Genomic DNA, 144,179 nt, shown 5'->3' with positions numbered 1-144,179 from the left:
TAATCGGGTTATAATGGATCTGAGACATGCATTACAGTTGGGACACACAGCGCACACCCACGCATACAATTGTCATCTTAATAATGCAGAGTCAAGCAAACAGATCAGTGGTTGCTGTGATGATGCTGTCAAACTGCACTAAGTGACAGGAAGCTTTCAGAGCTTGCTATCAAAGGGAAGTCATCTCCCGGGGATTATACAGTCTTGTAGCTGTGTTGAGACATCAAATATATCACCTCTGTTATGCAGCTGTGCCAATAATGATACAGAAATACATTCTGTAATACTACATGCACATAACACACTGTCTGCTCCTCTGGAGAAATTGCCGAAATACAAATTGTTAGACTAATATTTGTGTAAAATTCTATTAGGAACGCTTGGGCTTTAGGAACCCAGAGTGCCAAGTTTGCCCCCTTGTCAATTCAGATATAAAGAAATGACAGTCTACTAATAATCTTGGTAGACTCACATACCCTAAACTCCGGTAGAGTACATTTCTCCCGTCTCCTATTTACAACTGCACATTTTCTCTGTCAGTTATTCTTTGATGGCTTTGAACCTGACATTTTAGCGTTTGAGTGTGCACTCCTTCCACTCACAACAAGCTTTATGAATTCAGCTGATGCGACCTGAAGTATTACAGGTCAGAGGACGTGCAAGCAGTGGACTGTTATGTCATGGCAATGGCACTTGTCATGAGATGCACTATATTAGGCAGTGAGTGAACACTCAGGTTTTCATGCTGATGTATTTGAAGCAGGAAAAGGGCCAAATTGTGATAGATATGCACATGAGGAGTGGAGGTTAGCCCGTCTGATCCCAAAAAAGAGTCACTGTAGCACAAGTGTTTAAAAATGTAAAGCTGTCAATGACCATAAAATGTCAGAAATGTACTGGGCTGCATAGCTGCAGACTGGTCAGGGTGTTCATGCTGACCTCTGACCACAGCTAAACGCACCTACAAAGGGCCTGTAAGGGACAGAACAGGTCCACGGAGCATTGGAAGAAGGTGACCTGGCCAGAAGCGTTTAGGGCTCTTAGTGCACGTCGAGTGGACAAGCACTTGTGTATGAGCTGCTTACCTGGGAAGAGATGGCACCAAGGATGAACAATGGGAAGAACGACTGAAAGGACTTCAAAGTGGGGGACCTATGAAATAATTAGGCAGATGGTTTTAATGCCAGGCAGTGTATAACAACCTTGAAGCAATGAGAGAAATATGCGCACTGGCCTTTCAAATATCAATATATGAATCAAAGGTAATTAGCATATTATTTTAATGGCTTAAAGCTGTCAGAGCAAACATTATACTACACAAATACATTTCTACAAATTCGCACGACTGGTTGTTTGTAAATGCTTCTTTACGTGCAGCTGTTTCCAACCTTTTAATATCCTTCACTCCAGTAATTTCTCGTCTGTTTCAATTATGGAAATTAATGTATGCATATCTTTTATACAGTCCCCAGTTGTCCATGAGATAGTGATTCTAAAAACCATGGTTTCGTGTAGGCTAAATTGTGAGTTGTTCATCGTTTATTAGAGAAGTAACCGCTGATCCCCATCATGCCACAATTAAAACTGAATAATAACTGCAATTAGGAGCTGGTTGACACTTCTGAAGTCCTGGAGCTTCACGTCAGCCTGTCCTGAGTCATTGCTCCAAACCATAATCTTCCACAACACTTCATGGCTTGCCTTCCTTTGTCATGACAATGAGTAAGGGCTTAGTCACAGTCAGACCAGAGATAAATAATGAGTTCTGTGTTGGCATTATTTAGAAGGCTAAGTGGAAAATGATTGGAGCCCATTATATTTTTGGACACCAGTGATCCTTTCCCCTTTGGGAAATGAAGTGTAATCTCCCATTAAAGCAAATAGATCTTCCTTCTTTGCTGATACATGTAGGATTGTATTACTATTATTATTTGTTTTACTTAGTTTGGGAAGATACAGTATAGCACTGCCACCAACATGTGTAGAAACTGTCTTTGTGTTCTTAGCTCCATTTTTCTCTTGCTTACACTTCCCTTGTAAAGTGACAGCCTTATTAAGAATAAGTTTCTCCCACACCTCCCAATAAGCCATTTGTAAGGCTTGAGGTGGAGTTTATCAAGGGGCTGTAATAAGAGGCACGTAGCCTAGGTCCACTGTGGTTTTGTCTTCATTTACCTGCCTGTACATGTGTTGTATTCAGGATTAATTTGCTGCTTTGATGTATTAAAAAGAGCCAGAGGATTTCCAGTGGCATGCTCCCCAAGGTGGACACTTTTAAAAGGAGCTTTTTCTTCATTCCAGCACTTAGGTTTATTACAGATCCCCAGTCTGTCCAATTTTCAAGAAGCATCCAAAATAGCAGGATAATTGTTTTAACTTTTTTCCAGGCCATCCCTGCAGGGGAAAGTCCAACATGGCGAGCGAGCTAGATTTTATGAAACCTGAGCGCTGGCAAAGCAAGATGGGTAGTGGATAGAATTCTTTTAGTAGACAAATGAGGACTCATTTTAGAAAGGATTATAACCCCTGCGTGTAGCATAACTCACTGAGCTGTCTCATCTCACCTGCAGTACTCGCATCACATGTTGCCATCTCAAGTAGTGCTGTCTGCGTAGCTGCATCAGGAAAATTGTATTTTCAATTATTGCCTGTCATTATAACTACAATAACAGATGCAAGGATGACTAAACAAGCAGCAATCCAAACACTCGCTTATCTGTGTACATCTCTCGCAAAAAGGTTTACACAATTTCAAAACAAAAACAAGGGCAGAAACATCTATAAACCAAATGTGATGACACATCAAACCCTTCACCAAACAGAGCTGTTCTGTCATACACTTCCTGTTGTTTTATTTGTTCGGTTCTGTGTTTATAAGAAACAGACACAAAGTCGAAGGGGTTCGTAGCACTCCAGACAATATGTGAACGACCCTGCATTGAAAAGGACGAAGTGAATTGTTCGTCTGTTTCTCACAGCATTTGTTCCCCTTCCAGTAATATAAACTATTAAAGTAGCACATCTACACACGGTGACATCATTAAGTAGAAGTAAAATTTAAAAATTTCTACTTGCCAACGTGTGCAAACCGATTTTGGGTCTTCAGTGTCCTCTTTTACTGCGTCCTGTCATCAGTCTGTCATCTCCAGGCCCAGGGTTACATATCAGTGTATCACAATTTACTTTGATGACCCCAATTTTCCTCACCCTGCTGCGTTACCATGTTGCGTTCAGCTGTGGGATTCATGCGTGGGTAAAGGCAGCAATAATGATGATGATAGTGGAGCAACAGTTTTTCCTGTCAACAACCAAGTCCTGCCACTCGTACAGAACATACAGTACCACATCTGGCTGCACGGCATTCTGGTCTACTGAGGCTATTATGTCAGAAGGAACCTGTACAGTACAGTACAGGTTTCTGTCTGTATAGCTGTTCTGTAGAAGAAGAAGTACTTGATTTTTTTTTTTTTTAAACACTGATGGGTAAGTGTGGATGTTGTGGTTAAGTAGTTACATCTTTTTCAAGCTACTTGCACACAGATCAGAAGAAAGTGGGTGTTCAGGGTTGAGCCAAGGAAATTAGTAATTTTATTTAACTCCCTTGTGGTTTGCAAGTGATGTTTTCTACAAGTGACTGTCATTGTTTTAAACTCTGAATCCGAAAGCTGATCATTGACATCGATTTTAGATTACTGTGGTGACTCAGAAATGCGCAAGGGGCCCTTTGGAATGCATCAGCATGTGATGCACAGGGTTTAGTCTTCTCTGACTGGTTAGAAGCACGAGCCTCACTAAAAACGACATTTAACCTTAAATATTTCCATATTGCTGCTTGTGCTTTTCTGTGTGTCTGTGGCAGGGGGAGGCTTTGACAGCACCCTTCCACATTAAGATATCTCTAACAAAACAAGGGCACAAACTCTTGCCCTAATAGGAGCAAACAATTGCTTTGCCATACTTTTACCTGTCAACTCACAGGTGAAACTGTGCACACAAGCATGCGGGTCATCAGAAAACACATCTGCATTTAGGCACCATTAGTTCATTTTTGTCAATACCCCTGGCACACGCTCAGCTAACAGATGTTGTGTGTTGTCCTGTGTGCCCATGTGCTTTGCTTTATGCTTTATGCACTAGTGGACACAGATGCACGTCGCTATGGTAACTTAATTCATCTGCAAATCTCACCGGAAATGTATCAAAACCCCGCTTCCACCACCACCACCCCCTCCACCATCCCAATCAAACCTAATTATACCATATTGCTTTTCTTGTTCAACAATAAATAAGGTTGCTGGGGGTGGATGAGAGGGAGAGATTTAATGTAATTATTGAGACACTTCTTTCTCTGCTCGGCGTAGCAAGAGTGAGATGCGCGGTGATGGACACTGCTTGTCAAAATGCCTATTGATGAAGCGCAAAAACCCAATTTGCAGTCATAAGGCAACTACCTTCCAATTATGTTAGTGCCAGAGCATTCCTCAAGCCCAGCAACTCCAATCCTTCTCTCTTTTCTGAGTGGCTAGACCATTGCCCTTGGCAGACAGGTACCAAATGGGCTGCTCTCTGCATGCTGCCTTTAATGTTTTATTGATTCGCTTAGCATAAGGCCCGATTCAACTCACACACTCCAACACTATTGCCCTTTGTGCTCACAGTCTGACCTGCCCCACATGAAAATTACGTTATTGAAATATGTTAAATGTGTCAGCCCCCTCACCCCCAGTCTCTGTGAGAAACTACTGTATCTCACCTATTGATGGATCTTTCAGGGACTAGCAGATTGGTAATATTAGAGCCCCACCGTCTTAATGACTTCTATTACTACGATTCCATCACCCCCTCAAACGATCAATCATATGAACTAGGTAACATATCAAAGCCACGAATCAAAAGGGGATTAGAAGATATATTTTCCAATTTTCATTTGAGATACAATAAGAAGAATAAAAAGTAGGTGAGATGGAGCACTCCCGAGTAAGTCTGCTTGCCATGGACAAACATCTGGAACAGAGAGTTGTGAAATGGATAAGCAAAGAAATTGTCACCCGCACAACAAAGAACATGTAACCACATTGAGTCTTCAATTTTCTCATCTCACTTAATAAGAGAGCTCACAATCATCATTCAACTGACTACAGGGGATCCAATTACCTCGATCTAGATGGTATCTGTGAGCAACAGACCCACACAAATATTTCTTTCCAAATCTCATTATATGTAAGAAGAATGATTAAAACTAACTTTTCTGTTGACCCGTGAGGCCACAGATACACAAAGAAGGCAATGCTTTGCAAACATTACGCAGAGGATGCTTGCATGCATGGGAAATTCCATGTGTATGCATGTTGTGTGTGTGTGTGTGTGTGTGTGTGTGTGTGTGTGTGTGTGAGACTGTGTGCATCCAAGCTCACATGTTAATAATGAATATGTGTCTGCCATAGTCCTCAGACTCCCCGAGCAGAGGAAAGGACCCTTAGACAGAATACACAACAGGGACAGACACAGCTTATTCCCAGACAATGTCAATAGCTCAAGGGTAAAATCATTTGTCACTGCAGCGAAATCCCTCTAAATGTATACATTTATTATTGTCGCACTTTAATTGATCGCAGGGCGCCAAGAGAAATACCAAGGGTCTGTAATACTCGCCTATCTCATTTACAAATCACACTTTGCAAAGCTTCAAGGACACGTGGAGCTCCTCTAAGAGAAAAGGAGAAGAAATATGTGTTTCCCTCTCAATAAAGTGAAGTTACACATTAATCTGGGTGTCTTGTGTTAAGCAGAATGATGCAATGCAAAGGCACATGGACAGCAGATGAATAAGTTATTATGTAATATCTGCAATTTTACATTTGTGTTTCATTTACATATTATAATAAATAACATGGCAGATGACAGTTTGATGAACATGTGGCATTTGAGACGATGTTAGCTTATTGCATGATTATATTAAATATGCTTACTGTGCTTATGGAGTAATTGAATTTGAATAAACAGAGACCTCTTCTCATCTAATTTCCCATACACAGATGTTTAATTAAATACATATTATATTAACTCGTATTTTTGTCCGGGTGTTTATAAGGCTTCCTTTTTGTGCAGTTTTGTGAAGGCAACTTATCAAGTGTGTCACTTCTGAGGTGTCGTGTAAAACAGGGTTAAACCAAACATAATCCAGTATTTCTGCAGTAGGTATCAAAGTGGCTATCAAAAGGATGCTGAAGTTTGTTTCCATTCGCCGGTTTTGTGCATATTTGCAGTTTGAGCTTGAGGAAAGTGTGTATGTGGAAAAAGTGGTACCTGTTTTGCCACATGCTCCTGATTTTCTCCCTACATCAGAAATTTTACAAATACTTTGCTTAGAAGCTATGCAACAGGTAGTTGGAAACTGTTGTAAATCTTGTAGACAGCACAAAAAGTACACGATGAAGGGTAATGTAAATAATATAAAAATAACATTGTATCATTAATGTATCATTATCGTTATTTAACATTTTAAGTGCGATATGTTTAGATCAACGAAACAATATAAATGCAAGATGCTAAGAGGGAATTAAGACACGACACCAACAAGTTTTTACTTGATGCATTGGTACCTTTCATCACTGAATCTCACCATCATCAGCATAACTTCCTGCCCGGGATAAAGGCCCCATTGTCAGGCCATCATTAATCCACCCAGTGCTGCAGGGGTTAACTGCTCTAATTTTATATTAGCTGACAACTGCACCATTTTTACTGTTACTATATCTGTCCACATAGGAAGCTATCAATTGTAAAAGTCCGACACTAACCACAAGCCCTACGCTCACCAGTACACACACACATCGTGCAATTCTTTCGACCACCCAGGTACAAGAAGTAATTACTTCAACAACTATGGGTTACATCAACACTCTCAACCCCCAGCCATACATCATCTCCATAGCTTAGCTTATTAAAGCCTGAGCTTTATATGGTAACCCCCAGCAAATTATTTTTCACCCACTTCTCTTTAAGTCGTGATTCCTTATTGAGAACTGTGTATTGCACCAGCAGTGCCACACAGCCAACCTGTCCCTGTATTTGGAGATGTTTCAATTAGCTTTTTTGTCCTGTCTTGCATTCCAAGAAATTATTGTCATATCTAAACACTGGTGTAATTATCTCTCCCATTTGGCTGCGCTGGTAATGTCTATATAAAACAATAATGTGTCTGACAAGCAGCGTGTATGCCAACATCTGTTCACAAGCCATGCAGCGCCCCTTCTGATATTGTGATCATTTTCAATTGATTCTTTATGAGTCATTTCAAAGCTAATGGCCTGTGAGCAGCGCGGTGAAGAGAGGACCTTTGGGAGAAGATACCCAGACTGACAGAGACATCATAGATGAGTCGTATGCACAGAGAGACCAAAGGGGCGAAGGCAGAACGGCGTGATCAACAATCTGCTGAAATGTGTGTATAAAAGACCACAATCACACCGCTCTTAACCATGATTATATTCTAAAGTGCCAATTATGTCGTGTCAGAAAACTACAGCGAGAGGTTGACACTCTACAATAAAGCAAATAATTTCCAGTTGGAGGAACAGAAAAAACGTTAATATGAGGGGTGGAAGATGGGGTGCAGAGGATCTCAGTTAAAGGAAGTAGCTAATAAGGTTTAATGGTGCGTGTCAGGAAGCCACAGTATGCAGGGGAAACACAGCTGGCTTCATTTTGTAAACTATTTGATATACACATCTATCCAGTTCACAATTATCAGCTGCTCTCAGGCCACTGGGGACAGTTTAGGAACTCCAATCAGGGACATTTTCTACCCACTCTTCAATTGTCATGGAAAAGACATTAATACCAGTGAATTGGATGAGTTGTGCTCACTGTGGAAGTATTTTACGCACGTAATGTCCCAAGACTTCGTCGTGTCGTCAGCATGGGTTAACCTAACTGAACCTAACCCTGACCATTAAAAGATACCATCAGAGTTTTATCAATACTTAGTAGTTCATGCCCCCTTTTTTACAAAAGCCAATCTAAGCCGATTGTAAGCCCAGTCTCCTGGTTCAGCTGTGGAAAAGAGCCACAGCACCAAAAAATAAAATAGAAAAATTAAATATCAAGTTCTTCTCCGGTGTTTCCCAAACTGCTTCGCTTTTGAAAAAGAAAAACTCTAATTATCCCTCCTTTCTATAAAGGCACTAGAGATATATATTACAGTAGAATTTAATTTGACTTAATACTTTATAAATGCAAGGTTGATATTATCCTGCAAGTGAAGTTAGTGCTCTGTAAAACTCACAACAACATGATCATAGCTTACAACTACATGACAAAGCAAAAAGGTGACACATCAATGTTTAAACAAAAAGAACATTTGAAAATCATCTTCCAATATAGTCAGAGACATGTATATATTTTGCTCGAAAGTAGAGACCTAACACATGAAACTACTTTCCTTATTTCTTTCACCAAATTTCAAAATAACAATGTTCTGTTAAGTCTAACTTATAATTGAAGTCCCCGTTTAAAAAACCGAAAACACAAAATGCTTGAAAACACACTGAATCTTTTTTAAGACTTAGAGGAGGTCTGGACATGTATTAAAAACTTAAAACATAATCGCTTTGTTTCCGAACTCTTCAACCTTTATGTTTTTAGTGGTTGAGTGTTCGACTTCCTCACAAGGGTCAAATAATTGTCAGTGTCACCGTCAGATTTAGAGACTGACGCACCGGAGGATAAACCACTGGAGGGGACAAAGCTATATTCTCTGGCTGGTAGGATTTACAGTGTACTGCAGTGGGGATAAGCCCATCATTAAATCATTATGATTGCAACCCTTGACTCTTTAGGTTCTTTCTTTTTTTACCCACCGCAGCGTGTGAAGAGAGTATCCTGAACTTCAAAAAAATTGCATGTTATCTAACAAACCACTTGCATTTGATGGGTCTAATTTAAACTATTATGTTCTTGTGGTTTCCTGGTGCTATTATAAATATTTGAAGGGAAGTATTTATCACTGAGATACTGTATATCAGCACAGATGGATTTCCTGTGCATGCAAAGGTCAGTGATTTAGATGCATAAACATGCTAGTGGGAAACCCTCTGTGCCTTCATGGCAGTAATGATAAACAGGATTTGGATGGGAATGAGTCTAGATATGATTGGTATGGATCAAACACAGGTAAAGTCCTTTCACCTGGTGTTGTTGGAGATTTGTGGGAAGTCATATCCCACTGCAATTAAGCTCTTGTGTCCTGCCTTGATATGTTCCCTCCTCTATGTTTCCTGCCAGCTTTCTCCCACCAACTCCGAGGCAGCCGAAAAGTGTTGCAGTGGTGCTGGCCACTGCTAATTTCCAGTGTAAAGAGCGACGCAAATGTGCAGGTGACAGTAATTATCAGCAGGTGATGGTGGCAGTCCCCATTGTGGAGCAGATGGCAGTACAAGAGTCCTGCATTTACAGCTGTGGTGAGGGACAGAAGCAGGGAGTAAGCTAGAAACGACCAAGACTAAGGTGGAATAAGGAAAAAGTAAAGACACATAAGTGGACAAACCGTACTCCCTATGTTGTTGGAACATCATTTTGAAACTGTGACAAATCAAAAAAAGGAAAAACTACAGGTGATGTTTGTGAAGCACATCCCACTCGTAAAAGTGTCTGCTTCCTGTGCTTCTTTGCACACCCTGTACAGGACGTGTGCCCTCCCTGCCACATTCGCTCTCAAAGGCTGCCTACACCATGTGTAAAATCGATTCCGCAGATAAATGCTTGCATGTACAATCACGTATGAAAATCACTGCAGCAACAGATGACAGGATGTGGGTTAAATTTTCTTTCGCTGTGTTTGTATGTTTTCTCTTAAGTCCCCAGAGCTTCCTCTACTCCAAATTTCCATAAATATGAAGCTAAGTGTTTGGTCTATGCTTGCTGGTCCCGTGTCAGTCTCACTGAGTATCTACCTAAAACATGATGAGATAAGTTCAAAACATCCTGACAACCTTTAGGTAGGAGGAATTAGGAATGAGGAATTGGAAGATACTTTGGAAAACAGTCAAGCTTTGGTCTTACAGTGGCACTATGTTCAGAATGAGATACTAACAAAAAGCATTATGCTCTTAATATACTTACTTGCAATATTCTCCTCCACTAGAGCCTAGATTTACAGCAAATAATTTTGCAGTGGCTGAGCCCACAAAAACCACTTGCAGCCAACAGGTTTTACCAACCAAACCACTGCTTGCAAATGAACTGTGTGCCAGACAGTAAAACCAGTCAGTCCTCAAAGCAGGAGGCACTAATGACCAACATATACCGAAAGTTACTGAGCGGGCACAAAGTGTGAAACTGCAACTTTCTATTTTGTAAATTAAACACAGTAAAGGTAAATAAAGTTACGGTGTTAAAAAAAAATTACCATGTACCTGTGGCTGTAAATGTCTCACACAGAAACTGTATGTCTGCAATCATTGTGCATGGAACTGAACACCAAATAAAAAATGTGATACTGTGACTGTTCTTTCCATGGGATTAGGTGTCTCATTAAATGCCACTCGAAAACCCCCATTAGTTCATTTCCCTCTTGGTTAATTAACATCTGCTCCTGACCTTTTATAGTGGATAGGTGCAACTTTATCTTCAAAGTCAACGTTACGAAACTATGTATCAAAGCAGATTGATTACTGATCACTGTGCTGAAGGAGAGAGGCTTTGCTAACTGCTCTGACTCCAGTGACCCAGGGACGAGGGTCAGGGGAATATGAAAAAATTAACAAATAAAACGACCACATTCATTGATAATGTTAACGAGAAAAAAAAGATTTTAAAATGTTCAGAACATTTTTGGGTCCATATACAGTATATCACTGAGATGATAAATACTCACAATATTGTTGTAAGTAGTGGCTCCTAACATAATTACAAACACACAGTAATTCCACATTTAAATCCATTTGCAGTGGAGGCCACTACTGTAATAAGGGCATCATCTGGGCAAATGGGAACATCATGACGGAACACTGGTTGCACCCCAGGGTGCTCTTGGTCCCGTGGAATGGACTTGTACTCCTCTGCCATTATACTGCCATTATGATGCACAAGAGCACTCATTAGACCTAATGAACACCAGTAGATCATTAGATTACATATCCACTTCCATACTGAACAGTCAGAGATGGGAAACGTAAGTTGAGAACTTTTAGGGATTTGCTGTTTTTGTGAGCACTACAGTAAAAATCTTTCTGCCTCCTTTGTATCTCCGTTGAGGCCTTTTTAAAAAAAAAAAGTTTTCTGTGTTTGCATGTCTGCTGGGACCTACATGAACTAAATTTCATAATCTGCCCAAGTCTGCAGGAAGCAGCTGGTGTAGGACTTGGTTTAGCATTTTGTTATCCAGGGTCCACTTCTCCTTAACATGGTCAAATGGATGTGTCGCATGCATTATAGATATTTTCTTATTATTCCAAAGGTGTATTTTTTTTTTTTTCTCAAATTGATAAAGACACAACCAACATGGACTGAATGCACTGATTACTTCAGCGTACAGGCAACAGATGTCATGGGGGCTTACAGTTATAGCCAGAAACTTGTCTTTATGGTTTCATTTGTTTACACGTGTTGTTTTTAACTCTTTGTGTTCCACAACTTAAGATTTTGCAAATTGCAGAATACTTTGTAAATTTCTCAGTTTCAGAAATATCTGATTCCACAATGTTCAAAGGAACAAAAACTAAGAAATAAAAAACAAAAAGAGTTTTGTGCAGAATGCCTAGATTGGCTTTCACTACTTAGCTATGACAATAGTTTAAAAAGCTCACAGGACAAAACACTATTTTCTAATATTTTCTACCACTTAACCTTATTGTTTTCCCAGTAAACAGAAAATACTCTGCTATTTCATGTTCACTTTTCACTAACGTAAACACTAAAAGGCTAAATAAACTGCATCTCTCTCACACCATCTCCACATGGCTAATTACCGTACCAAGAACATGGCTAATTTGCATTCAGAGCACTTAACTCCCAACACTTTCAATAAATTCAATGCACATAACATTAGTAATTATACAAAACCAAAAGCACAGACTCACTAAAATAATTATTAAGCAGTTAAACATTTCCGCTAACATACCTGTAGCATCCCAGAGAACAGCTACCTAGATTCAGCCAGTCCCCTTGGTGGTGTGTTATTCCCATCACTGTTCTCCATTTATTTCCCAGACATTAAACAAGGGTTTTCTAAACTTCCCACCATTTTTATTTATTTATTTGTTTTACCACAAGCAGTACATACTGTCAGCCTTACACAGCAACCCTGACATAATTTAAAAAAAAAAAACTTTTTTAAATTTCTTTATATTTAACTGTTTTTTTTCCATTTCTGTTATTGTAAATTATATATTTTTTTATTTCGCAAACAGTGTAATCAGTTCACTTGAACTGTGGCTACAAGTGACACAAGAGCAGCTACTGGGTTTGTCTGAGATCAAGTGAGGATAGCAGATGAGAGCAGGCAGCGTTAGTAGGGGGTGGTGACAGAATGCTACAGTCAAGATGGACAATTTCCAATCTTTGGAAGAGCAGTGAAGCTATCATCTCTGCAGGAAGCCACAAATACTGGCATTCTCTGAGTTCCAATATGTATTAGATAAAATGTTGTAATGTTGTAGTCAATCTTCAAAAAACAATTGTTTGTTGCTCTGACAGAGACATCGTTAAAATTATACACATGTGATGTTTATCGTTTAACTTTTCTACGATTCAAAATATTTTACATCAAATGGGTTAAAGTCTCAAGCAATGTAGTCATCATAGTTTGTTAATGAATATAGATAATAATCAGGGCTTGAATTTAGCACCCGCCAAATATGGGTGGATTACTGCAGTGGTGAGTAACACAGTCATTCCCAATAGCCACTTAAGCGGTAGAATATTATACATAGTTTTTCATCTGAAATGAATTAATGTGACACTATGACACAAACTGCACAAGGTTTTTGGTCATTGGTTCCTTTGGCTTTCAACATCTGCTGTAGAAACACAGCCTAGTGTCTGCAGGCGAGGTGCGTTGAGGGACACTACAAGTGGAGGTCATCTGTACCCTCCCCCCCCAAAAAAATATGGTACTGTTTGGTTCTCTACTGTGTTTGGATATCGACAAAAACGGACCTTAGGAAGCTGAAACAGTTGTTAGAGTGGCCGCCCACCGGCCATAGGGGCGTAGGTGCTCTCCAACCGCATGTCAAAGTGTCTCTGGGCAAGACACTGAATTCCCTTAACTGTCCATCCACATCTCCAGCTGTGCAGTGCCAAGTACTGGTCCCAAGCCCAGAAGAAATTGGAGAGGGTTGCATCAGGAAGGGCATCCAGCATAAAAATTTACCAAATCAACATGCAGACAAATGATCCGCTGTGGCGACCCTGAACTTACGAGATGAGCAGAAAGGAAAATAAAAAAATCCTAATAATCTCTATACAATTTCAATTCCAATTTTAAATGTGGCCAGGAAAAATGCTGAGCAGCTAATAAATTTGGAAAACCAAAACCGCCACAGTGGCTGTTAAGCATTAATCTCAATACATATCTTTTTATTATTGAAATATTGGCTTGAACCAGTCTCCAGTAGATCAGCGCTTGATTCATTAAAAACACATCATGTTTTATCATGTGCATGGCCTGTAGTTACTTGAGGGTGTACTCCACTCATTTTGCACATGAAAAAAGTTTGCTTGTTACATAATACATTAATGCCATATTGTCTGCTGTAGCTTTGTATTTGGCCTTTTATGGGTCAAAGTGGGATCACGATTTAAATATGTTTTGATGTGTTCTCATATGAAGATTTGTTCTTGACCAATCCAATTGTAATTTGACAAAAAACAATCCATTGAAAAAATATCTATTTATAATTAATTACATTTGATCATATTTGCTCTTTTATTATGTGATGATTCTATTATTTTGCACAGCCTATAGAGGTCAAATATTTCCTTATGAAACACCTCAGAACTTTACTTTGTGAACTTCAATAGCCCCCTTATCCCCCCATCCACTATACTACATGAGAATAAACAGTGATGTATGGAGCACGCCGTGTCTCCATCATCCATACAAGTCACTTTGAAAGCAGGACTCTGATCCCTATTCATTGCGTCAAAGTGTGGAAGAGACATCTCTATTACCACACCAGATGTCCAAATCAGCCGTGTTGTTTCAGCGCTTACTGTGCTCAGCCTCCCCGGTCCCATCGTTTATTTACGTAGGGGAGCTCTGGCGGCCAGGGGGGAGTCCTGGCTAATTGTGAGCAGCTGTAATATCACAAGGCCATCATTAAGAGGGCAACGGCTTTGCACACGCATTCATAATCCAGCCTGAAATGGAATAGCAGCAACGTCCGCCGACCGCTACTGAATTACCAGATTGTTAGTGTGGCCTAATTTTTACACTTTGTTTATGAAAGACTAAACCGCTCAACATGATTAGCACCCACAACCGTGTGATATTTCTCCAGAGAGTTTGTTGGAGAAGGAGGAGGGAGGGGGGGGAGTTTAAGTCCACACTCCACCACCAAAGTGATGCTCAAGTGTTAAGTGAAGTAGTAGTGGAGGCTTCAACAGGTGGTAAAAAACTGAACCTAATGATTTGAATACAGTTATGTTCAGTCTAAAAATACAAGTTGTTTTATCCATAAGTTAATGTCAGCAGTACTTTGAACTCAATTTTAAAATGATATTGAAGATATCCAAAGCTGGAAGTGCAGGAACATGAAACGAGCAGAATAACCTGGAAACCAGCACCTTGTTTCACTCCTGCTGTTTATAGAACAAACCTGAAAATAGAAGACGAAATAGCCATAGACAAATAATGTCACAATAACCTTCGATTCATTTACTAATGCTGTTTACACGAACATTGGCAGAGTGCTACGGGTGCCCTTTTTGTCATATCTTCTTGTTGATATTTGAATTTGTCAGTGTTTGTCAGGACTCCAAAATGTTTTCATAATCTGGTTTTATTATAAGCAACACTGGCCAGTGTTGAAAAATGAAGTTAAAAAAGACAACAACGCAGCCACTGCAGCCATCCGCTCATCAGGCCAGACCCAAGTGGACCACACACGGTGTTTCAGTAAAGTTCTGCATAAAGGAGATATTAGAACACAAGCAAACTGCAAACAACCCCCCTCAGCCACTCGGTGTGCTTTCTGTGCATGTTTTGATTTTTCTAAACAACGCTATCATTGCAATAGCATGACTGCAAAAGGCTTCTTTTGAATATGGGCTTTTGGTATTGCATGTAGACAAAAACAAACTTTGGCTTGCAGAACGTAAGGGGATTCACATCCTGTGTTTCACAGTGTGCTTTGCGAGTGCTCTGGGTGTTTGTGTGAGAGGAAAGGAGGGGAAGGAGACAGCGAGGCAAAGGCATAAAAAATTTCAATTTCATATAATAAATATTTACAGAGACTTATTTAGGAAAATATTATGTGACTGATAAACACTTTTCTTTCGTGATGATTTTTTAAATTTTTTTTTAATTCATGAGAATTTGAATTCCTTCTACATTGTTTCTTCTCCATATTTCCAGCACTGCCAAATAACCCCGGAGTCAGGTTCACATTTGAGGGATCACCTCACATTTCCAGTCACTCTTAAGATTTCTGCCTCTTGTCTGTTTATGCTGGAGGCTTATTCAGCCAGACATGCAGGGTTATTTCAAGAGGGCCATTCTCCATTTTCATGAGAGACCATATGCAGATTATCATCTCTATCTGTGTCCTGATCTCAAATCAGCCCTGCTCATTACTGGAGCTTAGCAGAGCATCAATATTAGATGACAATGATGGGAATACGTGGAGGGCCACTCACAAGCTTATAGGCCTCTTCCGTCCTCGTGGCACATTGTTCACAGGGGCCAAGAGATCCACCGAACACGAGAAGGCGTGAGTCATCGTCACACATGACCTGTACTTTCACAGCAATGATCCTAGTTTAATCGCAAACAGAACTTCATAACAATGAGACGTTCTGTTGATCTCGACAGCACGCGATGAAACATGTCAGCAAACACTATATCTGTGCTTGTAATTATTAACCAAATGTAAAACTGTTTCTACCTTATTGTTTTAGTGACCTGAAGGAAACAGCATCAAGTATCACAGGACTCTGGTTTCCAGGACAGTTTATTACAGTCAAAGGATGACACATTTTCTGTAATTAGGGGGGAAAATCCTGGCAACAATTAAGTTCCCTCCAAAACATGGGGAAGTATATCAAAACATCAGTAATAGAGTGTTGGTTTGGATGATGTTTTTTTGTTCTTAACAGTCAAATGAGTTTACTCTGTGTTATCAACTATAAGACTATTAAGTTTTAACACTCAAAATGTAAAAACAGAAACAGTGAGAGTACCGGTATCATCCAGCCATGTTAACATCCCTGTAATCGTGTGTTTTGTTTTGTTTCTATGGCTTTGAGCTAAATTAAGTGCTAAATGCTATTTTGTAAATAACATTCTTTTAAATATTCTTGTGCTGCAAATACAGTGTGACTGTTACTTACGTGAGGTTATATCCTCTTAAGACTGGAGGCTGTAGACCTACTGTAAATGCAAAGAATTCATTGATTATTATTATAATTTTTTTTTTCATATTTATCATTGGGTTACACTCTACATATACTGAACACTGTTCAGTGGGAGTGAATCTAGAATTGTTCTTTAGAGTGACTTTGGTCCTTTTTTCTACTTTCATAAGAATAGTTATGTGTCTGCCTTTGTGCTCAGAATGCAACTACAAAGTGCTCCTGCTGGGTTCTCCAGAGACAGATCAAGGTCAGGCCAGGAGTTGCAGGGGCAGTGGGACAGTTCTCTGTGTGTGTGTGTTTGTGTGTGTGGGTGTGTGTGTGTGTTTGTGTTGGGGCTGTGGGAGGTAGACGGTGAGAGGGACGTCTCAGGACCCTGATGGCTCCGGTTGCCTGTGCCATGACCGCCGGGGTGGAGGAGGCTAGCCGCAGATCGATCGTCACGGAGCTGGATCCCTGCAATAGGGGGGCGATTGGATGCAGCGCGCTGGGACTGAATGACATAAGCCCAGACGTCTAAGTGTCCCATTAGCAAGACAGCCGCCCATGTCCTGGTGCTCTCCTCTCCCCCCCTCACTGATGCTGGCATCATATGGAAAATGGCTCAGGTGTTCCCCTCAATTACTTGAGGACGACTGCAACACAAAGGGCAGCAGCCGACACTGGGACAGCTACAGTACAATGCTGCACGTGGCACTTCTAATCTTCCATATGTAACCAAAGCAATTATAACTTAATAAGCTTCATAAATCAGTGAAGGAAGCAGCAACCCAAAGTGCATGAGCGTATGTGTGTGTTTACACACGTGTATCTATGTATTTGTGTTTTTGCATATGTTTACAGTTTGAAGGAGCAAGGGGAACCCAGGCCACATGTATGCTTCCTCCAAATTCAGCACATAAGACGACACACTGCGGTCAGATTGTTGCAGACGATTCCTAAACACATAAGAAATGATGACAAAACAAGGAGGCCACACACAGAGACGCTGCTGTGACACACTGCCTGCTGGGCCCAAACACACAGGCAGAGCCAAGCTTAACTAGGCTCTGGTAAAGAAGGAGCCTGTATGTTTTATTACTCTTCCACCCTCTGCAAACGAGCATATTTTCATGTCCTCAAAATGAGCTTCAGGGCCGGGATATCCTGGCCACAGTGTCCATCAAACTCTCTGGCGTCCCCTGATTATAACATAGTCACCAATACTGCGTCAGGCAGAGGATTTGTAACTAGTAATAAACTCTGTCAAAAACATAAAAAAACAGATTTAAGGCTTCTAAGATACATAAAGGTGTTTTGATGTGTTTTGATGTCATTGGATGCACTATGTTAATTGTAGAAAGGTCAAGACAAGCCTTCAAGTGGTTACATTTCTTTTCACCGAAGACTTTTTGTTGCATTTGTTTTAAAATTAATAATGTTTTACATCTGTTCATCTGAAAAAGTCAGACAGCCTTCTCAGTACTAAACTGCTGGGGGCTCCGGTCTAAAATATGTTGATTTGCACTGTAAATAGTTGATTTCACATTCTACAGTTGTGAGTGGATGTGAACAGTTTCCCGCTTTATTTTTAATGCTATTAGAACTAAAAAAAAAAACCAACCAAAAAAATAATCTATTAGCCAGAATTTGAAAATATATGGAAATAAACAAGAATAAATGTTCTGTCTAAACATGTGTACGTTAAAGTCTTGATTGACCAGTGATTAAGCCAATTAAAAAAACTCCTCCCAATGATGACATCCAGAGTTTTCCAGCTAGAAATAAACATTTGGATACAGGGAAAGCAGAGGAAGTTTAAAAACCAATTATATCAACAAAGAAGGACCCTAGGACGCTGAAACGGGTGAAGTCAGCCTTTAAGCATTCACTATAGACCTCTTTCCATTTGTACGTTACCATACGGTGTACCTGGGTTCTCGGGTGCCTGGGCCTTTGCTGCTGATCAAGCATGTGCCGCAAGCTACTGGTGATTCATGGTGATCTTTGTAACCAGTGAGTTTAAAAAGAATACGATACACTAATCTTGTAACATGAGAATGTCAGTGAAAAATAATGCATGCATGCAGCCACAGACATATTTGATTCCTTTTGTTAACAGAGATGCGAGTTACACAAATGACGGAGCATGAATCAGTACAGGAAATGCTTTCTTGCTAATCCCTGCGTGTGGCCAAGAGAGACGGCCATAAACAAAGCTCCTCTTTGTGGCTCCTCTTCACTCATTCGCTCTCTCTCGCTCATCTAATACGCAACTGTTGGTCTGATTCTAACATGACATAGCATTAAAACTACTTTTCGTGTATTTCTTAAAGCTACTGGCATCAGACAGTCACACTAAGTTGGGACAATGCATGTCTGGACAGAAATGTTGGACATTTCAGGGAAGAAAAAATAAATACTGTCTGCATCTGAATTATGTAAATAATAAATAAGCCATGAAGCATGAACTCCAAAGCCCTGAGCAACTGCAAACACCAGAATAGTCTCAGAGATCTCTGATCTTGGGAGCAGATGTTCAGGAAGTTACTCTTTTAGTCTTTTGGAGGTCTACAGATGACTGTGATGATGAATGCTTTTTGAAAGGCTGCCATGCATACAGTAGGCCTGTGCTGACTGTATTAAAGGACATATCAATTCATTTTAAAGTAAAATGAGTTTGTGTGCGCCCTGCATCGGGAGACGTACTTGGCTGGTGTGCCAAAGTAAAAGCAGCAAAACCACAGTGTAAAAACATGCAGTTACAAATTAAAGTCCTGTATTTAAAGTTCAAAAAGGACTCATTTATCAATATATCAGAACCATTTTAAAATCACATATATGTGTAAGTATGACTTGAAGGTTGCAGATAGTAGATATCGGGTGCACTGTCTTGCTTGATAGCTTAAACTCTAATATTGACTTACAGTGTAGTGTTTTAGCTGAGTATGTTGACATGGCATGTAACCGGTAACTAAAGTCAGACAAATATCTCCAAAATGCAGTGCAGAGGGGAAAGTGAAAGTTTTTTAGTTATTTCAAATGTGCATCATGCAGACCATTTGTATTTCTATTTGAACATAAGGTAACGAATATACCAAAATATATATATTTAGCTAAATATAATATAAATATAATATATATATAAATATTTAGCTTTGTGAGAGAAATTTCCTACAAATGCAAAATGCCTCTTCATGGTGACCAAATGCATTCTTTGAACTTTGAACTGTCTTTATACCAGAGCTTCAACAGGAAGCTGTCCCAGCAGGGAACACGTAGGAGATGAGCTGTCTCAGAGACTTGCTAATTAGATTCCTGACCACTGTGTATTCACCTGTACGTATGTTCTGTCAGGTTGGTTTGCATTGAGTCATTCCTTTGTCTTTTTGTGTGAATTCAGCTGCTGAGCTGAGTGGTTAAAAGACACCCATAACCTGCAAACCTTGACATTGTGATTTGGCCCACTCAAGAGTGTAGTTCTGTTCTGCTGTGTGTATTTCTCCCTCTTGCTGATTAAACTCACGATAACCAAGACTGTGAGCTGCCTTTTGCCTCCTAATCTTGCCTTACAGTTTTTGCCCAGACAAGCCTCTGTTGAAGTGATGTCTTACTTAAAGTTATTTGTTTGTTCATATCAATAAAAAAAAAAAAGATTGTTTGTGTTTCTTAAATCAAAGGAGAAAGACCTCAATAGTCAACAGATAAAGAAATGATATTGCCTTGAACCTCTTCCCACAGTGCTGGTTTAATGCATTCCCCCTCTCACTCACTGTAATTGCAAGGCAATGATGTCAGCATGACAGGTGAGACTGAACGCGAGACAGCGTTGAATAAGCTGCCGCCACAGTATCAAGAACACAAAAACCTATCTGAGACACTCTATGGGGTGTCAATTTAATCATGCTTAAACCAGGTATCACCTTCCTGCATGATTCCACCATTGACAAAGAATCCTGCATACTGCGTTGCATTGAGCGGAGCAATGGCCTCCTGCTTGATAAGCTCTCTGTGACTGACATGCTCACGGACACGCACACTACACGCACCCAATTGACAGATGGTGATGTGAAGAATGTTGCCGAGCTCTGCGTCAGGCTGGCCTGCACGCGTAGACATGAAGACACAGAAACAACTCCTGGTATAACAAGTTATGAAGTGGCAGCAGAAACAGATTTAACAAAATTTGGTGATTACAAAGTCAAAGAAATAAATGATATGTATAAACTGACCAATATGAATCACAGAAGTAATCCTGGATGTAGATTACGCTCTATCTCCGCTATCTGTAAAGTCAAACACAGTCATAACATTTACACCCCCCGGCCACACACACACACAACTATAGCTCCCAGCCCCCATAGGCAGTCTGCAGGCAAACAAGAAATAATTCATATGGCTTCCCACACAGGAGTGGGTGTCCTGTATCAGCCTGTCCGCTCCACTGCCTGTCTGTTATCACCTGCAATTGAGGTAATCCACAGGACTATTATACTGCAGCTTATTGTACAGGAGAATATAGCTGCTGCACCACCAATACCACCTCCTCCTTCTCATCACAGTTGAATCATTCCTCTGGAAAGCTGACACCTACTACACTCAGCACACATTTAACACATGCTGTCAATACACGTGAATGCATAGTTAATTAAATGCAGGTAATAAATCTTTCTGAAATTTAGTGAATTAGTAGTATAGAGCAGCCTAAATGAAATCATAAAAGTTAGGAACTTAAAAATCACACCGTTTTTGGAGTTGAAGATGTCACATGATCATTCAGAAGCTGGTGATGGGAATGCACATTATGAACATACAGTGTGAGATGTGGAAGCCTTGTGCATGCACACTAAGGGTGGAAAAAGCAATAGCCACCTATTTTTTATATGCTGCAATTTGTATGACAACAATTATATTTTGCCTATATTTTTGTTCTTCCCACCCCACCAGTTGTGGCCGTGCTCAACCTCCAAGGGCCGTCTTGGTGCCAGTTCCGAGCCCGCATAAAAAATGGGAGGCTTGCGGCAGGAAGGGCATCTGGCATAAAAATGAATGCCAAATCAACGTGCCGCTGAGGCCAACCCTGAAGGGTCAAGCCGAAGGCTGCTGATCTGTTTATTCTATAGAAAAATGACTATACGATTCAATGAGAAAACGCAAATATATGAAGGACTATGTCCTCTGCCCAAACTGCAAGGAGGCACGTGTAAAGGAGTAAAGGAGAAGCATGTAAAGTCCTAAAAGCCTTAACAAAAGTGCATATGAAATGCAAATACATGAACTCAGATAAAGAACTGATTGTTGGTACTGAATTGTATTATACAGAGTCTGAAGAACGAAAAGAGTGAAAATGCCTAAATAACTATTGTCTGGACTGTAATCAGAAAAAAAATCTGAAAGATAAGTTATAGCTACAGTGGGTAGTAAAACTGTCAAAATAAGTAGTGTTAAGTATATGTGGAGTATTAATATAAAAATTCTAAATCTCAATACTGTGCTTAAGTTCAGTGCATGAGTTAGTGTAATCATACAGATTCAGCTAAATATATTATTCATATATTTCTAAAATGACTTACTGCATCAGTTTTTTATTATGCCTAACAGACAAAATGGTCACAGTGTCGCACTGGTAAACTCTGAATAAAATATACACTTACCATGTATCAATTTTTCTCCAGACAGGAATACAATAAACCATAGTAAAATTAAAAAAAAAAAAATTTCCTCCACGCCTGCAGAGAATAAAATATTTGACATGCTCTCACTGTGCAATAAAACAGCATTTGAGGGGTTTAATAATTCAACATACTAAGTTGCAAACTCACACAAATGTCTAAACACCCACAGCCTCTCATGTTGCCACTGTGCCAGAGAGTGCATTGTACAGGGAATTGTCAACATTCCCATGATGAGCCGGCATGCCCTGTGGTCCAGGGAGGTGTTGAGATGAGGTGGGGGCTAAAATTGATTGTAAATGCTGAATTATTCAGCCAAGCCCTCCGCCATTTGAGTGAGTTTCTTCGGTTACGTTCAGAAGAGCTTTCATAGCAAAACAGGAGAAGATTATCTTCCACAGGCCCCCATGGAGGCCCTGAACGCCTCTCATTAACGAGACAAACCTTCTACAGCCCTGACACACGCATACCGACACACACCGATACAAATTTACACACACACACATAGACACGAGACACACATGCTTAAATTGCTGCAGAGATAGATAGCTCATCTTTGGACACATTTGGCCTCTAAAGCATCCAAAACCCCTGCTCAGGATTATAAAAAGTAAAAAATGAAATAAATGAAACTGCTAAACGATCCCATTTTTTAATCCCTTGAAATACACAAAATAAGTATCAAAGTGTGACTACTTTGAATGCCCCATTTATTCAAGTGTAACTGTGAAGCCCTTCACTCACTTAAACAGGATATAAAATTTCAAAGTACAAAAAAAATAAAAGCGACACACCAGCTAATCCTTGACTGTGAAGTTGTTAAAATAGCCACATGAAATGCCCTGGTATTATCTATATTTACATATTTACAACATCAGAGCCTTCTCACAATCTCTAATAATACAATCATAATAATAAAAGGCAAAGTTATAAACTCAAACTGTCCATTAATTTGTCCCTCTTATTTAAATATTGTTACAATGTCCACTGAATCACAGCATTTGCTTCATTGCAAATAAAATAAGCAAGGGGGTCAATAAAAGTAATTAAATGTAAATGCTGCTGCTTTACAGTGTTGCAGACCTGTTAATACAATTCAGCTTGACTTCAATTACAGAAAATCCCAGTGACCTCATTGCCCATAATAAATCTATCTGATCACATTAAACAGGCAGAGGGAGCGGGTGCAGCATTCAGGAGGACTGTAATGTACTCAGCATGAAACAAAAAGAGAGGACGTGGGATGCCAGAGATATGACTACAGAACCGCAGGAAACTCTAGCTTGGCATTGCAGGTCCTTTGGCCCAGGCTATCATTAAATGACTCGCTGAAATTTTAATTCTCTGATCACATTAAGTGCTTTGGGAAGACAAAAAAGTCTGTGGCGCAGATCTGGGCGGTGTCATCTCTTTGTGAAGAGGGATATAAAGGTCCTTCGGGATAAGGATGCTAGTTCTTTTTTCAGGGCTGGCGTCTTATGAAGGGTTAAGTTACACCTTTGCACAGGATGATGGGTATGTGTGACAGCTAGTTTCACCACCCGGATATCCTCGCTGTGCGGCACATCTCTTCGGGAGAAAATCAAACAGGTGACAAGTGAATACACAAGGCAATCACCGTACCTCTGAGGTCATTTGTCTTTTAATCCCAAATCTGACCCACTCCCACTACTCCATACCTGTAACTTAACTTTTACCTGTGTAAAACTTGTTTTAGAGTTAAATCGTAATACATTTCATTAAGTTTAACCTGCAACATGGTAAGTGATTAAGGTTTGGAATTGGTGGTCTAGTTATTTGAGTAGGCCCGTCGGTTTTGGCACTTTTCAACCGATAGGGCTCATTGAGTTTCTAATATTCTCGCTTCCTTTTTTATGCACTTTAAAGCCGAGCCCATGCATAGATGCCAGACAAAAAGATTGATATTGATATGATCAATAGAAATACTTTCCAAATAACTATAATAAAAAAAGAAACTTTAAACAAATGCCACCAACATGTCATGATGAAGTCTGCCAGACTTTTTTTTTTAGTTGCTGTTGTTATTTTGGGTCTATTTATAGTAAATTTTGCATACGCTTGGAGGATTTGTGTCTGTTTTTGGTCACGTGGTATCTGTTCTGCTCACTTTGTGCCGGCTGTTCATCAGGTCGATTGGGTTATTTTGCATCTTTTTGTGGCTGTTGTGCATGTCTTCGTGGTCTTTTTGATGCTTTTTTTAACTGAGGTCTATAAAGCAAGAAATGCAAACAGTAACTTCCAAGGCTCCAGCCGATGGGTTCTCTGACCTCTTAAGCCCCTGGGTCTGTTGCTGAAAGGCCTGTTCAGTAATCCATCGCAGCAAAAAGGAGACCAAATATTGAATTTACAGTATATTTAACACATGTTCAGAATTTACTGTAACTATATCACACACACACAAAAGTTCCGGCTACTGATCTTAATGGCTGTAAATGAGGTTGTTCTTTAAGGTGACATGCACTAACCTCGAGCAAGTGACTGGCGGTAGGCTGCAGTGAGCTTGAAGCGCAGAGGGCATGATGAAGGTGACTTAAGGTACAGACTTTCTCTACTTTCTGGACTGTTTTGGTATCTTGCAGTTGTTTGTAAAAGTGCCTAAAGCCCAACTAACTAACATCCATTTGGCTCCAACATTAATGCTTTAAAATTAATACATTTCTGTTCTTAGTCACACTCTAATTTGAGTTTTCATCCAGGTCATGCATTGTGGAAGTTAGTTTTGCGTGTGTGTGTTTGACAGAGTCAATTTTCTGTAAATAGTTTTTTATCTTTAATCATCCAAGGTCTTGCTGTAGCTCTCTGAAGGCATGCCATGAAACGGAGCTGAACTCACTGCAGCTAGTTTAATAAAAAGGGAAGGTAAACTCTTCATTGTCCCTATATTCTGCTTACAACAAATGATGCTCCGCAATGGCTGCCAAATCAAACATAAACAAAAGAGAGACCTCTTTCCCCTCTGGCAACTCGATGAAAGTGAGGCTCACTGAGGAATGAAGTTTTGGATACTTCGTTTGTAGGAAGAGTTTTTTTTTTGTCTGCCTAATTGATACTCGTTTTATCCTGTGTCAACCCTCTGGGAAGCCAAAGGTGATGTTTTCATAAGAGGATCGTATAAATAAAGGATACACAAGAGGAGGACCCCGACCAGCAAAGCATCATGGGAAGGGCCTTCAGCCAGAGCCCACACAAGAGGCTGATCATGACATGAAAAAGGTTAAACATGGACATCATGCTTGTCCTAGACCCTCTTCTGACCCTCCTACTACAGTTTGATGTAAAAAGTAAGCTCTAAAAATGTAAACCACTGAAATAAAATGAGTAAAACAATAATGAAGTTGGGAACAGAAATTTAGTTGATTTTGTGTGTAAAGAACCTGGAGCAGAATAGGTTTTGTTAACCAAGAATGTAAGCATGTGAAGGATGTGTCTCAGTGTTCACTTCCCAAATACAACATGAGAAAATGAGATTAGTGGGCAAAACCCCACTAAGCCAACTAGTACAACAGCCTACTAAGCCTGGGCCCTAATAACCCACAGCTACAGCCTGATGACAAACAGGTAACAGCTACTGAACAGAGCGATAACACATGAAGCTGGTGTAGCACAACATTGTTGCAGTGTTGCAGGTTGGTGCTTTTATAAAAGTGCACAGAGTATAAAGTGTGAAAGTGCACACTTTGTTCAGTTTGTTGCAAGCTTTTGTTTTTGCAGTGTGTGTCACAGAAAGAATCTAATGTCACTATTAATCCTATGATAAATATACAAGAATTTAAAGCTTAACCCTCCTGTTATGTTCGTTTCTGAGGAACAGCATTGATGCATTGTCAATTTGACCCGGGAACATTAATAAGCCATTACATTAACAATTAATAACAAATAACATTAATAATATGTGTGTGTGTGTGTGTGTGTGTGTGTGTGTGTGTGTGTGTGTGTGTGTGTGTGTGTGTGTGTGTGTGTGTGTGTGTGCGTGTGTGAGTGAGTGTGAAACAGGGGTGTATTATGTCTCATGGTTGCAAAGAAACAAATAGTATTTGATCTTTCTGACTCTTTTTAGCTTTTAAGCTATTTTGTCTGCCGGGTCAAATTGACCCGAACAGTACCTTTGTGATATAAACATGTGGGAGGGGGGTTACAAATATGTGAACTGAGCCATTTTTATTTTATATGTTGATTACACTAAATAAGCCAATCAGGAGAAGTTTCAAAGTGAAAAAATACTTTAAAGTATTTATTTTAGATTGTTAAACTTTAAAACGGGTCAATTTGACCCTGAACATAACAGGAAGGTTAAGCTTAAGTGATACAAATACTTGGTTTAATGATTATGTCTATCTTTGAGACGTGGACACAGTGGTGCAGTTTTAACGTCAGCATGCTAACATACACACATTTACATGTTAAACCTTTTACCCTGACTCCTAAAAATGTCAAGTGAAACTGCTGTTTTGTAGGAAAAGTAACTGCAACCAAATTATGTCTTTAGTAACATGATGAGGATTGTTTTTAATTTATTTAAATGCCAAGTTGCAAAGTTGATACTATACTAGTTGAATACTAGAATGCTGCCAAAATATTTGATTTCGAAGTACAGCATCGAGTTTTTGCACTTATTTAAGATATTTAGGGTTATGTATAGGTACTCACATCCCTACGCTGGACACCAGAGAATAGTCTTTTAGAGATAGAGACATAATGCTGACTTCAGTGACAGCATTTTTATTTACTTTTATACAGAACCATGGTATTTCTCTAACCTTAAGTTGCCCGTGACTCTCGAGTTATAATTCCGCCATCCATCCCTGCAACATGGTGGCAAGATGGTACATCCTCTGGGTTTTATGGATCAAACATAACAGCAAACTGTAAGGACAGATCTTGGTGGTGCCAGGGCAAAATGAGGGGTTTAAAAGTGGCGTCATCCTCCAGAAATTATTGATAGAAAAAAATTTAAACCCCGGGTAAACAAAAGCATGTCAACACAGTGACCATTGTAATGCACAGAGTCATGCTGTTGTGGATCTGAGCAAAAAAAAATACATGTTCTAATATTTGGTTCCATAACAGACTGTGTAAATATCTAAAAGTGGAGTGGTTGACATGTACTTCACCAAAAAGTTTTTCAAAGATCACTTATTGGTATTGTACCTGCAGCAGGGTACAGATACTTTCTGAAATGGCTCTTTGGATGTTTTTGTAAAAGGTGACAGAAATCTGAAGCTTAAGCTTGCAGTGCTTTTGACCTCTCAGTGGTATTATCTGATTACACTGCTGGCAGTCAAACAATACTATACCACAGAGAAGTCAGGACAGGAGCTAGGAGATAGACTGTACACACATTCACTAAGATCAGCTGGTCAAAGTCTTTCATAGTGTTATGTCCTATTCCCCTCACTTGGTATTATCAACTCTTATCAGCTCTCTCACAGCTTCTGTAGCTTTTTGTGATATGTTCCTCCTTCAGGGTGCATTATTATCCATGTTTTGATTGTTTTTGTGTTTTATTGCCTTGTTTTTGTTAACTTTTTAATCCTCTGGAAGCACTTTAAATTGCATTAATGTTGCATTGCTGTGTATGAAAGGTGCTATATAAATAAAGTTTGATTGATTGATTTGATTGATTGACTTGCTCAGGAAATGCAGCATATGCAAGGCTGCAAATGAAAGAAAGTTGTTACAGAATTTAAAAAGTACTAAAAGTCTTAATGGGAGATATTGTTACATATTAATTAAATTTATACTTAATTAAGAAACGTTGCGCCAGAACTTTGGCCTTCATGTCTTCCATGACGTACTTTAGCTGTTGATACTGCTGATACTGTTGTTCAGTTCTGAAGAGGTCTTGTTAGGTAACTTGAACACACCCTATCGTTCATTCTTCAAGACATTTTAATTTCTTGAATTATTTCAACATCATATAGCCTTTTGTTCACCTTCATATATTTGTGTGGCTCTAAGTATTAGTAAATGTGATTTTGCCATTTAGTATCCATTATTTGATCAATGTGTCTGTGTGTGTGTGTGTGGGGGGGGGGGGGGGGGGGGGTCTCTCCAATGTTAAACAATGGTAAAATAATAGTTCTAATGTGCATGTTGGTTTTACCATTGTGAAAATTAGATCAAATATTAAGGTTTTAGTTTCTTCCATAGAGCTAAAGAAATGTAGGCCTCACTGACATGAGAATAATTACAGAAGTATAACTAAAACAACTGCACTAATAATTATGGAGCTAATTTAACTGAACGTTTGATCACATTGTAATTTTCTACCACAGCACTCGTCATAACTGTAGTAATAAGATGGTCATGCATCTTTGTAAAATACAAAAAAATGGTTTCCGCATTTAAAGAATGAATTAACTGTCACAAAGTTTTTAGCTGAATGAAGGCAATGAATTTAACTTGACCACAATGACATGTTTGATTGGACAGAAGTGGGTATGGAGAGTTTGGGGGGGTGGGGGGGCGGGGGGGGGGTCTCTCCTGTGGAGAACAAACATAAATCTTCTTCAACAATCTATTTTCCATCATACTTATTCACAGGGGACATCTCAAAGTGGTCTTTACCCTTTCTGTCAATGGCTGCCCTCATCCATCAATTTCATAGAGAATTATACCCCAGATCGATGTAGTTCACGACCACTGAGCATTTGTCGAGGGGTGGTGGAGGTGGTGGGGGTTAGGGTGGGGGAGGCTGCATGTGCTCCTGCTTGTTCTCAGAGGTCTGATAGCGACTTCTTGTTGGCCACCCGCTCATGCCAGGATAATACACACCATGCAGTGTAAACAAAACAGTGTTTTTCCTCACCATTAGGTTTTTTTTTTTTTTTTTTCCAGCAAGTGAGAATGAGAAACAATGCACAGAGATCAAGCAAACACAGAAAGACTCATTGAAATGACTGACTGAATGAATGGAGCCATTCTCACACAAATGTAATTTTGCTCTGATCCCATGTGTGCAGGAATTTATATTTAATTAGATTAAAAACACTTTGGTTGCCATTATTCCACAATGAGCAAATTAAAACACTATGCGAAATGGATGACTGACATTATGAAAACTCACCGCAGCCCATACACCAGCAGGCAGAGGCCACATCAAATAAGGCTTTTAGTTTGGAAAATAGCATATTTGTTCTTAACATGAAACAAAAGATCTGAAAAAGCATGTCTGTGAGCAAAGGATGGCTCCACACAGACTCTTAGAACCTCACTTGTGTTCTTGTTATCTGCTATTGTCAAAAGCCATCATTCAAAATAAGTTCAATTTGAGAATAAGGACACACTAATAATAGCTGTGACGGATAAAGCCTTGTCTGGCCATTATGGAATATTTAGCAATATCATTACACACCCAACTGACAAAGATGTTCAGGCTGGATAATGGAGCTATGAAGAGCTGCTGTACAATACATAATTGCTCCTTCTAAAACATTGATGAATTAAATGGGGAGGTGGTGGTGGTGGGGGGGATCAAATTCATAAATCAAATTACAGTACCTCTGCTTCTGCATGCTTAAACCGTCGAGGACTCTTCAGAAGTCTGTTTTAAGTTGCGGACAGGAAAGTGGGGGCTTAATGTAAATGAAGTCGGCATAATTATGTGTATCTTCTCACTCCGGCATTGTCTTCGATTAATTTTTTACAAAGGCAACCATTAGCTACAAAGTAATAGCAGTTAAGCCTGAGCAAAACTGAATTATTAAATCTGTCAGTCTGTCAGCCAATATCCTATTACAGTCTACTTATGAATAGTTGATTTTATTCTGTATAATTGACTAGGCTTATCGTACAATGAGGCCTTCCGTGGCAGCTTGGGTTTTGAGATGAGGTGATATGTACAGGCCTTCAGTTCAAAAGGTGGCTTGCATCAAGTTCATTTGACGTGGCTGGTGCATTTCCTTATAGATGGGCTCTAATGACTTGTCATAACTGCTTTAAGCAAAGACCTTATGTATAGAGTATCAGGCAGCATAAAGGTAAAGTGTTGTCAAACCCCTTGCTTATGTAACAGTTAAATGCATACGAGAGCGTTTTATCTTGGGCCAAAGACACTGCTTGTGTGAAGTTCACTCAGAAGAAAGAAGTCCAGTTGACAGAATTCCACGTTCAGATAACCAAACCTTGATGACCGAGAATCTTCACCTAAGTTCACTCTTGTATTGTAGAATCACAAAAGTAAATAAGTAAATACAGATGCGTATGCAGCCTTATTTTATATTTTGCCTTATGTCTCCCTCAAATCCCCCTTATATTAAAATCCCTCTGCTAAACACACACACACACACACACACACACACACACACACACACTCACCTACACAAACTTAAGACATTAAGTCCTCAACCTGGACCGGGGTTGTGAGGGATATTGGCATGTACACGAGATTGATGAAAATTACTTCCAGAGCATTTATTTCTTCTAATACCACTGAAAGAAGAGTGCACTCAGGAGATATTTGATCTGAATTAGGGAAACTGATGAAGCAATTGATTAATTGGAATTTAAGCCATCAGTCACCAGAGCCATCAGCAGCATCATTTACATTCCAAACAATCAGCTGATAGCCCAATAGGACACTGAGTATTAATAGGCAGGAGTCAATGTGATACTGCCATGTCGCCACTAGCCCTTATTGACGAGCACAATGACACTTTTAATTCCTGCTTGATCAAACTGCATATATTGTGGGATTTTTCAATAAATCGTATGAATTTTTAATCGGGTAGGAGGAGCTGGAGCCTTAAGCAAGAGAGATTAATCCTTTCTTTGCGGACAAACGCAATGAAGACGGGAATAAAGAGAGAAACAATTTCTACATTATAAACCATTTTTTGTGTTGCTGTTGTTGTTGTTTTTTCAGATATGCTCGTTTTTGTCCATATGTTCTATGTCAATCATTCCAAGCCACACTTTTTATTTTACAAGTTTGACTGACATGTACTAAAGTGGTACTAAAGGGTCACCACCCGCCATGTTGCAGCTATGTTCATTTTAAATGATTTCAGTCAGGATGCTATTTAACATTGCTATTTATATGCAGTAGCATTAATATTTTCACACACTTAAAGAAGCTCAGATCAGATTGAAGATCTACTTTGGCTTGCAACCTTGTGATCCCAGTTTTAAGTGTCAGCAGTAAAAGTCCTTTGATCAAAAGTCATTTGATCCTCTGGTAGTTGCATATGGGTGGTAGCTAACGGAAAAAATTAATAATGTTACCTACATAAACAGCTTGGGAAAATGATACCTCCCAGGTTGGGCCTGCTGCAAAATATCATATAATTGAACAATTACAAGTCATGTTTCGAAAAATCCTTTGCATATTAAGCCATATGAATGAAAAAAACTGAAAAACCAAAAATTGGAGCCACGATGGTGCAACTCAAAGAACATGCACAACCTTTAGCTTAGTTTCTACAGACTACAAATAGTTTTTGTTCTCATGCTTTGGCACAAATTCACAGACGCAAGCATGAATTACATGGCGGGCTATATGATTCACAGAAGGCACTGATTGTTCTTTCAAAGTGCCCATTACACAGGCCTATCATTGCAACATCAAGCCCTCCTTCCCATTGACAGTGCTGACGTTTTCCCACTTGGCCTGAGCCCCCTACTGACAGCAACACCAGTAATGCTCCCTCCTTCCCTCCCTCCCTCCCTCCCTCTTTCCCTCCCACCCCCACTCTCTCCCTGCTGCTGCCCTCACAATGTGGGATTTTGCTGAAGAAGTTAGTCATTAGTTGAAACAGCAGAGTGTTGTAATGAAATCTGCCGGCCACATCAATAGTGTTTACTGTTGCCAGTTTGCTTTGCTCCATGCTTTTGTAATTTATTTGTTTGGTGTACAGCAGTCCGGCATCACTCCTTGCTGACATGTGAGGATGAGCGACTCAACCCTATATAATATCTAACTTGCTTGTGGATCTCATATCTGTATAATAATAATAAGCCAATTGTCATGTTTGCCATATCAGCTCCTCATTAGACCCCTCTGATGGATTATTCTCTATAAAAGCATCTCCCTCTGGTTGGTTAGACACAGGCTGACTGACTGGGAGAAGTGCTCTTTTTTGACTTTCCCCCTAACTTAAAGCTCTAATTAAGTAGCCAGGGTGCTAAGTTACAGAGAAACAGCCAGCGGGAACCACAGAAGACACCCTGCACTGCTACAGCAGTGGCAGCGGCAGGCCCACTCACCGCGATCGTTTCCTCAGACGGGTGTCAAAACGCCCACGGTCTGCCTCCCATCAAGTCCTCTGCACAGAAATAGGAAGTGAGCCTCTGAAAGGAAAGATTAAAGTTTTCTGGAAGCACTGCTGGCAGCTGCATATGCCCTAAAGATAAACTTTACTCGGCCGCATTAGAAAAACTTTGCGGGAGCCATTTGTCATCTTCGAAAGTAATACATTTCCAAGTGGCTTGGATTTTAGACACTAACATGAGACTGGCCACCACAGTGTGGTCTTCTAGTGGTCCACTGTTTTAATGCTGAAGATGTTATCTAAATTATAACTTGCACAAGAATCTATTGATTTTACAAAAAGTTCTCGGCCACTTGCACTCTTGCGTGTGGGTCAAAAGGTCTGTGAGCCTCATGTAGGGACATTTTCATAGTCTTTTCCTAAACGTAGACTACGTCATATTCATCAAATTCCTAACCCGATGATCAGCACCTGTAAACAGACGAAAAATGGTGTTACTCTTTCACTTAAAAAAAAAAAAAGATGATACCAGCACTGTTCTCAGAAATAACCCAAAACTGATAAGAGTAATAAATAGAATAAATGCAGATTAGAATATTTTAAATAATACAGTAAATTAAAATAGATTTTACGGACTTGTTAGAAAAGAGAGAGATTTTTCAGAGTAATTGTTTCCTATAATTAGCATCATATGCCTTCAATGTTGTAACGATTCATTTAATCTATTTTAATTGGCCTTTGTTGTACAATATTTTGTTCAATCAGCTGACTATGCACACTTGACTCAGACAACAGGTTTTGGACCTTTTGTGAATTTTCCATGAGAGAGATCATAAATATGACAAATTAAGTTAACTCACATATGTGCCACTTAAGATTTTTGTGCAAGTCCTTCAGAGAAGCCCATCATCTCTGTATGTGTATTCCTCCAGTTGGATATACACATCCAAAAGAGCAGTCACAGTGATATGCACCAACACACACACACATACAAATATACATATACACACTCTGCCAACCCAAGCTCTTGTGCCAGCTTGCCATCTGGTCAGAACATGATCATCATATGCAATCTGCCCACCCAGGCTGGAACTGATTCACCAGACCAACACTCCAATTACCCCCATCATGCCAATACTACAACAAAAATCCAAACAGCGTGCACACACACACAATGGGATCCACCTGTGCAGGGGTGGAGTGGTTGCCAGATAGAGGTCAATGTGTCACAGAAATTAAAATACTCAGCTCTACAATTAGAAGCGTTTACAAACACCGTACGAGACTCGATTAGCCTTTATATTTCAAAGAAGAAAAGTACAATTGTATGTGTAAGGTTGGATTTATCTCACTCCGAATCATTGGTCTACATTATCACAATGGAATAGGGCTGTAAGGGCACGACCTTTGGACAATCAATAAGCAAAAATAGTCAATGGCCACCCAGGTTGCTAATTTTAGTATAAATGGAGAAAAGAATCCTGCATTTAAATGTATGTACTGTACATGAATGAATGTTTAAAAAAGGTTTCTCAAAAAGTTTGGTGTAAAATTAACAGCTAAAAGTTTGTAAATGTTGAAATTTTCCCTAACATTGAAACCTGACCACTATTTCTGTGGCCCCCATCAGCTGATAAGCCCACTGGCTCAACATTGATCCATCTCTCAGCCCATCTCCCTTTTCTTAATTTTAATTTTCCCATTCCTAACCCATGCTAATTCATTCCCTCTGCTGTATGATCCATGGACCAGAGGCCTCAGCAGTGCAGAGTGCCAGGAAGGGTCACTGTCAATTATATCCATTTAATACCCACTTATGTCTGCAACGACGTCTTCCTCCTGGGGTCACGCAGACTTTGCCCTGCACTTTATCCAATAATCTCACAGAATATAGGCTTGGATATTCCAAAAGATCAATGTCATTAACAAGAAGACACAGAACACATTTGATTATGGATGTAATTAGTACAGGCTTGAGGGGACTTGCTCCTATGCACAACGGGGCAAAATCCATTTAGTATCAAAATTACCTTAAGAATGGACATCACTTTGAGATCATTTTTGCAACTGATGACCACCATAATGTGATCAGTATCACTAATGATGGGGGATGAGGGCTCATATACATAATACTTAAGTCTAACTTTGACAGATAGAAAAGAGCATTAAGTACGGCTGAAAGCAAGTCTTGCAAGTTGCGGTGAGAAGGTTCAATGTACTGTCACCACTGACACTCTGTAACGTTGAATTGGGTGCTTTTCTATGCCAGTTTACCTGTGGAAAAAACAAAGGCAAATGTACTGGGCGAGAGTCTTTGTGGACCTGTGAAAGGTTAAACTGTGGATGCTGCTTTAAAAGGATGAGCTTTTAATAATTCTGTCACAAGCCTGAGGAATATCAGGCTGTGATCTCTTTACAGCCCAGCTGAACACAACATCTAGCAATTTCTAGAATGAGAAACCAGCCTCTTTAAAAATCTGTCCTCTGCCGACTTTATCTCTACATCATCAGATCACACTTCCCTCCATTTATTCTCATTTCCATTTTTTCCTCTTTTTTCTTTTACATTTCCAACACGTCAGCTTTTTTTACATCTTTGACATGCCATTGCTGTCCACTAGCACAGGCGTCAAACAGCTAGGCCAACAACAACACGGGTGCACGATGTCGTAATATACAATTTATAGAATTCCCATTTCAGTTCAAATTGCCCATCATGTAGAGGTGGGCCTTTAAAATACCTGCTTCAGACATCATGTTAAACATCGAAGTTAATTTCAGTCACAGTAGAGCAGCTACACATACCTCTTTACTGAGAACAACCTTGGCCTCCAGTGGAAACCTGTTGCGAGGGACGTGAAAGGGAACAGACAAAATGTGAGGACTGAGGAGACTTTCTGTGGCTTGTATTGGATTGCACTGCACTGAAACTCAAGCCTGTGTGGTAACAGGGTACAGCCACTTAAGATGGCAAGATAGCTGCAATGATGGACAGTTTAATTTTTTTATATAATATCATCAACGGGTCATATTTTGCAACAGGGACAAAGGGGGAGAGAATGTTAAAGTTTCCAAGTGCAAAACATTCCTTTGAATTATTTAATGAAAAATTGAGAAAAAAAAGCTCTTACTTTGATGTGTTTAGTCTTCCTAGTTTAATTCAACACCGGTGGCTAATGTAACTAATAATCTCTCACTAGCACACATGGTTCAAATGTCCGCTCTCCTAATGTGTAAATTTACAGGCACCGACGGCAGATAATCCAATGTCCTTTAGATGTTAACAAAACCTCCCGTAGTTCATCAAACATCTCACGATACTCAATTATAGATCTGTATATGTCTTGTAGATTAGAGGACCTGAGCAAATGGTGGGAAACAAAAAAGGAGGTGGGGGGTGGGGGGGGAAGTCTGCTGTGTAATGTCTAGCTGATTTTACTTTATGGTAGACTACTAAACCACCGTAAATGCACACATGCTAAAAACCTTCTCTGTTTTCCATCAAGCTGCTGTGTAGTGGCTATGTTAAATGTAGGTGGTAAGCTCATATATCTAATTATACAATAGCCAAACATTTTTTGTTAATGAAATGGAAGAAGTGTAATTGAAAACTTCAGCATAATTATTGCTTGGCAAGTGGCTGGCTTTGGAAAATTGCACATGAAGGAAGAGGTCTCAGCAGGGGTACCCATGACCTATGAATCAAGCCATTTCAAAAATCCTTACAGAGCGGCACATGTACTCCCGTATGCACATGCCCTCACACATTATTATCATTATTATCACTGAAAAAAAACGTGCAACCAAAAACAGCAACATTACTTAGAGCGTGAAAGGGCACTGGGATTATACAAAATACATGCTTTCCCTTTTGGATAAATTGTTAGTGTCACCTCACAAAAGGCAAAACACATTCTCAGTGATTGTGTTTAAAATCTTCTATAAAGTTAAACCCGAGTTTGGAATGAGCTGAAAACGAAGGTAAGGATATGGATAACTTAGGACATCACCTCATGGGTCTTTGCGCAGAGAAACCAGAGCAGCCAAGACACATAAAGCCAGGTCAGAATGGCTTGGCAGCAGCGCTAACAGTGTTTGTCACAACGGCCCTCTTTCCATCCTGAGCTCAAATGAGAGAAGTCAGAGAAATATGGGATTACCATGAGTTATTTATGACGCTGAAACCCAAGAGCCCTCTTTATGAAATCATCTCAGTTGATTGGGGTGTTCGTTTGTTGTGCGGCATCTGATATGATTTCAAATGGGTTAACATCAAAGTCACTTGTGTAAAGTATGAGTAGTTTTGCACACATTCAATCAAAATACAGATCTTTATCGGCATTATGCTGATTGACGCGAGCAGACTGTTGTGAAACAGATACTGCAGCTGTCGTAGTCATTATGGATTTTTCATTTTAAAGATACGGCTAAGGGAGCGCAAAAGCATGTGGCCTTTCTTCAGCCAGTGAACCTAAATTGACTCAGGAGGGGAAAAGAAGAGGACAGCCTTTTGAACTGTTACCTTTAATATATTTGCGAAAGTGCTAGTGATGAAGCCTGATTGTACGGAGGGGAGTTTATTTGCAGAATATCTTGCTCACATTTAGACCACGTGACAAGAGCACAACGTGTTAACGCACGTGGCAGCAACACACTGGCAGTCTTGTTGCATCACTTGTACATACTCAGTAGCCAAGGTCGAAAACCTACACCTAGCAGAGAAATACACAAGGATACAATCAATTGCAGTCCATAGTTAATGAACTTTCTGACCTTTAGGAAAATGTACACTGCTTAACTAGATTCTGTGTATTTAATAATTCAGTTAGGTTGTAAGAGAGCTGAATTGAGGAGCATCTCTCACCCAGTGTGGTCAGGAATATCATTTTGTCCAGAGAGACACAGCTGACATTTTATTGCTCTGGTCAACAGAAGAAACCCTCATTATGGAGGCGCCCATTTGTGTGGGTTTGAAAAATAAATAAATAAATAAATATAATGCAATGATTCTTAGGAGCTTTTACTAATGGAAAAATCTATGCAAAATTCTAAACTCCACAATAAGGGCCCTGGACATTTGCAGTGATTAGTGTGAGGACTGGTGAGGATCACTAATTTACATGTATGGACGGTGCTTCGAAGAAGCATTTGTGGAAGAAGACGAGGCAGACAGTGGAGAGGAGATACTACATTAGCTTGATCTGCCATTGAGATCTTCTGAATGGGAGATCATGGGTGCATTATTGATGAGTCTCAGTTAGAGTTTCAGCTCCAGAGGAAATGATAAGGTGTAATGCAATGGTCTACTGTGATCATGGACAGCTTTGTCCTACGTACATGTATCGCAGGCTGCTATGGTGGGAAACTCGCTGCTGCAACACGTCTCCTTTCATGTCCTTTTATTTAGGCCACTGTGAGAATACTCATCAGATGGTTAGTGCCTAACAGCCTCAATATGTCCTCAACCTGTTGCATGTGGGTCTTTCATAAGGATAAAATAGGAAAGAAGTTTCCCAAATGAGTGATTATTTTAGATTCTAGTGACTAAGTGTTGCACTACATAGGATTGCTGTTTTAGATATGTATTTTCTATTTATTTAGTCATCTGTGTATAAAATATTTGCTTGTTTGACAAAATCACTAATAGATTCTTAACACCACAAGTACAGCAAATTCAAAAATATTGACATCACAAGTATTCTAAATAATAATATTTCTATTATTTTCAATGTTTATGGAAATCTATGACCAAGACTATGATTGTGTACGATCTCTTTTCTCCTTTACATCACTAAGTTGTCTTTTAAGTGCTAGCACCATTAGTTTCTTTGTTGCCATCCACCAAGCTACAGTATGGAAGGTGTTCGCATGGACACAGATTTGCATAACTACAACCTCAGAAGCTTAGCGAAGCACCCAAGTGGACGTAATCATTTATGTCAAATACTTTCATTGCACAATGCATATGAAATGAGTATGGGCAATGCCAACGTGGAAAACAGAAAACAAATTCAACCTCCTTTACCAACCTGACTGTTATTGCACAGTGCTTACTGTGTTTTCTGGGCCTGCACATGTAATCAATACCCTCAGGCAATTTTAAGCGTGATCAGTTTGGATGGATTATTGCTTGGCAGGAAGGCTTTTACATTGATCCTCTCATCATGTCAATCACTGACAGTGACAACTCTGAACTCTTCAAATTCAATACATCAGCAAGTACAGTTTACAGTGTGGCTGCCTCAAAAACTGTATCTGCTGAGGCCGTGCTTTTTATATTAAATGTACTCAGTGCAGTCCACAAGATATGTCAAATTATACCAACAAAAAAAATGTAGGAAACTCAAAAGTAAACGTGTGATTGTTGGATCTCTAAAATGTGAAACTCCAGAATAGTAAATGGACTTAGATGAGTCCAGTAGGAACAGAACAAGAGCCCCCCGCCATTTTTTTCAAGTGCTACTACTGGTGTAGTTTTGCAGTCTTTGCCTTTATTCATTCCCACAGCTTCTGGTTGGGCTGAAATCTCACCTAATGAACAACAGAGACTAGTTCAAATCAGTGTAGGGAGACTGGGGCTGGCTGGTGAGAACACAGAGTGAGTTGTAATATCCTCAATTTCTCCCAGCTGGAGCAGGCTAGAAGCATGTAACCGATAGTGGCCGCATGCATATTTTACACTACAACCCAGGTGTAAAGTTGCAGCACTTGCAAGGAACTGAACAGATTTGGCAAAGACTGTAATGACTATAAAATAGTCTATAGCTTAAATAAGTAGGAAATGGCTACAGCCTGCAAAACACACTTATCATATTTACTAGTTGTTTTATTTGGAAACCAGTGGTGCTGTTCGTAGCCCAAAAAACACAAACACTTCCTGTTTTTGTCACCGTATTTTAAGTAGTTGATTGGACTAAGACATAACATGAGAAACAAACTTCTCTCAACTTTAAAACCTCTCTCTCTCTCTCTCTCTCTTTATTTTGTTTTATTTTTTTAAATCTCTTCACCAATAATATATTTATTTATGTATTGGCAATGACGTGTAGTTAGTCCCTACACACATGCAAACAAAGCTAAGCTTTCTACATGCTGATCCCTTCTATTTTTATATATTTTTATTTATATATTTCACAAATCAGACAGAATGGTTCTTCATAGAGAACCTTCTCTCAACAGAGGAGGAAGCTGTCTCCCATTTTTCATGCTGCCATTTCATCCATCCCCAGGAAGATTAAGGCCACTTCAGACATCCACCAAGAGGGCCAAACCTAATGACCCCCATCTTAGGGGTTTAGGGAGTTAGGTTCATAATTGTTACATTTTGATGACTCCACCCTGTTCCCACCTCCCACTTTAACTAGCCAATTCAGGCCAGGGTGGAACCAAGGCCTACTCTGGAGCATATAAGGGGCTTCCCCAGCCACTTTATTCAGACTGAAGAAGCTGCCGAGCAGCAACGTTTCGCTAAGTAGCGTTTCTAACCAAGAAGAAAGAAGTCCAGTTGACATGATTCGATCTTCGGCTAACCAAACCTGGATGACTGATAACCTTCACCGACAAATCAGTTAAAAACAGACAAAAATGTAAACATTTTTGTTTGATATGGTTTCGCAAACGATGGAGAGTTGAAAAAAGTCAGCAGCTCAAGATGCGCATAGCAACACTGCAATTACTGGCAACTCTATAGGCCCATACACCAATAACGCATTTAAACCAGGCGATTAAAGCTGAAATAAGTCAATATTTATCATTGCATAACTCAATTGCAAAACTCCATTTTCTCATAATGGGCTCTGATAATGAGGAAGCTCTCTATGGTCATGTGACTGAAGTGGAGTCTAATCATTGGACTGTTACAGTAAGTCATGACGATTTATTGGCATGGAATTCCATAATGGCGCAGATCAATAGGAACCCAGGAGACTTTCCTCTCAGCCGGATTTGACACATTTGAATAAGTGTCACTGAGGGGGAGCAGGCTTGTGTTCAGAGGGTTCAATCCCTCAGTGCCCAATGACATGTTAACCAGAGTGATATTCATCTGCAGAGGAATAATCCCAAGATGAAACAAACTTCAACAGCAGGTTAAAAAAAAAAAAAAAAACCAAAAACAATAAATACCCAGAGATGCTTCCTGCTTGAGGACAAGGCTGATCGTCAAAAGCCATGAAAACCGTTTGAACAAATAATGCCCATATGTTCTGAGAATAAAAGATACAATCAGGCTCATGCCCTTCTCACCCCTCCTCCTCCTCTGAGATCTCTGTGTTGGGAATAATATAAGGCTTGGGGGAGCAGGTTGTGAGATAAAAGGCCACATCACAATGATGATCTCTATCGATCGGCAACCTTGGGCACACAGAGGAGGTCCGGCATTTGTCACGTCGAAGCTGAACCCAGTAGCTGATCCACGCCGCACTCTGATGAATTGTCCCTGTTCACCAAGTTTGTTTAATTGATGACGTGTTCCCTTTCAGGTGGACCTCCACTTTGTTCCACGCATTCATTGATTTTCCAAATAACCCCCACCTTTCCCCTATGCTTCTTTCTTCCACGTTCTTTAAGCACCTAACTGCACAAGATAAACCCACCTCCACCTTGACTTCGACAACATGCTAAGAGGAGTGCACGTCAACTTGCTTCTTAGCAGCCAGTTAGACTCTCTGAGATGGATATACAGTGCCTCTTTGTTAGTACAGAGGCCTACTAGGTGTATCAACTTAAAAGTATTATGGGATGTGAGCAACAGTAGAGGGTTTTTTTCTTCGCTCACATTCCGGACAGAAGAGATAGAGCGGGGAGCCGAAAGTCTGACCGGCAGGTGCCTTAAAAAGTTTCATTTTTGAACATGGATCTCAGATGTTTCCTTTTGTAGTTAGACCATTTTATGTAATTGTGTGGTAACATCTCTAAAACCTGCTCATCCTCTTTGCAGTCATTGCTCAGTGTCATTAAATGCTGGCTTTGAGAGCAACTGGCTGCTGTTGAATGCACTCAATGACGTACATTAGGACAAGATTTTCATGTGAACTAGTAACCCCAGGCATCTCTGTTGTTGAGCACTGTTGTTGATCCCAAACTGTTAATGTTTCAAAATGCTCACCAGGCTAAAGTGCATCGCGCCTCAGCAGCTCTCAACAATCCATACAGGAAAGAATTTGAGTTTGTAAACCACACAATCCTATTCCAGGGGATCTGGAGTGCGTAACTTTGTCATCTTGAGAGCCTGCATGAAAACTAACACTTGCTGGAGCAGCCAAGCAACCAGTCAAGCGCTAGGTAGGTAGCTCTTTGCCACCAAAGGGGAAATTCCAGCCTAATGGGGATTCAGAGTTTCCAGCGTATCAATCCGCCTTTCATAGAGAACATGGATTACCTGAGGAGCGATAGCACACACACACTTTCTTATACTCTTTCAACGTTGGAGTTTGCACTTGAGGTGGATGCACTTGCTTTAGACAAGCAAAAGTAAGTGTGGGAGTTCATTTGACAGTGGAATGAGCATGAGGCTGAACTGGCAGCATCATTATAGGCCTCTGAATTTAAGCAAATATAAAGGATAGCTAGTGAAGCATCCGAGCGAGCTATGGATTGACTCCGAAGCTGAGACATGGCGATAAAAAGCAAGAGAAGCAGCAACAACAAAGGCAGAGAAATTGTGCAAAAAAAGCACACTTTTGGATTTAAAGCACCTATCTCAGATCCCAGAGCCCTGAGAATGGGATTGGATTACTGTCGGTTAGATTTACTCCTGTGGCTCTTCGCCACTACATCATCGTAGGGCCCCCTGCCTCTGGATCAATGGGGATATTTACTGCGCCTGTTTCAGGGAGACTTTCACAGTAGGCAGGGCATTAAACAAACAGCCGACAGCCCCGTCCCAATGATGGCCTGTCTGTTCACACTGTGCCATGCCCAAATGTCACACATATTCACTTCAAACAGGTAGCACACAAACACAAGCAAAGTGCAGATAAAAAGAAAAAGGCCCAGCAATTGGCTCTGTGGGCCAAACATGGGGAAAGCTGCCACATTTCAAGAAAAGAAAAACAATATCTATGCAAGAGAAATGGAAAGGCATGTTATGTTTACATAATTAGCCTCGCAGCCCACTCTAAAACTACACTTGTTAAAATCCTCTTAAATGGACACACCTTAAATAACTGCACTCCCCATGTTGCTCATAAATGCTCTGTTTATAAGAGTAAAATCGAATTGCACTTCACATGTTGGACATTCCATTCTATTGTATTGCTTACTGGAAAAAATAAGCCAAGACCAATCAACAAAATCTAGGTAAGATGCTAAAGTTTTGTTTTGGAAACTCTACAGTCTGATAGTTTATAACCTCATTTAACCTCACGTTGAGCTGGAACAGCATCATAATTCGAATCACTTGAGGTAAAACAACCCTTCTTCACAAAGTATTTCTATGAAGCTGCAACAGCCCCCTATTGAATTATATTATAAATTTGAGGAGAATCACCATTTAGAGTCTTAAACAACAGTCTTTACATGCACATATATTGGTTGTCTGCAAAATCATTTGCTAAATGCGAGCGCATGGCTGCAAGAATGCACGGAATGTATTTTGTTTCCACTCAAATATGAGCAAAGTAAGTGCCTTCATAGAGAAGAACTGTCAGTATGAAATTGATTCATTACTTGACAATTCCACTGACTAAGCCCGCGTGATCAGCTGACAGTGCAGCGTCAAACAATGGACTTACGAAAGGCAAGCACACACCACCGAATCAGCCCGAAGAGCTCCCGAGGGTGTACTTAACTCCCATTCATCAACATGAAAAGTAATATGTGTGTAAAAGTCAAGAGAAAAATAACACAAAAATAAACACTTATGGCTTGTTGGTGAAAGCTGATGTAAGCTGGGAGTTGACGGGCAAATCATCACTTCAGCTGCAGACGAATAATGTGCTGGTTGGCTTGAAGGCTCCTACCATGTGTTTTTGCTTTGCAAATGCATCTTTCTCTCATAATATATATTGTTATATCGAGTTGCTTTAAAATTTCCAGAGTGGCTCAAGTAATTAGTATGCCTAATCGCAAGAGCTTGTATCTGTCAATAGCTTGGAAACACCCTGGTAGAAAACCATGCATGCACTAATTTCACTTAATGGGGCTCGTGATAAAAATTTTAAATGAAATAATCAGGTTTTTTTTTTTAACTTTGAACAGCTTTACTTATTTTTGTTTTACAAAATTGAGTTTAAGATCAGGGAAATCTTTAACTATATACAGTAGGAAGATCAAGGTTGCAGTCACAGCTGCCAGTCCAGTTGCCACAGATAACCACTAGTAAAACTCTTTTGTTCTCTGTGATTAAAGCCAACAAGACCTTTCATCTTGCACCTGATCTATCTGCACAGTTCACGGCACGAGTTTTTTTTCCTCTATCTCTACAAAATTTTGGTGCTGTCTTTTTTATGTCGGAGAGGGTCTAAACATGGGTATTTTTATGCGAGTGTGTGCGTGTGTGTGTGTGTCTGCACACATGTGAACCATGTGTTAAGTGTACTGTAAAGAGGAGGCCACCAGTTCTTTACAGCTCACACATGCATATGAGGACTTGAGAAGTGAATCACACACAGCTTACGGCACAACCCAGCCACAGCACTTTCTCACACATCCATAGACTTTACACATTGCTCTACACATTAAAATATGATTTCTTGATCCACTGGTGCATTAACCAACACTCATGGCAGATTGAAGTTATTATGATTGTATCATGTTTCATCGTGGCTGTCACACGAGTTCAGTGAAAAGCTAATTCATGTACCACGTAATCAGTTTCCAAGATAATTGTTCACAGCATTTTGATATTGCAATCATGGGCAAAGATGCAAGTTAATTTTGGTTTTTGTGATTGGTTTAGATTTAGAACAAAAGAAAGAAACTCATCTGTGTAATTCAGAAATAAACTGCATAACAAACTTTTTACCTTTAGAATTGTTTTGTAGTACTTCTGTAGTACTGTGAGACTAAACTCAAGTCATTATCTGCAATTTTGTTTTCCAATTTCTACAGGAAAATTTAAATGTATATTTTACACAGACAAACACACACTCACACACACATACAAAGAGAAATAATGTGATGAATTATCTTTTTTGTGACACATTCAAAACATCTATGCAAACCAATAAAATAGAAAACAATTTTTTATATTTTGTGGGCAGGTGTTTCCCAGGGCCAGTACTGTTAACTTTGCTCCAAAACAATTGGACAATAATTTTGGAGAAGCAAATACATTTACTTTACTTTTCTCCTTTTTTACTGTAACTGCTTTGTTTTGGCTAATGAATAAGTTCTATTAGTGAAATTGTTTTAATATAATTTTAAAATAATTTAAAGTAAATAAAATACTATTTGTTTGTTTTTTCAAAATCAGTTACATATTTTTGTCTTCAATTAGGCCCCACAGCACAAAACTATTCTGCCTTCACGTTTTTGTGTTCGTGTTGAAGTTTAAAAAATTTAATTAATATTATTAGCCTTAATTTTATTATGTGAAAATATTTAGAAAAATGTAAATAATGTGAGTAATAAGAAAGATGCTTTGTCACTTATCTGGTCATGTATATGGTTTTTCAGTTGAATTTATGTAAATAAAATGGTGACAGATAAAGGAATGACATGATCCAAGAAGGAAAGCTTTTATACACACACACACACCTGTTCTCGTTTTTTTTTTTTATTTAAGAAGGTTTTGATTGAGTGATGAATTTGCACTCTGACGAGTAGCACAGATGCAATAACAGAGAACCGACTCTGCAAATTGTAGGAGTGGTACCCTGAAAACAATGAAAACAGCATGTGATAGATAGCTCAGTCAAAAGGTTAACGGTAACTCACAGACAAAACGTCTTGTTTTTAAAAAGTGCATTCACAAACATGACAAATACTCTCAACTCATGATGTCTATTTTTATGTGATACAAAATATGCATAACCTGTTTTAGATTTGTCTGTATTTGTATACATAGATATTTCTTCAAAAGGATCACTTCTTTTTTCTTTTTTACAAAGGTTAAAAGCAGGGTTGTGGTCATAGCAGCTTCCGATATCTCTAGCCTCTTCACCATATTACATGTAGTCTCAACACATATCCAAAAAAATCTACCATTTTTCTTTGTTGTTCAACTCAAATGACATATTGTCTTTATTGAAAGAGATATTCATCAATGAAGCCTGCGGTTTAGAAAAAAAAGTGGATCAATAAAATGTTTGGGCCATTAAATATATTTTTGTATACCCGCTTTTTTGTCAATTTCATAAATACTAAAGACACAGGACAATAGTATAAGACAATGCTGGGAGACTAAATGTAAAGGTTAAAATAGTTCAAACATTATTTTTTTTCAAGTTTTCTAGTTCATGAGAAAAAAAAAAAAAATCCGGCGAGCACAGAAACACTATACTTCAGTCTTTTCTTCAGTCTATCCGTGGCCCTTTTATACATAAAAGAGCAATCATAAACAAGGTTGCCAGAGAAAGGCAAGACTTTATACAAACTTCTGTTCTTTTTCTGTTTTAGTCCAGTCCAGATAAGATGCTTGCCCATCATAACTGAGGCAGGATCCTGGTTTTCAAAAGAATTCATAAAAGCAGTCAAACATACTGATAAAAACCAATAAGTACCATGCAAATCTTGCAAGACGACATATTCTCAATCAAGAGACAGTATTCTTCGTATAGGCGAAATATCAAGTGAGGAGGGAATGGGTGAAAGGCAAAGACCTCTAATCAATACTAAATACCATATTTCCAAAACCAAACAAAAAAATATTTAATCTGTACATAACGCATGAGTTCAGACTGGATCAGCAGTTTCTTTCCTTGTCGACAGACTCTTAGTCTTTGTCAAACGCCTACCTAACAGTCATTTTAATTGATCCCAATCTCTTTGTTCTCCTCCATAAATCTAGAGAAGGGGCGGCTGGCCCCGACCTCCAGACCTGTCTTCTCCATGCCTGTCATGGGAGGGCTACCACCGGTGTGAACACGGTCCATTGCTCCTGGCATTGCTCCCAACGAAGTGATCCCGGCGCCGCCAAGGCTGACCGGAAGTTGGGCGATGCCCCCGTTCTGTATAACAGAGATCTCATTATTCTTCATGGCCAGGCCATTGGTGATGGCGGCCGCATACTGGTTCCAGAAGCCCGGGTCGACGTTCATGGCCCGAGCCGCCAGGTCTTTCTGGAACATCTCGCTGAACTTCATGGCATCCCCACCCAGCAGGGCCATGGGATTCTCCACAGACAGCCGCCGACCCCTTCGGGCTGGAGCATTGTTCCACATGTGTGTTCCCATGTGAACCTAAAGTTAGCAAGAAAATGAAATTACAAATTAAAAACAAACTAGCATACATTTTTAGAAGGACTACATTAAAATGGATTACATGCTATACAGCACGCATCTACCACAATGACCTCAACCGTGGTGATACTCTCTTACCTTCAGATTGCCCTTTGTGGTGAAAGCCCTTCCACAAATAGAGCATGCGAAAGGTTTTTCTCCAGTGTGTGTGCGCTCATGGATTTGTAGAGCACTTGCTGAAGAAAAATTCTTCCCACATGAGTGGCAGTTGTGCTGCTTAGGAGTGCGTCGTGGAGGTGGGGGAGCCAACATGGGGTTTATGCTGGAGCTCATGGTGGTCTGGGGAACGGCAGCGGGAACCTGGATGCCCACAGGCAGGTGAGAGTTGTCACCCAGAGAGACTGACTTGCCATGTCCATTTATTTCCATTTTGATCATGTTTGATGCAGTGCTTGCCAGATTAGGAGTGACCAGCCCTGAAAAAGAAGAAGAGAGAAAAATTTTAGGATATAAAAAAAATGTAAACTGCATTATAAATCAAGGTTTTACTGAAAAAACATTTATCATTGCATTAGTTGTACTTGTAGTCTATTTGTATATTTACTTTCTATAATGCTTTGCTTGTGTTATTTGATTTTACACATACACACCTCGGTCTCTGTTTAGAAACAGCATGTTAAAATGGCTCTCCTCCTTGATAAAGTGCCTGCCAGGTTGAGTGGCAGTCAGATCGAGGGCCCCGGTGCCTTCCGTTACAGAAAGTGGAGACGGAGTCTCAGATTTTTCTGACTTCACCGTTGCCAAGCCAGCTGCATTGTTCTCCTGGCCCTCCTCTGCTGTCATGACACTGCTGTTGTTATTATTGTTGAGTGTAGCTGGGGACTTGGATTGCTGGCTCTCTGAATGACTGTGAGTTGGGGACAAATGCTGCATAGAGCCAGAGGACTCAGACAAAGCCGGGCTCCCCAAGCTTTGACCTTCAGCGTCCCCTGCTGCAGACAGTGAATCTGCAGTAAAGCAGTCGGCCTCTCCGCCAAAGCTACTGCCGTTTTGTGATGGCTTCTGACCAAACAAACGGGTCATGTTGACAGTGGAGTCGATCATCTTCATCTGGTTTTCCATTGCAGCAATGCTGGACATGATAGAAATCGGCGGGGAGCTCCCGGGTGAATAAGGTTTAGACGGGTCCATTTCTCCGTCTTTTACGTCAGCTTCATCCTCCATAGCCTGTTCCATTTCATCCAGAAGGTCATCATCATAATTGCTCATTGCATCTAAGCTCTTCTCATCAAAGGAGAGGTCATTGTCCATCTCTTGTAGGCTTTCAGGGACTGGGGTGTTGGGAATCTGCCCTCCCATGTGCATGCGGATGTGCTGCTGCAGCACAACAGCATTGGTAAACTTTTTCTGACATATCGGGCAGGAATGCTGGACACGAAGCGGGGGTTTGGATCTGTGGACACCAAAGTGTGTTTTCAGGTTTCCCTTTGTTGTGAATGCACGGCCACATATCTTACACTTAAATGGCCTCTCACCAGTGTGGATACGATAGTGCATCTTGAGAGCACTCTGGCAGCTCAGAACACGATGACAGATGACACACTGGTTTGGGTCAGTCATCTTCTTGTCAATATTCTCGACAAGCTGCTGCAATTTTGATGTCTCTGAGGTTTGCATAGAGTCCAGGAGGCCTCCAAAAGGAAATTTGGCCTTGAACTGGTCTGAGATCATGGGAAGAACAGGATGGGAGACAGGGTTGGAAACAGAGTTTGAGCTTGTGATGGGTTCAGTGATGTGGCTGCTGCTGGACGATGTGGTGGAGGTGATGGTAGTGGAAAGGACCATTTGAGTTACTGTAGTTGTGGTGGTGGTGTTCTCTCCTGGCCTGGTAGAGCAGTTTGGTGGCAGTAGGACACCTTCAGGTTTCAAGAGTGGGGGCGCGTCACTCCCTAAGATAGGTTTTGGGGAGGGGGAAGTAGTGGTCATGCCGGATTCAGTGACAATATTAGGGGACAAAGATGCACATTCACTTGAGGGTGGAGATGGTCTCTGAGGTGACCTGTTGAGTGGAGTGAGGCTTGGAGACTCACCAAAGCCTCCCATCATACTTGGCAGCGTGGGAGGCAGCTGGAGACCGACTGAGGTGGGAACAGTTGGGAGAACAGGTTTGCTGTCTAACCATGTGGTTACAGGTTTTTCTGGGGGCAAAGACATACCATATGGGATGCCTGAGCTTGTGGGCACATTGTCTAGGTACTCTGGAACAGGGTAAGGATTCATCTGAATATGTGGGTACTTCTCTTTGTGCCTCTGAAAGTGGACCTTTAGATTTCCCTTAGTGGAGAAACGGTTACCACATATGTTGCATTTGTAGGGCCTCTCACCAGTGTGGGAGCGCAGGTGGATCTGTAGGGCGCTGTCACTGCCAAACACCTTGGCGCAGAACCGACACTTATGCTTGAAGAAGGGGTCCTCAGAGCTGGGCTTAGTGTCAAACACAGACACATTTGGGGGCTTCCCCTTGCGGTGCTTCATCAGAGCAGAGAGGGGGTCGAGGGCATTGGCTGTCGCTGCTATGCTGGCCAGCGGGTTGGGGAAGATAACGCTGCTGGAGGAGCTGTGAGGTATTAGCGGTAGACTGGAGGCAGAGCTCAGGAGACTGCTGTGACTGAGTGAGGGAGGGGTAGTGGAGTTCCTGGGAAGAGCTGAGCTGCTGCTGATGCCGCCACCTCCTGTTACGCTGCTACTAGTGCTATTGTTGTTGCTTGTGACTGAGGATGAGCAGGAAGGAAGAAGAGAAGTCAATCCAGTACCACTGGGCGAGGGAAACACAGAATTACTTGAGGATGTGTTCGGAATTGAAGAGTTAGACTGCTGACTGCTACTTTGTGGCGTTTGAGGGAGGGGCCCTTCTATTGCTGAGGTCAGAGGTGAAGGGCCTTGACCACTAAGAGTGGCCGGCAACCTAACAGGCAGCTGATGGACAGGAGGAGTGATGAAGTTGTGTAGCTGAAGCGGATTTGCGACAGGGGGCATACAGGAGGATACAGGCCCCTGATTTCCAGCAGCATTGCTGTGATGGTGGTTGAGAGCAGGCTGAGAGGCAGACTGTCTGTTCATCAGCGCCACCTGACTGCGTATTTGTTCTATCAGCTGCAGCTGGTGTATCTGCTGCTGTTGCAGGGCCATCAGCTGGTCCAGGATCATGGGAATAGCCATGGTGGAAACCCCACCACCCGCTGCTGCTCTTACACTCTGTGAAAACTGGGCAACTGCAACCCTGGTGCCATGCAGGGTCTCCAAGGTAACATTGGTGCTTGGCATGGAGTAGCTTGTAACAGTGGAGGGGACGACATCATTGAGCTGAGGTAGGGAGCCGTCTGGCTCAGGGGATGTCGCATCTCTCTCTTCGGAATCCATAGTTTTTTCAGGAGAAAGTTCAATTTCCATCTGCTCGTCCTCTTTTTCTAGGACACTGACCCCATTTAAGGTTGCTGTCTCTGGTATGTCATCACCCTCCCCAGCAGGACTGTGGTTGCCCTCCCTGGGGTCCTCACTTTCAGCCTGCTCACTAGGACAGCTGGGTACAGGAGATGGCTCTGTTGGATATTCCTGGGAGGGGTTAGGTGTGTCCTCATTGTCATTCACTATGAGCACCAGGGGGTTCTTGGTGCAGCTCTTTAAGTGTTCACAGAAGTCTGACCACTTGAAGAATTCGGCGCAACACTTCTCACATACATGGGTCTCCTCACTGCCACTGCGGCTCTCGTTCCCGCTGTCGGCATCATCCAGCGCATCACCCCGTGCTAAAAGGAGGGGAGGGGTTCAGAGGGGTGGAGAGGAAAAGAGGGAGAGAAAGCAATAAAAGAGAAGAATTAATGAATAAATAATCAATAAAGAATCCACACATATTTTGCAGCGCACTGCTGCAAAGATTTAACCTTTGATTTTTTTTTTCTCTCTTTTAACATAACCAAAATCAATATTCTTTTTATTTTTTTACTCTGAACAAATTGCCCTAGTCCACCAATTCTCAAGACCCAGGTTTGCGCATTAGCACTCTCTCCATAGAACCAGCTAATAATTTTCTTTGTGCAATCCATCAAATTATGAGGGCCTATCAAATGTGGATACTGCCGCTTAATGAAATTCCATAGAACCTATTGATTTCCAATATTTCATACAATTCAAAGCTGCCTCATCTGTTGGGTACAAATCAGGTCTTTGATGGCCGCTTTAGGATTCCCCACTGCTATCAAGCACAGTCATTTCTACCTGAATTTCAAATGCCTGGGCCTTTTCATTTAGCATTGCAAAGTTAATACTTTATGTCTGAATAGAAGCATTGGAAAACTCGTTTGTTGAGAAAGTGTGTTTTCAAAAGTTACCGTGGACGTGTACGCATTTATACTGGCCTATCGCCGAAACGTCTATATTTATTTAATATTTACATTAATAAATTAAAATCTACTTAAAATGTTTTTTAAAAAAATCCATTCCAGTTCAGAAAGCCAGTGTGTTTCTTTCTCTCCCCCTTTCCCCCTCCCCAGTGCTCTCTGAAATAAGACTCAACAAATTACATGCTAGTGCCATGGCAGCAAAGTCTCTGATTAGTTACACATGTTTAATCACAGTTGTAGGAAGCCACTTCCTCTTCCACATGCAACCATCAAGAGTCAAACAAGCCAGCGCAAGCTCTAAACATGGACCTAATTCACACCTGATCAAAACCATGTAAAAAAAGGCCTCCCGTGTATGTTTATTCATTGTGTTGGAGTTATACGCTGTGTGTGTGTGTTAGTGTGCATGTGTGTTGTTAGTGGCTATATACATATGTCCCTTTCATTACTAGTAGGAAGTGTGCTCAATCACTGCCACAGCATCCTGCATGTAATTTATGCTGAACAGTCTCCTGCTCAATTTACACACAAAGACTCTGCATCTATCAAGTAACAACTTTCTATCCACAAAAGAAACACTCTACACTATAAAAATGTTTACAATAAATTTATGGGTATTTATTGTGAATAAAAGTGATTTATTTTACAAACATATTGTGTTTCTAAAAGCGCTGAGATAAAGCGGTGTTATGTTGGTAGGTCTAGGGTGAGTTTAAAATAATTTTAAAAAGGCGTGTGTGTAGAATTGTGTAACGGTATGTTCTGAATGTTAGAGATAGACCGATATTGAAAGCGACAAATTAACTTAAAACTGCTAGAAAACACTACATATCACACACTGCACTCAGCATTAAAGGTCTTACTATACTTTGTCAGTGAGCAATTATGAGATTCATACAGCTCCTACGCCCATTTCAAAGGTTAAAATGGATCGAGCCATGATGAAGCAGACGTAGCGTTCTGCCATCTACAGTGAGTCCTTAGTGAATAAATTCATCACTTCTTGTTAGTTTCAGAGAAAAAAAGCTGCATGAAAGATTGTAAGTTATTGTTAATAAAAAAATCCTCCTTACTGGGGGCAGGGCTCACAGACAGAACTATACTTTGACTTATTTATGTATGTTGCCTTGTTAGATAAAAGAGAAAGAAATGAAGCACAAAATAGATGGTAAATTGTACATATGTGTGCCTTTTACTATCAGGAGAATTATATTCACTTTGCTTTAACAATGTCACTCGCCCCCCCCCCCACCTTAATTTTTCAGCCATGACTCTGAAATTATACATTTTAACAATAAAGAAAAAAAAAATGAACAGATGGTCATTTTCAAAATTTGTTTCCTATGGTCACAAAAAAAATCTAAAATGGAAAACGCAAATCGAAGAGTTAAAGGGAATATGTGACTGGAATCGTCAGCGACATGTGACAGCAGGCTAAAAATCTCCTTAGCCCAGCAGCGGACAGCAGAACTCATTTCCATAATTGAGGGTTGAAAGGTCAACACAAATGAGTAGGCATTGTGTTGAGCTGATTAGTTATTAGAATGGTATTACTGTCAATCTCTTTTATTCATTCATACAATTACAAGTAGGGGCCTTTGTCTGCCTCTGACCTAACACACACACACACACACACACACCGACATATTTTCTTACACACTTTTTACAAAATTGTATTGCTACATATACACACATATAAATGTTGGAGGCCTATGAAAGTGTTTATTTAAGTGTGTTTGCACAGGCCTAAATTATTCAATTCACTCAGTGAAAAAAATAATCTAACTTAAAAGAAAAGAATTGGTTATTTTTACGAATTAAATTTTTTTTTTTACTATGTGACATTTAAAGTATTTTTGCAACAATCAATGAAAATACAATTGCGAGCACTTTTTCAAAATTCCCGTCCTCAATAATATTAAAAAATGCGCACTATTTTTTTAAAAAAAAGATGTTTTCCTTTTTTTCATTATTATGGTCAGTTTAAACATCCCTACAATTAATCTGTATTACAATACCAGGTACAATATTGCCTCACCTGATTAAATGTTTTTTGTAAAATATTAAAAGATTCTGTAAGCTCTATTTGCATTTGACAATCACCCTGAAACAGCACAGTTCCATCATGTTGTGAAGCTGTATGGAGGCGACATTTTGTGGTTGTTTTGTGTTTGCAAGACAGTGAAAAAGTGTGTGTGTGTACGTGTGTGTGAGAGCGAGAGAGGGGATATTGATTTTCCTGTACCATAAGAAAGGAAGGGGTGAAAAAAATCCAATCCGTTTTTCATTCCTTTAAGAGTCTTCATTTACTCAGATGCAAATATTAAGCTGAACGTGGTCAATAGGGGGATTGTGGACATTGAATCTGTATCTCCACTATCTTGTTCAGCAATCTTTGGCATGCTAACTGAAACCACTAATCTGACATATTATATCAGATGAGGTATTCATGTTTTCCACTGATTCTGTGAAAGCCACAGAGCTGGGCACTGAGTGAAACATTAGGCAATTACAAATTCTCCCATTCTTAACAATTTCCAGATTCACTTTGTGAATGCACACAGAGACAATGACAGTGGTAACATCTACTCTATTTTAAAGTCAGAGGTAAAGAGTAATTTAAAGTGTGTGTTATCCTACATTTAAAAGTCTTCATTAAACTGTGACATTTGGACTTTCACGTACATAAACCAAGGCAGTAAGAACAGTCCTCTCTGGACAGCACCTGCACTTACAGCTTTTTTCAGACCCCCCCCCCTCTTTCTGCCTCTTTAAAACACATTCCTCTCAAGCATCTGAGGATAGCTTAGGACCCTTAAAGAGAGATGCATCACTGTAGGTCTAGTCCAAGCTGGTAGGGCAAAAAATTCAAAGGCCTACTAGGTTCAACAATGTAGAAATTCTTGTGCCAATGACCTTTTCTCTAATCTCCAGAATGACATTAATTACTAAGGGATGGATTTTAGGTCAATTCCAAATTTTGATTTTTTTTTTTTAACTACAGTAGTATAGTATTGCTCTGCTCAGCATTTTAATTTATTTGATTTCATTTTTTAAATGTTTTTGTCTTCAGAGTAAATATACTGTATGTGGTCAAACCACCTTTTTAAGATAAATGAAAGAATATAATATAATCTATGACATTGTTGAAATACTGCATGCAGTCCACAAATTTACCTCTTCCCACACACTACATGTGAAGCCTTATAAACGCCTACATTTTTAAATGAACATATCTGCTATAGCACAGTCACTGGAAAGTAATGTCTCTGTGGTTTTAAGCGTATAACACATCTCCTCAAGTGATCCCATGAATTCTCAGACTTGCCTGCTTGAGCGTCTTCAGCGCAGCTCTGTATGTGTGTGTGTGTGTGTGTGTGTGTGTGTGTGTGTGTCATCAGCCTGGTCAGCTCACTGCAGAGTGGTACAGTCATATCTGCACTAACACTGAGGGCCTTTGTCATTGCCTGCAGATGTGCAGCAGCCAAAACATTAACGATTTGTTTGTGTAAGCATTTGCAGTACAGTATTCAATGACGGCACTCTGTCCAGATGACTGTGTTATCCGTCAAGATGGCTCGGTGTCTCTGGATTAACAAAAGAGCTCGAGATCAGGAGAAGGCTTTAAGATCTAATATGTGTTCATCCTCTGCAGGCCAAGGACACCTGAGATTTTTCTTTTGACAAATGCAAAGCATTGTTTTACTGCCATGTCTCGGCTGTCAAACTCTTCCTCTCGCTACAAGCCGAGGTTAAAATCTTTAAAACAAACACATGAAAGAAATTGCATAAAGAAAACCAAAGAATAGCAAAAATTCTTTAGCGGAAGTTGTGCAAGCCTCCTCTCAAATCCCCAAGACCTGCACTTTTAAAAAATATGAAATAGCCCTACTCTCTCCAGTCTAGTCCCTCCTCTCAATCAGGATTTTACTTGTTCGTGTGTGTTTTCAGTGCTGAGTAGTAATTAAGACACAGCCATATTTGAATGCCTTCTAAAAGATGTCTTTGGCACAACTATGTGGGTGGTCCACAGGCCTGCACCCAATGGTGAGAGGGAATTAAAACAAAAGCCAAACAAAGCCCCACTGCACGGGAAGTGGGCAACAACTGTGTTGTCACTGTCAGCTTGAAATTCTCTCTCTCTCTCTCTCTCTAAATATATATATATATATATATATATATATATATATATATATATATATATATATATATACACACATATATATATATATATATAATTTTTTTTAAACAATTAAAATTGTTTTACACGTCATATTCCTGCCTCAAAGATTATGTTGTCGATGCAGGAAAAGGTGGAATTGTGAATGTTTCGATGTGAATGAAATGAGTTCTATAGGGATTCTAACACTAAATGTATGTCTGTGAATAAAGCACTGAAAACACACTTGTAGTCATCCACCTGTTCAGGGGCCAACATGTTTTTTTCTGAACATTCTCCTGAACAGATAATGTAATTTTTGCAGTGTAGAAATATTTGAGAAATATGACTTTTAACGGCTAATAATGATCTCTGTGCATAGCTGGGGAACCATCACATTCCACATGCATCCCTTCAAAGTCAGTGGATGCAGAGGAAGCAGTGGTTAGATGAAAAGCTCGCCGCTGTTCCCACTTTCTAGGACACGAGTAAGCTGTGCTGCCAAGGTCAACGGCACGCATGTTCTAATTGTACAAGGAGCTTGACATCTAGCGGCAGGACATTTCTGGCTGGGGCTAGACAAAGGTTAAGTCAGCAAGCTTTATAAAAGCACTCCTAAGCAGAGCACCCCCCCTCCCCCTCCTTTCCCCATCATAACACACACATGCACATACCCCGTGCCCCCCAGGGGGCAAGTGTCTGGCCTAGAGGAGGAGATGATATGCCAGACAAGGGCTTGTTGGCACTTGATTTTTTTGTTTTTCATGTTTTCAGGGATGCAGCAAATTAAAGAGGTCCCCACTTGAGCTGCAGTGCAGAGCAGCAAAAAAAGTTACGTGTTATAAAAAGGCCCAATTAAAATTTTTAAGAAAAATGAACACATAAAGTATAATATCTAAGCTCCCCAACAATGTGGATATTTTCATGAGATGCACTACAGACACACAGAATGTGTGCCCTTGAGCACAATTTGAGCACTCGAACGCTTGACTTTCTACTTCCTACAAAAGCCCAACATATATGGATTTTCAGTCGAAATCAAGTGACTGATGACTGGAAGTTTTGAATTCCTTTGACAATATATACAATGATTTGTCAAGGCCAGAGATCAATAGTGTCGTCACAAGCTACACCACAGCTGTAAGGCAGCGGAGAATCTGATCATGCTGCTAGGATGCACTGTAAGGCTGACGTTTGTAACTCCTGTAAGGTGGCTTTGGATGAGACCAGATATCATTGGGTTTATTTAAATGTCTATGGGCTCACTGTCCACGGCCAAAGGCATGGGCTGGTTTCACTGCAATGCCTGTCCTGAAAATAAGCGAGCCACTATTAGTTGTCAAGCGAGGAGAGGAAAGAACATTCCACGGCCACTTCCAGTCTGAAGCACAATGCAGTGGAGAGTAATGGATGCCCATAACACAATCTGTGCGTTTATGTTGACTTTAAACCTGCACACGCACTTATATCCATATAGATGGGTGATAAAATGGAGGAAAGTATCCAGGGCAAGATGGATTGAGCGTCCCTCAAACAACGCTAATTTTCTCTCTTAGTGGCTCTGTCTTTTTGTTGCACTTTTTGTTGTCTAAATTGTTGGAAAGGTTTTTTAAAAGAAATCCTACTCCATCTAAACCATTCAAATGTAGGACTTCACTGCTGCAGGACAAAAAGAAAGTCCATTCATTCCATCATCCTACAGGAGAGAAACCTGATGGATGTTACGTATCACTGACCAAAATCATGGGAAAGGTTATCTCAACACTGAAGCTGTGACAATGTTTGTGTGAACTGCCAAGAAATCACACACAAAAAAAGTCCACACAGTAAATCGGACACAGGGACAAAAGAGCCAAGAGTCATTAGAGTCAACATTTCCCCATGCAAAGAGAGCTGCTCCCCAGAGATTACATCACATTTCTATTCTAAAGAAGTGTGTGTGCGTGTGTGTATGTGTGCATGTTGTGTGTATGTGTGAGTGTGAGAAAGAGAGAGTGAGAGAGAGCATGTGTGTGAGTGTGTGCCCGTGATGGCCAAAATGGGCCAAGATGGAAAGTTATAAATAATAGCAGTGATTTATTGAAAACACTGAGCTTTGAGAATACCCATAAGTTTAGCTTAGTGAAATTGAAAAGACAGCTCTTGTAATACTAAAATAAAATATGATTTTCAAAGTAAATCACAGTCTTATTGTTAGGGGAGGTAAAGATACACAAAATGAGTAACTTAATTAATCCAATTCCTTATGTATCTTTGTGATTTTCCCCACATTTATTATAATAAATAAAACAATTTCCAAATAAACATAGCAAATTAAGGAAAATAATATTGCCGTAGCTGTTTTTTTATCCCTGTAATTCCCTAATTCCGACTGCAGTTCATTTTGTTTAAAATCTGACTCTAATGATCGTTTTATTGCGCAAAAAGGCTGAGTACAGAATAAAAGATGAATGAGTTTTTTTTTTTTTTTTTGTCCACATGGTGAGGACTAGCTCTGTCAAAAAGGGAACAAATCAAGTGTGCTTAATTTATGTGTGTGTGTGCGTGTGTGTGTGTGTGTGTGTGTGTCGTGTTGGGGAGGGGGGTAAACAAAAAAACATTTCCATAACAAAACAAGGCTTCGACCTGCAACAGAGTCCGCATTTTGCTCCTCGGAGAATCAGACAGGCGCTGAGGGACAAAAGACACTAATGCAAAAATAAAAAATAGACTATTTTTGACCAGTTCTCATTTTTGACCTGATAATATTAATCATCAGCTGCGTGATTTACTTCTATATCAGTGAATTTCCGAATTTTACAGCTCTACTAGAGATTGTCAGATATTTTCCAACTTCTCACCTTGTGTGTGTCTGTGCATCTAGATTATTGTAGTGTGCGCATATGCACATTCAAAGTCGCCTATAAGATTTCAAAGACGTGTTTAATAACACAGCTCTGAGGTTTGCCTATGAGAAAACGCATTAAATCAATTCTATTTTGAAACAGGCCTTTCAAAAAGGCCTCCGGCTCATAATTTAAAGGCTGTAAATGCAAAACGTTGTGAATTATTATACGCATTGGTTACATTCACCTTAAAAGTCATCTATCACAGAACATAACGCGATGCAGCCTTGACCAGATGCATAGTTTTGGCAATAACATAAACACTTTTTAATCGTGCATTTTGCAGTTTTCAGTTGACAGAGAGGAGACTTGAAACAAAAAAGTTTATATATACATTTTTTTTTTTTTACAATTTGCAGCATCTATCGTGATTAAATTAAGCTTGATATTATCACCCAAATAAATCCAAGTGACTTTAAAGTAAGTTAAAACGCAGAAAAACAATAAAAACTCTAAGTGAAGTGGAGAGACGACGCCAGCTGTGAGGGGGAAGTTGAGTGTTTGAAAGAAGACCTCAGCTGATCAAAGCCCACTCACCGTGCTCGGAAATCACCCCGGTTAGTGCTGGATCCTCGTCCGACTTGAGGTGCTGCGGCTTGGCTTGCTTGCGTCGGGACATGCTGCTGGCGTCGGTGCTGGCGATGTTGCTGCTGCTGCTGCTGCTTTTGCGCTCCGAGATGTCTCTGCGCTTTGCAGATACATCAGCGAAGAGCGAATGAATCAACACACACAAAAAAAGTTGGCAAATAGTCTGATGGAGGAGAGAGGGGGGGAAAAACTGAAATTAGCCGGTGCTGCTGCCGTTGCTGTGCGTTGGATTGCGCATGTCGGTATAATAATTATGATAGTGAATAATGCCTCGCGATTAATGGCACCGTGTGAAGGTGGTGAGGATTGGCTGGAGTCCAGCGGACGCGCATTGGATATGGTAATGAGGGACGGGCTAAGCAATTAGCCGCTTCACTCTCAGACTTTATCCGTCTCTTTTCTCTTTACTATCCAGCCTCCCCCAACAACACAACACACCAAATCTCTTGTTTTGCCCAGCTCACGGGGGTGGGGGGGGATGGGGGGGGGGGGGGGGGTCTTCAACGGGGAACGTCAGAGTCCTTTCTCCCCTCCTTTGACGAAGTGCACTGACTCACAAGTGCTGAGGATTCACCGCCGCGTTTTCTTCATGAAGTATATCTCTCATCTTCCTCACTCTGACCTTTATGATCCAGTTTTTTTTTTTACATCAGAACTTCACAAAGCCTCTTATCATAAAGTCTGTGCCGAGATCTTGTCTCAGTTCTCGCACTTTCTCTCTCGGTAACTTTTTTTTTTTACCGAGCGTGAACACGCACCTCCTTCTGACTTGGACTCAAATGAAGCGATGTTTACAGTCTGTGAGACGCTTCGGGACTTTAAAGTTTTCTCTCGATGGACAGTTTTCCTGTAAAGTAGCGATTTGTCTGGACTTCGATAACCGGGAAGTGGACAAGAGGAGTGAAGTTTTTGATAAAAGCAATAAGATGTTATCAGGTTTCTTTATTGCATCGCACAGCTCTGCTCTCCAAAGTTTGGTGCGCGTCTTCCGAGAAAACGATGCCACGATTAATAGCAGTCCTCCTTTAGCAACAACACCACTGTCAATGTGATCAAAAACTCATTTGTCCCACAAAAGAGACGTGGCTTCAGTGTTGGTGTTCGCGACGAAGTTCCTCTCGTCCTCCTCCTACTGCCGTGGCTCCCGGTTGCGCTTTCGCCTCGGTGCGCTCTCCTAAAGTGGCTTTTATCCTGGATCTGGATATTTGGTGCCTAAACACACACACGCCGCGCTTGTTGTCCAAATTAAACCGTCAGTGGTCGTCTTCCTTTTGCTCGGCTCACGGGTTCAGATCGAAGCCAACTTTGAAGTTATCTTCTGGCAGCGCGCTAGAAGCGTCGGTCTCTCGGCGTTGGGCATGGCTCCGTGTGTGTGGGGACTGCGCTGTGTGTGAGAGTTAACCCCCAAGCAGAGGTTCAGCCCATTGCTTTCACCCACCACTAGGATGTACCACCACGTTACTGTTCAATGGATCGTCCCCAGACTCCAGTGTGAACACCCAGATTTGACCTCCCATCATATGATATCTCACAGCTCTTAACACACGCGCCTGTAAGGGACTGGCTGTCATATTAATCTCGCAGTTTTTTTTTATTTTTATGAGAGCTACATAACTTCACACCTTTCTTTTAACTTTAGTTATAGTTTATGAACATTTTACGCACGGTGGTTTAATAGTTTGTCCTGTTCTGAGAATAATCTCGCCTGGGATTTATTTTACAGCATATTGTAAGAGCACATATTATTTTACAACGTAACACACACATTATATAAAAGCATTTTGACAATTTCTAAGATAGAAAAAGGAAAGAGTAGAAGGAGAACGGATGTCGTTATACACTGATGCCATCTGCTCTGATGCCAAATAAAAACATTTACCTTTTACACTGCAAATTGCGATTTGCATTGGAAAGTCTGGTTGCATGAGGTCACAGCATGGTGAGAAAGTGGACTGCGCAGATTAAGACAAGCGAGGACATGTGGCACCTAAATAAAAGAGGAAACATGCATAACGCTTGCTGAATAAACATGATTTTAATAATTTTCGCTTGAACATACACGATCCTTGGTTCCAGTAGTAAAGGTTAAAAAAATGATGGGGGTGGGGGGTGGGGGGGTGCTCGTCTCCTGATTACCTACATTTGTGACCTTCAGTGCACATTTGCGGGTTCTTCAATGAACTAGAACTCATTTTACTGTAACTGAGGTTTTGTCCAGTTCAGGGGGGAGTGAGGCTATAGAGCTTCCACCTCCCTCCCCCTGTGCCTCTTGTCTGTTTGACTTGTCTATTCCCCTGTGTCCACCTCATATGAGAAACAAATCTGTTGACAACAAGGTCGTCCTGTGAGCAAACTTCCTTTTTTTTTTTTCTTCTTCTTCTTCTTACTCCCCTTCTTCTTCCATCATCCCCTTAGAAGTTATGTCCAAAAGGCTGTTATTATCTGGTATTAATAGATGCAGCCCCAGGAAGACAAAATCAGCTATTGATAATTGCAAGGAGTATACGGCAGCTACTGTATCGATCGGCGTGTCCTCCACTCCCCTGGTACTGAGAGATAAGGAGACACACTCTTTAGAGCAATATAATTTCTTTTGACCTATCTGCTTGCTACAGACTTATGATGAATAGCCAGAGTGGCTGAAGTCCTTTATCACCAAAGTTACCCCCTTGATATAATATTGATTCTTTATAACTAGCTCGCCACACAAAAATCAAACTGTCCACTTGGCCATCATCATCATCAATATCATCACAAAGGCGAAGGAATGAAGATCCCTGCGCTTGGAAAGGCGAGCCTTTACAATCTCCTCTGTAGGCCTAATCTTTATTTTGCTGATGATGAAAGGAGAGGGGAAACGAGGCAAAGTGCCAATTTAAGACGAGGTGCCATTTAATCCACACTGCACACACACACACACACACACACACGGGGAGGGAGGGTGGGAGAGAGGAAGATCCAGTGTGATCAAGATTGCCAAACGACTAGGATTCTGGGAAAGTAATTTATTTGGTGTGAAAGTTTTCACTGACAGACTTTAGGACGCGCATAACTGCAATTATGCCTTCATACAAATCCCATATTATTTTTTATAAGTGACAAATAAAGGAAGACCCTCCCACCACCCTTCCCTATTAAAACGATCCAAATTACTATGACATTTGAAAGGCCCAATGCCACATTACACCAATTTAACAGCAAATGATTTCACTGCAGTGGGGACGTGAAAAAATGCGCGTTTGTTTTATGATACAGCTGGTACCGGATGCTCCTCAGAGGTATCTTTTAACCTCAAAGGACGGGCTGTTTTGCTGCATTGCTGGAGCCCCAAGGAGGCGATTACAACGGGGCCACTCTCTATTCACCGAGAGAGGGGAGAGCACTGCTGGTGGAAGAGGCGGGGGAAGGGCGAGGGACGGAGGGACGGAGGGAGGAAGGAGGGAGTGTGGGAGAGGAGAAACGTGAAATCACCCAAACAACCATTTTCACCCATTTCACCCCCTCTGGATCTGTGTCGCAAGGTAAGAAAAGGGCTACTTGGCCCTCTCTGCTTCACAAAGTGCTGCGGCTTGACTTCTGTAAGAACTCCTCTCCTCCTCTCCCACACTCCGCAGTGTGCCATGAGGTTATCGCTCTTTCACTGCGGATACGGTGAAGTGAGGCCGGACTCTGAGGAAGACACCGAGAGGTAAATGACGCTCGCGGTATGAATTCATGTTAGTGTTAATGTCATCGTTAGAGAGGACGGCTGCGTCAGGCTCACACTTCTCTGTTACATATACCCTAAATTTGCTGTTAAGCCTGAAAGCCTGCGATTAGGGTGGCGCAGTCTGAAATATTGTGTCCCTTGCGTCAGCGTCCAATCAGACGTCTTTGCGCCGCCGCAACTGGTGCCAATGCGCGTTTATACACACCGCAGGCTACAGTAGCAGCCTATGGCTCACTGCTGAGGATTTGATCTGAACCAATCAGCGGGCAAGACGCAACATTTTGGTATTGGAAAATTGTACAAGTGAAGCTAAGGCACACTATTCCTAAAATACTACTATAAAGACACAAAGTAAGATTCCACTCGCTACTATTGGACTCATGTTGTTTTTCTTACTTATTTTTGTCCTTCTGTCACTGTATTTAATATGTTCCATACTATAGTCACCCTCATACTGAGTCCATTCTGAATTTAAATGTGACACTTTTCCAGTAACTGGGATGCATAATTGAATTTTGAATTTTTAGCCAAAAAATTGTTTGTGTAATGTTTTGTAGCACAATATTATTCATATGTTCCCACTTGTGCTTTTTAATTTTAACTCAAAGGCAATTGCGTTTTTGTGCTAACCATCATAATGGTAATGTTGTAATATTTTATCAAAGAATAGTTATCATCTTTTAGTGGTTTTTAAGGAGTTTACGAATAGTTGATAGCATGTTTTTTTTTTTGATAAATTGTATTTAGAAATATTATTTTGCCAATTGCTAGTAGGGGCAAAGGCAGACTGATTATTTTAAAGTTTTGTTAAGTTTAAGGTGTACATTAAAAATTATTTATATCTTTCTTTAACCTTTGGTACTAGTTTTATATTCCTGTATAGTGACTTTGGGGTTTTGATGGCGTATGAGAAAAGTTTCTTTAGAAATTGTGGATCACTGGAGTTGTTTTTGACAAAGATTGTGGTGGCAAATATGCTACATGTTGTGTCACACAAAGTAAGTGTCTTTCTAGTAACACCAAACAGGAGGAAGCCTCTCCAAGTCTGTGTGTTGGTGTGTGTGTGTGTGTGTGTGGCTTTTAGAAACCGACTATTAGAAACTGAGCAAAACTATGGCAACTGCATGTCTTACTGACATGATGTAAGAGAAGGTTTTCCTTTTGTGACATGTTTTCTAGCTGTGCTCCACACCACACATCCGTTTATCTGCACACACACACGCATGCACAATTTGATACATAATTGTGGACATGATGCATAAGTAATGACCATTGTAGCTGGAACTCTGCTAAGTGGCAACTGGCTGTGATCCTGCTCAGAAACTAGGGGGTTTTACTGTCATATTTATCACAGAGTCAGAGATTAGGAGGCATTGGAATTTATCCGATCTGTGAGCTACTTTTACATCAGGTGTCAGTAAGCTCAACCATAAACTTTCTGTCATCATGACCCTGTTTACCTGGTTCTGAATGAGGCTATCTGGGATAAAACGTGACAGGCAGCTCGTACCTGAGATGAGTAAAATTTGATCTGACTGGTCCAATCGGGCTTAATTGAAATGAATTCAATCAAGCCATTTCTTCTGCTACTGTAATTAAATTAGTAGCAAGGGTGTAATTGGACTTTGAGTTGGCACTCAAGAGGAGATGACAAAATGCTCATTGCTGCCACCAAAGGACTATGTGTCAAATTCAGTGTGAAAGGCAGCGCACCAAATGCTGGCTGACACATTGACAAAAGTGCTAGAAGTGTGTAGAAACAAAAGACACACAGATTGAAACACTGCCTTGTGGAGGGACATGTGAGAAGACATGTATACATGTAATTAAGTTGCTTAATCAACTAGCAGACATTTCGTATGAAAAACTGGATATACACATTATATACTTAATTTGCCCCTCTCAAAGCATTATGGTTGGGACCCTAAGGGGACTCCCAAACTAGTGACATTGTTTCAGTGTTAGATGCTCATTAATGTGACAATGACCGTACATAAGAAACTTCTGGGCTAATTAATATAATATCACATAATGAACAAAAAGGAATAATAATAAATTCTTTCAAGTTAACAGCCAGAAGTGAAGAACACTCTGGCCTGACATCTAATATTTAAGAAAACCCCAGTACTTGCGAATGGAAGTGCTGCTCCATCCCTCTTTGATAAAGATACATTTCAGAAGAATATTACCTTTTGATGTTTAAATCATGTCAGATACCTCACATATCAACTTGGCCCAGCGCACAGGAAGGGGAGAGGTTTTACAGCTCCGAGGCCTCGGTCATCTTTGGCGGTAATGCCATTTCCAAGAACAATGAGCAGAAAAGGGCTAAAGCCACACTGATGACACTTAATCTCATTGGAATTCCTTGTCAGGTTTGACCTTGGAAAGATATTAGCCACTCGACAAGTGACTGTGTGTGTGTTTGTGCGAGGGGAGGGGTGCTTGTGTGTCTCTGGCTGCAGTTAGGTGATTGTAGGTTTGTGCATATGTGAATGTCTCTGTATACTAACAAAAACAGGCTCCAATGCGTCGTCACATTTATTAGGGAACAGGCCAGAGAACCGTTGCTGTATTTGCATAGAGGTGCAGCACTTCATATATATAGAGAGAGAGAGAGACAGAGAGTAAGAGAGAGAGACCATGCAAGTGCACAAGAGCAGCCAGCAACTAAACCAGTGGGCTGCAGGGATCTGCGGCCCAGTGATATGTGTGCCACATTGTCTGTTCAATAGAGGCCTTTGAATTTTTAAACAGCATCAGTTACTCCATGCTGTCATTGTTTTGGCACCATTTGCCTTGCTTAATCCTAGTAAGTGCATATCTACCATGTCTTACTGACAGTGTGGAGGTGAGTGTGTGTGTCACATGTGTGTGTTGCATCATGCCTAAAAGCATTCGAAAGTTATCATATTAGCAAAAGTACACAAAGGAGCGGCCGTTGCATGTTCTTTGTGGTTATTAGATTGCCATTAGAAGTGTGAGTGTGTGTGCAGAGCACAGGGAGCACAAGTGCTTATCTGTGAGAGTGTGTTTAGTTGTATTTAGAAGGATGGAAGCAACCAAAAGAAATAAAGAGAATCTTGTTTAGTAATCTCAAGGTTCCACACATATTTGAAGCCAGCGAAAAGCCAGGAGCAGTTACAGTTAAACAGACGCCTGCCTTCAGGATCCAGCGCTGAACCTTAATTCTGACTTTTTAAAGGAATCAATATTAGGAAACTAGTTAATATATCATTTTGTTTTATAGGCCTGGGTTTATTTTCATGTATTTACCTCAGTATGGGAAAATAAATACGTTACAATAGTCGGGTGATACACTATATAATAATAATCATAACAGCATGTGGATGCCACAATAAAATAATAAATATTGTTGAAAGAAAATAAAAAAATAATGGGCCATGGAATAATTTTAAAAATGTTTGTAATGTCACTTTTACATTAATGTTACATAATTTTTTGCAGATGTAGATCCAAAAGATCTGATTTATCTTTACCTATTTACACATTTTATAGTCCTTCAGTTACAGTAGAGGTGCATCGGTATGTCTACCGTCCTTCAGCCTTTGCTTCTCTCTCTGTCTTCATCTCCAGGGAGAAATATTTGCAAAGGGAAGCCTCTGCTGTATAGTTTCTGTGCTCTTCCCTCTTTGTCCCTCGTCTGACTTATTTATGGTAACCTGCTAATGAGCTATACGGTCTTTTGTAGTGAGAGACAGCATGTGTAAACATTTAGATTTTTTTCCCTCTAGTACACGACGAGATCCACCAAATTAAAAGGCACAAAGTGAAATGAAATCACGGAGCAACCTAACACCTGATCAAATACAAGGTTACCCATGCAGTGTATTGTGTTTTACCGTGTTAATGCCCTATGTTGCTATCAGTCTGCTGTGTGTTTTGGAGGACTGCCAACCAGTGGAGGAAGAGCACCTATTTTGTGGAGAGGTAATTGCTACACAGTAGCCTCTGATTGCCAGGATCTTTCACTGGGAACGGCCCCGTCTCCGTTTTCACTCGCACCGACAGCCTGATTACAAATCATCTTATTGATTTGATGAGTGCAAGATGCTTGCTAATAACTGTTCTCATACCATCTGTTAATCTTTGTTGTGATTAAAGAGGTAATCCCAATACCCATTATTGCCAATGACAAGAGCGGGGATCGTTCTCTTACACAAGCTTTAGCCCCTCACAGGCCAGGAAGAGCTGCAAAGGTGGGGGCTCAAGGGGTTGCAATATCAAGGATATCAGTGATCTCCGAATGCAATTGAGAAATCGGCTCCACCTTCCACATAACAAACGCGATACAAAAAAGAATTACACCCCTCACTAAAAATCCATTACCCCGAATAATCACGCAAAATGATTTTTCTTAAATATGATAATAAATCACCGTCTGGATCAATAGCCTGCAGCCCAACTGCTATGCCCTGATAAGGTATCAATCAATATTTAGTATTTAGATTTTAATTAATACCTTAGCTGGGCTTGGAGCCTGTTAACACGGAGAGAAATATAACCAGCGATAAAAATGATCCAAAATAAAGAGACTGATAAAAGTGTACTCCTGTTGGCGTTCCACAGCTGTTCCTCATATCTGTCATTGATCTGCCAGTTCTTTAGAGGTGATTAAGAACCCTTCAAAGTCAAGGTTCGTGTGTGTGTGTGTGTGTGTGTGTGTGTGTGTTTCTGCAATGCTTAAGCGAGGTATAGATGTATGTATTTACATGGCAATGTCGTCTTTGATCATGCTTTGTGGGATTGAGCTAAGCTTCTGTACTACCTGCTGCAAACTGTGCTTCCTGAAGACCACAAACCAACTTAATATGCCAATAATTCTCCCGTTTTTTTCACTTTTTTCACTCTTTATTTTACATGTAGAAATCCTAACCTTTATAGTTTTCCTTCGTTTTGTGCATGGGCTGTTGCTCGGCCTTATGTCTGATTTCTCTACTGCAGCATGCATTAAAGACCTGCAATTAATTGGCTGCTGTGCAACTCTGACAGAAGCAGTTAGGCAAATAGTTTGAGAGTGATGCATTTAAGTCATTGCATCACGAATATGCACGCAATGCCCCCTCTGTAATCGTTTCTTAAGGTTTTAAGTGTTAAACATAAGACGTCGTCTTATTCGTTTGGCTCTCGTGTCATTTGTAATTGGAATCCTTCTGCTTAATAAAGAGATTAAAATGGATAAATATAGAAACAGAGAGGCAGAGTTTTACCATCAGGATGTCCACGACCAGATTAATAAGACACATTGATAACAGGATTCTTTGCTAATCCTCTTTTGAACTAGTGCATCTGACTTGTAATCTGTTGACATGCATCTTTCAACAGTTTCCTATCTTCTCTAAATAACATCAAACGTATAAATAAAAAAAAATCCACTCGCCCTAATAAATCTTACTAAATGTACACGAATTGTTAAATTCCCACTTCACAATGCCTCACCAATCCCTTGTCTGTTATTTTTCATATCAGAAAACTTTGTCCTACACTATCCCTTATGTCTTTTCTACTTTTAGAGAATGTGAGTCCATACACACTCTTTAAGAGCAGAAGAAAGATCTGCGCAGGCTTTTGGCCGAAGGCCATGCTGGGTCCCTGGAAAGTCAAGCTGTGATGTGAGCTAACAGGACATGTGCATGTTGCTCAGGGCTATGGCTGGATTTAAGTGTCTCAAGGCTGTCTGCTGTCTAAACCCAGGTCAACAGGATATTAGGCCACAGCAAGTGCTGCCCTGAGTAGCTGGTGTTTCTTCTAAGCGGATCCCTGACACACATAGGCACTGCTACACTGGCATGTACAGGAAGACAGGTGTCATTGATGATCCGGCTTTCAAAAACACAGAGCAAGGGAGATAAATATGCTCAATAAGTCATTTCAGCTAATTAAAGAAATAAGACATTTTCCCACATGGTACAGCACAACTATCAAAGTGTAATTATCAACGTTGAGCTGCTATATGAGCTTAGCTCTGTCCAAAGCTCACACACATGAGACTGGATGGGATTGGCCAATCCCTAATAATCCCTTCTTACTTTTAGGGGGACAAGGTGCCAAGAGGGGGGGACTTGTGCACGGCTGCCAGGGGGTGTGTTAGCAGAGTGAGTCAGCTGCTGCTGGAATTACTGTAATTGAATTAGCGCATGTGTGGTCAGACCCAGTTCTTACAGGATAGGTGAAGGCATTTATTGTAGAGCACTAACTGTCATAATGTTTCATGTCCAGAGGAGTTTCAAACTGTCTTCTGAGTAGAAAAGAAAAGGCGTTCTTACATTTAGAAATTAATTACTGTACATTATTAGATGACAACATGAATTAGAAGACATTATAAGTGCAAGGATATTTACTTGGTAGATTAATCTATAAGAAGACAACTGTACTGTTTTAGAGCAGAAAAACAGAGGGAGCTACAGTGACCTTAATATGGAAGCACAGCCTGAATTAAAAAGATTTTTTAATGTTTTACCTCCTTTCAGGGAGGGGAGGGTGGAAAGACAGCAACACACTGCTTTTCATGAGAAGCAACAGGATTTATGGGTTTAATTTCGAGGAAAACTAGCATTAGTAATAGTTTTGTTGCAGGAGTGAGGCTACTGGTTGTCTTGGCTGCCAGCTTCCGTTACACAAACTCTCAATCTGTTCTAATGAAACCCTTTACATCAACGATGGAAAATATGACTACATGTGATGGGAGAAGAGTCACTTTCAATGAAATCCACATAGAATCATCATCAATGCAGCGGGTCTCCTCAGCTTGGCAGTGCAGTCGGTGGGGACCAAACTAAAGCTAAAAGCAGAATGAATGTTTGATGTACTCCCATAGTTAAAACACAGCATGACGCCAGAGCAATGCTACTGTTGTTCTTTATATGTAAACATTCATCTTAACAAGTTGATGTTTTTACTATGTTTGCTAAATTTATAAAGGCAAAATATAAACCTTTAGGTAGTTTTTCTGCCCCTAGCATAAAGTCAATGAACACAAACAAAGTTTACCTTATAGAAAGAATCTTTACTTTCAATTTTGTCCAGGTCAGAGACCAAAGCACATCTCTTGTAGTGTTGTAGGTTACTTCTTTTTGGTCTTTGGTCTTCTTTTTTGCTCCAACTTTGTGAGTTGGTGTCTTGCTCAAGAAGAGTTCACCATCTTTTGCAGAGAGCTCCCTGATTTTGCCAACTGTTTAATATAACTGTGTTATATAACTATAATATAACAGAAAAAATACATAAATATATACATATATGTATACATATATATAAAACTATTGCTAATTATATATATATATATATATATATATATATATATATATATATATATATATATATATATATATATATATATATATATAAGATTACATTGTTAGAATAATTTATGCTATGTTTTTACATAAGTAAGCAACAAGAATAAATAAAATCAATGAAATACTATGAAATGGAAAGACTGAAATAAAGTTGAAGGATAGAATGAAGATGGTGGGTGGAGGAGGAGGATGACGGACAGTTGTGGAGACAGGGTTGTTAGTTTATGTAGGCTGTGGGCTGAGTCGACTGGAAAATTTTGATCACTTTAATTTACTATATCCAGCGTTGCTTCTCTCCCTGTCCAGCACTTTTATCAAGCCCTGTGAGCCCGTATTGATTTTTTTATTTTCTACCCAGGATAAGAAGACAGAGAGTTAGGGAGCTCTGGTGAATGGAGAACTTTCCTCAGATTGCTGCTATTCTCCAGCTTATTGCATCCTGTCGTTTGTAGTTTCAGATGATGTCCAGTACGCCAGGGCTGCTCCAGCCAATAAACAGCGTGACTAACAATGGAAGAGGGCCAGGAATGAAGACAGGGAGACAGGCTAACCACCTCGCCATACACAGATAGAAACAAGGTTGTGGGGGGGGGGGGGGGGCACAATTTATAGCCAGAAGTTGCTGTGTTTTACAGATGTGTTTAAAGACCGTGTTCTTCAAAATATTTGTCCTTTTGTGTGCCTCGAGAGAGGCTTTCACTTTTAAATATTTATGAATTATACCTTTTATTTTAAAATATTTTTATATATTTTTACTTGTGCAATAAATGTTGAATTAATTATCCTGTTATACTAACAGCTATTTTATAGGACAAATGAGCACATTTATGTTTGTGAACAATGGAGCAGAACATGATGTATTATTTGCTTTTTTCTTTGTCCCACACTATGCTTTCATAGAGTAACCATGCTAGAATTTAAATAGTTATTCTGGGACTGAAGGCAAGACTACTTGTTACTGGTTCATGTGTGTCTCCCTGAGCAAAATTAATTATCACCTTTGCCCCAAAGAAAATGCAATTAAAAAGGTAGAGGTAATGGTTTTTTCTCCAAAATGAAATGGGACGATGGTTTTGTCCCCAACTCATTGCTTTTTTGATAATGTGTGCATCAGACAAATCGTTGTACTATTCCATAAAATCTTAATTTTTATTCTTTTTTTTTTTTTTCTTTTTCTCATGGCTGTGTATTTGCATTTCACAATGTTGGGAGAAGAAGATGAGGGTGTGTGTGTGTGTGTGTGTATGTTTGAGAAAGAGGGAGTTGGGGGTGGAAGAGGGAAAGAGGGAGAGATTAGTGACAGTCTGATAAAAGATGTCTCCAAAACCCTAATTAAAATTGAATACCCCTGCAAATGCAAAGCAACATGCAATCTCCAGGTATTTCATTTAGAGCAACTATCTCAGTGCGAGGTTGTTTTTTATGTCTTTCTTCATTGCACACAAATAGCTATCCCCCTTTCATTTTATTTTTCACACTGCCACATCTGCCGCTGTCTTTGTCAAACCTCACAAGTTTGCCCTTCTCTCCCTCCCTTGATGTCAGCCACAATGACAAAATAAAAATCAAACTGAGGAACCCGTAGTGTGTTTCCTTTTTTCCTCCCCCAAAACACTTCTGAGGTATACAGCTCATTAAACTGCTGAAAAAAAAAAAAAAAAGCAGGGGTTCTAATGCAATAGTGAGCTCATCATCTGGTTCTTGAATTGTGATAGAACAAACATACTCATCAAATAAGAATAAACCCAATTTCGTAATAAACGCTGACCTTTAACACATCTTATTTTCAAATATTTAGATTCAAATAATTTGGCTGATTCGTTTTCTTGCAAAAATATGTTGCTATATTCTTGATTGCAGTCTCTCAATTCATTACCAAAATATCATACACTCGACTGACTGTAAAGAAGACTTATTCTTCCAAAATTGACTTTGAGGAAAATCCTCTCATTCCTCGATATTAAACTAAAAGTGCATGTTCAGTGTTTCTTGGTACATCACTAAGACTGAGTCTCATCCTTTACTCATATCTTGTTCGTAAAAAAGTTGCTACAGTTTGCAGTGGCACTTTCACTTCCTACTGTCTGAACTCAGACTGTCAGCCATGTGATCTCAGTACATGCACACACACACACACACACACACACACACACACACACTCTTGTCAGTTTCATCAGGTGATCTATGGTTCACCCGACAGTTTTCATGAATCAGTTCAGACTGATTCAGTTTATGAATCAGTTCAGTCTGGAAACAAACAGGGCTGATAGTACATCTGAACCTAATGTCAACAAGTTGTTTCATTCACATAGAAGTGAACTTTGTATTTGCATATTTCATATAATACTGGTTTCAGCTGGAAAGTATCGTGTGTTTACTGTACTGAGGCTTTGCTGCTGCTCAAGGGGAAAACTATTAATGTTTTTATGACTTTGCTTGGCTTCTCACTTGTTTTTTAATTCATCAAAATGAAATAATGTGAAGGAAAAAGGCAGATTAAGCAATTTGGACCTTTGTTCTTTTAGGATATAAAACGACAATTTACTTTTTGCTATTGGCAGCAGACTGCAGCAAACACCTAAGTAGTTGTTAAATAAGTAACTCATAAAATTATCAAAAGGATGAAAAACAAGTGTCATGGGCACTGGAAAAACAAATGATTTTTATCAATAAGAGAAGTCCAGATATGATAGAACATCGGGTTAAACAATAACAGAGCCAGGTTTGTTTTTCAGGAATAACATACAGAACGTGAGCTCGAACATTTGTAAAAACAAACCAGCTGTCGGCAGTTTTAGTCCAAAAAAAGAAATAAAGCAAACCAGCTGCAGCGTTCATTTCTCAACATCCCATATTGCATGAACAGCACACAGAACTCACACCTATAATCATTTTTACTTGGCTGCCTGCACAAGAGGCAAAGTAAATTGCTCTGGCTTAAGTCATGAGGATACGGTCAATTTGGTACAGCGCCAAACCTGTGCCCCTGAGTCACTTTACTGTATTTATTTTTTGTCATACTTTCCCAGAACACCAGTTGAATCATACAGCAAACAAATAATCCCCAGCTAGCACAGGGGGGCTTAAGGTGGTGAGCAATAAAAATGCGTTTCAAGCACGGGTTTGCTTTTCCCTTAATCACAAAGTCTCTGGTTTTAACCTTCTCATTTTCCATCTAGACAGTTATTAACTTTGAAGATAATATCTTGTCATGTTAACTATTGATCCCTGTCATCATTAGAGTGCCTAACAATGAGCACCTTGCCTTGACAATTTTGCTATATCTGCGAGGAGTGACAGGCCCATGTGTTAAAGACATGTTTACTTCACTCAGGGATCAATAAATGCTGTGAGCCAGCATGAGAAAGTATATGCCCATACGAGTGTTATTGATGCATGATGTATCACATTATGAAATATACGTAGCAGGAAGCTGCCCACAAGATTAAGAAGTCTTCATAGATCAATGAAGAGTATGAGCATTAATATAGTGCTGCTACTTTCCCCCCTTTGGACACCGCAGGTTCTTCTTCTCTCAGGCTGAACGATGATGCACATAGACGTGCTTCTGCGTCATCTGGGGGAATTAGATTTGCCTGTTGGTGTTACAATCCTAGATCAATCATTGACAGGATTCTTTTCACTCCTATAGCTAAAGGTCTGTCATTTTAGGCTGTGATACAGGCAACTATCACAGTTGAAAAGTGCCTTTCCTATGATAAAGTAATTAACATGTGTAGAATAAAATCCACTCTACATTCATGCCGGTAACAGTGTGTGTGTGTGTGTGTGTGTGTGTGGGTGTATGAGAGAGAGAGAGAGTGACAACAATCTTGACCTTGAGTCTAAAGGTGGAAATGACTCTGCAGCTGCTTCATGTTGTCAGGAAATGTTCTGTCTTCAAGAGATCTCACTGCTGAAATGTAGCTGTGTCGATTCAGTGCTTTATATTGAAACTTGAATTTGAATTAAAACTGATTAATTCCTTTTTGTTACTTACTTCCTGTATTTTTTTCTTCCCTCAAAATGACTCTTCTGCCCTGCACGAAAAACACGGCTGGTAATGATTCTGACTACATCCAGCCGACCTAGTACATAAACCTTGTTTCCCACGATGCACTTCAGCCGTGTCTATGAGCCTCATCTGAATATATCCCCACTGTCAAGATAAAACAGAGGCGTGTTGTCATCCGGCTGACCCTTAAAGTGGCCAGATGAAGGGCAGAGAGGAGGAGGAGGGGTAAAGGGTGGAAAGGAAACTTGGGCCAAGGTCAAGAAAGCCAATTTGTTTCCTGCGTCCCCCTGCCGTCCCAGAGAGGAGGACCACACACTGCCCATACAAGTGGTGCTTTAATGTGGCTAAGGGAGCATAGCATGGGGTTAAGCTCATCACAGCTACTTGCTCCTATATCACAAAAATCTGTGTGTTATTGGAATGTTCTCTTTGTGAGTTGTCTACTGTGATACAAAGAAATATAAAGGTATAAAACTGCACATATCTTTTGTTTTTGTGGCATTGTATAATTTCATGTTGCACAATTGTTGAAAACTTATTGTCAGATTATCCAGATGCTTTGCCACTTTACTTGATTTCAATGTAAATGCATATACTGCAATGTAAAATACACAGGACTTGATCCCAAAAAATACATGCACATTCTGCTTGCAGTGGCTTTTCTTCAATCCATCCTTTATCTTGAAAAAAGTTCACCCAAAACAAACGTTTAGGTAATCTGGTTTATGAAGGATGTGTTTGTGGGATGTGATCAGACATGACTTACAGCAGCTAAATAAACCCACAGAGCATCATCACATTCGGATTGGTTCACAGCACTGCAAGTGACGTCACCTTTTCCCAACTGAGCCTCACTGGCTTCAAAAGAATGGAGAACACACACAGGGAGAGAGAGAGAGCTAGAGAGTTGGAGTTACCTCAAATATCAAAAGTAAATCTGCAAATCATATACAATAACTATTGTCAAAATCTGATTAACATGAACATTTACGGTTACAGTAACGTAAACTGTTACCTGTATTTTATCCTATGGGTCCAAAGCAAAATGTCACTTCATGATAGGAAGTTCATTAAAAGTTGGCTACCTCTTGCCATTTGTCAACCACTTAGTGGATTATATGACATGACACACTGCTGTGGCAGTGCAGCTCAGTGCTGGCTCCTTTGAACAGTCAAAGTCAAAGAGGAAATGAATTTGCCACCTCAAGGGCATTGCATGGTACCTCTATGCAACCTATAAAGCAGTGGTTAATCACTGTCTGTACAGAACTGTAGCCTTCAGTAGGAAAAAGCCATCAGCCATGGAAAGAAAGAGTTTAAATTACTGAGCTCTAAGGTTTGACAAAGAACAGACCCTGTAATTCGCGATGCATTAGTGCGTACTGTGTATTTAAGGGGACTCAGCATTTATTAATGTATGCGTAACTAAAACATGATGTGTAGTAATAATTGGGTTATTATATGTCTCTAAAGAACAGTTTACATATAGTCAGAGAAGTTTTGCCAAGTTTGTGATAGATGAATATATAGATTAATGAACTCAAAGTTACCAAAGAAATCAGGTTTTTTTTTCTTTTTAATTAGCACCTGTGAGCTGTTTCCCATTAACACTGTGCACATTAAAAATCCCTCTGCTTTTTCTAATTAAGTAAAGTGGAAACAGATTAGATGGCTTCTTTGAACAAAGGTCAGTGATTGCACTTTGTCTGGTTCCTCTGTTTGCTTGTTTGGCCGGCACCACGAGAGAGTCTGCCACCGCCAGAATGTCACTTCACACTCCCTGTTTGTTTTATGGAACAGCCTTTTTTTACCCTCCGTCTCCATCTCCTCTCAATCTTTTTTTTTTTTTTTTGTATTTTGTGTCCGAGAATGTGATCAACAGAAAAGGATGTGCCGTCAGGTTTGTCAGGTTTGTTTCTTTTTCGCATTTCTATAAAAACAAAACAATATTCTGCTCCGCGTGTGTGCATCAGGGAAAGAGAGGGTGATGCGATATAGATTTTCTGCTGATATGATTATAAAGCATGTGGAACGTCAGATTAAAGCTGGGCTGATGAAAGATAGGCATCAACCAGTGGTATCTCTGGAGAGGCTTCAAGGCATGACATGGTTGTCAAGAGGCAGGAATATGGTGACTCATCCCTCCCTAGTCTTCCTTTCCGGGCCAGTTGATAAGACTTTCATATCCATTAGCTTGGCTTTCATAACTGCTGTAGTGAATAGCCAGACTACAGACATACTTCAGGACTAAACTTGTGTCTTAGACAAAAAAAAAAAAAACTAAAAATTGCCAAGCAGCTAAGATTCACACAGCTGTCCAAAACTTCTCATTATTGGCTAAATGAGGCCCTCAGAAACACAACAATAGGTTTATTTAAAATGTAATATCATTGATTCTATATAAATCTCTAAATATATCATATGATATATTTGTGTCTGTGTGGAGTGGAGGATAATAAGGCTCTTGTTGTGTGAACATTTCGTGAATTCATTTTTTAAGTTAAACATTTATTATTATTATTATTTTTTTTGTCCTTTCGGCTTATCCCGTGCGTTCAGGGTCGCCACAGCGGATCATTGTCCCCATTTTGATTTGGCACAGTTTTTATGCCCGACTCCCTTCCTGACGCAACCCTCCCTGGTTTCTACCGGGCTTGGACCAGCACTGCACGGCTGGTGGTGGGAAAGGGCTGTTGGGGGTACAGTGTCTTGCCCAGAGACACTTTGACATATAGCCGGGACTAGGGATCGAATCACTGACCCTGTGGTCCGTGGATGACTGCCTTTACCAACAGAGCTACAGCCGCCCCTACATTGTAACATGAAAGGGGCACCACTGCATGAGTGTTCACCATGCAGCAAGAAGAGTCTGGGCCTGCAACAGCTGTCCATTCATTATGAATGGAAAGCCAGTGGATGCTGAATGCTGAATACCAAATGGAGCTTAGCTACTATTAGGGCCCATCGAGGGCCACATTTGGCTTTTCTTTTTCTATTGAGAGGTGTCCAAATTCCTGCCTGGTTTGTCTTCTGATGGTACACAACACATGATAGTGTGGTAAATGTAAGGGTTTCAAACTTGATTAATGTTAAAATATTTCTATTTGAGAAGTTAGTATTTTTCTGTGGAACTTAGAGATAAATCCCAATGAGAATTACAATTTCAATTATTTTTACAGGAATGTACTCTTTTTGTAACAGAGCCTTTATAACAATCCTCCAAATGTCCGATTCGAGCAGTAACTGAGCATGAGGACCTGTGGTGTGAGCCTCTGTCACATTTCAGGATATAGAAATCTTGTCCAACTCACATTTCAGAACAATAAGCAGTGAACATTAATTTGTTTTTAAAGACAGGATTCATCTCTTAGGATTCTTATTGATACACTGTGGAATGATTATCACCAACACATTCTTTCAGCCTGAATGCCCCACACAACACCTCTATTAAAAAAATAAATAAAAAAAAGACAAAATCAGAGTTACGCATGAGGAGAAGCTGACAAAGGCAGCGTGACAGGAAGAAAAGAACGACAGAATTTAATAAAGTTCAACAAGGCAGAAAGGATTGCACAAGTAGTGAATAGTGATTCTGCTTTTTTTCTCATTTACAACTTCTGCCTACTTAAACACTTTTATTCCCCATCCTTTTATCTGTCTGCATTCACTGGGAGTGGAATAGCTGGACACAGAGAGAGACGCTCATTCTGTTTTTATTTGAATGTTGACCAAGGATGGACACCATCTGTGCAAACTGTCTGACTCTGTGACTTCCTCGAAACTCCAGCCATAAATATCAGGCCTAGCTTCACTTCTCCAATAATTCACACATCACAGTTTATCCTCTCTGCTCTGTTTAGCCACTTTTTAGGCTTTTATCGCAATCCTCTTAAGCTGAGGCGAACAGAAGCACCATATCATTTTCAGCAAACAGTGATTTCTGTCTAACATCATCTGACACCCTCCTGTCCCATTTACTGTGGCATCTGGTGCTTTTGTTTTTCTTATTCCTCCTCATAAAGAAAACATCTTCAGTGTTTCCAGAAACCCAGCCTACACTTATCTCTTGCTGGGTACTTTTTTGTTTTTTCCTGGTGAACGAAAAGCCTGCCACTAAGCTCAAGCACATGAGGGGGAGTGGTGGAAATGGGGTAGATGACATTGTTTTCAGTGATATGGATGTATGGCTTAAAGACAAAAGTGTTGGTTGAATGTTGTCGTGTCAATAAGCCATCAGTCGCACCGCTAACAATAAGTTAATGATTCCCCAGCAGTAATACATTTATGAATAGAGAAGTGTCTTCTTCAGCCCAGTGGGTGTGCCCATTAAAACAGAGCATGAACAAAATAATTGTGATTTGCAGATAAAATCCACTTTAGAATTGGATTCCGACTGAGGAATTGTTGAAAGAGCTGTAATTTTCCACTAAAACGTGACACATACTCACAGGAGCACTGCTAATCAACTTGTGTGTGTGTGTGTGTGTGTGTGTGTGTGTTTTGCAGCATGTATGAAAAAAATGTATTTTATCATTTGAGTACTTAAGGCACAATTTTTTTTAATTGAAAACATTTTAACTTTTTTGGTACAATTTATCAATAACACAATCCAGAAAAGCAACAATAATGACTGAGCTCAAGTTAGTATAAATGCTTTTGCTTTTGTAAATATTGATCCAAATATAGTTTTGTTTCCAAAGCAAAAGCTTTGATGCAATAAATGAAATATGTATCTATGTACATATATCGGTTAAGGAATTTGATCAGCATCACAGCAATTTTGCTATTTACCAAAGCAAACAATGTAATGTAAGACTTTTCTGTAATTTAGTTTTATTTATAGACTGTATATTTCTATATTTAATGTAGCTTAAGTATCGTCAGATGCACTATTATTGCAGTGCTGGCGATAACACACAATTTATTTATCGAGCTTTCCTTTTTGCCCTCTTTTAAGTAAGTTGTGAAAAATAAGTGTCAAAAAAGTTAAGCAATGGCTGAATAAGTTAATGAGTCAAGGTGACACCATGTAGCTATGCTTTGTTTTAGAAAAAATGGCCCAAAGTGAGATGGCATTCAGCGTAGTATATGATGGGGCTGTTGTCTTGCACATATTTTGACACTGTAAGTAAAATTCTACTTTCATTTTTTTTTTATATATTCTGCTAATTTTCAGTTTGAGACACCTGGTTGCAGACAAAGATCACAGAAGCTGTAAATCTTTTCCAGAAGTGGGTCTTTTTGAGTTTGTCCTGGGGTCCATCACTACCTTTTCTAACCTAACCATCTTTGTGTTAAGGTCCATCTTCTGACAAGATCAGAAACATCCAGCTAATATTTGGAACTTCGTGTCAATATTTTCCGTCTGCCATTTTTGTTTTTAAAAATAAAACCGAAATGCTTTTGTTTGTTTGTTTGTTTTAAAGTATAAGTGGATAATTTGATGCACTGATACAAAAATATGCTCAAAGTGTTCCTGTGAAATGAAGGACTTAGCTTGGCTCCTTTCCGACCTCCAGACAATCACATGTGTGGACTAATAAGGAGACTGTTGGCTTTTTCAAATCAAACATGAAAACACAAATGTTTCCACCGTGTTCCTCGCATTTTCCGCTGTTTGTGGGTTGAAGTGGAACACTTTAAATTATGTCGCGTTGTCTCTTCTTATGGAGATTGGTGGTAAATTTGCTCCACCTCCTTAGCACATAATTCTAAAAAAATTGGGTGGGGGGGCAATTTTCTGGAACTTCTGTTGCAATTTGAGAGACATTTGTTTTGGAAGTCTGATTTGTGTCACCCTTTTCGTGTAAAGGGCTGTTGCAACATGCTGATTTTTATTTTTATCCATGGGCCTTTCCAGTAGCGCACTTCCTTCTGTTGCATCGTTATGAGTGTGTGCAGTCCAAACATGAAAAGATCTCTGATTTAGTTAAGTATTCTCCGTTAGACATTAAATAAGATTGCAAAAATCACTTGCAGCTTCTGTTCTACCCAGCTCACAGAAAACCTGCTGCAGAGATGTGGAGTGTACACGGTGAAAATTCTTCTCGTAAGCTGTGGGGAAATTCGTGCCATCCAACCCAACAATCAAGTCAGCCTTACTCTTGTTTGTGTTGCTTCTCTCTGGGTCTGTAGTCGGTGCTGTGGATGGGACATCAGCAGGATACAGGAGGCTGCTGTACAGTTACATTTCTTTATAAAAGCTTTGCAGTTACTGTTTTTAAATACTGTACAATATGTGTGCTGAGTTATAATTGCTTTTATGTTGTTGTCAGTCTTTTGGCTGGAATGGGGTTTCCTCTGACCAGCGAGTAAATCATCATCGAGGAAGCAATGCAGGGTTTAAAAAAAAAAGGACTGGCTCGTGCATGACCTGTTTTAGGTCTTTTGCTAAAGATGATGTAACTGTGGGACGTATCGGGTTTTGTGACATGTTCCACAGTAACCATGAATCCACCATAAGTCTCTGCAGATGCACTAACTATGCATTACAATGCTGGTGATATAATGCACAATAATTTATGGAGCTTATCTTGTTGTTTTTTTGTTTTTTTAGTTTATCATTTTATTTGCAGTTGGAAAACAAATAACTCTGCTAATAACAAAGCTGGTGTAATTGAAAGGTGTCACTTTGCTGAAACTTTAGTGCCTTTTAGTAGAAAGCAGAGTCTTTGAAATTGGGTGAAAGCCATGCTTTGGTGCTTTGGCCAATAATAAAACGTCTAGACACCAACTAACATGAATTTCCCTCAAGAATTAGTGTCATCGGTGTGAGAGCCCTGCCGTGTACTCCGGGGTGCAGTTTGAAATACTGTCTTTTAAATCAATGTTCACCTCCACTCTACCTTTAATTGAACTTTGTTTCCTCCTGTCAAGACCTTTTGTCTAAGGAAACAGTCAAGTCCTTAACTATAATGAAGGCAAATTAGACTTTTGCCAACTAGTTTCTCTCATTGCAAAATCCAGTCTGTTTAAATGTCATGCAATTTTGATATGTGGCCCTTTTTGAATTGATAATTTAGTACTTGAATTCAAAAATTTTGAGATGGCAATTTGGCTGTAGTTTAGCCATAATATTTAGGTACAGCATAACACAAACAGCATTTACTTTGCCTCGATTAATTTTTAACTTTGGTGACTAATTACCCAAATAGACTTTGATCAATGTGAACACCAGTGTCCAAAATAACAAAAACAAACGTGCACCAATATAGCGATGAAAGTTGATTTAGAAATGGCACTTTTTATTTTCTTTACTATCCAGAATTGGCACTTTGGAGGGAAGTCCATGCAAAACGTCTCCATCTATCATGCTGGCTGTTTTCACAGCGGTGTTATTGACATAGTAAATTAAAGGAGGCTCGCATCAAGCACCTGACAGATCAGAGGCATCAACAGTAAACTTATAATCGCAGCTCAGACACAGTGGGTGAGTTTCTCTCCTTTTTAAAGTCCATACTTCTCATTTATGTACGCCACTAGTGTAATTTCCTTCTCCCATTTTGCTTTATGTACAGCTAAACAAAAGTGTGTCCTAATTTATTGGGTGAGCATAAAGGTCTTCCTACCTGAAAACATGCATATATATTCACACTGTTGGGTGAACAAAAGAAAAAAAAATACTGGTGTTCTTGATTTCCTGAATTAATGGCAAGATATTTTATAATTTAGCTTTTATTTATTTAAGAATTATATTTTTAGATTTTTAAAGAATAATTGATATTATGTAATTTACATTATGTCTTTGCCTTCTTCTTATATAATCTCTTCCTCAGTATGTTACTGTACAATAATTTATTATAGAATTTATAAAAACTTTGCGACCTTGTAAGAGAAGATGAAAACGGTGGTTATCAAAACCACTGTAAAGTGAGGTAAAAGGGGAGGGAAATTCTACCCTTCTTCACGGAAATATTTTACCTTTCTGTCTTACAAAAGCATCGTCCTGCCCTTATAAGCCTTTGAGTCATTTCATTTTTATTACTTTCCACAAAAACTGCAGCTCAGGAATGTCATGTAATGACATTTGCTTTACCCGTGTTTGTTTCTACATGTGATTAGTAAGACTTACCAGCATTACAGCCAATAGTGTTGCCACATCTCTTACAAGAGGTTATATTTTAAATGTTGTGACTGTAGTATGTCCCCAGCGTCATTCAGGTGTATTATTTTATTACATTTACAGATTACATTTCTAAGAATTTCTAGATTCTCTCAGGAAAGGGGTGATGATTATAAGACATATAGTATGAACAAGAAAAGTGGAATCAAGATGTTTCTTATATTATGTAATAGTATTTGGCTTAAGCAGAATGATATTGTGGGAGACTGAGTGCAGACTGAAAACTCTTTGAGTCTTTAACTGTTTTAAACTGAAGAGATGCATCAGTGAGAGACTTGAAAAAATGCTACTTTTATGTCAGCCCCTAGATCCTCTAAATGGCATGGCAAACTCCTCTGGTTACCATGGCTATGAGAGGGTTTGAGAGCACATTCATCTTGTGGCTTTAAGTCTCTTTTTATTTTTATTTTTTTCAAAAGACACAGGATTGCTGAGGTGTTCTTTATGGAGCTGATTTATGTTGTTCAATATCTGTGCGTGTAGATCATGGGAAATGACTCTGAAAGGTAACCATTTATAAGCGGGGAGTGATAGCAGCCTTTTGTCTACCAAGAGACTTTTTTTGTTGTTGTTGTTGAATGTGTGAATTAGTTTAAAACAGCCAAATTGTGAGTGTGACAACATTATACCGTGTAGTGGAAGTCACATCAGACAAATTTGAGGATTATTATATCTTTGTAGAATTTTGATTGTATTTTTCTAAGTCTAATACTTTGTCACGGGTGGATAAGGACGTATGAACAGGCCTCCTGGGCGGCAGGTTTTATTTCTTAATGATGATTAAATGTCTTGGAAAAGCTTGGGCGTCAAAAGGTGCATTCATTTGCTCCAATGACCACATTTGGCACTCAACAGGCTCTTGTTAACTGTTCAATCTGGAGCTAGCAGATGATGTCTGATGTGGCAACTCCTAGACTTGTTTTGAAAAAAATGGAGCCTCCTACCAGTGACAGACAAGGCAGTTGATAAAACTGAGATCATGCATAAAAAAATATAACGCTTGCTGTTGTGCTACTTTTCAGCAGTGATTTTTACCCTCTTTGTCTTTGGCTAGAGACAACAGATTGATGATAGTTTTACAGAGTGACATTGCATTCTGGGAACCCAGGACTATGGCCATAAATCCATGGCGATTCAGCTTTACAATGGACTACTGTCTAGCTATTGGAGGGGTAGGAGGTTGTTACCGCAACACCCTAGTGAGCTACTAGAGTAGAGACATTATGTTTACTTGAAAAGGAATAGGAAAAAGGAAAATTAAGACACACGCACCCACACACACACACACACACACCCAACATATATATATATATATATATATATATATATATATATATATATATATATACACTAATAGAATAAAAAAGAGTAACAGATGGAGAGAGAGGAATGTCTTTGGTTGGTGGAAATTTCCCATGCTCTTTAGACGTTAAAGCACTATGATTCTTTTCAAGTACATCTGTCAAATCATAGCCTCGGCTGTATTAGACAGCAAATAAAACACATGGACAAATAAACACTCCAAGTTTCTTATTGACCTTGGAGAACCAGCTGAGTTGTGAGTGCAGCACAGCTCTCTGCATCCCTCTGCATCAGTTCTGATGTGAATGTACGTGTGTGTGTGTGTGTGTGCCTGAGAGGCAGAGCTTTCATCGTTCTGATGTGTGTATGAGCAGAGTAGAGAATTTGTTGTTCAAGTTTGTATTAGTGTTTGTGTCAGTGTGTGTTTGTAAGACGAATATCTTCAGCTACATATTTTGAATGGTGTCAAACAAGTTCGAAATTTATTGATACATTAGCAGCTGGTACCGCACAATCTGGAAAGGTTGAGATGTTTAAGAGCTAAAGGAAGAAAATTCTTACAATGCCCTCAGAGCAAAACTACAAAACAAACAACACACCAAAATATATTTTGGTGAGACCACATAAAAAAAATGTCGACAAAATCTTTTCAAGTGAGAATGTTCAACAAATCTCTATTTATGCTTGATAAACTAATTAAATGATATATATTACACAAGGGGAAGAGTAAAGTAGAATTATATTGAAGTTGCATTTACAAGGCAACACATTTTCAGACACACTTCTAAAAACCGATTTAATGCTAAACAAATATAGCAAAAACATAGCTACAATACACAGTAGGCTATGTACAGAATGCACAGGTCAGATTACTGTGTGTACAGGAGTCTAGTGCATGTAGTTCAAGAGTGCAAGGCCATGGAAAGACGATACTGTATGGAAAATATGTTTTTTTTTTTTACATTAATGTAGTGGATTAATGTAAATTTATTGAGGCCACATACAGTAGTAGGCCTTATACAATTAACTTAGACTTTTGCGTGAAAATTAGAGAATATAATATAATATAGTGTTTATTATATATAAAAATTGTTTATTGGGACTTTTAATTCCCGTGACCCAAATAAGATAAGCAGTGACAGATAATAGATGGATGGATGTCTAGTTTTATTGAGTGTTAGTTAGTTAAAGAAGTTAGTCAGATTATTTTAACATTTCACATTATTCTTACCTTTAGAAAGGGAGAAACACATTAAACTAAGAATTCAATGTGTTCTATGTGTCAATGTGCCCTAATTCTACTGCAGCAGACATAGTGATCACACAGTAAATTTAAAATGTATTTAATTATGTTTCTCGATATTTCTCATGTCTTTGTTTTCTCTTGTGAATTACTATAAAAATTATCATCCTGTAAAAAAATTAAACACACACCAATGCAGTTGTTGATGACAGGTCACACCGCCGAGAAATTAATTTAAAAGTTGGCATGGAGATAATGTTTCATTTGATTTGCTTTAGTATAATGAAAATGAAAATGAAATATAATTTATTTTCAACATTATGTCTACAATATTCAAAGTAACATATCCGATCATACTGTTACAAACCAGAACAACTGACACAGAGATGATGTAAGTTTTAAAATGTTATATAGCCCAGTCGAAAATTGTATAAATGTATAAATGCTAATAAATAAAGTAAACAAATGTTTTTAAAAATGATTCCATTAAAAGATGTTGATTTGATATGTGTAATTTCCTAATATCTATAAAAAGGCTAATATATAGCTGATGGACAGTAATATCGACTGCTTTACTTTGATGGTTATATATACTATGTGATAGTATATATTATATATGTTGGTGATATAAAATATGTACAACATAGTTTTAGTAATGCGTTATATACTTTTAATAGCAGTGCAGTAATATACAACATTACCTCATAGGTTCAGTAATATTATTACTACTTGCTTTATACAGTAGTGAGTTAATATGTTCAGAAACCATACTGTGATATTTTTTAAATATATAAATAAGGGGAATTGTACAATAACTGAGATCAACTGCAGAAACTCTAAAGTCTCTGTACAACAGGATAAATTGGAGCCACGTCTCCGCCATCGGTTACAACTTTAAGGAAAATGTTAAGGCTGCCTGTTGTTGGAATATTTCAACGGTGAAATTCCCCCGATTCAATCAGCATCATTAGCCACTTTCAGACTAAGTCGATTCGGTCGAAATATCTCGGGGCAAGTAAAAGCTACTAGCTGCTCATGTGCAGCTCATTTTGTGTATATTGGGTCTATTGGGTCTTTGTGAGAGCACTTGTCATGACAGGTAGGAGAAATGTGTAGCTATACTTGGCAAGTAGTTTTGCAGCTGGGCCTTCATAATTTTACCTTATGTCAGACCAAATGTTAGTTGAAGGGGACATTTTGGTAGAGTAATGCAAAAGGAACTAAAAAAAAGTCAAACTGCCTTGGAAAGTAATGTAACTGATTATGTTTAATGACCACTGTTAAGTAATATGTAATATATTACTTTTAACAAGTAACAAGCATCTTGTTTAGTTTGACTAAACTCTCCAGAGAAGTTGTCGATCGCGACACTTATGTATTTGCATTGTTATTAGCAATCTGGCAGCTAAGTTAGCAGGGGGAAGGATTTAAAGGCAACACCGTAGAGTGAAGCTAAGCAAGCGCTGTTATGCTGAGGCTATCAACACCTAAAAAGTAATTATGATCATTACTTTAGTGGATGCAAACTGTACCAGCTTGTAATGGTGAAATCAAGAAATTCAGGAGTTAACATACTGCTATCTATGTAATTTTACAGTCTTTGAGATGCGTGAAATTAGATGCTAACCATGATTAGCGCATTAGTCTGCTAACTGTTAGCACATAGGAGCGTATGCTATGCTGTGTCACTATTGTGTATTCATGTTGGTAGCTTTTATAAGGTTTAAATGGACTTGGATTGAGTTTGTTATTGTTTTTTTACTTTTAAAGGACCTTTACTTCAAGTGAAATGAGTATGTGTGAGGGTGTGTGTAAAGGTGTAAAGGAATATTTGAAGAAGTACAAAATTTAGAGTGAACCTGGGAAAAGAGGCTGTAATTCAGGAAACATATTGTATATCTAGACTGTGTGAATTTATATTTTAATATAATCTCTTAATGTAATATTTATATTGTCTAAAAACATTTCATCAAGGTTGCTTGGATTTAGTAGGTTACACACTGGCTATATCATAATTGTTTATGCAGCAACCTGACTCGTTAAAGCTTATATATAATTTCTCTCTTTTGTATATTTAGAAATTTACATGGCAAAAATTGCACCTGTGGCATTCTAAGCATAAACATTATGTTCTCCACTTTTAAATGTAAACCTACAGAACCTAAATAAAAGTGTAAAATTATCATTATTGTTGCGGTTATATATAAATATTTGTATATATAAATATTTGTTATATAAATAACAAAGTCATACGTGGCTTTACTTTGAGTCAGAGGCAGACGAGGAGAAAGTAAAACGTTGACTCCGCTATGCTGGGTCAAATATTTCAAGTGACTGAGTGCTATGAGTTTATTTACCATCACAAGTGACTGGATACATTCGAAAAGGTCTGACAAAAACAGAAAAGTACTGAGCTTATTGAGGCAATGTTAGCCCTGCACCCAATTCTGGTAAACGGGGGATTCAAAGCTTTGTCCAACAATCGGAGCTAAATTAGACTAAACTGAAAAAAAAAAAAGCAAAATACCTAAAAGTTTAAATGTTCCAAGAAAGTGTTTGGCCTATTTCTAGTTTCTCAACTAACTTCATAACTAACTCATTTGTCATAGTGTGGAAAATTCTTATGTGAGGATGTTGATAGGACGTTGTACTAATTGTGTAGATGTTCCCCGGTCATTGAAACATCTGACCCCAAATCTAAACACAAGTTAATACATAAATATCCCCTGCATGTCACAGCCAATTATGTTACAGCATTACTGGTAGCAAATAGGTGTTTGATGGGGCAAATTCTTGTTTTATTGTTGTTATGGTTAAATACGTTTTTACAGTTTTCTACCATTAATATGCAAAGTACACTGCTCAGCTCAGTTGAACTCTAAGGGATCCAACTCTTTGTTTCATACAACCTGATCTTTGACCTGGATCTACTGGATCTACTTGCTACATCGATTGGGTGCTACATATAAGTGTAACCGTTTAATCCATTCAGCATCACTCTTTCACCTTGTATTGCAGGGTTTGCAGAAATAATTCATGAAAATTAAACCTATCTGTATGGATAGATATGCCTAGAAATAAGTCAGAAATAATAGTTGTTTGTTTGTTGTGTTAACAGTACTTTGGGTGAACTACCTCTTTAAATAACACAAATGAAACTAACACAGTACTGTAAAAGCATTAAATTCCACCTATGCTTATAACTAACCAACAGTTTTCCCCCTCATAAATAAGTGGGCACAGTCATTACGTGGAAAATATTTTACTCCCCTATTTTATCACCACAAAGACTCTTGGTGATTTTGGCTTGGTAATGGAAGCCATACCTCAACTACCAGCATTCCCAAAGCCTTTCCTTCTTCCTTCGCCAGATAAACTGGAGCTGGAAGCAGCTCTACAGTACTGTATGTCCGTCCTCCTGTGTGATCAGGCCTGCAGCACTTGTCATCTCCCTGGTGGCAGCTTAGATTCTCCAATTTTTGGGTTAATTAATCAAAAATGATTTCTTTTCTCATTAGCCATGCAGTTGGTTTGCAATCTGCAAAATCGATGTTTTACAGATGTTTCCCTGGGTTTTGTTTTTCGAGACGGCGCTGATTTTTATTGGGTATAGATTTAAGAGGGTGCTGAGGGATTGTGAGTTAACTCAGCCACACAGTCACACACACACACACACACACACACACACACACACACACACACACACACAAACACAGCCACAGACACACTAAATGCATATTATACTAGTCACATGCTCAAATAAACACCAGCATAAATACAGAACATACCGGACAAGCACAAACACAAAAACTTGACTGGTTTTACCTTACTTTCAGTAACCTGGAGTCTCAGTAAGAATGCTGCGTGTAATCTGTGGGTCTAACTGACACAGACAGCAGTCCATTTTGGTTTGCCTATATCCAGTTGATCGTTGCCAAAACCAGGGGGTTGAGTCACACACACCCTCTTTTTGGGTAGCACTCTTTAATCACAAAACAGCTTCTGGTTCTAGTTCCTGTTGGTTGTAAACAAATGTAATGTTGCATTTCCTGGAGTCTAGACATAACAACAAACCTGGCAGAGCCGGAGAGGGTAGCGACTGTGGTTGCTAAGGAGTGGCTGGCACAAGTCAGCACCAAAACAGGGTCTGAGGTATGGAGAAGCATGGAGACAGATACTGCTGAGGTACTGGTATCTTGCTCTGTGCTTTGCACGATGGAACCAGGCCTCGCATAAAAGTTAGGTGTGTTATTTTAGAAGCAGTTGGTTTCTTTTTTTGTTTTGTGTTAAATATGCATTTTTGTGTTTTGTTTATAAAATATTAAGGAGAATATGATTAAAACCTTCAAACTAAATTCTATTTAGATACTTCTTAGGTATTTCTTATCTGTGTCATGTCCTTTTATTAATATTTTCATGTAAACTTTTTATACCCTGGAACACATCCATAAGGCCATCTGCTGCACAGTTGTTCTGCTGTGTGCAGTATATGGTTGTATGGGTGTGTGTTTGTGCCTGCATTCGTACTTGCGAACACAAGTCCCCACCCACCGTTCCGCTCAACTAAACAGGAAAAAGAAGATGAAGCAGAGGAGCAAAGGAGCCCAAACAGAAATTATTATTGATTTAATCACATAATCAGCCACAAACACTTCAGGCCAAGATAGCAAATCCATAATAGCCTCCCCACATAACCACCCTTACAAATTTACCATCAAAGCCCTCCTCGCACTCATCGCAAACACAGGAACCAAGGGTCACCTTCAGTCACTGGCAAAATATTGACATTCCTAATGCTTCTATATGTTTTTGAGTTAAGCGTTATCAATCACTGATAAGGGCCCGATGTCTCTACAACATAACTCCTATGGCAGAGAGATTACAGCATTGCTTTTCTTGTCATAATCTAAGCATATCTTTTCAGACAAAGAGAGAGGATAGTAAAATCAATGTTGTCAGAGGCAGACATTTTCCACTGTGGCTGTTCCATAGATACAGAAACAAACCACGGAGAGACTGAGACGTGTCTGAAGTGAAAGTGCTTTCTGTTTCAAGTAATATAAAATACTAATTGAAAAACAATTTTTTCCCTTAATTTTCTTAAACCTTCACACTTAGTACATCTCTAAACTCTGGAAAAAAAACAGCTTACAGGCGTTATTGTGATACTTCAACAATGAGGCAGAGGATAATTTCAATAAAGCACAATAATAAATTGGATCTTGCGGAATGAAAGAATTTCATTACTAAGGTCATAAACAAAAGCACAACAACAAAAGCCTTTGTATCGTTGTTGTTGTTCTAAATTGCACATTACTGAAAAACTTTTTCTTGTATAAAAAGTGTTTGAATCAATACAGACACACAGTGAATGATATTTTGGCATCAATAGGCTGATGTCTGTTTTTATGAAAAAAAAAGATGAAAAATGCTTAAAAATCATTCAGTTTAAACTTTTTTTCCCCCCAAAAAAAGTAATTTAAGGCATCGGACATTTGTTACCTTGGGAGCAGCTGCAAGGCCTCCATGGCAGCAAATGTGGGACTGGGTAGTAGGAAGTCACTCTATATGTAATCTAGCAGTCACACATGATCTTCATAATTAATAATTTTTTGTGCTTTTGAGTAGATTTTGTCATTCTTCAAAACATAAAACAGATTTACATAATAAAAAGTATGGTGGCCATGGATGTTGGAGGAGGAGCAGGATTTTAGTCTTGCTTATACTAAAACATTCCACCTTAAAACACTATGATAAAATTCCTTTAAGTCACAATGCTTATGATTTGAATTAACCCCAATTAAAATACTTTTCTTACTATTCTACTACACACCCTTTATTCAATCAATAGCCATTCTGTGTATTTATATCACTTCTCTATATTTTTATATTAGTGATATTAGTATTTAATTACAATTGAATATTTCGAATTGGAATTCAATATCACTATCCTCATTTTTATGTCATGAATATTTGTTTCATTGTGAGCCGTTCGTTTACAACTGGAGTCACCCTTGCCACATCTGGTACAGCTCAATTAGTTAGAGAAGAAAAAGAAGAAAAGGAAATTTGTAATTTTGTCAATTCCTGCAGTAGCTCTAGAAGTAAACTGTGTCATATAGTATCAGGGGTCTACGATACAAACGGCTGATATTTATTAAAAACACAACAACAATCCCAAATATTTCCCTAACTAGTTCAGCAGAAGAAGAAAGACAATTTGCTTAATTTTGCATGTAACCATGAATCAAATTCATTTTTTTAACACTCCCTCACCAACCATCTCTACAGCGATCTATCCATTCAGTTGCCTATCCTTGTCCATCTAGCCCCTGGCTATGGAAACCTAATTGTTTACCAAAGGGTTGCGGCTCATTTGCTCCTGGAGATTGGGCCTAATTAACACTAACTTGTCTGAACACAGAGGAGCGCTGTCCACTCCACTTTAATCTAATCTGTACTCTTTCAAAAAATAATGAGATCATTTACACCTCATTAACGAGCAATGTAATGTCTGGGCATTAATCATAATGATTGCTTATCATTTCACTTTGCAATATTATCTCCTCTAATGAAACTGTTCACACAACTGCCAAGAGGGCCTTAATTGGTCGTGTGAAATCACAGAGCACTCGGCAGCTTGCCGCGACGTGTGAAGTTCTAATTTGCATGGGTGGGGTGTGCGGGGATTTAGGGGGTGGCTGTGAGGCGATGGCATCATTTAGGTGCACACATGAACATCCACGCATAGAAGGGTGTACAGACTGGTAGTGGAATGATTGGAGAAAATCCCTTAAAACTTTACTGCATTGTATACACACAAAAATACACAATTTGGAACTCAACAGCCAACCAACAGCCCTTGAGGGTCAAGGTAATATTTTTATTAGGACTCTGCTGCAAATCACACTTTTTTGGCAGTACGAAGCAGCTTTGCATCCGTGCATTGACACACACATAGCGGAGATGGTGCTGAGCAAAAGAACCAGCATTAGAAATGTTTCTGAGGCAAAGTTACGGAGGTTAAGCCCACGTAAACTTTAGTTTCTTTTTGACCTCCTTAACATTAGTTAGTAACACAGCGACAGCTGCTGAAAGGCTACTAGCAACTGCCAGTGAGGTGGAATGATTTCTTATGCACTACTCATTGCAAGAGTTAATCTCATCAACCGATCAACCCCCCTTAAATATTACAACAGAGTAATACTGCTACCACCTGTAGAAAAATAGAGTACAGAAGTAATTTTTAGATGAAATCCAAGAAGTCTCTTATCTATTTTGGGTCACGGTTAACTGAACATTTGCACCTAGATACGAAACGAAAAATCTGGTCAGGTATATAATTTAAATAATAAGAAGAAATAAGTATATGCTCTTTCCTGACATACTTTTATCGAGATATAAAATTCACTATAGTGGAATATTACATTTTTGTTATATCACACAATAATGAACTGTTTGGAAAAAACACACCAGGCTTTTTTAATTTAAGACCTTTTTCTTTTTTAACACTAAATTTGAAACCACATTTGTGCTCCTGATGCCTGCCGTCCATGCCGGTGGTGGATGTGATTATCCAGGTGACACAGCATCCAGACTGATCCCAGCTTTGTGCCACCACCATGAAGCAAAGACATGACAAACATCCATCTAATATTCCACTTTCAACATTTAACTTATGGCCTACTGTATGTCCACCCAGCTGGTTATCCCTGCCTCTCCTGCCTCCTGAAGGGAGACTAAACAGCACTAATAACCAGTTAAAATATACTACCCAATGTGTGGGGCATCTAAAGAGGCCATGCTTGACTTGAGGGAGGAGAGCACTGAGGCTGCTCCATGCCCCTACTCCCCAGGCTTAGAAGAGCTTAGGTGCGGATATCATTTGCTCTTTCTACCTGTTCGGAGTGGCTAGCTGCTAATTGTGGCTCGTGGTCTATGAGTTGAGCTTGTGTAGCTGGGGAGAAAAGGTTTGCCTAAATTGAAATCTGAGTAGCGTGTCTGAGAGTCTGGGTGACTTCTACTCCCTCATGGGTGCAGTTTAAGACATAGTCATAACTCCTTCTGGGTTAATTTTGTCATCCAGAAAAATATTCATTTTGTGTGTTTGCTGCAGAAAACTCTATGATTCTTTCATTTTATTTGATTTAATGATCAGTTCAGTGCATCATCATTACAGGTAGCTAAGACCATGAGAGCTAAGACCAAGACAAAGTGGAAGCTGAACTCTATATTCCTGTGTTTCCCCCCAAAAATGTTCCCCTTGCAACATGTGCCATGTGAGAGCATTTTTGTCTGATTTTTGTTGAACACATTTCACTGTATATGTTTTTAAAAGTTACTTTTAAAATAGTTTTAGTCTGCACTCAGTCTTGGTTGTGACTTTGTAAGCAAAATAAGGCTAGTAAATATTAACTAAGTCTATGCTAACCCCAACCTCATGGTCCTGCCCCTAAGGGGCTAGAATATGTTACATGTGACCCATATCCTAGCTCATCTTGCACACTGTCCACAACATTCATAGTTTTGCAACCCTCACTCTTATTTTTTAACAGTTTTTAGACACTGTTACGGGCACTGTGGGCCAATCTACAGCCAGCCCACCCAGCTAGGCAGCTGTAGAGGAAGAAAGCAAAAAGGGCACAGTTCTGCATATTCCCATTTTAAAGCACATGTGCTGGGTTCTGCTTGCTTTAATGTTTTTGAGATCTTAAAAAATACATTTGTTGACTGATATTGCATTTTGAAAGAGGGCAGAAAAGGAAGCGGTGGCCTGAATGTTACCACAGACCAGTAAACCCATTATTGATAGAACAGAAGCTGTGGGTAGGCCAGCTGCAATTTTTCAATTTTTGAGAGGTGTGCATCTGCGAACCCGCCACAATTACATAATTGCAGAGGTGTGCACGAGTGCTTGGGTTTGGTGAGTGTAACTGTAGAAGCATGCTGCCTGCTCAATCTTGACCTTAACTCTTGATTTTCACAGAGACTTTTGTAATTTTCCAATGCTTATGAAAACAGAAATCAAAATGGACCCTGCAGAGCTTTAGGTGGGTATGTCACAATTCAAAAGTGTCTGACACCAAGGCAAGTGTAAATCCAAATACACAGGAGACCAAGACAAGTGTAAGGTGTCAGAAATGTGATCCAGAGATTAGTCTGCACCTCTGTTGCTTAGTAGACTCCTCTCCCTCTATCAGTCCTCTCCATCATTTTGTTTCTTTCCCGCGTAGGGCTAACTGTCAGCTTCTTTCCAGCTTATTAAAAGCCCTTGTTAACATCTGCTGTAAGGCAGAGTCAAACGCCTGTGCTGCCATAACCACGTGCTGATATGATTTATTCTTTTCCCCGAGGACACTTCTAATGAACAGAGATGTATGCTCAGCAGCCCTGTACATGTAACCTCCGTGTGCTCCGACGATGGTGTGCTGTAATATGATAAGTGCCTTGTCGATAGGCTGTATGATATGCTAATCATACTAAAACACGGTGCCTCAGGCTCTCTCCTTGTTTATTTATGAAGGCTTGACCTGAGGGAGAGCAATAATCGGCTTTTCTCTGAACTCTCTAACCCTGGGAGCCAAGGGAACCGCCAATCACACACATCTGAGTCCTATAATTCCCCCACCTCTTTCTCTTCCTCTCTCTTTCTCTCTTCCCTCTGTTCCCCCTCAGCCCGAGCTGAAATGGCAGATTTATGCAAACAGCACTGTGTGTGCATTTTCCTGTCCACATTTGTCTGGGGCACATGTCAAGCGCTCAAATCATTAAACTAATTATTAATTGGGACTGGCGTAAGCAAGTTTTCAGCATTCTGCCGACTTGTCTGGGTTCCCAGCTCAGCAAATATAAAGCATTGACCCGCCGTAGTGCAGATATTATATAAACAATTTTTATAAGAAATGTATGTCTTTCACTGATGCAAATGCATTGGAGGAAATCAGTCTTGAGTATTTTGCATTAAATATGACATTAGTGGGCTATATGTGGCAAATATTGGGCACTTTTTGGAAAACTATGTCACTAATATGTTTTTTACATGCAATGTAAAAAAAATGTGAATTTCTGCATTTTTAACAACAGATAAAGTCTATGAAAAGAAAGATGAACTTCAAGCTATAACGTCAAGCTTCGCTCATAGTGATCTTAATATTTTGGTAACCAGGGGTTAGGACGCACAGTCCATACAGGTGCTATGGGTTCTCACACCTGTTGATCATGCCCACCATTATTTATTCATTTTTTTTTCCTTTAGTGATTCCTGTGCACCACAACATTAAAACTACCAGCTGGATCTAAGATTCAACATTTGTGGTTAACTGGTCTAAGCATTGCATTTTTACCACTCCCCAGCGACAAGTAAAGCAGCTGAGCAAGAAATAATTTGATGTAACAGAGAATGCTAATCAAATTACTAATCAGGACTTATACTACAGTGTGTATCTTTGTTGCCAATTTGATTTACAAATTCGGAAAATCTGACGCTACCTAATTTCTATGGTACCAGAAGTACTATAGTAGCTTTTTCTAAGTTGAGGGCTCGATCCCACCCTTGGTGCTGAAATAAAATAAAAAAGTTCACAGTTACATGGTTTTATTTGTTTTGTAGATTTTTCTTTTTTAATAGTGAATTTTCAGTTTTATGGGTACAAACTTTTGGTTTGGTTCGGTTTTGGTACCGTGAAAACCCTGTCACAGATGCCTGCAGGTTGCCCACTGTTCACATTTTGTTCCAACTTTTTTCTCTTTGTATTTGTTGGCCAAAACTGTAATACATTCTAATACAATGTTCTTGATATCAAATGTTAATTTTAGTCTTTTTTATCTTAGTCTAAAGTCATTCTGTGTCCCATATTTTCAGTTTCACTTTGACTTTGACTGTTTTTGTCTCCCTTTAGATTTTGATATCATAAGTATAGCTCTTCATCAACAGGCTTATGAGAGAGGAAGGAGGCTGGTTTGATTGGCTGGTGGATAGACAGTGAAGAATGTACTGTATATTAGTATGGCGAGAATTTATTTTGTACTTTCTACTGTACTTTATACCTTTAGCTAAAATCAAAAAAGACATTCACACTCGAGTGCTAAGAATTACCTTTTTTGTCAGTCATAATAATACTAGTGTTTTTTTATGCAGTTTATGTCTTAAAGTATTAAAGAGTGCAAATGCGTCTCGGTGTGGGGCATAAATCAGAGCCTGCCTTGCATCTGTGAGCTAGGAAACAAAGGTTTGTTTGTGTGCCTCAATCACTCTTGCTCATGAAAGCAGACACTTGAAAAAAAAAAATCTCTTTTTTTAGGGAAACACTCTAAACCAACATCCTGGGTATAAATTTGCAAAACGCAATGCAGGCCTGATTGTGTGTTGAGTGGATGTGGGGTGCATACGAATAGACCCGGTACCCCTTTCTCTCTCCTCCTCCGAGTAGCACTCCTCATTCCCTCCACCTCCCTCAACTCCCATCATTTTCATGCAGCCAAGTATTGTGAGAAAAAAAATTGTAATCTTTTTCTTGGTACAGTACTGAATTGTAAGCACTTCAGTTCAAGCTGACAACATAAAGTCAAAGTAGCTGATTTTGCAAATAATTATCTCAAAGAATTCAAGATTTGTTTCTCCAGCTTTTTCCCAGCACACAAACACTGTAATGTTGAATAGACGTTGATATGAAAGCTTCCACCAGTTCTAAAAACTTGGGAAAACACTGTACAAACAAGTAATTTTCCTTCCTTAACTACAGTATATTGAGACTTAGAAGTCTTTTAAAGTGTGAAGTTCTTTTGAAATATTGGACCCTTCATCACATATAAAAACTTACTGTGGCTTTTCTGCATCAAACCCTGATACTTAGCAAGTCCACATTTCCAGCATGCAATAGTCTACAGTATCATAGTGAAGGCTGAGGCTGTGACAGTCTGAATGGGAGCTCTGAGAACAAGTGAAGCGTTGGCACTGACACCAGGTCAGTTCGAAGCCCCCTCACAACCCAGCCCTCAGCACCAGGTGTTCACTGCATTCAGATGATACTCTTATTCATAGACTGCCCCAACTGGAGTATTAAAACTCAAAATTTGCAACTGAATGCTGATATAATCCTGGAAATATATGTCTCCATTAAAAAGTAGCCCATTTAAAGGAACAAGGCAGTCTTTGTGTAAGGCTTTATGTATATTTATCAAGGAGCTAAAGGGAACAGGGGTGGGGGTTAAGGAGAAAGGGGGTTGGGGGGTAGCAGGGCAGACTTTCCAACTGTTTACATGTTAATTTCAAACATAACAGCCCTTGTGCTGGAACTATTTATACAACAAATGCAAATAAAGTTTTTCTCCTTTTGTTATCGTCTTTTTTGACACTTGACTGTTGATGGAAAAATGCAAATGAATGTGTGCATGGAAAGTTTTGTGCCAAATTATGTAGCTCGATCTAAACTTGAATGACAGGTTGCATTTTGATGATACGATGCAGACAGTTTCAGCAAGGGCAGCTGAATGCCATTTTCTGGTTTGACTACAACAGGTGTCAGTTACAATAATGGGTTTTACTAAGGGGTTTTCGTTGGGTTTTTTTTGTACCTCTGTCACAGACAGAGGTACTGTAACTGGTGGAAGAAAGGAAGGAAGACAAGTTCTACTGGCTGAGTTAAACTTTGAATTTGACTGAGCTAAACATCTGTAGTAATTCCAATCTGCACCACTTGACCCTGTTATTTAACTGATTCCCGGTAAAAACTAAAGCTACTTTAAACACTTATGCTACATTCACACATAAGAAAACACGGTGGTTCACTGTTTCTGGGATCTGGTGATGCTGTATTTGAAGGTCTGTTGTGTTGAGCACAAAATTCAACATGTGCTATGAATGGATGTATGTCATCTGGCGTATTTGTGGTTTGTAATATGGTGCTTCTTATGTCTCTATTAAGTCAGTAGAGATGTCGTATAATAATGGAAAGCAGGAGGCCGTGATAATAAGTTTCTCCTCTAATGTGTCAAAAATAAATTACTAAAGCAGACTAGGGAAAAATTTGATTCCACTGAAAACAAAATGATCCCGATTGGCTCTTGCCCGACCGTTGCTGAACTCTGTTACATGCTCATGTAAAGTTTCTTCAACTTCTCTTAGTCATGTTTCTGGAGTCCGTCTGTCTCTGTCTCGTATAGCAGACAGCAAAATAGCCCCACTGTTTATATAATACTGTGTTACTGTTAAATGCAAATAAAAGTATGCTGTATTGAAAAACTAATTAAATATAATGGACATGTTGGATGTTTTGCTTAAGCATCTTCATTTAACATTCAATTGGCAGCAAGTCTTCTGAGTTTTTGTTAAACATTTTTATTGTTGTTTCAGGGTTATATCATTAAAGCCATTTTGAATTTGAAACTGACTGGCAGTGAAGAACAAGGCAAACCCATGTCAGCGAGTGAGCGCTAATAAATGTGGTCAGCTAAAATGCCATGGCAACTGGTCAAGAGTCCAAAGAGAAGGAATGTGTCTAATGAAATGTAACAATACTACCCCTACCTCCCTGCCCCACCACCACCCTCTTCATGACTGAATGAGTGAGTGTGTTTTATGGCTGGAGTGCAGAGGCTCCGCTGAAGCTTTGTGTAGACAGATTTGGTCTCATTATGTTTACATTTTGCTGATTGTTCAATCAAATCCTTACAGAAACAAACAACTTTAGCACCGGCCTTCAAGGAGCTTTATGAAATTGTCAGATAGTGATTAGAAATTTTTATCCTGATCTTAAGCAATTTGTCTTGGGGAATAATAACGTTATTTGCATCTTTTTTTGAATCTTAAAAACACAAGGTCTGATTGATTAAAATTCAGTCAATATCAGAGTCACAAATTGTGTGACGTGAGCTAGTTAGGATATCAAATACAATAATAATAGTCCACTCCACTGAAAAAGTTTTTCACTGAAGTTCTGTTTGTTCAGCAAATGTGATTTTTGTTTTTCAAGTTACTTAGCACATGAATGACGGAAATAATAATAAACTACACATATCTGATGGAAATGCACACTAGATTCTGACTGGTTTTGTCGGTGTCTCCACACAAACCATTCATGAATCACTCATCATTGCAGACTCTTTCTTTCTGTGTGATTATGATGCTAATATCACCACTCTAAACAAAGAAACAATCCCAATGACAGAAATGAGAGACATAATGCTCTCACTTACAAAAGAGGGAAAGTATAGAGGTATTATGCGGACTACAAGACTGCAGAGTGATGCCTACAGAGAGGGTGCATCGGCCTGCTAACGTGAGCACCTGAATTATGCACAATCCATTGTGTTCAAATATCAAAAATTGATGCGCGAACATCCCACCCCCCTCCATCATGGGCTAAAATTATTATTTATGTGGCTGCAGAGCTGTAGAGAGACAATTAGTCATATTCGTATGCTGAAATTAATTGAGAGAGATGCGGGAGATAAAGCAAGAGAACAAAGACAGCTTTTTGTCACTTCTTTTTATCTGACAGGGATAATTAGATATATGAAAATGAAATTCCTCAATAGGGGGTCCTGTTGACAACACTATTTTCTGTTTCGTTTCTCTCCCATTTTTCTTTTGTGTTCCTGTTTATGCTAATTTGGACCCACTGTTTTTCCCTGACCGCTAAAAGCAGCATCCTCCCCAGCTTTCTAATTCAATTCACTGCACAGGAAAGAGCAGCCCGTCAGCCTATTCATGCCTCCCTTACCTGTGACACAAGCGTTTAATGAAGGAATTAATTATTTCTCAGTATGATGTCGAATTTTATCTATTTTATATCCACATGTTTACATGAATAAATACATAAATAATGAAGGAAGAAATTGTGAAAAAAAAAAACTGAAAAAGAAATTGTTTGGTGTTTATTTTTATCATGATAATAAATTATTTCTGTCTTCTCAAACACTTCTCAAAAAACTTTTTTTTAAAAAATGTAATATTGTGTTTCATAATATTACATTTGACATGCTCCCAGCACCTTCGCCAATTGCTAGCTAGCTAAACAGCGAGCTCCTGTCGAAGTACTAAATTAACCAGCTTACTGCTGCCTTTAACACTGGCTCTGCACTTTCATAGCTGAGTGATAACGCAGCTCTTTAGCTGGCATGTAGGCCTAAGGGATGAGTTTGCTTTTTACTATTTCACAGTTCAGTGGTTAACTTTTTAATTTACTTATTATATCACATTGTGACTTATTTTTGTCGTATTCGACACATTGGGCTTCCACAGATACATTATGTGCATTATCAAGCAATTTGTCATTTGTCATTTGTGGCCGTCGTGTTATGTGAACCACTCTTGCAGAATCAAAGAGAGTATCTGATAAAAGAACATTGTGGTTTGAGTGGAATTATGGGTTATGTCACCTTTCACCACAAAACTTAGAGGGGGCCTCACTTACATGAGAAACAACCACTGTCATGTTTCTCACTAAAGAGGAAAAGTGGTACATAGCAGAGCCGTGTAAATATATTAAATCATCAAGACATGTCTGTACCTTTGTTTTTACAGCATTATGTTCTTTTTAAGTGGTTGGGCTTCCCATGCTGTCAGTTCAGCATTTTAATAACATGTCCAATGAAATAAAAGTGGGTGCTTTGGTATGGCTAGTTTATTTTGAAAATGTTTTGATTCACTTTGTTTTGTTGTGTTATTGAAAATGTTTGTGCTATTGTTGTTATATCCACTTAATAATTAAATAAGGTTTCAAAAAAAGAAAATCTGAAATAGAAATAAAGACTGCAGTTTAAAATCATCACGGTAGATAAAATCCTTTCTATTTAATCTAATGGGCTTAGATGTTAAATGTTATGCAGATTAGTTAGAATTAGCTTTACTTCCTGTTCACTTACACCCTAAATATTTTCTTCACATGTGAAGATATTGGCCTTAAAGTATGTATTTTCCATGACTGCAAAAACAAAAACAGGGGGGGGGGGGGTGGGGGGTGGGGGGGGGGTGGAGGGGATACGCAGAATGGCAATATGAATTGAACCGGAAAGAGCCTTGCATCTAATGCTTGCCACATTCGCTCTAGAATGAAGGTCTAATTACCCATCGGTATTTGGTGCCAGCGTTCCCAGGTCCTACCAGCCCCTGGGCCCATGCAGACGCTGAGCATCCAGAGCCAGCTGCCTCCCAAACACTTGCAGGTATACAGCTTGGGCTAATAGTCCTGCCACAAGGGAGCCAGATGAAAGAGCAGGAAACTGCTGCCAGAAGCTGTGAAAGGCTTTGTGTAAAGACAGGAAAGTGATAGTGTAGTGGTATCTAGACTCAAGTCACCTACCTGTTTGAGCACCAACAATTCTGAGTGCTGTACCAGGTTTTATCATTGCGATAGATGCTTATGACCTGAATCCAAGGTATAAAATATAGACAAGGAAAAAAGTGGGACAGTCATTGAAAAATTTAACAAGAACACCCCCTCCCCACCCCCAGTATGACAACAAGTCATATGACCGGGACAGTAAGAAACTGAGCAAGCTGGTAAGGAGGACCGGCTCTGTCCTTGGCTGCCTCCTGGACTCTGTGAGAGGAGGATGTTATGGACAATACTTCTCATCTGACAGTGGAGGTTCTGTGCAGCTCCTTTCAGTGGCAGAGGGATACACCCCCCACTGTAGGAAGGAGCCTTACTGCAGGTCTTTCATTCCCACCACTGTAAGACTGTACAACTCAGTAGTTCCTCTGAATGTATCTGGTCATGCTTGATTTCTTGTGAATTCTCTTGGCTGTGTGTTTGTTTTGTTTATATATATATATTTTATTTTTCAGTTATTGTAAATACTTTAAAAAGTGTTTTTTGCACTTTATACCTTTCCTTTGAGCTACTTAAGAAGTGAAGTTTGATCTTATCTTATATTCGTCATATTAATAGAAAAAATTGCTGTCACTGGGACTGACTTTGAGTTAAACCCACACTGCAACTTTTGTATTTCATTTTTATAATATATTGCACTGTTTTGTATTGTTTGAACAGAGGAATTTGTTGGTGTTCATATTATGGGAGCTGTCAGGACTTTTCTACACATAATTCCTGAACAGGAATTCTGGTTTTATTTATGTTATTAATTTTTTTTTTTTTTATGTTTTATTGTTATTTAAACAATTAAACCTTTAAGGTCTGTCATACGGCTGTTTTCCATTAAAGTCTGGGGTGGTGTGTGCACCTGGAAGGCGCAAGGTTGCCCTGTGTGGATGTTGAGTCTCTGTGTTGGATGTCTGATTTAAAAAATGTCCCAGCTGATTGAGAACACACGTTTGTTTATCATACACGTTAATGTTTAGGCATAGGAAGGAGAGCCGTATTAATATGGTGGCCATTTCTCCCACAGCCAGGTCAGTTGTAATGTCAAAGTAGAGGGAAAGTGAGTAATCGTCTATCTGTGTAGGATGTGATTTCCATGAAGAAGCCCAACAGAGCAGGGTGGGACGGGAACATCGTCAGTCATGACGACTCCAGATCTATCCCGAGGAACAGGAATTCCCACAAGCTGGATAAACATTTCGTTTGGTGGGGGAGTGACATTTGTGATAATCTCCCTCTTTCTCATCTTTGACCATGGACATCCTTAAGATATTGTTATATCTTACCATAGAAATGCACTATCCCACAGAGTCAGATGCATGTTCAATATACTGTACACTTACCATCACCGGAGATTTGAAGTGTTCTACGTCTGATTTTCTTCTTTCTTTGTAGTTGCCAAAGGGTAGTAACCATTTCATTGCTAAATTTTTACCCTGCTTTTAAAATAAGTGATTTCATGAAGATTATAGGACTGTATATATAGGATTTCTGGGAAGGTGTCACACATTCTGGTGCAGTTTAACAAAATATTGTGATCTAACTAATTACATCAATGGCTGATGAGAACCATGCTTAAGACGTGGACAATATATTGATTTTATAAGATGGTTACAGGAATGATGCTAAATCAGAGAGCATGGGTAGAACCAGATATTGTATATTTATATATTCAGCTAGTGTCTTTAGTAGATTGCTGAGGAAAGATGGTAATAATATGGCAGTGGAGAGAACAATGAATAACGGCAGTTGTCTAAAGAAGGCAAACTGTTTTCACACTAATGGTCTCAGACAGAAGCACTGATGGACATGGGGGTAACTTGAACAACCACACATTTGACATTTGTTTCCTTTAGAGGATTTTGGGTGTTTTCGTTTCACTTGAGGGCGTAAGATTTTGTGTCTGGCACATAGGGCTCAGATTATGTAGTTCTTTCAGCACTTCTTAATGAGTGTACTTTAAACTTCACATATAACCATCAACATTTGTGTTTTCATATGTAACTACTGCGAATCAACTCTTTTTGCATGACTCAACTCATAAAATGAGAGAAAGAACATCATTATGCTAGTGGGGCACCTCACTAAAACGCTCCAGTGACAGAAAATGAAAAGCTGTAATTCCTCCTGTGAAGTGAAGTCTGACTTGTTGGAGTAAAGCACTTCCTATCCTTTTGTTCAGATCTCAAAGGGAATTATAGGGGAGAGCGTTAGATATGGCTGTTAATAAGACCACCGAGGCCTGAAGAGATGAACGTCTAAGTGATTTAGACCATGGCCATATTAAACTAATAAAATCTAATTCTTTTCCCTGGATCATAATTTGAACTACCCGGGATCATTAATATTACATTTTAGAGGTGTTGTTTTATTAGTGACTGTATGTTTTAGTACAGTTGTAAATTTTATTTTAAGTATCAATGGAATTCATGGAAATCAGGTACTTTGAATAACATTTGTCTAAATGACACAAAACTATGTCACAGTTAGAGCCAGTTTCACCCACCAGTGTGCATATGTCTCTTTCTTGATAAACAAAGAGCATTTTGCGGGAAAAAAAAATTTAATGCCATCAGCTCTCATATTGATAAGCAATGAGGAAGCACATAGTTGGGGCTGGGCGAGGTAGGTTGGGTTCAGAGAGGAGGGGGTGCATGGAGATCAATGGGCTAATAAAACAAATCGATGAAATGAAACCACAGAAAAAAGTGAAGTCATTAATTTGCAGAGACAGGATGATCCCACCAACCACATGCATTGATTAGAAATGAGGTCTGAGGAGAACCTTCAGGGGGTATCATATTAGTGGAGGGAAACGATGGCTGGTGTGTGGGTGTGTGGGGGGTGGGGGGGGGGGGGGGGGGGGGGGGGTTGCTTTACTCCAAGGGTGCTGCTGTACTGACGCAGGAAAATAGGTTCACTTGTGGATCAATGGCCTTTTTAGCATAACTCTAAGAAAACACTGGCTTTGTGTTTGCTCTCGAGTGCACTGTCAACATGATATCTGCAGGTGTGATGTTTGCTTTTCAGTGAAATTCCATTGATTTTTTTTTTCCAAACCAAGTGTACTCAAGCATGATTATGATATTGAATACATCATAGTGTACAAAGAGGTCTGCAAATAAGGTCAGAGGTTAGGCCTAATGTTCCATTTTTATCAATATTATTATTGTTAATCATGATTTGTGATCAATAATACTGGGCTGAGTTATATACAGAGGTCTATTACAGAGTAGTGAGAGGGTGGTGGTCCGTGCATATTGTGCAGTTAGAAAATTACTGGTTGAGCATGGATAGTGGAGACTTACACAATCATAGTGGCTCAGTCTAAACCATGTGACTGTCTCTAAAAAGGTCTTCACCTCCCTGCTCACGTTGAAAGAAATCACAAAAACAATCTGCTTATAAGAGTTGAGCCAAACCAAACATTTTTGACTTATTTTTATGACTATATTTAGCTTTATCACCTACCTTATTAATTTTGACCCATAAAGCTGAAAATCTACGTTTTCCATCAGTCAGGGTTCATCCAATCTGCAGACACAGCATAGCTTTTCTGCAGCCACTGGGGCGAAAGAGAGAGAAGAAAAGCAGGTGATGTGAGATTGACGACTTAAATACTTCATCAATCAATGCTGCGGCCAATGTGTTGTTTGGTGATTGGTGGAGAATTCAGGCAATCCATCTTTCCTACTAGCAACTGGCATTCAAGATTTTCCTCAGGTTCGCTACGTAATGCTTTTATTTCTTTATTTCCAGGGTTAACACAGGCTTCAGATGTGTGTGTGTGTGTGTGTGTTGGGTTGGATCCACACCAACACTTTGCTTTGACATGTCTGTTTGACATGTTCGCTGGTAAATATGCTACACACATAAGTAAACATAGAAATTAATTTATGATCCCTCCTATGCTTACTTAAATCATGCCCCAGAAATCTGATCTAATTACTGTAATGTCATGTAAAATACTTTGTCACCATGAAAACTGGCACTTTGCAAAAAGGGAAATCTGCTGGATTGTTTATCATTATAGTTTGTACAGGTCCTAGGAATAAAAGCCTAAAAAGACATTGTCAGTGCTAACCGCTGTCACCATAAAGGAACCGGATAAATGCAGCAATGGAAGAACTGGAACAAACCTAGTGACATACAGTAAGGTTCATTAATATTGTAAAAATAACTGTTTTGGCATTTGGCCTCCGTACACAACCACATTTAATTTGAAAATACCTGCCTGATAGCACTGGGAGTGGCCAGTACAACATTTTCAAACATCTTTAAGGGAATGAAACAACTGTCAAGCTCAGTAACAAAACCATCTATTGAGGAGGTAGGCATGCTATTGTCAGAGTCCACCGTCAAGAGATGACTTTTGGAATAAATTAGAGAGGCTTCATAACAAGATGCAAACCACTGTTAACAGAGACCAAAGACCAAGACCAGAATAGACTTTTCTGGGAAATACCTCAAAACCCTGGTATGATTTCTATGATTACCTGGGTCATTTGTGTTTATTAATGACCTGACTGTTGATATAAGTAGCAGGATGAATTCTGAAGTGTATAGGGCAATGCTCTCCATTCACATTCAGCCAAATGCTGCTTCATATTGGAGATGGATAATATAACAAAAGCTACCAAAGAGTTTCTCAAAGCAAAAAACAGTAACCTGTTCTCAACCTAGTAGAGCAGCTTTTCACTTACTAAAGACCCACAGACAAGCAAGGCAGCTGCAATACAGACCTGCAAAGCATTTTGAGGGGTGAAACTCAGTCCCAGACCTCTATCATTGACTGCAAGGGATTTCCATTCAATTATTAAAGGCAATCCTTATGTTTGTATTGCTACTTTGTTCTATTATTTGTGAGCTACCAAATATCGAGGTGTGAAGTAAAATGGCGTTAATTCCTAAACATTTAATACCAAACATTTTGTCAAACCCCTTGAATTAAAGCTGAAAGTACTAACTTTGCTTACATCGGATGCTTCATTTTCACGTTTCAAATCTATATTATATTTTGACTAACCTAGAAGTTACCATTTCCTGGTTCCCTCAACCCACCAATTCCCTCCATCAACCCCCCCCCTTTTTTATGTGTTTTTTTTTATCATACGAAATAAACTCAACCACAAACAGAAGTTTATAATGCACCTTTCGTGCATTTGTGCCTAAGTACAATCTCCAGGCCTTTAGGATCGGTTGTAATGGCAATGATAAATTCTTCTTTTCGAGGACAGTAGGTGAAAGCATGATGGAGATCATGTGATTTCACACATGCAGTATCTGTCTGGAACCAAAAACACCAGGCAGTGGCCCTATGTGGTGGGTGTGAATTTGTTTGAGAGGACTGTGTGTCTCATGTATATGTGATTAGGAGTTTTTAATTGCAGTCTAAGGTGCCATAGTAGCCATAAGCCCAACTGACAATGCTATTAATGTAACTGTGGCTTTGGTGTCATCATGGCATTTGCTTTAGGCATTTAGCCCTTATAGAATTTCACATTTGCTGTGTAGATATGTAAATTATTTATAATTATCCATGAATCTTAGTATAATGCTATGCATTGTATTTAATGAACATCATGAAACAGAAGTTTGTCTCCATCTACGCTGCATGATTTGTGTACTCTTCTTTTCTGCTCTCACTGTCTCCATCTCGGTGTGGTTATAGTAAGACTGAAGCCCCTGGGTTTAGCTTAATTAAAATACATCCTTTTTGTGTTCCCCTTAAAGTGCAGCGATAGAATAACTATGCAATGGGGTTAGAGGTATTTAGCTCCTTGAGGAGTTAGCCAATGTTGTGTCACACAGCCACTCACAGCTAAATCAACAGAGAGAGAGAGAAAAAATGAAGTAGCAACATAGGGAGAAAGAAAAGAAGTGGGGGAGGGGGGTCGAGGGGTGGTGGGGATCCCACATCATGTAATCCGTTAGCTTTACACACTGAGCGGCATTTTCATGCTAAGCTTCGAGCCTGAACTGAAATCTCCACACTTATCCTCAAATCCAAGATGAAATACTGTCAGATGTACTGCGATCCAAAGAATTTAGTCTAAGCCTGACAGGCAGGGCAGAGAAACATATGAGTGACTAAGGAGCAGGAAGAGAGGGAAAGATACTGCCAGGAGGGGGGATTGATTGAATACAATGACATGTCAGCTGTAGTGTGACTCATGTCATTTTGACCCCTAAACTGTACTGTGTTTATCTCACACATCAGGAGTTTTCTGTTAGGACTCATAATTTAGTTTGAATGTAGATCAAAAATTCCCATTGAATTTGATTTGAGAGAAAGAGTATATGGCAACAACTTGCGTGTATTACTGTATGAGTGAATTTGGCAGCTTAGTATGTTCTGTAGTCAGATGTTTTATGTGGGGTACTGGCGGTGATATTTGAAGGGAGTGTACGTCCCTCATCTCTGAATAGCTCTAAGGCACAAGCAGGAAATAGAGTCCTGCCGTTTTGTTTTGCATCAGTGCTTCTCTTTATTAGAGAGGCACATAATCGGCATAGAATAATAATTGGAAAATTGTAAGCTTGCTTTCCTTATAATTAGTGAGATCACAGGATGCAATAAATCTATTATTTTACTTAAAAGCGACTTTCCTCATCCCACTGCAATGGAGGATGTGTAACCTCGTCCCACACAGACCTGCCAGAGAAATGGCAAACTCCCCATTTCTGTCTGTCTCACTCTTAACATGTAAACACCAGCATGCTTGAGTGTGCTCAGACAACTGAACATACAATGACATATGAACACCATTTAGGGCCACCAGACATGCACATAAACACATGTATGCACACACCTCAACAACATACAAATAATTGAGTAAGATTTGCTGGTACATTAAGTTTAATGTGTTTGACATTCAGCTGGAGGAGGAGGAAATGCAAGGCATGAAGCAGAGTAGCCGCACTGGGGTCTTTCTTCAATCAGGGCACTGCAGGGCTTCATTTTATAACCCAAATGCAAACCCGGGCCTGTCAAAGCTAATTAGCCCTGTTGCAAATGAATGCAGGTCATGGCTCTCAGCGGATTGGTCCACTGAGGGGTCGTCTAAGGTCAAACCTTCAGTATGGAATCATATAAACAATCATCTATAGACCACAAACCAATCAATCCCTTTTAACACTATCCACTTCCTGGTTGGCTGCTCTCTGAGGTCAAGGGTCAGTTTACAAAAAGACGAGTGTGGTTTGTGTTTGGGAGTGGGGCACACATACTACTGATTATCTATTCTCTGATTTTTAGTAATCAGTATTTCATGAATTATTTGATATGATGTATTGAGAATTTTTGTTTTTGTGAGCTTGCTCAGTAATTTGTCTTTTTAATTATTTATTAGTTTTTATTATTTTCCTTTGCCTGTTTTTACACCAATCAGCCAACAACTTTAAAACATCTATTAGTTTATAATGTCGTGTCGGAAAGGGGTCAGCATGATGAAGATCTTATACTGGCTGTTACTGGTGTAACTGTGATCAGACCTCATGCTTTGGCACGTGTGTGATCTATGTCCACTTTTTCCTTTACGCCCTCACAATCCTTCATGTTCATGTTGTTATCAAGATAAAATAAATAATGAATAGCTTCAAATCTTACTATCCTCACATTATCATTGTGGCAAGATGCTCGTTGCTGTGACTGACCTCACGTTCCTTGAGAGACTGTTTTATACTGTAAGGGACATACAAAGAGGTCTTCTCTCTAACTATACAGAGATGCAGACAATGCAATTTTTTGGAAAAATAATTTCAAGTTATGAGTTCACGTTTTTTTTAAATTTCTTTTCACTTTGCTTACTTTGATTAGTTTTGCATGTACTTGTTTAAAAGAAGGTAAATATCATCATTCTTTAAATTGCACCTAAATTTTGCGATTGAACATTTGATTTCAATATATAAAGATTTGTTCATTTGTTCTTCATAATTTTATTTAAACAGCAGCACGGGGATAGAAGGGTCAGTGCGGTTGCCTCACCACTAAAAGATCCTCTCACGGTCCAAACACAAGCATGTTAAGTGAATTGGTGACTGTAAATTTCCTGTAGGTGTGAAAGTGAGTGTGAATGGTTGTGTGTGTCTGAGATAAACTGGTGATCTGGCCAGAACGTACCCCACTGTTCACCTTAATGACAACTGGATTTTATTAAATGTATTTTTTATATTGGATGTTGTTTTCCTTTAAGGGCATGGGCAAAGGTTTTATTTATCTGTGTCATGATTGTAAAGCACGTTAAATTAAACCCACACGGTGGCTTTCATGTTGGTGCATATTTACTGGAAAGGCAAAATTTGTTATCTATTCAGGAATTCCACACTAATTAAGAATATATAAAAAAAAAATAAGAGGCACATTTATTTTTCAAGCTGTGTTTTTGCAAAATGAATAAAGCTCCTTAAACATCAGCAAGAAGTTTTTGCAGTTGGCTAAGCAGAGAGAAAGGACAGAAAGACAGAGAGAAAGAGGGAGAGGAAGGGGGCGAACGATGGAAACCAACGCTTGAGGAATTGAATTACCAGAGTCTTTTCTCATTATCATTTAGCCGTCTTTTATGGCCCACCAGTAAGAGATGATGTTCCCATGACCCCACACAATACACAGACATATTATTCAATCCAGCCTCGATGAAATTCCTGAAAATAAAACCTTTGTGCTGGGCAACAGCTAATTATATGACAGATTGGCCCCCTTCTGGCTCAGGTTACAGTGTAGAGTGGTCATGTTTTAGCCCCCTCTCTCCCATACTACACACACCACCATCAGCACCAGCCCTCACCCTAGTGCAGAGAAGGACCACTTTGAGAGAATCCCAGGGGGCCCCATTCTTTTCAGAGATTATATATTTCAACCCTCCCCCCCCCCATTCCCATCCAAAATCAGGGGAGCGTGGTGTGTGTGTGTGTACACGTATGTGTACATATGTGTGTGTGTACGGTGGGGCGGTGGGTTGTTGGGGCGTGTGTCAGTGACAGCAGTCATTTCATAGTTTAAAGGGTGTTCTCAAGCAGAAACATTTCCACGAAAATAAAGTTTGATGGTGGAGGACTGAGAAGACATGAGAAGACAAGCTCTGTTCAGTGTGTGTTCTGTTACTCAGTATTTCTGCTACTTTGAAGAACTACTTTACCTTTGATAGCCCAGTGTATTTTTACATAATACCAAATTAGAGAGTTGGAAACATTAACAGATTAAAGTTTTGGGTGGGCATGCCTTTGGCTTTGATTCAGTCCGCTAATAACAAGAGTTTGTCATTAGTGTTCGGACATGGACCACCAAGATAAATGCCAGCACATGTTTAAATTATCTGGAGAGTAATGGCATTTTTCTGCAGCCCTTTCCCTCCCTGTAAAGATCCCGTGTTGACTCGACTGTGCTGACATTTTGAATTATCAGCACAGGTTTTATCTGTTTCTTATTTTGCTCCCATACTGTTAGTTACAAAGAGTTTGTGTTGGACGAGGTTAAGACTAAACAGTGTGTTGAAATAATCTGAGGGAACTGCATTGGGGAACCGTGGAATTTAACTAATGCATTGTAACAGTTAGTAAAGTTAGTCAAGCGAAATTAAAACTAAGTTCGTGAAAACTGTAGAGATATTCTGTAGTCACTTAAAAACTAAAATTCATATTTGCAATATTAGAGACTAGACTGTAAGAACTACTACAGTACGTTTCCCTCACTCACGGCTAATGTCCTGATATCTTATTCTGCACTGTGCAAAAGTGCATTTATGTATTTTTATTTTTGGCCCTGTCTGTGGTCTTTCAAGTGCAAAACCTGAAACTAAAAGTTACACATACACATTAAAACCATGACACCAAGTGCTTGAAAACCCACAACACTTTTGCCTACAACCCAACAGAACTAAAACAAGGAAGTGTAGCTACTGTTTTAGCTGTTTCTGCTGCAGTGCTGTTGAAAATTGCAATAGCTGAATATTTAAAAAAAAGGAATTGATATCATATAATGAAACAAGTGAAAAATGGAAGCTGTTTTTTTTCTGCATTAGTTACTGACTGGTGAAAACCTAAGTAAATGTTGCATCAGACTTAAATCCAACCTCGTTTTGTTGCCTAAAACATGTATACAAACCCAACACAAACTGTATATGAGCATGTTTCTGTTTTACTGCTGTTAAAGAAAACCTTGTAATTCTAACGTTTTTATGTTTTTGTGTGCTGGATCATTGCACTGTAAAGAATTAACACTAGCTTTGAAAAACCCAGTGACAGCTAGCCTGCATTTCTCTTAAAAAGTTAGCAAGTTCTCATCTCATTCTCCACTTCCAGCGTTTAAATGATTACTGGGCTCCAGTTGCATGCCTGGGATGCTTGACTACTGTGTTCACCTGGCATGAACCCAAGCGAATGGAGCCTAGAGTATTCATTGCTCAACCTGGGTGAAGGTCATAGAATCCAGCCTTTCTCTGCTCCGCTCCCCAATGAGCAAACATATGGTCACAGAGCACCTTGAACATGTTTGGGTGACCACTGCAAAAGAGACAGAGGTGCCGAAGGAGGTTTAGCACCACCTTGCTAAAGCAGAACAAGGATAAGGAGGGTGTGCGAGGCTGCCAACATCAGTGCTCATCCAGACAAACCCAGGTGAAGTCACCCAGCTAAGACAGATGTGAAACACTACTGAGCTTCTGACTTGCTTCTTCTTTGTTCTCTCTTGTTTCTGCTGATATGAATGCATGTAATCATAAGGTACAGTATCATCACCCTGTTGTTCAAACAACCAAGCCTTGTCTAATCGCTTCCATGTTTCCTCAGTGTTAAGCTCATTAGTGGGTGACCTAAAGGCATGTAGGAAAAAAAATAGACAAGCGAGAGTCAAAAAAGTCTTTGGATAATGGATGCTTGCTGTTTTGAGACAGTAAAAATAAACAGTCTGCGGTTTTAATAATGGATATGCTGTAAACATCGGCCTAGAGTGTGAGTTTATCGCAAATGTCGGCATAATAAGGTAACTTGTGTTTATGTGAGTGCATTCTCATGTACAGTGTAAGCATGAGCGCGCCTGCATTTCGATCTGTGTCATTGCATGTGTGTATTAGTCTTTGGGCAGGCGGAGGGTGGTGGTTGTAGTGGTGGTGGCGGTGGTGGTGTGTTGAAGATGATGACACGTTGTTCGACTTTGTGAATGGGGATGTGAGAGTGTCTCTTGTGTCTGATCATCCGGCCCAGGTGGCGAGTGGAAGGCCGACTTCATTAGCCTTAAAGAGGAAACAAAGGAAGATACATTGTAAAAAAATGCCATCCTTCATCTGCGAGGCCACCGCCTGACACATTAGGAATCTGTATGCTCAATTAACCACTGGCAGGCTCATTTTTCCTCTCGCTCGCTCTCCCACTCTCTCTTTCCCTTGCTCTTGATCAAACAGAGCAAGATAGAGCAATCACACTGGACTGAAAGCAAGACTTAATACACAACATGTTTCTGTTACAGAATATCTTTGCTAATTTTGAATCGTTTTGGCAGTGCTTTATTTGAAATAATCAGGCAAAAAAAATAAAAAATGAAAAAGCATAACTTTTGGTGTGAACGTCAAATGAGATGAGATGTCAAAGACATCACTTAAGAAGTGATTTAATGTTGAATAAAAACTAAAAGATATGAGAGAAAACACTGACAATTTACAGTTTACTTACGTGAACAAACGAAAGCTTGTCTTGTTGATTAAACTAAACTTGTTTTCAATGCTGTATTCTATAAATGTCACAACTTATACAGCTTATTTTTTTATTACAGGAGAAGGAGTAGAGTCAGATTGCCCAGAGGAGAAGAAATCTCTTACCAAAAAGCACGGTTTTCCTGACGTACAGTTTGCATGTGATGTCTATTGTTAGCACTGCACCAAAAAACGGTATGTTATTTTACAGATGGTATGTAATTTTACAAATGAACTTTAAAAACAACAACCTTTTGCAGATCCACATAAATGTAAAATAATTTATTTTTCTTGTTTATTACAGGACATAACTCTAGCTCAGGCTCAGTAAGACTGCGTCACACGAACACATGATGCCTGCCTATGCATATGCCTGCATATTGGAATTTATAAACATTATTGATAAACTAAATGGGATGAAGTTAAATAAGTTACTGTGCAGCATCTCAAGTTCTAAATGAGATGCTGAGATAAGAATAATCAAAGATTATGTTTTTTGGATAAAGGAATCAAAGATATAATTGTCGACCACATTATTGTTCCCATTGTGCTTCTACATTATCCAGAATTTAGCACTGGCTACAGATCGTTATGCTGCTCCACTGTTGTTTTACATATGTCTGAACAATCAAAAAAGTCAATCCCATCCAATGCTGTCTTAGGTGACATCAATTGAGGCAATTCTTAAGGTTTTGTGTAGCTCCCTCTGAAGCAACAGCATTCTGAGTACAACTGTTCCTACATACGTTGTAATGCTGCTCAAAATCAGTGTTACCCTTTAATGAGTGCTGATATCATGTGTCATTAAGCATTATGTGATATCTATATATAAAAGTCACAAAGTGTAGCAAAACATTATTTTTATGTAACCCAGCTTCTCCCCTTTTATTGATGTAAACATATGCACACGTTCCCACACAGAAATCAAAAAAACACCTTCCCAACATTTATTGTATTGAAAAGTGTGACAGGCCAATGATCCTTATCTTCCCATGAACCTCCAGTGAAAAATGACAAAGTGCAACAAGAACCTGTATGAGGTGGGGCTTTGGGTGGCATGTGTGTTAGGCTGGGGGGTGGAGAGAGGTCACTGTGATACGCATCAGCTTTTGATTAACGAGGTGAGCTGGATGCTCTTTAAAATCACAGGGATCACAGCTTAAGAGGCCTCCATCCAACACTTTACCACACTTCACAGGATCAAGTTCATTTTATTACCCCCAACCCTTTACTCTGGCCCTCTTTTGAGGTCTATCAGAGAGATGAAAAATGGCATGCAGCTGGCCCAGCACTTCCTTCCCCTTGTCGGGGTCAACAGTTCACTATGCTGATAGAGACCCTCACACCTCCATTAATAAGAGTTCCCCTGGACTCACACAGATCGCTTTGCTGCACCACTGGACAGACCATCGTCCCTACCTTTGTCTGAGTTTTCCATCATGATATTCCTGCACTAATGCATAAGTTACTGATACTTTCTATGAGGATTGATCATCAGCTGATTTTCTTTGTTTGCTAATACTAGTAAAAAAAGTAATATTGTAAGTTTAATGTTTGCTGAGCCCTTTTCTCTGCTAAGAAAAAGGAAAAGGAAAGCATCTAAAAATTTTTGAAGATGATCATGACTTGAATACGACATCAGTCATCATTGTATTTCTCATTGTATCAGGGTAAAAGGACATATTTTAGGTTTGTGTTCAATCGGCATCAGTTAGTTTTCTTCCTCACAGAGGATAAAATAAATTGTTTGGGTTTAAAAAGCAATAAAGGCCTCCAGCAGCTTTTGGCCTTATTATAAAAAGTAAAAAAGTGAATGAATGACATTTTTAAAAAAAAATAGGAAACACTACTGTATAACAAACCTCTCAATTTTAGCTTTATTGACAGAATGGATTGACAGCAGAGGCCAGCTTGGTACGATTTAGAGTGCCCTCAAAAAGAGGTGCTAATCACAAAGCTGAGCTGGCCTTGTTGAGCTGCTAATTACCCCTATTATGAAGATGCAGAGTGCCTGATCAGAGTCGTCTCAGTGTACATGTGTGCGTTTTTGTCTGCGCATACACGTGTGCATACTAGTCTGTGCCGATTAAGAGGAGGATTAGCCGTCTATCCTGAGGAAAGGGGCAACCAGGGGGGTGTGAGGAAAGAAAATGGGGGGTGGGGTGGGGGGTACCCCTCCAGGAGACGAGCCCTGACCTTCTCATTTCATCCTCATTAGTATCTCATGTCAACAGAGCAGCCACTCCTTAATCATCTGCTATCATCCCCGGCCACACGCAATAGCACAACTACACACATAAAGATACAAACACAAACTTCATTATAATATAGTGCTTGTTTTAGAGACTTGTCCTGTGTAAGTATTTTATCAAATAATATGTGTCATTTTAGTTAGAGAGTATGCTATGCAACACATTTTACCTTCAGTATATGGATTTTCACTATAACATTCGGACTAACACTAACACACTAATGCTTGTATAAATAATCCAGCAGTTACAGTTAGTGGGTGTTTTTTCATTACTTCTAATACGCCAGACAAAAAATGCAATGATGTATTTGAGTTGGCTTATGGGATCCTGTGGTGGACATCAGTATGCTAGCATGGCAGAGGGTGGGCTCGTCTGTCTGTGTCGGCCTCTGTGCCACGGAGGCCCCAGTAGGGTCGGGGGGAGTAGGGGCTTAGGGTGCCAGCACAAATGAGCCCCATTCATTTCCCTACTTCGGCATATGGTGGCCCATTGTCCTCGGCCACAGAGGCAGAAGTGATGCAATTTGTTGGCATGTCCTGTCATTTCACAAACTGCCCATCCCACTGAGGCCCTGGCCAGCAGAAGACAAGCAAGGGCAGCTTGTTGTTTCACCCAATGCACGCATAACATGTATTGTGTGTGTGTCTCCTGAAGTTAATCCAAGACTGGTAGCAACAAATAACCCACCAGCAAACATGAGTAAGACATATGTAGTCATTTGGACAAATATTGTGATGAACAGAGTAAGATAGTCAGAAACAACAGGATCAGTCAGAGTTAATCTTCCTGATAATGATAAAATACAGTATCTGTGTCAATCCCTATGGTTTTCTGTGTCATAACAATAGCTTATCCTTATTTACAGAATTTCAGATTTAATCTGATCTAGGTATTAAGACATGATAGAATCCCCGTGGTATGCTAAGAGACCAGTCTTGGGAAAACAACTCATACTGTAGAAAGAAATAACAAACCCCTGTGTAAAAAAAAAAAGAAAAAATAAAGAAGAAGAAAGAAATTAAAACCAACGTAGAAAGAATAAACACTGAAACCACAGATTTATGAGTGAGAGTGAACCGGGCAGCTCACCCTTGACCTGTTCCTGGTTTCACTATGCCAAGCATGAAGCTACTGTCTGACATGAGAGGAAGGAGGCTTGTTTGACTTCCTGAAAAAGCAAACTTTTGACATGAGGTGCAAAATATAACCAATGCAGCAGCAGAAATAAAGAAAGAAGTGTCTAGACATGACTGCATTAAGGTCAGACAGAGGAAAACATATGACCACACAGTCATGCACAAAACGGTGATAGTATATGGTGCTGACAGACATTTGGATGACCGGGGTCAAATGTCACAGAACCCATTTCACACTAACATTTATGAGTTTATGTGTGTGTACCCAGAGCATTCTGGCTTCACGGTGTGGTGTCACTCATTACAGGACGTATCGGTTGGAGGTGTGCTTCTCATTGTCCGCGCAGCATGCAACCACACCCATGTGCACGTTTTCTCAGCATGTAACAGGAACATAGGATTTCCACTGGGCTCCTGAGAAGAAATCAACACAAAGGAGCACCTCAAGACAGAAGTCAGCATCTCTTCAGCCGTTTTGGAGATTGATGACATTGGTCCTTGTTTCAGTAGGTATAAGAAAGAAGTGGTCCTCTGAGACTCATTACACTTTAGCAAGATGTGGAAAATGGAGTGAAATTGCTCCTGATTAACAGATGTATCATTTGTATTGGACCTGGTTGCTCTTTCACAATTGTCAGCTGTAGATCTGTACCAAAACTAATGATGTGGTTTCATGAGCTGGACTTATGAAACAACCTAAAGAAAAGATTTGATAGGATGATCTACTGCACTCCTGTTTGTCACAGAACATGCACAAACAGTCAGATAATCTTTCCTCGTCCCCCGCACAAACATTTAACCAGGCGAGATGTGGTCATTCTTATACCCCAATCAAATATCCTTGACCTCAATCCTAGCTGCACTTTCCTCCATTCACCTCCCCCACTTGATCGTTCATTCACAATGCTGTGGTAACTGAGATCGCTCTCCAACCCTATCCTTAACCCCATTTGTACCCTCCTCTCTAGCCACCCCCCAGAACCTGTCAAGGACCAGCTTCCCATGTCCATCACCGGGTGATGGATGAGGTGGAAGGTCGTCACCCCACTCTCCAGAGTTCACTGATTCCATCAGCCATGCAGACATGTCCAAATCATAGTGGGGAACGTTACTGAAATCATACATTTGAAACATTTAGAAAGAGCAATCTAGACGTGTCCGTGGCAAAAAGTCATAAATGTGAATTCACTTAGAGGGAGCATGGGACAGTAACTCCACAGACTGACAATCAACTTCGCTTACTCTTGGTCGTCATTAACTTCCTGTCTAACACCTTGTCTTTTTACAGAACACAAAAATCTTTTTTCTGGTGTGGGCAGAGTGTCTTGCTCATATGATTTAGTGTTGCGATAGTAGCCATCTATCTATCTATCTATCTATCTATCTATCTATCTATCTATCTATCTATCTATCTATCTATCTATCTATCTATCTATCTATCTATCTACTGTATCTTTTGATGTATCGATCTAGCGATAAATAGATCAGTCACAGTTTTTCTAGATCGATTGATAGATTGTTTTTAATACCGATATATTTTAACACACTCACTACACAGTAAACATTTGTATTGTACTTTTGCTATTCTGGTTCCACAGTGAAAGATGCAAACTTTCGGTACAGATTCTGCTGACACTCCATTCTGCTGGCACTCCGTAAAAAAACAGAAATGATTTGCTGCAAGAGATTTTCTGTAAAATGCGTTGAAATTTGATTGCACCCTGGTATATACTAGTGAAGTCTCTCACCCCTGAGTGACCTTAAATTGCCTCTTGATGCCTATGGCACTGCAGGAAAAACAGTTGCCCTATTGGCTCATTTCACATATGTCCTGGTAAACAAACCTATAGGACATCTTTGGTGTTCCAATTGTTGGGGGAAGCAGAGTAAGTAAACTCACATCTAGACCAGTCTGTCCCCTATTTTCCAGCAACACAACACATGACACCCAAAGGAGGCAGGATCTCTATCACTCATCATTCAGTCAGGTGGATTGATTGATATACTATAAATTCACAAGAAAAATAACTGTGCACAATGGCATCAAGCCTCGCCACTGACAGGGACATAGATCAATGTTATTTCCCACGTTTGCAAAAATACCTAATTCCCCTTATTTAATCAAGCGTCTCCTTGCTCCAGCCCCACTGGCTGATTTATGACAACTGCTGCCTTTATGAGTACCTGTTTCATTTTCTTGTCTCTACTCTGACAACTAAAGTGATAGGAATTTTATGCTTTTGATAACAATATGAGTTTGGCCTGGAATTCATGTTCCTGTCAGACACCAATAAATAGCAGCAGCATGATAAAAATATTCACACGGTTCCACAACAAAACATCCATCCAATGGAATTTACCTAGAGATAGAACCAGAGAGGACAGAGCTGTGAATAGAAAAAAGAGAGAAGACTGTACAGGAGGGGTTTACTATTAAAACAACGCAGGATCATTGTAAAAGGTCATGTAAACCACAGTGGAGGTGCCAGGGGTTTTCTGGTGTCATCTAGTCAGGATATGTAATTGGTGCGTTGTCATATGAGCATTTTGATAATGTCACATGAACATAAATGCCATGCTGTGACACACTTTCCTTTGCCTATAATAATGTAAAGCAGGGGGTTACGACTCAAACATCACAGACCCTAACGTCAAAACCATACATTAGAGGTCATAGACCCCATTTAACATCAAGGCGAACTTAAGTATGAAGATCTTTGTTGTTGGTGTTTTATTTAGGATGTTTACTGTGCTCGCTTGTCTAGTTAGTTGACTAAATGTAATTTCAATTAACTCAAAGAAGTTTTTGCAACTATAAATTAGAGGGTTGTGGGAGGAAGTGCATTCGGATTAAAAACTCATGTCAAATCAATGTGGCAAACCCTGAAGGGACAAGCTGCAAGCTGCTGATCTTTGATCCATAGAATGTACAGAGGACATTAAGAAATGTATGTTATGAATATGGATGTGCAAATGCAGAAGGTATGAACTGGCCCTTATGAGACAAAGCCTGCTAGCAGCTATACTAATTATGACAGAAGCAAAGGAGGAAGTAAAGTGATTTTGATGAAGGAATCAAAAACATAGATAGAAGAGCCTGCTGGGTCGTTATTAAAGAACTGCAAAGGTTTTCATATTGTTAAATGCTTTAATTTTTCATCAGTATATTTTAAAAGCTTTAGAAGGCACAGACATCTATCTTGTCATTCTGGGAACATGGACAAACATCATATTTTTCTGTTTAGTTTGGAGAACTTGCTGCAGTATCAATAGGAGTTTTCATTGTTAGTGGTGGTGTCCACAGCTTCTGTGCAAGAGGTTTACTGGAAGCAACGCATGAATGCAAACCATCATTAATGTTTGTAATTTAATTTCATTGATATCATCTTCACTGTTTACTTTTACTGCTCACTCTTGTGTATCACGGCTGTTTTACCTTACTGCTAATGCAAATTGGACAAGTCAACTTCATAAATCACTTAGTATTGAATTCATAAGGATTAACTGTAGATTTGAATATAAAAGGTAAAGGTTCTTGCTGTAGAGTCCAAAGTCAAAGCCCACTGGAGTCATCATAAGCAAAAAGCTCTAACTGTATAAACAGTGCTCAAATTTCTTCATCCATCTACTGGTACCCAGCTGTTTACTCCCTCAAAACCAGATTGCTGCCCTTATTTCCCCTCTTCCTCCCTCCCCTGATTCCTCAGACCCTCTGAGCTGGAGCCTCATTCCACTCTGTCACTAGCAGTAGAATAAGTGTGAGAAAGTAATACACAAAAAAATTCTCATATGCATATGAAAAATTATCTCATGAATGGAATCCAGGGGGGTTTGGATAGATTTATATTGGCACTTCACACATTCCATTGACAAATTGGTCGTTTCTGCATTGTTGCCAATAACCTGCAGGTTCCCTAGGCAATGACATTAAACCCAGCAAAAACGGCTCTTAACGTGTGATAAAGTCAAACAAAGATGACGCACTGTACCCGCCGACTACAGCTAAGGAATGGGAAGTAAAATGTCAAGCATTTGAAAAGAAAGCTGCTGTAAACTGTGGTTATGGAGACTATAAGGAATCATTGCGCAACCCCAAAGGTTCCTTTGTTTCAACCCCTCTTATTCCTCCCTAAGTGAATATTATGAGTCTAAGTGAAAGGAAGGAGAGTGAGATGTTTTTTTGTACATCTCTACTTGAGCTCTGTGTGTGTTTGGCACGGGGACCTCAAAAGGGTGCAAAGAAAATAAAAGGAAGGGTCACAACAAGTATTCGGTGCATAGGGGTGTGAGCTGGCACAGGCTCTTGGAATGGGCACAATGCATGGTGGGATGGCAGTGGCCAAGAGCCTCCTGTCAACAGAAGCTGCTTGGGGCCGAACCAGCATCTCAGTGGGGCCACAGGGGAAGACGAAAGGGAGATCAGATCAGAAGCAGAGAGGAAAATTGAGACAGATTTTCTTGCAGGTGTTGAAATAATAGACAAATGATCTGACTGTTGGAGCATTTTGGAGAGAATTGAGTGGAGGAGGGACTCAGATTGGCAGGGGGTGGTTCAGTGATCACACAGAAGCAGTATTTACATTACAAGAACATACAAGTTCACATGCAGTTTGCAAACCCCAAAACCATGACAGACACAGGAAGTTTCCGATGTCTGCAACTGTCACTGCATCACCCATTCTGTGAGTTTTTATGTGCTACAGCTTAGTTTAATTTGTATTTTTCACCATGCTAGTGATGTGACTCTAGGCACGGCACTGTCGGGCTGTTATTCTGCCACTTAAAACATCTGAACTGGACTGTTGCCATGAAATTTCATATTCATTTGCTGAAGTGTATGTATGTTTTTTTTTTAATTTCAGAGGACCTGAATAAAAAAAAAATGAAGTAAGGACAACACATTTTCTTCTGTAGAATAAAACGTGACAAGCCAAACTTACTGATTTTTGTACCAAGCCATCTTCAGATAATTTTGCTCCCTAAAACCAACACTGTTGTCATTAAGGAATTCTTTGTTGAAAACACAAGCAACCTCCACTAAGTCTGAGATCAAATAAATACAAAAGTAGGAGTATAATTAAAATTGTAAAATTGCTTAAAGTATAAATGCACCAAAAATCTACTTTGTTACAATGAGAGCAAATGTCATTTCTTAAAGCCCCTTTCAGACATGAACTGGAACTCACACATTTTCCAGGCTTTCTCTGGAGGGAATAAATGTGTGAACGTAAACACCCAAGTCTGTTGACCCTGACATTACCCGGACTTTACCCAGCCATCTCCCTAGTGCAAAGTCCAGATTATCTCCACCCAAGCTCGTTTGTGATTGGAGCAGGTAATACTCCGGATGATTCATCATGAGTGAGTGGGCGTGTTGATGACGTCCATTTCCTGCGACTGCCGCAAGACCGGGCAAATACAAACAACCAAAGGTGAAGAACTGATTCATTCATAAGATCAAAACAACAATGTTGTTGAAGTCGGGCAGACCTGGAAATCGTCAAACAAATACAAGGAACAGCACAAGTTTCTGTGGTATGAGACCAGATGACAAAGCAAAACACTGGAACTTCCACAGCTTTGTTTTTGCGTCATGCCCCCTGCTGGAAGTGGCCCAGCACCACCCTTTGCCAAGTTACCCGGGGTCTCACACGGACTATCTCCCGATGTTGGCTACATGTTTGAAAGGGAAACTCCAGACAATGTCAGGACCTGATCTTCCTGACATTCTCTAGAGTTCATGTCTGAAAGGGGCTTTACTTTCATTCCTGCTTCAAAATGTTGCCATTCATTGTACCACAAGCTTTTCAAAGGTTTTACTTCATAATCTGACTCAATGACGAAAATATATTCAATATTTTGATTTATGATCAAAGATAGCAGCTACAAAACCCATCTGCCTCAGCTTCTATATAGTTGGTAAGATGGTTGTTGGAGATGAATAAACAGTAAAATTTCTGTTACTGATGCAAGATTTTGGTTGATTTCCACCTGGACACACCTTTAGACTTATTTGCAGAATAATACATTTATTTGACCTTTTTCAACTGGTACTGTACTATGTCAAGAGACGACTACATCACTCCCATCACTGTTCGTGCAAATCTCCGGTAGTGTGGTCTGCAATGAACATTACATTAAAGGTGCAGACCTTTAACACAGAAACACATTTACACACATCCTAATCAACAAGCCCCACTTTAAATTATTCAGAAACACGACTCGGGCCTATCCATATTCTCTGGTGAGAGAAGCCAGGATATATTTGGAACATCACACTTTTAAGAGCGTGAGCTTCAACTCCCCTGGGTCATTTTCAGCTCTGGTCTTAATTGAGAGTGTTCTGGAAAAATCATTACTATATTAATGATTTAACACAAAGTAACTACCTGCTTTTTTCCAGGAGGAAAGGGAGATTTGCTTTGAATCAATACCCATGCACGCTCATTATAAGGCGGGTAAAGTTATAGTAATTAGGCAGACACCAATAACTTTTTAATGATCTTTGTTTTTAATTGCATATTATCGGGTTGCACAGTCTGTGTGTTTATAGCCAAATATAAGATAATGGTGAGGAGAGAAGTAGATTAAAGGGAGAAGGTACCTGCAAGGTTTTTCTTTCTTAATAAAAGCACTGATCGTCTACAGCATGCATGAAGGAAAATTAATGTGACCATACCCTCTTGTCTTTTCTTTTGTGCATCAGTTTTCCGGTAATGTGTTTACAGTGGTGTTTTTTGGAAATATTTGTGATGTAACATTTCCCTCCCTGCTGACTTTTAGGGTGAGGAAGTGAAAGGCCAGTGGAAAAAAAATGACATGAGGAAGTTTCGGAGAAATCAAAACATTAGTATGCAAATTTAACAAGAGCGATGATACAAACACACAGTTCCTTTCTTACAAAAAAATAAAAAAAAAAGAGTTATAACTTTATTTCTGTTGATTGCTGGTTTGTGTGCCAGGATTTCAAAAGGCAACAATTTACTGTTATGAAAAAAATAAATAAATAATATATATATATATATATATATATATATATATATAAACCTCGAATGAAAATGAGGTTAAAATCTAGAAGGAATGGATAGTCATCTGTTAGCTCTTAAAGAGGAAGTGGTCTACTCAAAGAACAGGAGGGGTGAGTGTCTAAGAGAGAATAGAGAGGGGGGGAGGCTGTGGGGTAAATGTGGTGCTAGAAAGCACCCAGGAATGCCAGACTGGCAAAGCAGGATTGCTCTGAATAAGTGAGCCAGCTAAGATTGTTTTTTTTTTTCTTCTACTTTTTTTTTAATCCCCCACCCCACTCGTCCTCCATCCTACCTCCCTTCCTCAGCCTGTTCACCGTGGCCCGCTCCCCAAAACACAGCGGCAGATTGTCGATTCAATGACTCCCTTGTCAGGTGATTATCTAGGAGCTTTAATGTAATCTTCCACTCACACGTACCATATTTCAATTACGACTGCCATTGTGAAACAAGCTGCATATTCAATTCACCAATCGCCCTGCTGCCGCCTCAACAATGTCAACTGTAAAAGAACGCCAGCTGAAGGCAATTACACATGTTTTCAGAGACAATTATGATCGCTCTCACGGCAGTGGTTATGCCACGAGCAAGGGAGTGTTCGGAAATTTTTAATTTAACGACAATATGCTCATGGCAGGATTCAATGTGCTGCCCCCACTCCCATGTTTGCCATCTCGGCATTCACGGAGGGAACCATCAAGGCAGATAGGAGAAGATTATGGCTTCTCTCAAGGGCCACACTGAGAGCACAGGGAGGGTCTCCGCAGTGCTCTGTAGATGGCATCCACTCATCCTCTCTGCAGGATCACAGCTGGCAGGGCTGAGTCCAAGATAGAGAGGCAGACTGGTTAGCTCGTCTTCCAGTTTGGACAATGCCTGCAGAGGGAGCATAAACTCACACATCCCACAGCAGGCCCCAGACTGAGAGCTGTTGTAGAGAGAGATCAAAGTCTTCTCTGCAGGGCTTCCTTTCTCAACGTTTCTAAGACATAGGCTCAACACCATTGGGTCTTTAAGCTTTTGGAAAATGGTGTTTGCGTGTGATTCTTGTTGTTGTAGCTGTAAAACGTGCAAAGTAGTGCACACAACAACAAATATCACAGTCCAAATTCCAAAAATCCATAATAACAATAACAATAAAAACAATTGCACAATAACAGGTTCTTAAAAAAATTCACACTTTATTTTTCCAGTCACGATAAGCTAAAACTGTCACAAAAATAGATTATTTTTCTGATGATAAACTGCACTTGTTTAGCTAAACGTACTAGATCGTGTCAGCCATTTTAAAGCGTCAAGTTAATATTATCCTGCATACATGATTAATAATTCTTACAATGAAAAACATGATAGATTGCTCAGGTTTGTGTTTTCCAAGATGTTGTAGTGACACAGAATATATTGTGTATAGTTTTTGGGCATCAGATTTAAAAGCTCTATTGTTCAAATAACAGAATTCTGGTTAGATCTGAGCCTCCTTCCCTCTCCCAGTGGGATGTTTGTATAAAACCCAGTCAGTTCTCAGGGGTAGAGGTTGACAGGAGAAGACATCGCCCCAGTCCCGGGGAGATTGGTGAACACAACACATATATTAATGCATTAAATGTCTTGACTGTGTTCAGCCCAGGGATGCAGGAGAGAATGAGACAGAAGGCTTATGGGGAAGGAAAAAAGCAGTGGTAGTGTATGGCATTGTCTTGTATAGCATGTCTGGCAGTTGAGGGGGTGGCGGTGGGGTGGGGTGGGGTTCGAGGTGTGTCGGCCAGATTATAAGGCATGTGGTGAGAGATGAGGGATGGCTGACTTGTAAACAAGTGACAAGCGTCCTGGATGACAATTCCTAATCCATCATAGTGCTGTCAGCGGTGACCGGTGAGGTGACGGACAGGACCCAGGAGAGGGGACAGCTGCTGCACGTCAATCCACATCATAATTTGTAAAGATTTTCTGCATAAGCTAAAAGAGAGCAGCAACAACAAAAAAATGAAAAAAAAAAAAATCCTCATACTACCCACTATCTTTTTCCATCTCATCAGTCTGGTTTCTAAATCTTTCCCCTATAAAACCTTAAAATCCATAACACTTCTTTAAAAATGAGAATATGCTCAAATGGAGCTAAACTGCATGCAGTCATACTTATTGAAATTACCTTCAAGTCCTCACAAACTATTTTTTTTTCCACTTCAGGTACCTGCCACCTCAAACTTGCTTTACGCTGCTGCTGAGGTTACTTTAGCATGATGTAAAAACTCAAAAACTCATGGTAAACGTTTATATTTTTTATATGTGCAAAAAGACAAAGTACACTGTAAATAAAGTTTTGAATGTATTTGCACTATGGACCAGAGTTTACAGTATGTAGTCAAGTTTTGAAGTCTTACTTCCGCACAAACTGGCCTTAAACATTTGATGATGAAGGTGGAAAAATAGAGAAATAAGCATAATGAATTGTTATTGTACCGCATAACAACATTTGCTGAAATACTCAATTACAGGTATACAGTGGTGTTTGAAAGTTTGTGAACCCTTTAAAATGTTCTCTTTTTCTGTTTAACTATGACCACGCTCTAATATTTATGCCATAAATAGAAATAGACAAAATCTTGCACTTCTGTGTGAGAAATCGTTAACATTTGTTCGTAGAAAAAATATTAAGTATTAAGTATAAGTATATCAGTTACATTTACATTTACATTTAGTCATTTAGCAGATGCTTTTATCCAAAGCGACTTACAAGTGAGGTACAAGGCAGCAAAAATCTAAGTCAAAGAGAAAACATCAAAGCAAAGTCTTATCAGAAAAGAGCTCACAGTTCGCGAGATGCAAGTGCGAGAAAGAGCAGAAAGGATTTATTAATTTTTTTTTAATTAGTTAGTTAGTCAATTTGGGGATTACTCAGTATTTTCAATCAATGGGACGACAATCAGAAGTGTGCTTGGAAAGCCCCCCCCTCATTGAAATTTCACTTCACTGTCAAAGTTGGACATTCATATCACAGGTGTGTAGAATCGTGTAATGGCTCAAACAAAGAGGAATTCTGATGATTGGAAAATGACACAATCGAGTCTAGTGTGAATGATGTTTTATAAAAATATGAATCACAGTTTATTATTGCAGTGATGTCAGCGAGGGTCCTGTAACTGTCTGTTGTTCAGTGGGTGCAACACTCCATGAACATCCATGAACTACAGGGTCAGTTATTTGACTCCAGCTTCTTGCTGGAATATTGAAGTGTCCTTGGGCAAGAAATTAAACCAAATAAGCAAATTCAAAGTTATACTGCATGTTCCATACAAATCTGGTAAATATCAAGTATTGAGATTATAATACTGTTATTGCTCATTCGTCATATATGATGATGTACATATCTACTCATAATACACAAAATTTATAATTGAAGAATGGAAATATTTTACAGATCCTGTTGGAGATGCATTTCAGGATCAGATGTAAACCCAATCTAGACCCAGTCCAGATATGGAGTACTTGTTCACAGCAGGTGTAAAGATGCCCCTGTGCGTATTAATCTTCTTCTTAGCTGTCGACAGGCTGATTTAGTCGCCCATGTTGGGTCAAGGCCCTCATTCTTTCCTAAAGACCTCCCTTCCCTGCCAAACCGGGATTTCCGATCGAGGGGCCTCAATAACAACTTTGATGTGGACAGCATCCTAGAGGGTGAAGTGAAAGGCAAGAGGGAGGAGGGCCACACAATGGCCTGACCTTCCTCCTCCTGCATCTGCACAGATCACACTCTAAATGGTCACATTGATGCTGCTGCTGCTCCGCTCTTTACTGGGAGTTCTGATGGAGCCAACACTGGGGACTGGGACACAGCAAAGCCTGGGCACCTGCCAACAGAGAGGGACAAATTGATTGAGATCAAGCCAGCTCTTATTGCATTTAACTCTCTGTACGTAGCAGTTCTCCTTAAAGCATTAAATAAGTTAACTGAAAAATGGCCTTATTTAAGGTGCTGTTAAAAAAAGTCCCTTAGAGAACAATTTTATTCTCATCATTTCTGGTGTCATTAAATGATTTCAATGGCACCATGGTTAGTTTGTTTTTTTAATTATGTTCACCTATTTTTTGATTGGTTCATTTTTTTTTTATGTTTCACACAACTTTGGAAACTTTTGGCCTTCAGTGTAGTTGGCTCAGGTTTCAGAAACATGTAATAAATCCTCAGGAGAGACAGCTTGAAGGACTGATAGTTTTAATGTTGAAGGACAACTAAAAAAAAAAACTTTTTAAATCATGCTTTTTGGTTTTTCTTAAACAACATAATGGAAACAGCTCAGGAGTACAATTATTTTCACATAGCTATGGGAGTCAGCTTACCAATTAATTTCCTGTTTTGATTATTATACAAAAAAAAAGTGTGTGTGTGGATCTTTAAATGCAAGGAAAGTTTTGTCTCGTGGCAATGCCAAGTTTAACCTGCCACCTTCTGGTCATCCCTTTTAATTTTACATCTGTTCTGATTTCTATCTGAGATAACCACAACACTTAAGCTTTAATACAAACACATACGCAAACGCACGTTTCTCTCCCTCATGGCCAGTTTGCTGTGCTTTGATCATGCACTTAAGGTCACAATAAGACAAGAGTGGGAAGAATCAGGGAGGAAGAGGCAAAATGGTTTGTGTCGATTTAAGCAAGAGGGTAATAAGAGGAGGGGGGGGAAATCAATAACAGCATAAAATTGATTTAGTGTGTGTCATAAAACATAAGTAAGTGCTCTGAGATAGAGAAAACCAGAGTCTCAATTTAATCTGCACAAAAGCTGCACTGTACAGATGAAGTGATGTGAAGAGAGAGAGAGAGAGAGAGAGAGAGAGAGAGAGAGAGAGAGAGAGAGAGGTAAAATGCAATATATGGAGCAGGGAGGGCAAAGTAGATAGAGAGAGAAAGTTACAATAAAATCTAAAAGACAGACACTTAATTGTCATATTAAAGACTCTCTCCAGTGCTCGGCAGAGTGGAAGGTTAGCTCCCATTCATCATCTGGCTAACAGCCACTTGAGCAAAATCACAATTAAAATCTGCTCAATATTGTCCCTGGGATGTTTTGCGAGCATTAATTTTTTCCTATTGATTCTCCACCCCCCATAAATCAGAAATGTTGCGGTGCATGTAATGGTTTATGGAGAAAGGATTATGGTGTTATGAAGGTAATGTAGCAGAACCGTCTCATTTACACACAGCCTCCCTGGCCATCTTACAGGGAACAGAGTTATTACACTATTACACACCGCCTATCATAAATACAACACACTGACACTGTTTAAAAGCTACATGTAATTGGACAGCACTGTAGATATACAACATTTATAATCATTATAGCAGTGTATACTGTTTATCAAAGAATTGTAACCATATAGGTGGTCCTGCTGGAGATGTGCAACAGTGGGAAACGACACCGCATAAGATATGTCATTGCAGTTGTTCCAGTTAAATTTGTAGTGCTGGACTTATCCAAATAGTTGAATATTTGTTGACTGAGTAGGTGTTTGGATTTAAATTGTGGTGTTCATAAATGACTTGAGCTGTGGAAAGAACAGTGTTCAATGCAACGTTATCGGTTTTACCTAAAGAGCCAGTTTAACCAGACATAATAACGAAAAAAATCTGTATTTCCATTCACTTATAATTGCATTTACCCACGCAGATAGTTTTGGTCATATCGTCCTGACTTTGCAAAATTCCTGATTTCTTTCACAATACCAAAAAGCTTGTATAGTTTTGTTATTAATTATTATTAGATTTTTTAAAATGTATTAACAGTATATTCTTACGGTATTAAGAAAGTTAGATCATAAATGCATAACACAGTTATGCATTTCCAAAATTCTTCCTAGAAATAAACATCTCAGAGCAGCCTGATTGGTAAATAGTTAAGGTGCATGCCATATAATTGCATCTCTGTGCTGGTGCATCTAATAGGAGCATAAATGCTCCAAAGATCTTAAGAGAGACTGTATTTCAAAATGTATGTGGAGTAATGTGCATGCTTGGACATTGAAAGATTGACTTTTAATACCCTCTCTACACCACCCCTGTAACTGTAAAGGTGTTTTTTTATTATTCACTTTAACACAATCTGTATACATATGTACATTCTAATGATGTAGAATCAATTTTTTTTTTCTTTACAGAAAGCCGGGTCACAGAAAGCCACAAATTTAAGTCGCCTTTTAAATGTTTTATTTGACAAAACAAAAAGTAAACATTTGTAAGCTGCATTATGAAGGAACACTTAGTGTTTCCATACATCTAAACACTGTGGATATAGACACACAGTTTTCACTGGACAGCAATTTAATGTCAGATTAGGGGTTTCTAAAATAATTTGGAACACATTGTGTTGTGGAATTACCAGGGGTAGTGAACATCTCAACGTGCACTTACTTGTTTCTTGGTCAATATTTACAGCACTAGTGAAACTAATGGAAAATGCTCACCCTTCACTCAATTCAAATGGTGCACAGCAAAAATAGCAATTAGCTGCCATTCATTGCCGTTTGACCATTGCTCTGTACTTCCTGCTGTGCGAGACGGAGATCAGATGACCCTAGACAGGAAAAGTTGAAAAGCTGAACTTCAGTAACAGCCAGGGATGAGCTACTCTGGACTGGTCTTGACACCAGAGGAAAAGCTGATCGCCCTAGTCTGTGTTTTCTGATCATTTACTGTGTGTTTATGTAACATAAGTTATCAGGACAGAAAAAAAAAGAACAATTTGTAAAAACAAATCCAAGAAATAGTTTTTGTTTCTGCTGATAGTGGATTGGCCAGAAAACAACTGTCCAGTCACAATACTGCATGTAAATTAATGTGCTCAACACAAAAAAAACCCCAGCAGTGCAGCTTTGCCGGAGCCCAGTGATTTGTCGTTGATGGTGTGAATGTAGGGTGACAGTAAGCCAAAATGAACACAACACCAGGAGCCTGAAACTGAAGTGGCTAATAGAATTCAGCCATCATTCATTTGAGTGTTTACACAAAAATATACAGCTACAGTAACGTTTACTTTAATGACCCTTCTATTGCCTTTAACAGATTTTATCACAGTATATTATAATGTATGATAACACGGGGGCACTATTTTTAGCTGCAGGCTAATTTTAAAAAGCTCCTATTTTTCTCAGTGTGAAGTTATGAAAACAAGTAGGACATGTAGGGTGTGTGAAAGGATAATCCCACAATGGCAGCTGTTTTCTGATGGCTGCGGTCCAGCAATCCCAGCTCTGACTATCATAGCTCAATCTGAGCGAGGGAGAAGGAGTAGCCAAGCATCAAATCATCATCACACAAAATGGTCCTGACACCAGCTAAAAAGGGAGATGGATCATGTGGCTTTGTGGTGCCAGAGAAGTTTGTCCCTTGATAGAGCCCTTAACTCAAAGCTCGGACACCCCCCCCCCACCCCTGCTGCCATCACCAGCAGACAATCGTATATAGCAGACACCCATACACACACATGCACACACAGCCGTCCTCCCAACAGAGGTAATGCTCTCTCTTCAGGGTCAACAGCTTAACAAGGCCAAATCATAGCAAGCACCTCTTGGCTCAAGCATAGCACTTGGACTAGGTGCATGCCTGTGCGAGTGTGTGAGTGTGTGCATGTGTCCGTTTGTGCCACAACAATAGAAAGGATATAACACAAGCAGCAGGACAACCACCTCCTGTGGTATTTCAATATGAAGATGAAAAGCAGTACATCTTTTTGACAGCTCCTGGCTTCCAGTGAGTACATGTAAAAATGATGAATGGAAAGAGAAATATCCATAAGTGCCGTGGCCTGCACTGGTTCCCATACATGGATGTTTTTTACTGGGTCTGGCGACATGGAGAGGGAACTGTATGCACAGACTTAAGTGACAGCTTTACAATGTGCATAAAACCACTCTATAGAGAGAAGCACGGACTCATATTGAGCTCTGACTCCGAGCCTTAAGAAAACAGCATCGGGAAGTTTCTGTGCCAGCATCAATTAGTGAGCCAGTACATTACACAATACTTGGTCCAGCCAAACTACAAAAATTATACATGTTTGACTTCATTTCGAACATGATCCGTAAAATATAAGAAAATCTAACTTTTATAAAAGTTGCCAAACAGTATAGCTTCAAAGTTCTGCGTTGAATCTGCACAACTACGTACATGCTATGTTACAAGCAGGCAATTCAAACAGCCAGGCTGCTAGTTGGCGGTGAAACTGTAGCCAGGTTTCCCGCAGTATATGTGCACAGATAACATGTTTCCAGTGTTTCATGATGGTTTATACAAGATTGTTGATCATCCTTAAAAATAAGATTTGAGAGGCGAAGGCGCTCTATTCCAGCAGGCAACTGCTTGTGGCCCCAGGCCAGTAGGGGGCCCCTGGGGGCTGATAAATGTTAAGCTACAATATCTACAGCACTGACTGTGTGCAAAGTTTGCAATGACACTACCAGTCGGAGACCTCCCTAAGAGGACCCCGACCTCCCTAAGAGGACCCCAACCTCCCTAACAGGACCCCGACTCCACGCTGTTGCAAATAGTGCATGATTCAGTGTTAACAAACAGGTCTCATGAAACAAGACAAACCAGCTGACGAAAACGAAGAGCAGTTATTATTCTGGGAGCAAAAAAAAGAACAACAGTGAACATGGAAAAAAAAAAGGAAGATAAGAAAAGTGAGTGGAGCAGTGGAGATAATAATGATTAAATTTAATAAACTAAATAGCATTAGCTAAATGCTGCTAATGTAGCTTTAATTGTGGTGAAGGGACAGTTGAATAACGGAACCTCCACTGGTATCACTTTGTTTCTGACATGAGCTAACTTAGCTAACTAAGTTAGCACAGCAGTGTCCTAATGTGTCCAGCTTTGTTGGAGTCACCAGAAGCCAAATTGTTAGCTGCTGCTAATCAGACAATACTGTCCAACTAAGGTAATTGTCAAGCTATGAATGCTAAGTGATAAAATTTAGATGCAAAGAAATTTGCAGTGAACTATAAATCACTACGGTGTATAACAGTAAGTTATTGTGCTATGTGCCGTGTGGTGTAGTGTGTATTTAATTGTATTTACCATATCTTAAGCAAACCGGCTTATAATGCATAAATATTTGCCTAGGGCCCCAACAGACTCTAAGACAGCCACTGTCGAGAGGTGGGGAATACTCCAGAAAGGTTGCCAGTCTATCTCAGGGCCAACACAGAGAGGCAATCACTTATTCACACTTAACCTAACATCCGTGTCTTTGGCCTGTGGGAGGACACCGGAGTACCTCAAGGAAACCTAACGCAAGCCTGAGGAGAACCTGCAAAGTCTACAATTTGCAAAAGCAGATTAGAATTTGTAAAGTTGACATGTAGGGGGCACAATGGTCTAGTGGTTCACAGTGCTGCCGAACAGCTGGACGGTGTCTAGTTTAAATCCTCGGCCAGCTGCGTTTTTTTCTGTGTGGGGTTTGCATGTTCTCCCTGTGCTTGTATAGGTTTCCTGCAGGTACTCCATTTTCCTCCCACAGTCCAAATTTTTCCCGTTACTAAATCCACATCCCGCTGTTATGAGAAGGTCCAAAAAGGTAACGGTGTTGCTCTGGTTAGTACACTACCCTGCTTCTGTTTCGCACCATAAAGACAATCAGCAGATGCTGCATCGACATCTACACAGGTATGAGGAGTGTGAAGAAACCTCAGGGGTAATGTAGATAAGCACTACCCCCAGGGGTAACAGATAAAGAAATCATCATGTTATCTAAATAATGATGTCACCATGAATAATGTTATTTCAGCTGCTATAAATGTCTGCTTAATAAGAACGGCAGTAGGCAGGGATTTACAGTGTCTATGGGGACAAAAATGATAGTAGTGAAATGAATGTAGTCCAAAGCACAATGTTGTAATTCAAATCTTTAGCTAAGATCTTTACGGTACAGCTGGGGCTTCAGCCATCAGCTGAACACTGCTATAGAGCCACATTTCCCAGATAAATTCTCATGACAGTCAGCGAAACGCTCCCCTAACCAGTGACACAGGATGATTTCCCGCCTCTGACAAGCCCCAGTATTGAGTATGATAACACTTACTTTGTCTTCATCCTTGGCTGGAGTATAATATCAATCCGTTTGATGATCCAGCAAACTGAGTTGAGCACTTGTGTATCAATCTTCATACGTCGCTGCCTAGTGTCTAACAAAAAGCCCAGAATGGGATCATTCAATCACTCGTGGTGCTGCTCTGTGTACGGTACACTTGGCCTTCTCTACAGCTTAAGTGTTTCACTCCTTATCAGTATGTCTCCTATTACTCATCTTTTTCTTTTACTGGTTGGGGATGAAGAAACTAATTATAATCATATCACTGTGGTCATAACTGCACGGCATTTAATAGAGAGGGAAAAACTCACAAAAACTGCATTTCTCCAACGAAGTAGTTAAATCAGCAATTAACCTACCGTATGTAAAGTCACGCTGTTTTTAAGCTTCTCTTTTTCTGTTTATCATTTTATAAACAAAGCGAGATATATCGTGTTTTTAAGTCAATTTATAGCAATATTGCTGTGTTTATCTTCAGTATAGTAGTGAAGTGAATCGCAATAATACATAATAATACATTTAGTTTTAGCCACTCATGTCATGAAGCACCAATGAAATGGTTTATTAATTCATTTCTTTCATTTAACATTTGTTTTGTTTTTACAGTTCAGTGTTTTATTGAATGCTATACTGTATGTATAGATGTGTAGGCCTCTCCCAACATAGATTCACTAATCTCAAAAAATGTACATTTATGGTTGCGCTGTCATTTCATTGCGTTACCGCTTTCACTGTAGTGTTCAAACAGCCCTGTCACATAAATTACTATGAGTATAATAGTAGGTACCAAGTTACCAGGTATGGCATAGTCATTTTGTGTATTTATGTTGACTGTCTCTATCATGGGTCAGTTGCAGGCTTTGGTGCAAACAGCTATGAAGCTGTGCCCTCCCAGTGAAATATAGCTCAATCAATAGACACTCAGCTATCAACTTTTACTTGTCAGTTTTGATATATCCAATCATAGCTTTGGGATGTTTTGCGATGTCTAATGTTCTGTGAAGATGGGCTTTTCATATTCTTTATTGTGTCTCCGTCTTTTTGCCCCCATCAACAAAAAAATGTGTTCACACTTTTGTGAAATAAAACCTCAAAGGGAGAGGGGGAGGGAGAGGGGGAGGGGGAGGGGGGGGGGGGGGGGGGGGGGGGGGGGATGATGGAATCAATGAAATTTAGCACGTTTAAAACTGTATCATTTTCCAAGCTTACCTCTGGGCGCTGGGTGTTTATCGGCCGGACTGGAGAAGCAGAGACCACCGTACTGGTAATTGTTTTCTCTAAATCTGCTGAGCTCTGAGGAACACCTAGTGCAGTTTTTCATCAGACAGAGAATGAGGGGGTAAAAGGACAATACTAAGAAAAGCAAAAATGCTTTAGTCAATCATGTTGGTTTTTATCACTTCATCTAACAAGTGAGCAAGGCCAGTAGCCTTCCATGCAATGTAATTATAAACACAGCTTTTGCCACTGAAGAAGGGTTGACTTTAGTTTCTCTTGCTCCTGAAACACTATTTTCTGTGACTCGAACGAAAAATGGGGGAAAACAATAAATTGCATGCGTATTTTAAGTTTGAAAGAAACTGAAGGAGCACTGAGGTGTTTTGAAAAGCACCCTAGCGCTAACTTGATTTGACATTTTCCTATTGAGTCAAAGCTCAGCAATAGGCCTGATATCTCATTTAGCTGTAAAGTGATGTTCTCTCCCCGCTTCCACAAAAAGACATCAGAAAGGCAAAGTACTGCCACACTCCGCTCGGACCAATTTGTCTCCATCACTCCATTCATATAAACACCGAATGATTTAGCTAAAATTGTCCAGAAAATCTTACGGGGATTTTCCCCCCCTCTTTATTTTCATTATACTTGCAAGTATGTTAGAGGCTTCGAATCTACGTGCGCATTTGGCTTTGAAAGTCTCAGATTTAGTGCTGTGGTATTGGCTCATTTTTCATATCCATTGCTGGCTTGTCAGGATGTCATAGCTGTTCCACAGAGCTGTTAGATCAGTCCAAATGTATAAATCATCCAGCATCTGACACACTCATTTAATTTGGAGCGCCCTGGTGCAGCAGCGGGCCTATTAATGAAAAATCCCTGCCCTGTTTGCTGAGTGGGAACATTAAGCCTTTTTTATTTTATTTTATAATAACGTGGATCGTCTGTATGATTTCCCTCAATAGCCCGGTGGCTGCCAACTTGGCACTTTGTCATTTATCATAATATGTTATGTTTGTCGATCTGTTGAATTCTTTCAGTCAAAAGTCCTTATGAAAATCACTTTGCATATTGAGGAAAAGGGACAAACTTGGAGGGCGCAAGGTGGTCCAAACCTCTCACATTCCTCAGCGCTGCACTGGTTCCAACTCCAGAGCCTGTGTTATTGTTTTCCATCTGTGAAATAAAGTAACAGGTACTTAATGTACCAAAAACAATTTGTACAGCAGTTCTTTTTCCCCATTGAAGGCGTGCATGGCTCGCTGAGGGCTCCCCTTATCTCAGCGAGGCTAATCCATTTTCACACTGCGCTCTGGCGCTTTCATTTTACAGCTGAGGAGGCTCTCCGGCTCCACGCTGGGCCTGAAATGGGACCCCAGTCACTGCGGCCCCTTGGAGTTTGCGTAGGTAAGTGTGCAGAACAAATGCTGAAAAGTCTTTAAAAAGTTAAAAGGACTAGTTTAGTTTTTTTTTTTTTTTTCCCTCGCTCTCTTTCTTTCTCCCCCTCCCCCTCGGGTCCCACCTGATCACCTACATGTTTCCTGCCTTTCACAGTGTGAGCGGCTGTGCTTGAGAGCTATCACAGAAAAGTGTTGGTAATTGGAGGTCTACAGAAAAAACTATGACTCTATGAGTTTTTCTATACTGGTACTGTATGTACAGATGTTTGGCTATTTTTAATGACTGCATTTATATGACCTATTAAAGTATGGAATATGTTCCTGGCCTAAAGTTGTTTTGTATATGCAGACTGATTCACAGCCACTGTTTATAAAAATGAATTAATACCATATGTGTGAGCTAAATGGAAGCAAGTGGGATTGATTGTGGTTTAAAATGATTACCATAAAACTTGATGAACCAGTGTTGTACATCAGTAAAGCCATAATTAGGATGTTGGGGATGACAGAAATAAATTATTAGAATAGGATTTGCTAGTTTTTTTTTGTTTGTTGTTGTTGTTCCTTTCGGCTTATTCCGTGAGTTCAGGGTCGCCACAGCAGATCATTATCCGCATAGCACAGTTTTTACACCGGATGCCCTTCCTGACGAAACCTCCCCAATTTCTACCGGGCTTGGACCGGCACTGCACAGCTGGGGATGGGAAAGGGCTGTTAGGGGTTCAGTGTCTTGCCCAGAGACACTTTGGCATATAGCTGGGACCGGGGATTGAACCACTGACCCTGTGACCGACTGCCTTACCAACTGAGCCACTGCCACCCTCTTGCTAGTTATTTATATATATACACACACACACGTGTGTATACATATACGTATATGTATATATATATATATATATATATATATATATATATATATATATATATATATATATATATATATATATATATATATATATATATATATATATATATATATATATATATATATATATATATATGTATATATATATGTGTATATATGTGTGTATATATGTGTGTATATTTGCAAATAAATTCTAACATATTTGTACTAACTGTATTTTACATTTAAATTCACCTAAACTTGCAAAAATAAAATAACTCCTCTTTTAATATGAGAAATAAACCTCTATTTCAAAGTGAAAAAATACAAAGAAAATATGCATTTCAACAGACTGAGGCACAACAAAAAGCTGGCAGGTTTGTTGCTTGATAATGATATTGAGGTCCCACAGCTTCCACGTGAATAGCTATCTAATGGGGGCCCTTCTGTTGGTCTGGTATCATGGGTGCTTGATTCAAGTGCAGGTTGGAAACTCTTCCTGGGGCGTCTTTGTTTGATCAGTCAGCCAAGATCATCCTGGTTCACATGTGTGAAGAAGTCGATTTGAACTCTCTTTTCTCCTCGAGAGCATTAGAGAAATTAGAGATTTGTTTTTAGATGGGAATTTTTTTAAGATCTACTTCAGAATTAAGAGAATGCAGGCATGGAAGTGTACTGGAAATGAAACCATAATATGGTACTAAACAAACTATGAAAAAACTTGATACGGACTTACAGCTTGTGACTCACACATTTTTTTCCTGACAACATTCAGACACTCGCTCACATATCACTGCAAAACTGTTTTGTTTTACTTGCAAGCCGTGCTCCTAACCCTTCACTATCCCATCATGCCAAGTCATTTAAGGCATCTGTGGCCTCTCTGGCCCAGCCTCTGCAGCCCCATCAACCCCCTACCGTGGCCTATAACAGCGCATGCCCACTTGGCTGGGCCAGCCGGGAGGGCAGCCGGGCCAGGACTCCCAGGACTCCCAAGCATTCAGAGCAGCTGGAAGTCCCATCTTCCCATCCTGCTTCTCAGCAAAACAATCAAAACACAGAAAATCTATAATAAATCAGTCTCAGGCTCTGGGAAAATAAAAAAGAAGGGGTCAGTCAAGGAAATTGTTGTTTGAAAGCTGAAAACAATGAATTTTCTTTAGCAGGTTGAAGAAAGTAGCTTAGATAAATGGTTTTGAAATTGCACGGCTACAGGTCTGAATCCCAATACCAGCTGTAAAATGTGGGCGTGCGAAACAATAGGTAACACCCTTCAATCAAGTATCACTGTTCAATCAAAGAGACCATGAAAGGCTCTTTCATGGTCTCTTTCTTTACAAATAAACCTTTAAAATTAGGGTAAGAAAAAACGCATCGTTGTTCCCTCTTAATATCTGCTGTCACTGTTCTTCAGTCCAGTAATTTGTATAAAGGCAAAGCACAGACAATCTGATTACCTCACAATTTGCAATTGTGCATAAGTGAATGCGCAAGCCTACTGATGTGATTCACAGTTCAAACTTACTTAGCCTCATTGAGTTAACCCCTCTAACCTAAACAACTGTAATGGAGAGCATGAAAAATACCCCCTCTCTCACTCTTTTTTCTTGCACCCCCTCCCAGCACACACACACACACACACACACACACATGCACTCTTTACTCTGACCACCCCAAAGCTAATGCAGTTGACTCAGAAGGTCATCTGTAGTTCACCGTGAGGTTAGAGATAAAGAAACCCTAATCTCTTTTTGTGTTTGCCTACCTGCCTTCAGAGGATGAAAAGGCGGAAAAAGACACAATGGTAGGGAGGGGAGGGGGGAGGTAATAATTTAATAATCATTTATTAAACTTGGTAATGCAAATCATCAGATTACAAGATTTCTCGGGTAAAAAAAAAAGAAAGGAAAAAAAAACTTCACGCCGGTGTCTGTTCTTTGCGGCTTCATCATTCAGCACAGTCGTTTACATTAAGATGGGCTGGATTTATCTCTCTCTCAGTCGCTGAGTGATTTTAAGTTTGCTCTCTCATCCATGTAACTAATGTTGAGCAAGGCCAAGCTAGACTGCGTCTGAATGGGTCTCGGAGCTGCTGGAGGAAGAGATTCATAATCGCAGACAAGATGACAGGTGGATCAAATTTCTAAACTTTTTTTGTGCAAGCAGTGACAGGCTATCAGTTAGCAGCAGAGATGGTGTTTTTTTAACCCTGGAGTTGCATTTAGCTGACATCCTGCCTTGGCGGAACTAGGTGAAATATTGATGTTGGGGAAATATAACAGATGGGAAGCTTTAGGACTCAAGGGCTCGGCAAGAAAATTAAATAGCAAAAGAGGTTTGGGGGTTTTATGGGCACCCCTGAAACAAAGCGACCATCTTTATGGTCTGTCTGTGAATATATGCCTGCTCCATGTCTGCAGAAGCAATGAATGAAGGAAAGTGGATGAATGGGAATAAAACGGCAACAACAAAATAAAAGCGAATGAAGTCTGACACTACTATTAAGGATGATATGAAATTATGTTTCCCATAAGTACAAACACAATTATTGATTAATACAGAGTAAACACCAAATGGACACCCTACAGCAATTTTTCAATTTAGACCTTGAATGGTGATGTTCCCCGTAAGCCGGTGAAGAGTACGTTGTTGAGGCGGACTAAAACCCATGCATCAAATCAGAGTGGAGAGTGTTGCCATAAGCATGAAGACAAACTGCTCTCACGTTTCTAAGTACAGAAGTCTACGTTGAGTTACTTTGTCACAAATCACTGCAAGGCTTCCCTCCCAATCCGTCATTTCAGGATTACCGGGAGTTTGCATGGCACTGCCGTCGGCACCGAGCCTGTCATCTGCTCAGTGGGGGTAATAATTGAGTATGAAATGACGTTATGGACAGCTGAAAGGTAAGCGCTCTGACTGACTGAGAACCCACTCCGAGGATTCCTGTTTTACACTTTGTCAGGGTTCTCTTAACTCTCCCCCTCTTTTTTCATTCCTACCCCAGCTTACTGCTTTTTTTTTTTTTTTCTTTTTAGTGCTATGGATTTGTTGTCATGGAAGCCCGACAATCTTGCTGAAACCTCTGTCAAAAAATGATTTTTTTTTTCAGCCGGACCTTGATTGACTTGATCTGTGTGGTGTAACTCTATTAGAAAACGCCTGCCTCCTGCTCATTCACTCATCCTTTCTTTGGCTAGTGAATAAGGGGGTGAGAGACAGAGAGAAGAGAGATAGCAGCTGAAAGGGAATAGTAGGAGCTGAAGTAATAAACCTGTTAGGTGGAATTTGTTTATTTTTTATTTGTTAAACTTCTTTTTTTAATTTGGTATTTTTTTCAAATATGTTATTTCATCACTGACATCAGATGAGAGCCTAGATGGGAAACCATAACAGCGAGTGCATGGTCACGCTTCATGGCAACGCAATGCTCACCCGTTCAGAACAAACAGGCGGAAAATTCTGTACTAGACCTGGATGCGAATAGCAAATCACACACTACACGACACGCATCTGACAGTGAACAAGAGGAATTGGTTTCATTCTGGGACTTGAGACAACGACAGGATGGTGAAGGAGGAAGAGTGTCACTTGGCTATAGCAAACTCACACCGGAAACCACACATTTCATGTCATACAGATGTTGTTGGGAAGTTAAAAGGCTTGGTCCTTTGTTAAAAATCTCAAGGAAAGACCAGACAAAAGTTCAGCAGCCAAATTCTGAATTTGTCAAACTGATGCCGCATTGTATAAAAAAGGAAGAAAATAAAAAACAGTGACCCTCCTTCACATCAGCCAGTTTATTTGTACCTTAATTCAGCGTCTGGTATTAGACTCTCAAAAGGCATGTGATGCTCCAAGCCTCACATATTCTTTTCTATGGCTTATCAGCTGGAAAGCCAGAGGAGCTGTCCAGTCTCATTCTCTCAATGGAGAGCACATGTCAGGACCTATTTGCCACTGGTTACTTTGAGAGTGACATCAGTGATGACCTCTTGACCCTGGCTGACGGAGAAAAGCTTCTGCACTAGTTTTCCATTACAGAGGTGCGAGAGAGCACGGACACTAGACGGATATGTTGAAATGGGAAAATAGGAAAACTGGAAAAGGCATTTAGACCTGTATTTGACCTATCGTGTATCACTTTTCTGCAGATGGCTTTTATGAAATGAGTATGTGACCCAGTAACAAAGCCTTTGCCATCTCTCTGTGCTCTGGCTGTCCACCAAAAGCTATTACAAAGGATAAAATAAGGGGTCATTACATCGACACATAGAGCTTCTGTTAAGTTCATTTAGTCCTTTCTTTTCCCGAATATGACATGTACCCTCGTGTTAGTCTGGCTATATGTGAGCCAGCCTGAAATCTGTAGAGTTTGGAATTAGGCAGCAAATTGTTGGGACTGAGCTTTTGACATGCCTCCCAACAGGTTGGGAACCAGTAGTTTATATAGATTTGAGCTGAGCTAAGTCAAGAGCAATGTTTGTTCATCCAAGAGCTCTCTGCTCTTCTGCTCATCTTTTCAGCTCTCAAGGACATTTACCGAATATGAAATAAGGCAGATGAAGTGAACGGATGCACTGAAGCAACCCAACTCGTAATCTCTAATTACATTAAAATTACAATGGTTTCTTGAAGTGTGGCTCTGTACAGTGTTTTCGGCAGAAATGTTGATGTTATTTCAAAAAAGGATCAAACATATTTGTTAGATTTTAAGTTTACTAATATTGTGCAATGTAGATTCTTATAAACATGTCCTGTGCTCACTCTTTTTTACTCCATTACGCGTAAACGAACAGGGGGAATTACTGTATTCGTTGCCAAGAGTTGGATGAGAGGACCGGTACAGACTGACACCATATCATATTTATGATGCCACATTTCTGTTAGACCTATCTGAACTAGAAAGTACGACATGCTCCCTGCAAGTAGTGACCGCTGCATACTTACATGATCAACCAGCTCATCCATCAGATCCCCATTTGTGACCCTGAAATATAGTCGGTGTAACTAGTAAATCTCGTATAAGAATCCCATTAATAGCATCTGTGCCTCTCCATGAAGGTGTGATTGACAAATTACCAACTGTAAACTATGAACAACTAAGCAAAGAGTGTGAGAAGATGTCTGTTAAGAGCTCTGATTTATGACGGGGATGAGCACGTTGCTGCCTTATCGCCCATTATGTGCCTCTCCAGCTCATAAAGATGTGTCAAACTCACATGAAAGCTGTAGTCGGTGTAGGCAGATAGCAAAGTGCGCTCGCTAGTCAGCCTCCACTGCTGGACTTTGGCTTCCTGATAAATTACATTTATGAAAGCTGCAATCGCCTGATTACCTCCCCACTCTGCCTCCCACTCTCTAGCAGGATTCATCATCGCTCTGTGATTTCATTCAACTTACCCATGAATCTTAGTCCACAGTATTCACAGCGCATGCCATTGTGTCCCTATTGGGTGTAAACAATGCGTTTAGTGGAAAGCACAGTTGTAATAAGCTGTTTCTTAAAATCAGCATCCGAGGGGGAAAGTGCAGCAGACAGATATTAGATGTATATGAACAAGCTAAAAAGTCACATCCCAGTCACCCGAGGATATGGGAGGTGCAGTTTAGATACTGGTATATCCTGAAACCATCTTCACCATGAGCCACCATAGGAAACTAGCCGCAGATTATTATTTTCCATACCCCTCTTCCCCCCAGGCCACTGACCTCCTCAGACCTCCCAATATACGCGCTCCTGCATCCTCAGACCAGCTCCGCCCTTAGGATTCACAAAACAAACTAACCGCTGGGTTGGTATGGGCCCTCCTGTGGTCCACCATCTCTCGCTCGGCATGGAGGTGGTACTTCTGATTCTGCTTTCGCACACTGAATCAGACAGAGCTATGAAATTTTTTAAAGCGCTAAACTAACATTGCACTGAAGGTGATCAAGTTGGAGAGCAGCAACCAAGCAGCCCAGCTCCAGGAGGTGGCACGTGGAAGCTGGTGCGAGCATAAAGTCGTTTTCCTCACGCATTCATAAATTCATTAGTCTAAACTTTTCAGTGTATCAGTTACATTAAGCCTCATTAACTTCTTTTTTCCTGCTTTATATTAGCTAATTAGCTCAGGGGTGGCCACAAATTAATTACCATCTTCTACAGCCTCATGCAATTGCATTGTGTTTATTTAGTCTCTCCTATTAACTTTTAATCTTTTCCCACTCGTAAAAACAGGCAATTAACATTTTTTGATAAACAAAAATGATGCAAGCTCAGGGATAATCAGCAGCTCTGCATGTCGCCCTCACAGAATTACCCTGTCAGCCAATTTGACCCTTGAACCATCCTCAGTCCAGACAGGGCTCTTTGGACCGTCAGAGACTGACTTGTGTGCATTCCAAAAACAGCTCTGTTTCCCTTTTTGCACGTTTTTTTTCTCTCCAGGAATTCGCTCCCTGCGCATACAGTAAAACTGTTTAATATGCAAGTTTCACATGATGAGATGCCAGTCACTGTGTGGAACATTCAGCAGAGAGATGCTCCAGTACTCTTCAATTTCCTTCAGTGTATTTCAATAAACTAACACAATGGCTGCTTCATTAGCCCATTGATTCATTAATGTAGCCATCATTCTTCCTCATATTCACAGAGCACAAACACAGATGATACAAAAGGTAACAGTAATGATAACTCCAGCCACGGTCGAATTCCTGTTAAGGCACCAGGCGGCTATCCGCTTTGATAAAGAGGCCCATTTATACGCTGTCTCCCAGCACAGGGTCATCCTTCTCCATATTCTCTGTATTGACCCGGGTTGTTCCTTTTATTACAAGCAGGTTTTTTATTGAAGGATGATTACATTGAATGATGTCAAGCGAGGGGAGAAAAGATTGACCAGAATAATGACGTTCCAGAGAGGGAGAAAGCAGTGGGGGTGGGCGGAGGGGTCGATGGCCACACTTGCCCTGTCTTTCTGTGCGGCCTCACAAATTGAGTCGCATCCTTGCTCATCCATTATTTAAGGAAGATCGGACTCTCTTGGCAACTATGGATTTGATAATCATTCCCATGTCCATAATAAATATGTGACATAAATATCACTGTAGGGGCTTGTCAATAAGAGAGCAGAGGTGTGAAACTGGGGCGTAAAAGAGGAGCTAATATATGGATATTGGGCAGAGAGGAGATGAGAAGCTCGTGCGGATGTTTTCCTGCTTCTGATGCTGTGAGCTGTTAAAGATGCTGGAAGTGTCCAACACAATTGCAAGTCTCCTCAGACCTGAGTAAGCAGGACATGCAATGGGTTTCTCCAAACACATTAAAACACACCTGAAACATTATTGCTATAATTATTTCCAGTGAGTCTGACAGTTTCTAGCAGTTACTAAGTAATTTTTCTGTGGCACAATATTTAGTTTGAACATCTTTTAGCATGCTAGTGGTGTGGCTCAAATGAACAATGGCCACATACAAAATGTTGGCTGTCATAGTTAGTGCACATTAGCAAAATTCAGCATTCTATCCAACTAAAAATGACAACCGTCATACATTACCTGTTAGTAGACATTTTAATTGCAGGTTTGTTATTATTCTGTCCACATTAAGCTCATATAACAGCATCACAGAGCCCTCAGCGTTGCTGTCGACCGGGGGTCAATCTCATCACCCTGCCAGGGGAACGATTTTACTTCT

The 144,179-nt window shown here is 39.7% G+C and overlaps 1 protein-coding gene and 1 long non-coding RNA gene across 2 annotated transcripts; one reads left to right on the top strand and one right to left on the bottom strand.

The window, feature by feature from the left end:
• Positions 1 to 45,154: 45,154 nt before the first annotated feature.
• Positions 45,155 to 60,237, bottom strand: sall3a (spalt-like transcription factor 3a). Its single transcript, XM_067510499.1, has 4 exons — positions 58,776 to 60,237; positions 47,445 to 50,600; positions 46,933 to 47,270; positions 45,155 to 46,794 (listed from the first exon to the last, which is right to left on the bottom strand). Exons 1-4 carry the CDS (start codon positions 58,855 to 58,857, stop codon positions 46,363 to 46,365), a joined length of 4,008 nt encoding a protein of 1,335 aa, XP_067366600.1. The 5' UTR covers positions 58,858 to 60,237; the 3' UTR covers positions 45,155 to 46,362.
• A 1,585-nt stretch (positions 60,238 to 61,822) lies between these two features.
• On the top strand, positions 61,823 to 114,664 carry LOC137130402 (uncharacterized). Its single transcript, XR_010914847.1, has 4 exons — positions 61,823 to 62,347; positions 62,441 to 62,514; positions 112,620 to 112,734; positions 112,844 to 114,664. It is a non-coding gene; the product is annotated as an uncharacterized lncRNA (long non-coding RNA).
• Positions 114,665 to 144,179: the final 29,515 nt, after the last annotated feature.

This window comes from Channa argus, chromosome 7 (assembly GCF_033026475.1).
Source record: "Channa argus isolate prfri chromosome 7, Channa argus male v1.0, whole genome shotgun sequence".
Taxonomy (NCBI): domain Eukaryota; kingdom Metazoa; phylum Chordata; class Actinopteri; order Anabantiformes; family Channidae; genus Channa; species Channa argus.
Note: the sequence above shows the minus strand (reverse complement) of the source record. Positions and strands in the feature narration are given on the sequence as shown.

What these genes read in the sequence shown, in the direction of transcription:
- sall3a (XM_067510499.1), bottom strand. Translation starts at nt 58,857, where the DNA reads ATGTCCCGACGCAAGCAAGCCAAGCCGCAGCACCTCAAGTCGGACGAG. An exon ending in CGGGGTGATTTCCGAGCACG is followed by an intron (nt 50,601 to 58,775) that starts GTGAGTGGGCTT and finishes CCCTCCTTTTAG; the next exon opens with CACGGGGTGATGCGCTGGAT. An exon ending in GTTTCTAAACAGAGACCGAG is followed by an intron (nt 47,271 to 47,444) that starts GTGTGTATGTGT and finishes CTTCTTTTTCAG; the next exon opens with GGCTGGTCACTCCTAATCTG.